The 120,306-nt window shown below is 41.6% G+C and overlaps 8 protein-coding genes, 2 long non-coding RNA genes and 1 other non-coding gene across 25 annotated transcripts in view; 5 read left to right on the top strand and 6 right to left on the bottom strand.

The window, feature by feature from the left end:
- Nucleotides 1-965, bottom strand: part of LOC116335909 (nephronectin-like) — a 12,064-nt gene extending 11,099 nt beyond the window's left edge. Inside the window, exon 1 of one of the 2 annotated variants that reach the window (XR_005609864.1) lies at nt 310-965. Coding sequence is in view for 1 of the 2 variants with exons in the window: in XM_031759690.2 (XP_031615550.2) it covers nt 310-377 (68 nt within the window). In the remaining variant the exon portion in view is untranslated. The remainder of the gene's footprint in view (nt 1-309) is intronic. The other variant, XM_031759690.2, reaches the window with a different exon arrangement.
- A 1,473-nt stretch (nt 966-2,438) lies between these two features.
- LOC120435750 lies at nt 2,439-3,407 on the bottom strand. The gene is made up of 3 exons (XR_005609886.1): nt 3,268-3,407; nt 3,020-3,143; nt 2,439-2,795 (listed from the first exon to the last, which is right to left on the bottom strand). It is a non-coding gene; the product is annotated as an uncharacterized LOC120435750 (long non-coding RNA).
- LOC116335898 (atrial natriuretic peptide receptor 1-like) lies at nt 2,905-12,397 on the top strand. Its single transcript, XM_031759681.2, has 22 exons — nt 2,905-3,151; nt 3,286-3,418; nt 3,509-3,641; nt 4,191-4,295; nt 5,590-5,692; nt 5,903-6,048; nt 6,134-6,206; nt 6,515-6,659; nt 7,169-7,255; nt 7,342-7,485; nt 7,666-7,787; nt 8,109-8,247; nt 8,423-8,471; nt 8,564-8,665; nt 9,664-9,783; nt 9,948-10,041; nt 10,260-10,347; nt 10,505-10,644; nt 11,163-11,315; nt 11,397-11,495; nt 11,619-11,710; nt 11,798-12,397. The coding sequence occupies exons 1-22, from the start codon at nt 3,022-3,024 to the stop codon at nt 11,987-11,989; spliced, it is 2,589 nt and encodes an 862-aa protein (XP_031615541.1). The 5' UTR covers nt 2,905-3,021; the 3' UTR covers nt 11,990-12,397.
- Nucleotides 12,398-17,212: 4,815 nt separating this feature from the next.
- Nucleotides 17,213-22,637, bottom strand: LOC116335895. Its single transcript, XR_004200677.2, has 4 exons — nt 22,521-22,637; nt 20,223-20,411; nt 19,505-19,637; nt 17,213-18,816 (listed from the first exon to the last, which is right to left on the bottom strand). It is a non-coding gene; the product is annotated as an uncharacterized LOC116335895 (long non-coding RNA).
- Nucleotides 22,638-22,986: 349 nt separating this feature from the next.
- LOC116335892 (E3 ubiquitin-protein ligase Topors-like) lies at nt 22,987-37,423 on the top strand. The gene is made up of 4 exons (XM_031759674.2): nt 22,987-23,253; nt 24,325-26,819; nt 32,113-32,244; nt 34,668-37,423. The coding sequence occupies exons 1-4, from the start codon at nt 23,164-23,166 to the stop codon at nt 36,673-36,675; spliced, it is 4,725 nt and encodes a 1,574-aa protein (XP_031615534.2). The 5' UTR covers nt 22,987-23,163; the 3' UTR covers nt 36,676-37,423.
- Nucleotides 37,424-44,431: 7,008 nt separating this feature from the next.
- On the bottom strand, nt 44,432-62,326 carry LOC120435720 (CXXC-type zinc finger protein 5-like). 6 transcript variants are annotated; one of them, XM_039605731.1, is made up of 7 exons: nt 62,256-62,326; nt 61,446-61,556; nt 56,225-56,452; nt 53,795-54,850; nt 50,296-50,640; nt 47,777-49,726; nt 44,432-47,672 (listed from the first exon to the last, which is right to left on the bottom strand). In XM_039605731.1, the coding sequence occupies exons 3-5, from the start codon at nt 56,339-56,341 to the stop codon at nt 50,593-50,595; spliced, it is 1,221 nt and encodes a 406-aa protein (XP_039461665.1). In that variant the 5' UTR covers nt 56,342-56,452; nt 61,446-61,556; nt 62,256-62,326; the 3' UTR covers nt 44,432-47,672; nt 47,777-49,726; nt 50,296-50,592. The 6 variants fall into 6 exon arrangements, with proteins under 6 accessions (XP_039461665.1, XP_039461664.1, XP_039461666.1 ...); XM_039605730.1 differs by having other exon boundaries at nt 44,432-48,111; nt 49,525-49,726; XM_039605732.1 differs by having other exon boundaries at nt 49,525-49,726.
- Nucleotides 62,327-62,665: 339 nt separating this feature from the next.
- On the top strand, nt 62,666-73,000 carry prelid1b (PRELI domain containing 1b). Of its 7 annotated transcripts, XR_005609876.1 has the most exons (7): nt 67,224-67,348; nt 68,232-68,355; nt 68,653-68,878; nt 69,472-69,585; nt 70,208-70,286; nt 70,933-71,080; nt 72,678-73,000. XR_005609876.1 is itself a non-coding variant. In XM_039605790.1 (6 exons), exons 2-6 carry the CDS (start codon nt 68,264-68,266, stop codon nt 71,022-71,024), a joined length of 603 nt encoding a protein of 200 aa, XP_039461724.1. In that variant the 5' UTR covers nt 62,666-62,744; nt 68,232-68,263; the 3' UTR covers nt 71,025-72,006. The 7 variants fall into 7 exon arrangements, 6 of the variants coding, with proteins under 6 accessions (XP_039461724.1, XP_039461719.1, XP_039461710.1 ...); XM_039605790.1 differs by lacking the exons at nt 67,224-67,348; nt 72,678-73,000 and adding an exon at nt 62,666-62,744 and having other exon boundaries at nt 70,933-72,006; XM_039605785.1 differs by lacking the exons at nt 67,224-67,348; nt 72,678-73,000 and adding an exon at nt 63,785-63,831 and having other exon boundaries at nt 70,933-72,006.
- On the top strand, nt 67,732-67,803 carry trnag-ucc. Its single transcript has one exon. It is a non-coding gene; the product is annotated as a tRNA-Gly (tRNA).
- Nucleotides 73,001-73,756: 756 nt separating the features above from the next.
- LOC116335910 (alpha-tectorin-like) lies at nt 73,757-83,237 on the bottom strand. Its single transcript, XM_039605646.1, has 19 exons — nt 83,110-83,237; nt 82,490-82,565; nt 81,363-81,454; nt 80,849-81,073; nt 79,560-79,631; nt 79,300-79,411; nt 79,040-79,169; nt 78,678-78,912; nt 78,300-78,456; nt 78,082-78,169; nt 77,914-77,976; nt 77,561-77,760; nt 77,287-77,418; nt 77,006-77,193; nt 76,694-76,845; nt 76,361-76,606; nt 76,081-76,243; nt 75,197-75,289; nt 73,757-73,921 (listed from the first exon to the last, which is right to left on the bottom strand). The coding sequence occupies exons 2-18, from the start codon at nt 82,533-82,535 to the stop codon at nt 75,197-75,199; spliced, it is 2,394 nt and encodes a 797-aa protein (XP_039461580.1). The 5' UTR covers nt 82,536-82,565; nt 83,110-83,237; the 3' UTR covers nt 73,757-73,921.
- A 5,192-nt stretch (nt 83,238-88,429) lies between these two features.
- LOC116335911 (alpha-tectorin-like) lies at nt 88,430-96,627 on the bottom strand. Of its 2 annotated transcripts, none has more exons than XM_039605653.1 (19): nt 96,484-96,627; nt 94,847-94,923; nt 94,438-94,526; nt 93,691-93,912; nt 93,494-93,565; nt 92,625-92,709; nt 92,377-92,506; nt 91,963-92,206; nt 91,487-91,643; nt 91,287-91,374; nt 91,116-91,178; nt 90,763-90,962; nt 90,489-90,620; nt 90,208-90,395; nt 89,900-90,051; nt 89,573-89,818; nt 89,321-89,483; nt 88,824-88,920; nt 88,430-88,681 (listed from the first exon to the last, which is right to left on the bottom strand). In XM_039605653.1, exons 2-18 carry the CDS (start codon nt 94,890-94,892, stop codon nt 88,834-88,836), a joined length of 2,364 nt encoding a protein of 787 aa, XP_039461587.1. In that variant the 5' UTR covers nt 94,893-94,923; nt 96,484-96,627; the 3' UTR covers nt 88,430-88,681; nt 88,824-88,833. The 2 variants fall into 2 exon arrangements, with proteins under 2 accessions (XP_039461587.1, XP_039461589.1); XM_039605655.1 differs by having other exon boundaries at nt 88,869-88,920.
- Nucleotides 96,628-101,596: 4,969 nt separating this feature from the next.
- Nucleotides 101,597-119,280, top strand: LOC120435706 (endochitinase A-like). Of its 2 annotated transcripts, none has more exons than XM_039605636.1 (5): nt 101,597-101,821; nt 106,315-106,990; nt 108,432-108,593; nt 110,551-110,755; nt 111,178-119,280. In XM_039605636.1, exons 2-5 carry the CDS (start codon nt 106,846-106,848, stop codon nt 113,213-113,215), a joined length of 2,550 nt encoding a protein of 849 aa, XP_039461570.1. In that variant the 5' UTR covers nt 101,597-101,821; nt 106,315-106,845; the 3' UTR covers nt 113,216-119,280. The 2 variants fall into 2 exon arrangements, with proteins under 2 accessions (XP_039461570.1, XP_039461574.1); XM_039605640.1 differs by lacking the exon at nt 101,597-101,821 and adding an exon at nt 105,362-105,437.
- The last annotated feature ends 1,026 nt before the right edge of the window (nt 119,281-120,306 follow it).

The following is a 120,306-nucleotide window of genomic DNA, read 5'->3' as shown; positions in this document are numbered from 1 at the left end:
TAGTTAAAATGTTCTTTAATTACACAGACTTTAAAGTGTTTGACTTATTTGCCTTTTCTTCAGCACTGCTTCTGAGCCACAACATTTAATTAGAAACAAGACCATGCAGAGCTGTTAGGAAGGAGACGCTCGTGTTTTGCACAGGTGTGCGTTACTGTTGCTGCCACTGAAAAGCACCAGGCAACTGAAATGTATCATTGTGAGCAAGATTATTTAGAATCGTCTGTTTACATTTGTTTTTAAAACATGTTTTCAAAGAAATTACCTTAAAAAAGCTTAACCAGATAAAAAGAAAAACAAATTCCTGACCTGTCGTGGTCCAAGCGCTCGCCCCATGTCCACAAACAGAAGCAAGACAGGAGAACTATGGTCAACATCCTGCGGTTTTAACCCGGGACACTAACACTAGCACGGCCCGGGTTAGTTAAGCAGCTCGCTCCAAATATCTCGGACTTCGGCAGGGAACCGGTACCTGTGCAAACTTACACAGTGCGTAAAATACAAAAAACGAGACATTCAAAACTGCAAACATGCAGTTGGTTAAGAAAACGGCTCATCAAAAGTGCAAAAAGCCGCTGAATCCTCGTCAGTGAGTAAAACATAAAAACAGATCAAAAACGACACGTAGCATCACACCGCTGCGATGCTAAATGTGAGAAAAATGAAATAAAAGCTGCTAAATCATTGCGCTTCTCACTGCCCTGCGCGCGAGCCACGCGCAAGAGAAAGAGAGCTGGGAGCGTGTCCTCGCGCGCTTGAATTGGACTGTGTGGAGTCGCGTGCCGCGGAACAACCCGACAGACATTCAGACAGCGCGCGAGCAGGAAGTTTAGAGTGGTTAACACGAAGACGGATTTGTTTCTTTAACCCCCCACGCGCGCGAGCTCTGTTGGTGCATAAACACAGATGGACCGTAGGCGCGTGGGGTTAATCATTCACGTCCGTTTTCATGAACATCTTGCACCAATCAGAGCCTTTCACTTGATGAAGCTGTTCCCTGTGACGTCATGTTCTTAGGTAGTCAGGCGCGACCAAAGTTACAATGTTAATAAATAATTACTGATACTTTTTTTCTCACTGCTTTCGCTACTACTATTATTATTGACGGTAGTACTAGTAATAACAACAAGAACAATAATAATAACAGTGTTATTTTGTCATCAACATTTTAACTGCTGTAAAAATAATTTAGCAAATATGGAATAAATAAAATATTTTCAGTTGAATTGTGTCACATATAATAATATTCAAATTCGGATTTTTAACAGTTAATATTGAGGCTACAACATACAGTTACAGAAATACGGTTGACACTGTGTGATAAGAATATATAGTTTGCAGTTTATGACCCTCATATATGTATTCATTGATAAATAAAAACAAAGGGATAGCTCAATGAAAATACGGCAATTTTATAATAGTTATGTTTGAAGTTAAATGACCTCATTAGTGATAATTAAGGATGTGGTTCATGTTTACATTTAGCTGGCACAGCCGTCAGGAGCTGGCTGGTTTGTTGTTTTCTTTTGGAGATTACAGTCTTTGTAAAAATCTGTGAGTTACATAAGAACCTAAAATACCAGAGCTACAGCAAGTTTTATGTGTGTGTTCGTGTGTGTGTGTGTGTTAACATCAGTAATTACATTAGCTACAAATATGCCGTTATGTGTGTTACAAAGTTTCCTCAGTTGTCTGTACGATGAGCAGATAGAAAGAAAAAAAAGCTATTTAGTGCTACAATCAGCAGATTTCAGCTTGTGTACAAGTAGGACACAGAGGTCTGTAACCTCTTTGAAGTGGACATACGGACACTTTAATTTGTATTGCTCAAAACTACAAGAGTGGGAAAACTATTGAGTAATTAAATAAGGAAAGGAATGTAGCATGATTTTTTGAGAGTAACATAACCTTTATGCAAACATCTTGGTTGGTTTGTGAAAAGCATCTCTAAATATTTCCTACAATCTAAAAATAAATGCAAAGTCAACAATATGTCTGACTTTTTCCACATTCATTATCGGAAACAACCCAAAGAGAGCCATCAGCACAGCTCCCTGCAGTGTGTCCGTCACAATATCTCAACAGTTCAAAAGCACAGATATGACATTCCGAACCTGTATATTTGGCTTGTGATTTTTAGGTTACTTCCTGTGGGCTGAATGTTTGACACCGCTGGCTTACAGGGTTAAACTGTAACTGACAAGTTTTTTGTTTTGTTTTGTTTTTTTGCTTTAATCCATCATTACAAAGTAAATAAAGCAAGTGAAGTCAGTGCATATTGACTCTTTAAGAAAAGCCTGCAAGAAGTTTGGAGCAGATTTTGTCTTTTAAAAATCTAAATTAAAAAAAAAAAAAAAAAAAAAAAAAAAAAAACCATCTAAAAGACTCCAAAAGACCACACATAGAAAACTGGGTTTGCATAGTGAGTAACAATCCAATATTTTCTTAATTTATTAAAGCCTTGATCGGTAGAGAATTAAAAATGTAGAGAGGGAAAAACTCAACTGAGTTAATAGAAAATGTTTAAAGATCAGTGCAGTAACAGCAGCCACCACCAGAGGGCAGTGAAGTATAGCCATCTCTATGTAAAACACTGCGTTCAGCTTTGACAGCGCACGGGAGAAATACTGAATCCAATCTCTCTTTCTCTCTCTCTCTGGTGTCTCCTGCCTCGCTCTGCCTCCCACCGCTCCATCAGCTCTGACTCCACAGCGAGCGAGCAGCTCAGAAGCTGCAGATGTCCGAGACCCTCAGTCAGTCTTTCTACCTGTCTCCATCCTGTCCACCTATCCGTCCTTCAACAGCAACAGTATGAAGAAACAACAAAGACTTTGGTTTCTGTTCTGGGTAAGACATCATATATGAAACACCTTTTTTACAGGCTTAAAGTTTTATATTCTTATTTAAATTCAAGGCAACAAGCTCAGGTCCATATTTTTTAACCAGGTGAGCAGCTCGGAGGATTCTCTGGATGCTTTTTCCTTTATTTTGGGTGTATTTTTGGTCATTGATCACTCACGCATGTCATGTTGTTTCCAGATGTCTGCTTGTGGTGTTGGTCTGGTGTTTTGCTGGCATGATTTGGACAACAGCGAGTACGACTGCTGGCCTCTGGACAGGCCCAACGAGTACAACATGATCGACTGTGGAGGTGAGAAAACAGACAGCAGTTGACGTGTGACTGTAAAGTCTAAAAACAGAATACAATCATTAACCACAGATCTTGAAGTTGAATTGCAGTCTAAAATCTCTGTGTCTGTCTATTACCCCGTGGCTCTTGTCCAGGTCTGGAGATGGCTTGGGTTCTTCGTCCTCCAGAGTTGATAAAGAGTGGTGAGGTATTCAGTGTCATATACTCGGTGACCGCCCAGGACTCTTTCTACCACTGGGCCATCCAAAACCGTGTCTTCACTCAAAGGTAAACTGCTTAAACTGGGTATAAAGCAGAATAATTTTAGACTGGACAAAATAAACTAGATAAACTAGTCTGCCTTGTCTGTGTGTTCAGTGACATAGTAGATGCTGAATCAGCTCGGAGGTTCTGTGAACATCACGAATGTCCGGCCAACTGGAAAGATGCAAATGGAGAGAACTGCTGCATTCATCACGCTAACATCCACTCCTGCCCGCTGGGATACATGGTGCGCTGTTTCTTCTTGTCTTCATCACTCCTCTCTGTAACAAAATCCACAGAGAACTCCAAAATCCAATTGGAAAACGTAGTTTAGCAAATTTTGTCCCCAATCCTCACACAATAGAATATTATGGAGATACAGGTTAATCCCAAGGTTGGTCAGCTCCAAAACGTAAACTGTTTACACAGTTTAACTCAAAATTGGGACCATAGTTTACTAAATTATGCTGATTTCAGTTAAACTTTAAACTCGCAACAGAGCCCATAAATAAACCAGACTAGTGTTTAATGAGGTCACAGATTACATAAGTAGCAGGATCATTTTCTCATAGACTTCTTTACAAATTCACTTATTTTCACCCAAAGTAGTCACCCCATGGTGGTCATTAGAAAAACTGCAGGTCTAAGACACCTTAGGATCAGTTTACTTTTCCCAGATCTATTTTTTATATGTGGTCCGTCTACGTAACTGCTCTTATATGTTATAGTCTGACAGATAAATAAACAGATAAAAAGCTTAAAGATGAAAAGTTTTTTGTTTTTTCCTGACTAACAGACAACGGAGAGCATTTGTGGCCCCTGGATTCCTGATGATGGAAAAATCTTCACACATACCGTCTCGACCTCTGGGAAGATGACCCAGACCAACTGGACCGCGAAGGTAACACATACACCAGTTTATCTCAATAAGTCCATATCTCACATAGTTTCTCTTCAAAAGTGCAGCAGTTTCTCAATGAAACAAAAAGGTAAAATAGAAAAACTAACATTTTGGGAATATACTAATACACACTTTCTCGCCATACATGAGAGAAATACAAAGACTGGAAAACAGCTAATCTGACTGAGTCCAAGGCAAACTAAATAAATATAACTCCGCCTCTTAAGCTCACTGATTAAATGATCGTAGATCATTTAATTCAAAGAGTAAGAGTAGATCCACATTGGATGAGCCAGTTCACCCAGGCACCAGGGCAGATCCAGGAGTTGCTCAAGAGATTATATTTTGCAAATGGCTTGGGAACAACTCGGTGTCCCCTGTGGATAAACTAGAGGAGACGGTGAAGGAAACCTGGGCTTTTCTGCTCAGACTGCTGCCCCCACAACCCTAACCTGGATAATCGGTAGAAAATGGCTGGATGGAAGTGTAATAGTGAACATTAAGCCTAAATAATTGTCTAATAACAGTTTACATTAATCCATACACAACACACGATTGGGCATATCCAGCAATGAGGTCACTGAGATCTTCAAAAGTGCAGCAGTTTCTCAATAAAACAAAAGCAAAAAGTTAAAATAGGGAAACTAACATTTTAGGAATATACCAATACACTTACTGGGCCTGCAGTTCATCTCATTGGTTGTATTTAGCAATTAGGTTGATGCATAACTCAGCAGGAATGATAACTTTCTGGTTTAAGTACAAAGAGTGAATCACAGGCTCAGTGGAGCAAGAGCCATTTTCCCTAATGCTGTCATTTCAAGTGAATGAATAATTCTGTATTTTGCTATTCTTTTTTATTCCATTGTTTTATACAGAGTGTTCTTCTTCCTTAATTCTAGTATTTACACCATGCATTGTGTCTGCGAAAGAGGGAAGCTGTCCAAAAAGCATCTTTTACAGTTTTCAAAATTTCTGGTTCGACTGTTATTGCAAGTCTAGGACCTAGTCTCTTCAGAAATTAAGCCTTTTGTACTGGTTACTGGAGCCCAAGTGGAGCCCAGGTTTCTTTAAATACAGAACATTAAGCAGAAAAAAGATGTAACATATGCTTCTGTACAGACAAACCTATTTCATTCAAAGTAGGGCAATACTACAATATTATAATCTGTCGCAATGACAAAATAATATACTTGTATGCAGATGCTACATTCAGTTACTATTAAATTCTCACATTCTGAGTCTTTGCTAAAGTTTTGTCTACAGCCAGTTAATCTAACATGTTGACTTGTAGGTGGTTCTGTTTCATCCCGGCTTAAACTCACTCATCGCTCACATTCGGGTCGGTACCATGCAGGTTGCCCTGGAGACCAAAACCACTGTGTTGCCTGCTGTGGGTATGTTTTCCCCTCTCAAAATCCTGACTTGACTATAAGAAGTGCAACAAGGAGTGTACAAAAGCTTCTGTAATAGATCATATTGTCATTGTTATGTGAACATTTTTTGGCCACTGATGACAGAGATCAGAGGTCAGTCAACCCCAAACATAGTGTTGCCATAAAAAAGTAAATAAGTCACAATTTCGTCTTTAAATTTCACCCTTGAAGTCTGTGGTGATGGTGTCTGTGAGGAGGCGGAGTTTTGTTCCACCTGTCCAGCTGACTGTGGTGAATGCCCTATGTCCCCTTCTACGAAGATTGCCATCGGTCTGCCACTCAGCCTGCTCTGCCTCTCCTTCATAATGACTGCTGTGGTAAGGACTCACACAACAACACACATATGCTAAAAGAAAGTCTGCCAGTTAAAAATAAATAAATAATTAAATCTGTCTCTTGTAGTGGCTAAGGTACCAGAAACGGAAAATGTTGTGGGACGAAAGCTGGATCATTGACTTCTCTACAATTAAACAAGGTCCTTTTAACAGTCTACATAAAACTCTGATAGTAGCTTAGTAAGCACTGAAAGGCTGTGTATGCTGGAATTGCCTAAAAGTAATAGCGAAAAAAGTCTCAAGTTGCACAAGAGAGATATTACTGCAAAAAGAGTACAAACCAGATCTGAAACATTACAGTGCAGAGCAGGACACAAAGCACCACACAAAAAACTTAATTAACAGCATTGATTTAGAATGATTTGAAACAGACCCAAATCTGTAAATTTGTATACATTTTATGTACATGAAGCAAATCTAAAACTTAACTCTCTGTTTTTCTCTGCAGATCAAGAGGGTCATATGACCATGGGCAGCATAATGAGTGTACCAGTGGGGAATAATGACAGTCATACCAGCTGTGTATCAGCGCTAAGCACCTGTACAGGACAACTGGGAACCCGAAAAACGATGTTCACCTGCACCGGCATATAGTATGCCTATCTATGTAACCACCTGTCTGTCTATCTTTATATAAAAATGTACTGTGCTTTTCAGATACTTTGATAGGCCACCAGGGCCAGTTTTAAGTATCTTTTCCCTATTCCCAGAGGTCAAGATTTTTGTTTGTCAAAGCCAGAAGCCACAAGTTGTCCTTTGCCACTTTTGTGTTAAACACTGGTTATGGCATTGGAAACACCAGACTTATACTTATATACTTGGTCTAAATGATCTAAATCAACCATTGGATGGGTCTGTCAGGTTTGTGTTGGGAAGGTGGCATATTTCACACATCCGGCAAATATGCAGCAACTGACAAAATTGTGATACTTGATGCCAGGGATTGAGAATGTATTGTAATGTAATGCTAGTGTGTGATTGCAGTTTGTAGGAGGGTGGGATAAGATGTACAGCGCCATCCATGCCTATCTCCAATAGAAATGTCTTCAGCTTGCTGGTACATTATTTGGAAACGTATGTTAAAAGCCACTTTGTTCTCCAGTGATGGGCAGACCGTGGCTATCAAAAGGATTCACACAAAGACGTTCTCTCTGTCCAAAACCATCAGACAGGAAGTCAAGCAAGTCAGGTAAGATGCAAATACAAACTTATTCCCTTCATACTGCAAATACACAGCATGTTAGTCTGACTTTTTGTCTTTGTGTTTGTCTCCAGGGAGCTTGATCACCCCAACCTGTGTAAGTTTATCGGTGGCTGTGTTGAAGTGCCAAATGTTGCCATAGTGACAGAGTACTGCCCAAAAGGAAGCCTTAACGATGTCCTTCTTAACGAGGAGATCCCACTTAACTGGGGCTTCAGGTACTCAGATAATCACACAGACTCTTACTTATGGTACAATGACATCTTGAGGTAATTAAGGCAGAAAGGCAACTAAACATAAAGTGTTTGTCTTTGTAAGTTAATTGGTCACAAACATTTCCAATTTATTTTGGGTTCTCATAAGGTCTGTTTAAATGCATGACTGTTTGTACCTGCCAGGTTTTCCTTCGCCACAGACATCGCCAGAGGGATGTCGTATCTGCACCAACACAAGATCTGTCACGGCCGACTTAATTCTCTAAACTGTGTCTTAGACGACCGCTGGGTCTGCAAAATAACAGGTGATCTGAGCGTGCAGAAAGAATGTACCCAAAAGTATTAAAACTATGCATGTAAATAAAAAACCCAGTAAATACTTGTTAAACATACCAGATATAAACTAGCTCTGAAAGTGAAAGTTTGCTTTATTCCTAATTTAGTGAAGATCATTTTCTATAACTGAAATCTCTTTATGAATTGTCCTAATCTCCGTTTTTTATTGTCAATTTTTTTAAACCTAATTTTTGTCATCCTAAAACTGATCTGAAAAATAATCTAGAATGCAGCAACAATTTTGATTATAGATCTACATTTTTTTTTATTTACATATAATCTCCAATTAGATTACGGTCTGAGGACCTACCGCATGGGCGATGGGACGGAGCCTCTTTCCACCTATCAGCAGAGGCTCTTGGAAGTATACTTGCCGCCTGAGTTTCAGGACTCTAACACGGAGCCAACGCTGGCAGGAGACGTGTTCAGGTCACAGAGTTAACTTTAAATTTCCTTCACTTACTCACCTCAGTTCCCCGAAGACTTCCATCTGCCTCCCTCACCTTTACCCTTAACCAAAGCAAAACTGTAGTTTTAGCTGAGTCTCCACAATGTGATAAATAAATATAGATCAGCTGATACTCTCTGTATGTAAATTTCCCAGTTATTCCATCATCCTGCTGGAGATTGCAACTCGCAGTGATCCGGTCCCTGTAAGTCAGCCTGAGTGTCCTTTCACTCCACTGTAACTGTGCTGCTTTCATGGTCTCCCTCAATAAAATTCATAAAATGCTTTGGTTTGCAGGCAGAGGAGTCAAACCTCGAGTGTTCCTGGTGTCCTCCTCTTCCTGAATTGATCTCCAGTAAAGCTGACAACACCTGCCCCTGTCCCGCTGACTATGTAGAGGTATGTCATTCCCTTTAAACTGCCTGTTATGAAATGGTTGAAAGCAGGCTGTATGAAATGTGCTATTATTAATAAAATAAATAAAAAATTGTAGCGTTCGTATGCTAAGTTGTTATAAACATGCTTTTGTAGGAAAAAAAAATGTGTTAATTTATATACTCAGTACTTAGTTGTAGCTCTTTTAACACAAATTACTGCATCAGTATTTGTACCATGAAGGTGATCAGCTTGTGGCACCTCAGCATCAACAACTTCATCTTCCTTCTGTCAGTGACCTGGAGAATCTCTGTCAGGTTGAGGTTAGGTGAGTTAGCTCCCCAAATAAGCATAGTCATTAAAATGGTTACCAAACTGTTTGGTAGTAGTTCTGGCAATACCAAACAATTTATTAACTATTTGGTAGTGGGAAAGTGCTAATGGCAAGTGATAAGTCCTCCCGGAAGAGGGAATCTGCATGTACATAAATATTGTCATATTGGTAGAGGGCTGTGCTGACTTTGGTAAAACACATGGATGAACCACCACCAAGACCAGGAGATGATAGTACCCCAAATTATCACAGAACACAGAAACGTCACATCAGACTTAAAACACCTTGGATTCTGTGTCTCTACACTACTCCTTTAAACTCTTGAACCTTACTTTCCAAGTTAAACACTAAATTTACTTTCACCTGAAACGAGTGCTTTGGACTGCTGAAGAACAGTCGAGTTAATGTTTTAACTCGACTGGGTGAAGGATGTCTGTAGCTGACAGCTGTCAGGTGTTCCTTGCAATTGTGGTCGTGTATACTTCAACTAGTTGATGTTTTATTTAAATTATGTTTTCTTCTTTGAATGATGCTAACTTTGAAATATGACTTTGAAAGATATTATATAATTTGCAAAAAACGTTTTTAAGCAAATGTAAACATTCATTAAAAATATAAATATTACTCGATGACTGAATATTCCATCTCGGCTGTTCTGTTGTGTTTTGACCCACCTGTGTTTCCGTAGCTGATTCGACGATGTCGCTCTCATAACCCTACCCACAGACCTACCTTTGAACAGATCAAGAAGTTTGTGCATCGAATTAACCCCATCAAAACCAGCCCAGTGGACATGATGATGAACCTGGTAAAAACAAACTCTGTCAATACAGTGGACAGAACAATAATCATTATATGTTATTACTATAGTAACAAACTGTGCATTGCACCATATTCTCATGTAATATCATATGTTATATCAATGCTATATAATGTATATATAAATCATTTTTCGTTTGTCTCTGTTTTTAGATGGAGAAATACAGCAAACATCTGGAGGTGTTGGTAGCTGAGCGGACTCAGGATCTGATGCATGAGAAACAGAAAACTGATAGGCTGCTCTACAGTATGACCCACAAGCACACAGACACACACACATACTAATGTGTTACTAGGTTAGTAGGATGATTCTGTTTAATCCAAGTATGCCATATATTCTGTTTCACATTTATTACACATATTTTCATCCAGAAAACATTTATTTGTATGCAGATGATACAATTCTCTATATCTCTCACCAGTTAAAACTCGCCTTTTACTGACCTTTGTATGTTTGTGGTTCAGGTATGCTTCCCAAACAAGTTGCTGATGACCTCCGTCAGGGAAAACCCTCCCAAGCTCAGAGCTATGTCAGTGCCACCGTCTTCTTCAGGTAAAGATAGACCTGTGGTGTCTTTAGTCAGATGAGGCTAATAATGCTGGTTTGTAGCAACCACATGAGCTAAATAAATTTCTACTGGGTTCTATTCTACTTTTCTATATTTTTTACAGCCACCATAATAAAGGATGGTATGTGTGTGTTTGTGTAGTGATATAGTGGGCTTCACCCAGCTGTCCAGCAGCAGCACTCCTTACCAGGTCGTGGACTTCCTTAACAAGCTCTACACAACTTTCGATGACATCATTGACAATTACGATGTCTACAAGGTAGAAACCATCGGAGACGCATGTGAGTGACACACATGGTAATATGTAGCTACTCTAAAGATATAGCTATATAAAGATATAGCTCATCTCCGGGCAGCCTCTCCAAACAAGCCACACTTGTTTGATCTTTTTTCTAATTGTACTGTCATGAACTTGAAGATTTAACATGCTAAGTGAAGCCTGTAGAGTCAAAGACGTAGCTCTTTCGGTTTTGTTTATTTCTCTCAACACTGACCTCGGTCCAATTCAATTCAATTCTCAATTCAATTTTATTTATATAGCGCCAAATCACAACAAAAGTCGCCTCAAGGCGCTTCATAAACTTTCATGAGGTGGTTAATTCTCGTGGTTAATTTTCTGGGATGTTGCTAGGATGATCTTTCTTTCTCTTATGTTAGCAGCATCTGGCTGCTTCTTACCCACTTACTCATGGGTGGAAGCAATAAAGGTGTACTTGGTTTTTCATAGGACTCCATAGTGCCCTGTGAAAACTTTTTGCATGATTGTTATTTTTTTGTTTGTTTGTTTGTTTTTGTGTAGATATGGTGGTCTCTGGTGTTCCACAGGAGAACGGGATACTCCACGCCTCAGAGATCGCCAGCATGGCTCTGGATCTGGTGGGCGTCTGTCGCACCTTCAGGATCCCCCATAAACCCAACACTCAGCTGCAGATACGAGCTGGGATACACTCCGGTATACAAGCTACTGAGCCACTGTAATTTAAATTTTTTGTTAAATCATTTTTCCACCCGTGACTCTTCTGAGTCCTTTTAGGTCCAGTGGTGGCAGGAGTGGTTGGGACAAAGATGCCTCGTTACTGCCTGTTTGGAGATACAGTGAATACAGCGTCGAGGATGGAGTCAACAAGCGTTGGTAAGACTGTCAGACCTAATAAGAGTATGACTACTTATTACTGGAACAAATGCTTGATACTGGACACAGACTTAACTGCCTTCTTCTTGGGGTGAAATAAGCTGGTATGTTCCATCTTTGCAGCCCTGAAGATCCAGTGCAGCTCCAGTGTATTTTACCTACTGGAAGAGATTGGTGGCTACGTGTTGGAGTGCAGAGGAACACTTCAGGTCAAGGTGAGCTGTACACTCCCACTGGAGTCCAGTTCAGGTAAAACTGGGAGCTGCCCAGTTAACACTCTGGACCTGATTCATCTCTTTCAGGGTAAAGGTGACATGGTTACTTACTGGTTGGAGGGGAAGAAGACTTCTCTGGTCTCCAAGGACATCATTGCAGACCCAAAGACAGCCAAACTCATCACCACAGAGACAGAGGAGGAAGCAGAGAAGGAGCGAGAGCTGTATTCATCAATACCGGGGTATCTGAATGACGATCTTCTCCTGGACCCAGCCTGAACCCTTAACTGTGGATCTATCTTTTGTTGTGATGTCCTCACTGTTAGCCTAAGAAGAATGCATTACTGTGTTGCGTGTTACATTTGACATGTGTGGTCACCCGGTGGATCTCATTAATCCACCGAGGAATGTTCAACGAAACTGAAAAACAGAATAATCTGAGTCTAAATTTTGCCATCTGCTATGATTTTCACTCCAGACAAATCTTCGCCTGATAGTTTATGTTTTACTATATTCTATGTTGTTATTATGTTTTTGTGAAGAAGCACTTTCCCATTAGTCGACTGTGATGATGAAAAGTTTCTGTACAGAATTTTAATGTGACACCATAGATGCTTTTAGAAGGAGACAGCACCTGGTCTGAACCAATGAGTTACTTTATTTCTTCTTCGATGTTTTGTAAAAGTTTTGTCTTAAATTTGTTAACAAGTGAAAGACAGAATACTGCATGTATATTTTACTGCTATTAGTTTGTGTTGTTTGTTGGACTGTACACAAAAACCCAAACTGACATTAATGCTGAATAAATACATCCTGTGTTCATGGGAAGTTTCTCTGAAGTATTCTTTTAATATATTCAGTCCCTCTTGTGAGACTAGAGCAACGCTGTCATAATTTAAAGAACTGCTGGAGGAAGTTCTTAAACTTTTTTGTGTCTAGACTGCAGTTATTCATTTTATGGACCTTTCCAGGTCACTGTTTAGCTTCAAATCACAGTCACACAGACTCAAACACAATCAAAGACAATCTGTACTCAACTTCGCAATCATGGCATGAGGTTTACAAAACCAGCCCTATTTGTAAAGTTTCATTCGTGATCTCAAACACTGCATATGCTTCATGAAAAACAGGGACTCTGTGATTTCAAACCTGAAAAGCACTTCAGACATTTTGACTTCTAAGACTTTTGGTGGTACTTTCCAGTGTTTTCTTTAGCGCCTTTGGTTCATGAACATTTAACATGTGGCCATGTTGGTATTATGTTTTGTCCTGTTTGCCTGTTTCAGTTTTATTTTTATGTTTTTAATCAAATCTTAGATTTTTTCTCCTTTTGTTTTTTTCTGTAAAACAGAAATATTACTATAAATGAGATACAAAAGTCAGCCTACAAACATAATTATAGTTTTCTTGTGTAATATTTCAAAATAAAATAGGTCAACAGTTAAAATGGTGATATCCATGAAATACTCAACAATAAACCAACACAGAAGTTTTTCTCTAAAGGCATTAACAAAATCAAACCAACTATATTATTCCATCCATTTCTTTCTCCTCCCAGTTAGTTTCATACTCAGACGTTTCACACCGGCTGGTTAATAAGCACCTTTTGTCACGAATGTTCTGTGTGAATATTCATGTCACGTTGTTGAGCAGATGGAAGACTTAAAGAGATGGAGGCGATGAGGTCTGTTTACTTTTTTGTGTCAAAGATGGCTGACATGACAACTGGCGGACAGGAAGAAGAAGAGGCCCTGAGGGAGAATAGATGAGTCGAGAGAGGAGGACTTCCCAGTTCCAGATTCTCCTGTCTACAAACATAAAGTGACAAACTGCATTTTATCTCACAGCTGTTGGGTTTTGTGGCTTTGTTCAGAAATAATTTTTATTTTGGCCAAAAATATAGGTGTAGAGTTAAGAAAAGTCGATTTTTAATATTTAGTAAGTGCATTTGACCCTCCCAAGATTACCAAATTAATTACTTCATTATACCTGGTCAATGATTGTACTTAATTACATTGTTTCATTATATAGCACCAAATCACAACAAGAGTCATTTCAAACCATCCTGTATTCTAAGGTAAGGACCCTACAATAACAGAGAGAAAACTCCGGCAATAAACAACCTCCTATGATCAAGCACTTGGGAAGGAAAAACTCTCTTTTTGACAGGAAGAAACCTCCAGCAGAACCAAGCTCAGGGAGGCCATCTGCCTTGACTTGTTAGGGTTGAGGGGAGGAAGACAGGACAATAAACACACTGTGTAAGAGAGCCAGATTAATAATAACTGATGATTTAATGCAGAGAGGTGCATAAACAGAGTGAGAGCAGCATAGGCCTATGCAGCGTAAAAAAGGGAGGATTCAGGGTCACCTGATCCAACCTTAACTATACTGTTCCAAAAAAATATATGAACACTTTGAAAACATGTCGCATCTCAATGGGAAAAAAATCATTCTGCATCTCCATACTGATAAGGGTAACATGTTAGGAACACAAGGATGCCACATTGTTTGCGTTCCTCCATGGATACGCCTCCCCAGACCATCACTGACCCACCACTAAAAAAAACACTCATGGTGATCAATTTCACGCACACATAACATTCTCCACGGCTTCTCCAGACACTTTCACATCTGTCACATGTGGTCAGGGTGAACCTGCTCTGTGAGAATCACAGTGCACCAGTGGTGGACGTGCCAATTCTGGTATTCTGTGGAAAATGCCAATCGGGCTCCCAGGTGTCAGGCAGGGAGTCCAGGACCCACTAGAGGATGTCGTGCTCTCAGGCAACACTCATGAAGTCTGTTTCTGATTGTTTGATCAGAGACATTCACACGATCAGCCTGCTGGCAGTGTTCATCCTGTTCCTACTTATAGAAAGGAGAAGATGCCCTTCCTGTTAAAGGGTTTAGGGCGCTCTATGGCTCTGTCCAGCTCTCCTAGTGTAGAAAGAGCCTGTCTCCTGGAATCTCCTCCATGCTCTTGAGACTGTGCTGGGAGACAGCAAACCTTCTGTCAGTTGGACAAATTGATGTTCTGCCCTGGAGGAGATGGACTACCAGTGCAAACTCTGCAGGGTTCAGGTATCAACTCATGCTATCAATAGTGACACTGAGCCTACCCAAATAGAAAACTAGTGAAAAAACAGTCAGAAAAAATGAGGATGGAGAAATTGCCAGTGGCCTCCACCTGTAAAAGCATTCCAGTTTTGAGGGATGTTTCATTGTTGCCCCTCTAGTGCACCAAAGCAGCTGAAACTTGCCAGACCAGATCAATATCCTAGATGTTTCACTGACTTGATGATATATCTGATTAAAAAGTGTTACTTACAGTTTTTTAGCTTCTATCTCCTGAGATGAATTTTAATTTGATTTTGGATTTAACAGGAAGCCTATAAAGAGAAGCCAATATTGGAGAAATATGCTCTCTTTCTGTAACCTTCACTAACGCTGTTTCTTGACTGTGATTAGTCCTGAAACCTGACTGAAATGCTTCAAATAATATTGACCTACAACTTGTGAAGACATCCTACTTCCGTGTGTCTTATTATCAAAAAGGAATATATATTTCATGATTTACTTCTACATGCTGTGTGTGTATACAAAGTGGATGATAGTGAGTGAATAAACAGAGTCCTGCAGCCTCACACGAGTGTTTGTGTGTTTCATGGGCTCATCTGCATGAGAGGTTTGAATACAAGCACAGCTGCAGAAGGCAGCTCGCTTTTTCTTTCCAGCATGCAGAGCAGTCACGTCTCAGTTCAGAGGACGTTGCGTTAATTTAACAGGTATTCATCATCCAGTGGACACAGTGCAACCATTTATTTATTTATTTTTAAATTATATAGAAACGGTGCATGTTGATGGCCATCAGTATTAAATTTAAAATGTAAAAATGCTGTATTTCAAAAAAAATTACACATTTATTTCCCAGGTCCCAACATGAATACACACCAGTGACTAAAGTAAGTGCTTCAGTGTGGTGTTGTGTGGAGGGGATCAGCTTGTGGCACTGCTTAGGTGTTACTGAAGCCTAGACTGCTTTAAGAGCTTCCTTCAGCTGGTCTGCATTTTTGGGTGATGTGTTTCTCGTCTTCCTCTTATTTCAGTTCACACTGATTCAACTTTCATGTTCTTTTTTGGAGATGCACATGAACTGACTACAAAAACCAGGAAAAGACCAAAACAGTAACCAAAACATAACATGTCCTTACAAGGTGTAGTTTCTTTTCTGATTAATTCATAACAGGTTAAAGAGATAAACTGGATTTAAATCCATGTGTTCAATTTCAAAATTCAGCACTTTGATTTAAATCCATAATCGAATGGGTAAACAGATAAGAAAAGAGATGGATGGCTAGTTTTGCATTCACAGTAATGCTGTATGGAGTTCAAAGAGGTGTCAATACAGGTGAAAGATGAAATCAACAGGCTGCAAGAGCACCAAGAAGAAGAGAATACAAAAGTGGTGGATGATCACAGAATATTTTCCATTGTAATAAAATAAAAGCCTTTTATAACATCCAGCTAAAAGAAGACTTGACATATCAGTAATGTATCATGAAGACTTCATAAGAGACAGTAAAGATGCAAATCATACAGGCTGGGTTAGATGGACAAAAATCACTTGAATCAGCAGTCTGAAAGTGAAGAATATTGCAAAGCAGCTGAGTACACCAACTGATCTCAACAGACTGCATTTCACTGCTGAACATGAAAACTAAAAAGCACGAAGGGCTGCAAACACATGTGAACACACCAACACTTCAGTACTCCTTTTCTTGATTTCAAATAGATTTTGGTGATGTAGAAGGAAAAAGAAGCAAAGAAGCAAAACCTTCGCCTGTGTCCAAATACTTTTGAAACTATACAACCGTGGTTAATAAAAATAAATACTTTAAACCAGTAAGTAGGCCAACAAGTGTTTTACCTAACTGAGAACGACTCTGTTTAGACTCTAGATGCCACTTATAGTTCCTAGGAGACCCTTATGCACCCCCCTCACATTTATCACATATTTCCAGTGGTTTCCAGGGGGCTCTGGATCTTTCTGGCAGGTGGGATCGTGCCCACATTCCCATCAATGTTTTTAATTTTCCATGAAAAGGTCTCAGGGCCCCAAACATGAGAGCAGATGGAGACACGATGAGCAGGATTTTAATTACAGATGACAGAAGGTGTGTGTGTGCTTGAAGTGGTTTTTGATAACAGAATGAGTATTTACATAAAGAGAACCCCCTCTCTCTCTCGCTCTGCTTCTCATTCTCTCCTTACCTCACTTGCCCTCACTCACCCATTCTGTTAAGAGCATTTACATATCTGAGGGCACACATCAAAGAGCGAACCTCTTCCTTCCAAATCAACCTCCCGTGTGTGTGTGTGTCTGAGGTTTATTTACTGAATACATCAGAGGATACACGTCTCCGTTATTATCCCCGCTTCTGTTTAAAATAAATCTGTTCAACCCTGGTGGCATGAAAATGAAGCATCTCAACACACATGAGCTGAAGAAACTAATCTTTAATGTTGAAATGTACAGAAAAATGACCAGATACTTGTTTTTTATTGCTTTTACATTAATTTAGAGGTAGATCAGGTAATATTAAACTACAAACAAAAAAAAATGAGACCATCAGGTTTCCCAATGTTAAAGACACACTTAGACCTTAGGGAAGTTCACACTTGGGAGTTTAAATTGAATTTTAAAAAACAAACAAACATTTAAAAAAAACTGCAGAAAACTTTTTGGTGATTCAGCCGCAGTGTCTAGTTATAGAATTATATGTACTGAATAAATAACTTTGTGAATGTGAAGCCTGCAGTTCCTCTAATGTCCACTAGAGTGACTGTGTTAAAACATCTGACTTTACAAGACAAACAAACATATTTACACCCTGCTACAATAAAGGTTTTGAACCCTATAGCTAATTCCCCTCTTCTTAATAACTCTAAGGGAGTGTGAATTTTTTATAAGTCATCTGTTTAAATTATATTAAGGTTTAAAGTTTGCATTATTGGGGCGTGGCCTCTTTGACTGACAGGTGGATGGTGACACAGGCGGCTAAGCTTCACCTGAGCTAATTGGACCCCGTTTATGTTGTTGGAGCATTTTTATTGTGATTATAAGACAAAAAATACAGATTCCTGATTGGCTGACCAGATCCCAACAAACTATATGTGTAAGTGCGGGACAAAGTGTTAAAAATGCTGGGAGGTAGTCCAATATATGTGAATGCAATTTTCCCAACTCTTTTTAAGTAAATATAATAAGATTTAAAGAAAACTCATGTGATAGTCTTTACATACTCCTGCTGTTCCAACTGTAACTGTCTGTGGGTGTCAGTAGTGATGTATCCATAGATTGGTATACTTTTTATTGACATATAGTTTAGCTATTTTTAGTCAGATGTGACACAGCATACCGTGTAACTTCACACCAGACTTGCTCCCGCGCAAAATCAAAACAACTACAACAAAAACATTATTTATCAGTGTATACTGACACTCCATTTCATTTGTGGTGCTTCCAATCATAATCACTAAAATGTGAAACTCTTATGACTTTCTGGTAATTTGTAACATTCACAACATTAAACAGGCTAATCTTTATTTGACACATATAAAAAAGCCTTCCCTTGATATGCACTGGGTAAAAGCCACACTTTAGAAAAGTGCAGAAGAAGTCAAAATGTGAGACAGATGTGGGACAACGTATAAAAATGCAGTCTCAATTAAAGAGAGAAATGTGGTTTGACTGCCCAAGAAGTCATTAATCCAGCTTTCGATAGTTCAATTACTCTAAATTACTCAGCAGTAATTACAACATAAAGTATCAGAGTGGGTGTTGTGGTGTTTTACTGTGTTGTGGGCTAAATGCAGTCCCCATAGGACCCACTCACGTTCGGATCTCGTCTTCATTATGTCTCTCATTACGCCGTCTTTTCCAGTTTTTAAACCAGTTTTTGGTTGTTTCTGTCGTCTCCTTTCAGATCTGACCTCCTGGAAACCTCTGGTGCTTTCAGCCGCTTCAATCCTCTCCTACCTGAGCAGTCGCCATATGTTCAGGTCTGAACCTTTGGAACGAGGGCTTAAAGGGGTCCATCAGCCTGAGACCAGAGCAGGAGGAACAAGTTTAACCTTCTGAAACCCAAAGATCTTCACTTCAAAGAAAGTCCTTCCAGACACACTAATACATCCACAACTAAATAAACGACTGTATACTTTCAGAGAAATCCTACAACATCCTCTCCTGTGGGGATAAATGACCAGCCTGATCTTCAAGCTTCAAGTGAAGCGTCTCAATCACCTAAATGTGCCTCGGCACCTCAAGTCCACTAAAGGAGGCAATAAACAAGCACTAAAGGGTCTTCTGTTATGTACTTAGAGAATGTAACCCGCAACCAGGCTCATATTTAGGGTCGTGTCATTCAGTTAGGAACTTTAATTGGCAAATTTAAAAAGTAAAGCAAAAATCTGACTGAAGCCTGAGGTCTGCAGCAGATCACAGCTCATACACTGACCCCTGGTGGTACTGCAGTGACTTCAACCAGACAGTTGGGTTTAAAGGGATGTGAAAAGAGCAGTGAGGTGCTCATATGAGCAGGGAAACAGGGTCTGTTTCTCCCATTTGTACCAGCAGCCAAAAGAGCTCTTCCTACCATGCTTTGTCTTTCATGTATGATGCTCACTTTGTGCTTTAAATAATACCACAGTTTACACCCTCTACACTGTGCAGGTGTCCGTGGAGATGACTTTATTTATGATACCGCATGTCATCATGACCAGAACACCGACCTGTACGCCTGCACTCCGACGCACGGTCAGTCTTGCCTCAACGACGGGTCCTCTGTTCCAGCAGCCAAACGGAGGCGATCCTGCTGGCGTAGATCACGTAAGACCAGGACAAAACCACGACTGCCAGCAATACCTGAAGGCCGGAGAGAGACTTGATTCAGAAGGACTTCAAAACTTGGAAAGATGGTGAAACGTGCTCTAAGCAGCATTTTTAAACACATTTTGGACATTTGAATCTGTGCCATGAAGAGTTAAAGCAGCTCTGAAGAAGAAAATAATGTCCAACCACCAAGTTGTACCTAATATATTGGCTGATGAGTGTATAAGACCACACACACAACTTTTCAGTGAGAAATTCACATGATGCTGACATTCAGACTATGACTGTTTTCCTGTCGTACGTGATAAAAAAAACTGAAACACAATAAACGCACACGATAAAGCAAACTGTTACATGTCGGTAATTTTGTGTTTTCACAATCAAACAGGCATTCCAATGTTCTACGTGTTCTATTTTTGTGAAAGATGTGAGTGAAAAAATTTTATGCATTTATTTTTGGTCTTTATGATGTTAAATATCAGCTCGTTAGTGTCTTCCTCGCTAGCTTATCTGTTTCCAGGCTGTAACTCGTTGCTAACGGTTACCGCTTCTAGTCCCGGTGTCTGAGAAGCGCGCTCAAAACTAATAAAGTCAATAGAATAAATAAAGCGAATTTACCGCGGAGTAAATCCGGTCCAGAGCCCGTCTGCTGAGTGCCTCCATCTTCTGTTAAAACCTAAAAACTATACACAAACGCCGCCTCAGTTTAGTTTGTTTACGGTTCTTCTTCTTCTTCGACTGCTGCTGCGTCTTCTTCTTGGATTTCCGGCAGACTCAACAAAAGGCGTATTGCTGCCCCCTCAGGTCCTTAAATCAATCAACAGGAGATGTCAAATAAAAAATAAAATAAATTAGATAAATAGAATAACGGATGGTTGAAATAAAAAAAAAACTATTAAAATAATAGGAATATAACATTTGCAAAAAATGTATGCTATTTGTATATAACTATATACCAATAAAATAAAATAATATGTAAAATAAATTTAGAATGCTACCTCAGCTGTAACTGCAGTAGACAGCAGTGAGTGTGTGCAATTGAGTGTGCAAACAGAGGAATGTGGATGGAGGTAAAACAAGTTTACAAACTCCTGTCAGGTGTTTAGGAGTCTGATGGCAGGAGGAAAGAGTTCTTCAGTCACGCACTTCTACACCTCCAGCATGAGGCTGGGAGTGTGAATACAGTTTGTTGGTAGTGAGTAGGGTCTTTAAGGAAGGAGCCAGGTATCCTGTGGACTCTGCGATGGTAGATAGAGATGTAAAGGACCTTCTTTTTCTTTTTTTCGCAGCCTAATATTGGCCTCTGTCCCCATTAACAGAGATCAGATTCAGGCAAATGCTTGTTAGTGTGCAAACTACTTTACTGAGACTGGGGAAATTCAGGGGCTGTGTAAGAAATGACTGTAGCTCATGAATAGCTGTTGCTAAACATCTTATATTTTTTTTCTTTTTTTTTGCCCGTCCCGTTTGGTTCTTTTGCCATCAGAATTATTGTCTAAAGGCAAAGACAGATGCCCAACGGATTTACTTTACCAATTGGACCATCCCAGCCTTGCCGTATTGGTCTATTTGAGTCACCTTTCCTTTTATTGTTTATTTTATTTTATTTTCACTTGCTAAATATGGGACAGACTTGACTGGGGAAAAGAAAAGGGAGAAAGAAAGAGGGAAAGAAAAACAGCGGGGAAGAGGGATGGTGATAAAGGGCAAAAAACAAAAACCGACAAAACAAACAGACAAAAAATACATATATCAATCACCTGGATCACCTGTTGAAAAAGAAAAGAGAGAAAACAAGCAAAAAAGAAAAAAGAAAAAAAAGAGAGCAATATAATAAACAACATCATCGCGATGATCTATGTGACTATAACAGTAAATACTAAATTTTAAATATTATTGTGCAGCACGTAAGATCGACAGCGCACAGTGTGCTTTGAGGTAGGAGCCAAAAAGGGTGTCGTTTGTGTGTGTGAGCACCCGTGTGTACACCTATGAGCATGAGTGCGCTTGTATTCAAAAGGTTCCTTCATGTAATGATCTTCTAGAGGGTGTGGGGAGCCATAGCCCCGTCCTCCAGGGCATGAAGCAGGTATGGAGGAGATCCAGGCTCCAGACATCCAGAGACCCTCAGAGCACAAGAGACCAAGGAAGACCAACGGAGGGGCAGCCGTGCCACTATCCCGAAAAGAGCTGAGGAGAGCCACAGCAGCCGCGGAGCAGAAGCCAGGGGGGGTTGCAGTGACATGCCCGTGAGCTCCACCGGCAGCCAGCTGTGCCAGAGTGACCGAGCCCCAGGCCGAGAGGCCGAGGGCACCCCATCCCCGAAGGGGCCCAAGCGAGCCCCAGGCTCCAGGCCCCGACAAGCAGCCACCAGGAGTGAGAGGTGTGTACCTAGACGCCCAACCCTGGACACAAAGAACCACCAACGCACCGATGTCTGAGGGCGTTTGCCAATGGCAGGGGGAGTGGTGGGGGGAGATAGGCCTCCATACCTTGGAGGGCCTGAGATGTCCCCAGAGAGGTGGGGTCTGATACCCAACCTGACATATAGACACAAACAAACAGGCACACACAGATACAAACATCCATTCCCACCCTCATGCTCTCATATGCAATTACTCAGCACTCACCCAACAGACAGACATAAATAGACACTGTACACACAATCACACTCCCCAAGCGTACTCTATACCCCAGGTCTAGGTGCCCTTGCCCCTGGAGGGGGAAACTGCACCCAGACCCAGGTAGTGTTACCCTTTTCCCTGGGGTGGAGAGAAGCAGACCGCCCCGACTCCGCAGCAGCAGGGAGCTGTTGCTACACATCTTAAATTTAGGCTAAAGATCAGCACTACAGTACTCCTGCAGTTGATTTCAAATATACACTGGGGGTATACAAGTCCTCTAGATTGCACTTACCAACATTCTTTTTCCAGTATATCCACTATCCCTCCTCCACACATGCATAATCTCAGCCTTGATCCTCTATAACCGAAGTGGGATAATATGGGATAATCACTCTGCTCATACGTTCACAAATGAACTTCCGGTTGAGTGAACGCTGTCGCGACTTGATGCCGCTATTTACCGATATTCTCTTGTAATGTTTGTTGTCGTTATTGCTTCTGTACAGTCTCCTTGAGTGTTTTGAAAGGCGCATTCTTAAAAAAAATTTATTATTATTATTCCTACTCCCCGGAGAGTCTTCTTCTCTTCCTCTGAAGCAATTTTTCCAATCATGGGAAACTATCCTGCGATCCCCCCGTGCTCTCCCTCACACCCTGTGCTGCAGATCGCATTCAGAATCCTCGTACCATCACCCCACTCAACTAGGTGGCAGTGATAAACTCATTGTGGGAGCTGACCACAGAAGAAGATGAAGAAAACTCGACCGTCATTGTATTTCCCATCATCCATCGCGGCGTTTTTCTCGTTCCAGCTGTGAGGAGCGTCGCTTCTGAGGACAGTGACAGGCAGATGTGTGTGTTTCTCACAGCAGTCGGTTTCTAAAGGGATCGATACAGTGTGTGCCCGGGGCCATCGGTGAGCTCGCTGACGGCGGATGCCGCTGAAAGCGCGAAGCTCGACCCGGAGGAGGAGAAAGAATCCGGATGAGGAGCAACCCGCGGAGCCTGCTGCTTCCTCAGCTCGGGTACGAAGCTAACAGTGTTAGCATGCTAACAGGCTGGGGGAAGCCCTCTGTGTTAACCCGGCTAGCTTTGGTTAGCATGTTGGTCGGGTAGCAACCTGGGGGGCATCGGTCCTGCTAGAATATGTTATAAGTAATAAAATAAACAGGTTAATGTTTGGTAACATCATTGTTGTTATGGAGAAAGAATTGAAGAGTAAAGCCAGGTAATTAATCGCAGATTTTTATAACGACCGTAGAAAATAACAAATGTGGGCTAAATGCTAACAGGCAGGTAGCTTCTGTTAGCCAGAGATACTATGTAGGGTTTTAAGCAACGATGAACATCCCTAGCTTGAAAATCTTTAAACAAAAATAACATCTTTAATTTAAACAATTCGATTTTTCGTGAATAATCTTTGCAGAATTAAAGGTCTTTACAGAATTTAGAGAATTAAAGCAGGGAACCAAATGAAAGGCTTAGGTAACAGCTAGCTGGTGTGTTAGCAGGCTAACAAACTCAGGGGAGTCCTTCCGTGTCGGTAATTGGGTGAATAATTAGAATAATAATCAGTGGTAATATTAACACAACTGTGTGAAGGGTTTCCACAGATGGAGGGTTAAACAGTCGGATGATTTAAACAAACAGAGGCTCTGACAGGAGCAAAGTGTTTACAGTTATCCGCAGTGTTCACTCCTGACTGTGAGCTTCAGTTAGTCAGTGTTAGCACGCTAACATAGTGGCTACAAGGAGCATCAGTGAAGTGTAAATCTTTAAGGTACAGCACCACAAGAGGGGCTTTGATTTACAGTTAAGTTATTTTTCAATAAAGAGTCAAATATAAAAGCAGGAAGTCAAATGGGTAGCGTAATTTAAAGAGTGACAAAGAAGCAGTAGCTGCTAGCTGTGTTGGTGCCACAGCTTTCCTGTGTTTTTAGATCAAAGTGAAGCACTGGGGAGCCATGTGACCTGATTAATTTGTAATCCAGGACTTTGTTGTTGTTCTCAGCAGGTGTCATTTCACCTGTACTCAATATTTCTGAATCCTGAAAGCTGAATAAGGACACATTTCTTCCTGCGTTGTTTGTTTTTAGGTGATGGCGCCGACGCGAATGAAGCTGCGCGTTCGCCGCCGTGACAATGCAGCCACAGGTGCTGCTGGACGCGGCGCTGCACTGGCAGTACCTGCGGAAGATGAAGAGCAGAGGAGTCGAGAGAGTGGCAGCAGGAGGAAAAACGCTAGCAGATCTTCTACTGCGGCCACATCCTCCTCGTCCTTGTCTCCACCCGCGTCCTCTGCCTCAACGTCAGCACGCCCGCATCTGATGGCAGCAGAGGAGGCGTCGCCCGACTCAAAGTGCCCCATCTGCCTGGACCGTTTCAACAACTTGGCGTTCCTGGACCGTTGCAAGCACCGCTTCTGCTTCCCGTGCATCCAGGAATGGTCTCACAAAAAGCCAGAGTGTCCACTTTGCAAGCAGCCCTTTGCCTCAATCTTTTACCGGAACCAAGCTGAGGATGACTTCAAGGAATATACGCTGCGCTCAGCACCCCCCAGCAGCAGCGTGGCCGCTACTGTGGCAATGGTAGCAGCGATGGCGTCGGCTGCGAGAAGCAGCCATCAAATGAGGCTAATGCTGAGGCGGCACCGGGTGTCAGAGGCTGGCGAGACAACAACAAGGAGGCGGCGGAGGGAGAGGGGGGCCAGAAGGGCGGAGGAGAGGGCAGGGGGTTGGGAGTGGTACCTCGATTCCCCTCCTCTTCCACTCCCTCCTCTTCCTCACCCTCCAGTCGTCGCTGAGGACAGTGAGGATGGGGAGGAACAGAGGATAAGAGGAGGCGCTGATTTGGCGGAGCGCGGTGTGATATTTGAAGGACTAACAGGCCTTGGAGGGGCAGTGGCACCCGTTGCTCCCAATGACCGGGCATCACGGCGACTGATGACTCGCCTAGCGGCGAGGCAGCGTTTGCAGCGTGAAGGTGGAACCGTGCGGCGACTTAGGGAGAGAGAGACGGTGGCTTTTCGCCGGGGACTCTATCGCTGTGGTATTCGGGTCCGTGGGGTTGCCGGAGTACACGGCAACGAGGGACAGCGTGACATCACGGCAGATAGCTTCCGTCGGAACCCTGCCCACTTGAACAGGCTCCGCCCCTGGCTGCGAAGGGAGCTCACGGTGCTGTATGGCTCGCACACCTCGTTGGTTGACATCGTTCAGCGCATCATCATGGCAAGGCTTGCTCGCCACGGCCTGGAGAATACACCCAACATAGAAGAAGAGCTGCGGCCATTCTTGCTGGCGCGCACTGAGCACTTCCTGCATGAGCTCATCAGCTTCGCCCGCTCGTCGCTCAGCCTGGAGAACTACGACCTGCAGGCAGTGTACGAGCCACCGGATGCCGCAGTGGAACTGGATGGGATGAGCAGCTCGTCCGATGGCAGCTCCGTCATCGCCATCTCCGAGGGGGAGGATGAAGAGAGGGCAGCAGGGGGAGGGTCCGAGGAGAGGCTGGGGAGGGAGGTGGGAGCTCAAGATGACCCCATCCAAACAGCGAGTGTCCTTAGCCTTTCAGGTTGGGACGATGAAACCCCAGGCCCCTCCTACTCCACTGCTGAGCCTTCATCTTCGTTCAGTCCTGCCCTGCCAGAGGCAGCCAATCAGGATGGAGGAGAAAGGCAGGAGGAAGAGGACGAGTGTCTCATCGTTGGGTACAAGAAGCCGATTGCAGAACGGACGCCGGAGTTGGTGCAGCTCTCCTCTGACACAGAAGAAGAGGAGGTAGAGAAGAAGAAAGAGGAGGAGGCTCCTCCTCCCCCCTCTGCAACACCTCCCCTCTCTTACCTACCCACCATTCCTCCCTCCACATCAGGTACTTACAGAGAGGAGCAGGACAAGGGGCAGAAAATTGGCGAGGCGGCAGGACAGCGCTCACGTGCACGCTCATGGTCAGGGAGCTCTGGTCGGAGCAGGAGCTCTGTGTGCACGCTCAGCCCAGCGACACCTGGAGAGACTGAGCGGCGGCAGGAGATGGGGAGCTGGAGAGACAGGAAGTCCACCAGTGAGGCAGCAAGAGAGAAGAGGAGGAAGAGAAGGCGAGAGCGCAGCAGCAACCGGCACAGGAAGAGTGGCACTCTGTTCAACCCCAATCGGTCCATTTATCCTGCCATGATGCAGCACCGCTCCTCGCCTCCGTTTGACTCCAGCGCTGACTCCAGCTCTCCTCCGTCGCCCAGCCCGCCGGACTCCAGCTGGGAGTACCCCTGCGCCCAGGTGTCCCCTCTCACCTCCTCTGCCTCTTCACCATCCCTCTCCTCGTCCTCACCACGTCCTCCCCCGCCACCACCGCGAACGCCACCGACGCCCACGCTGTCCCCCAGCGGCAGCGCTCATCACGGAGAGAAACCCGGTGGGAAAAGGAAATGCAAGAGCCGCCACCTGGACAACAATGTCAAGGATCCCACGTGGAGGCCAAGCGGCAGTGGCGGCAGTCGCAAGGAGAAGAGGAAAGAGAGGAGGAAGAGGAGGGAGCGAGATAGAGGAAGGAGAAGGGAGAGGCACAGGCGGGCGAGCAGTGGCTACGGTGGCGAGAGGTAAGAGGCCACTGGATTCATTATTATTATTAGACTTTCCAAAAGAGTGTAAATTATTAGTGGTCTATTATTGACTGTTTTTGACAACTTTTGATTTGTTCCACTCTTAAAACCTTCTTTTCAGCACAGCTTCACATGTAGACATTAGTTATTTTTCAAATTGACATAGATCCATTGTGTTAATGCACTAAAATCCTACAAAAAACAAAAACTCCAGGAGGTCAAAAGAATTTTTTCTACTTTGAAAATCACAGAAGTGTCTAAAGAATCATTTTCATTACTTGAAATGCAAATATATACTCTAAACATCAAAAACAGTGTATATTGCCGCTCTCTCATCTGCTGTCACACAATATTTTCACCTCCTTCATAAGCAACCAAGTGCTACATGTTGCTATATACATTTGTGATGGTTGATGTAGTGTACTTTTCCACCACTGTGAAGGGGGTGTCATGTTTTGTTTTTTGTTTTTAATTTGTTTTGAGGGTTTTCTTCATGTTCTAAATGAAAACCTACTTTTTACAGTTTGTGTGTTAAACGTAATTACAGTTAATGAATGAAAGTATGGCATAAATGATGTTTAAGTCTTCTTTGGCCTATCAACACAATTTAAAAACTAGTATGTAGTTTGAAGTCTGCTGTTGTTGAAATGGAGGCTCTGCGAGGCTGCGTGTTACTGTAGCATTATTTTAAAATGGTCATGTGATTGTGGGTCAGGTGGTAGCCATAAGTAGTGTTAAATCTGCTTAAAACAGTTGGCATTAATGTTACAGAGGCCTAAAAACCTAGGTGGCTTAGCCCTTCCAAATTTCGGCCATTACTACTGGGTCTCAAATGTTCAAAAAAATCATTTATTGGCTTCACACCCCAGATGAAGATTGGTGCCAAATTGAAGCGGCATCTTGCATTTCCACCTCCCTTAGCGCCTTGGTCACCTCCAGTCTTCCAATTTCCTCACAGCAGCATACCACCAGTCTTATAGTTATTAACACCCTCAAAATATGGGCTCAATTTCAAAAGAACTTTGGGTTTAAAAACTTTCTCCCTTTGAGCCCTATTCATAATAATCATCTTTTCCCTCCTGCCAGATTAGCCTCTGAATTTGCTCTTTGGCAGAGACGAGGCATCCACAATTTTTCTGACATGTACATAGACGGTGTCTTGGCAGGTTTTCAGGATTTGTCTCAAAAATTTGACCTCCCTCGGTCCAGCTTATTTAGATGCTTTCAAGTTTGCCACTTCCTTCAGCATTACAACACCAACTTTACAAATATGACACCATTTACTGGTGTTGATGATCTGTTGAAACTCCCATATAAGCCTAAAGGTCTTATCTCAAGAATTAGCAATTGTATAGCCTCCTTTAAGAATATAACAATGGCAAAGATCAGAGCGGACTGGGAGGATGAGCTGGGGGTGGACTTAGAGGAGGAGACCTGGGAGAGCGCTCTTTTAAGAGTAAACAACAGCACTTCTTGTGCCAAATTAAACACATACAGTTCAAGATTCTTCACCGCATTCATTACTCCAAGGCAAGACTGGCCAAAATATTTCCAAACATAGATGCAAGCTGTGAGAGATGTAGAAATCCTTCTGCAGACTTAACACATATGTTTTGGTCATGTCCAACTTTAAAAGCCTACTGGTCAACAATTTTCAAAACACTGTCTGAAGTATTGAATGTTGAGCTTCAACCCAGTGTAGTTATGGGTATATTTGGTGCTACAGATAGAGGACATAGAACATTAAGGAAAAGCTACAAAAACATAATCGCTTTCACTACACTGCTTGCGCGCAGAAGGGTATTATTGCATTGGAAGTCACAAAAGCCACCCAAAGCGGCTCTGTGGTTCAGTGACCTGACACAATTTATACAGCTGGAAAAAATAAAATATACTCTCAAGGGGTCGAAGGAGAGATTCTTTGCTGTTTGGGATACATTGCTAAAACATTTAGAGAAAATTAAAACCATTCCCATCTGATACTCGCTTGGCAGCTACCGTATACCCTTATTGTTGTGAAGGCAATTAATTTTGTACAAACTATTGACTTTTAAGTGCACATCTTTATATATGGTGAATTTTGATGTACCTCATTTAAATTTTATTTTATTCTTTTTTTTTTTTTTTTTCTCTCTTTCTCTGTGGGTTGGTGTCCAGTATGTTCTTGGGGTGGGGTACATATATAAAAAGGAGCATTGTTACTTCGTTACATGTATGTCTTTGTATTACATTCTTGACGCTCAATAAAAAATATATATATTGAAAAAAAACAAAACAGTTGGCATTGGTCTAAACCCTAGTGCCTCAAGAAAAAACCCCAACAATCGCTCTCTATGAGCAAGCACTTTGGCAACAGTGGGAAGGAAAAACTCCCTTTTAACTACACTTTATCTCTAACACTGTAGAGATAAAGCTCACTGTGAGGTGATAAAATGCATTATGCAGGTATGTAGTCAAGGTTGTCGTTGCCTCACTGGGTGACTTGACTGACACATGTATAGGACTGAATCATCTCCATAAAGCTGGAAGCTGTCTGCTGGACCTCTGGCAGACAGTTATTGGTAAACTGGAAAGCAGCGGGCCAGGGATTGATTCTCAGGGAATACTGATTCCGAGGTTTATTTCCGCAACCGGCGGGCCGATTTGAGCCTTTATCAGCTTCGTTACAAACTCTATCAGATCAGGGCCCTCTGATCCCTCCGGTACCCCATGTATGCGGAGATTATTCCGGCATGAGCGTGCTTCCAGTTCGGTTAGCTTTGCTCGCAGGGTCTCCTGGCTGTCCATCATGAGAGCGAGTGCCTCCTTAACCTCCGTGTCCCATTCTTCAATCTTGGTTATCCGCTGTTCCGCCTCCTCTACCCTTGCCGTGGTAGCCTCTAGGTCCTTTGTAGTTTCTTGAAGTTTCTTGTTAATTTCTCCTCTGAACTCGTTCAGTTCCTTTTTCATATCATTGTGGAAAGAAAGTTGAAACTCACTCATTTCACTTTTAAGGTCCGACCTCAGAGCCCGGATCTCATCGTAGATAGCTAGCATGAAGGGACTAGCTTCGCCATTATTCTCCTCTCCGCTGCGAGTTTCCTCGACTAACTCTCCCCTTTCCCGTCCCGAGCTTGGTTTGCCTTTGGTCTTTTTTTGCTTATCCCCATCCATGTCAAGTTAAGGTACTGTTCTTTGTGTCTAAATATTCTTCCAAGAGGATTATTTCCAACTGGCAAGGAGCCGAAACTTTCAAGCAGGCATTTGCTATAGCGCCCAACCGGAAGCCCCCCACATTAACTTTTATCGAGTGGAAAAAAGTTAGCATTCACCCTTCAGCTTCACTGTGTTTATGTTACGCTAACATAGCTGTGTCGCTAGCCACCACGTAGCACATCATTATATACCAGCTAGTCCAACTTCAGTAACCCTACAAATGTCACTGCTGTTTAGTTTTCTGTCTTCATTTATGTTGGAAGTGTTAGCAGAGCTGTACGTTTGAATTTTTTCAGAAATCTCTCAGTCAGAACATGCTATATCGTGTTTAGATGGAAACTAGCGAACTAACTTCCTGCTAACTTCTAACTCTGTTAAATTTAATAAATTCTGTTTTCATGGATGCCTGGATGTTAAACTTAATTGTTACAACTGGTAAAGCAGCAACACTGATCATTTTATTAAAGATGAAAGAATGTAGACAGTTTTTAACTCTCAGTGATGCTGCATTGTTTGTTTGACTTTGGGACCTGAAGTGGACGGAGTTTTGGACCTGGATTACTCCGCGAGGCTCCTGACTACGGCAGCCGTAATGCTCTGACAATCCGTCAAGCAGTGCGTCTTCGTAGATTACCAAAGTCACACTAAAACATTTTTTGTCAGATTTTTGAGCGCTGTGTACCACATAAAATCCGTTTGAGGTCAGTAAGCACAACCAGAATTCATACATAAGGCGCCCCGAATTAAAAGGCTATTTTTGAGAAAATTAAAGGATTTTAAGTGCGCATTATAGTACGGAAAATACGGTATTTATGTTCAGTTAGTACAGGATGCTTGTGAAAATCTGTATAAAATGGTCAACATTACAGTATTGACCAAAATAATGGTGATTATCGTGGCATTATGCCTATAAAGAGAGAACAAAGGTGGCCTCTGGCCTTAAGTAAACGGCCTTTTTAACCTGTTTTTCTTTTCTTTTTTTTTCACCCAGTCAATGTTAGTAATGACGTCCAGTTCCAACAAAGTGCCAGCAGCAGAAGTATTGTAGTACAACAGTTGTGACACAGGCATTATATCCAGCAATGCAGCCTTTTAAGCTTAAGGACCCGCAAATGGTGACATCACCGCAGCTCTATATCATTTACACCAAGCTTTGCAAACATAAAGCTCGGGGTCCAGAATCGGCCTGGCAAAAAAGAAAATGTCAAGGAGATAACTTTTGGATTTCTGTCTGTGTTTTTAAAAGTTTTACAGCTTTTCCTAAAGATAAAGACCTCTCCTGATAGCTACCCCCAAATAATTTGGCAATAATAACACAAGAAATGAAAAGTGACTTCTTTGTTTGTTTGTTTTTTCTTTAAATGGATCCACAGTGGGTGGGGGGATTTTCTTCAAATTAACAAAAAGGTTGTTTTACACTCACAGGACAGTGTGGACTGTGAGCTACCAAGTTTTTCGGTAATTTGACACATTTATTTTGCCGACTGAAGCCACCCCAAAGCGCCGCTTGCACAAGCAGACATGACATCACTGGTTGTACGGTGAAACTAAAAAATATTTCCTACCTGGGATGTTGCCTGTTGGTTCTCATCGTTTTGACCTCTTGTGATTTTCAAAATCATGTAAATGATTTCCCCAGCATCTCATGTTTCCTGGGTTGATCCAAAAGGAAAAAATTCTGACCGCTTTACCCTAGAACCACAGAGGATGTGATTTTGAGCCCATCAATATTAATGTAAAAGCATTCCCGCAGGCCAGCGGTGCCTAGCGACATTATTGTTTACACATTTTGATGTGATGGCTGCTTAAACGTTGTTAAGTTTAAATGAACCTCAATCTAATATTAATGTTTGGGATTTTCTTTTCAGCAATGAGAACGATGGCACGCAATGTTCGCCTGTTGTTTCTCTTACTGTTTTTTTTAGAGTTGCTTTCCTGACTCTAAAACTATCAGCTGAAACATCTCACCAGCTGTTTGGTTTTGAAGTGCTCAGCTCAGCTCAACAGATGAGGAAGACCTCTCAATAGCTTCCTGTAGTTCAGGTGTTTCAATGACGTTTCCAGAAGTTGCTCACTCCATGCTCTCTCTCTGCAGCAGCCGGAGGTCCAGACAAGACCGCAGCCCCAGCGTGGAGATCATCTACGAGGGCACCATCACCGCCGACGGGGCGCAGCCTCCTGCCCACAAACGGCGCCGGAAACGTCATCGCAAGGCTCAGCAGAGCAGGTACGAGGTGTCACACTGCTGGGAGGGAAAAAAGCTTTGTTTTAGCACGTTACATAAATTCATACAGCTGATAGTAATTAACGCGTAAAGAAGAATCTGAGACACGAAGCGGTCGTCACCTTATTAACTGTGAAATCAGTTATTTTAAATTAAAACACAGTGATGAAACACTTCTGTTGATCATCATAAGGTGTACCGTTTGAACAGGTGATATCAGTTATCAATGGAGAGATGTTACACATCTACTCTTTGTCAATCCCTGCATCACACTTTGCTCACAGACGGGGAACAGAAACGCAAATTACAAATTACAGGCTGCTACATTTCCAGCCTGAAGATGGATTTTCCTGCCCGTATTTATCTGGTTTGTTTAGGATATATTACTTTCTTTGTTAGTCCAAAAGTGATCTGCTGGGTCTTCTCTTAATCACGTTTCCTTTGTCCTCAATGAAAGCTGGAGGAAAGATGTGGTCAGTGTTGGGGAGTAACGGAATACATGTACCAGCGTTACGTATTTAAAATACAAAATATCAGTAACTGCATTCCGTTACAGTCTAAAAAGGTGGTATTCAGAATACAGTTATTTTGTTGAAATAAATGGATTACACTGAGGTCTTTTCCGGTTTCATATGTTAGGCTATCCCCTCTCTATTTTTGGTAATTCCACGCTGGTGGAAACCCAAACAAAACACGCATTAATAGGCTCTAATGCCTGTGTCTCAATCTCGTGGCCCATGTTACCTCTACTTGTGGCCCACATAATGACGTGAATAAATATTGTTTAAAATTATTATTAAAAAAATGATTTAATATGAAGGCAATAGGCAGAGTGTTACAGGCATAGCCCTAAAGAATGTAGCCTGATGGGCAGTGTAGTCCGTGCTGCAGGGAGAATGGACTACCATACACGTTATGTGTCTGTGAGCGAGGGAGGGAGAGAAAGGAGAGTTGAAAAGTACGAGTTGTCACTGACCAGAAACGGGAGATGGAAGCATGTAAATATAATAATAACCACTGCAGCCAAAAAGAGTGCCTGACGGCTATTAAGACTCGACTGTACACTGTGTTCGTGTTTTCCTCCGAAACAATAAGTTCGTTGGAGCAGCCTTTCAACGCCTCTCTCTGTCTCTTGCTAGCAAAGTTGACAACACCCTGACAACAAAGTTAAGCTAGTTTTCGGCTATGAGCCCAACACGGAACCCGACGTATTAGCCAGAGGTCCCTTTGCTACGGTTCGGAGCCATGGACCTGTTTTATATACGCGCGGAATAGTTTTCTACAAGATCGCTGCAAAAAGTACAGCCTTACCTAATGTTCACCCTACTGTTACTCATTTTATATTAAGATTTAAAAATATAGTTGGTATTGGTATGGTGAGTAACCTTATGTAATAGTATTAAGTCACACAGCAATAGTACATTCATGTATTTGGGTCATTAATATACTACAACAACATGGGAATAGAGCAGCTGCGAGAGAATTCAACATCAGTGAATCAATGGTGCTGAAGTGGAGGAAGCAAACTTCTGTTGCCTTCCTGAGGAAATCTGCCTGTTTGACTGCAGTCTGAATTAAAATTTCATTGGCAGAGCTTCCACCTTTTGTTTCGTTATTAACCTTCAGACACTGTGTCTGCAGAAAAGCTTGATTATAGCCATCTGCGGGGAACATTCACGTAGTTGCAGAGACTGCAATTTTCTTGTCCAATTTCATTTTTGTTTCTGGTGATGCAAACATAATGAGTCGAATCTACTTTTTTGTTCAAAACGTTACTTTAATAACAAAAGAAATGGCTGAACTTTACAATTTCCCCAAATAAAACGTCCAAATTTGAGGTTTTTCACCCTGTAAAGCCTGAACATTTAAATAAATGCCAAAAAAAAACTGTTTGTTGAACCTTTTAGTGGGGAAAAAAAAGGAAAATGAATATCAGTTTGCAAATACAAATTTTAATTTAAATGAATAATTTTTGCTATTTGTGCAGATGGTTTCTTAAAAATTTTATTTGGGTTTTTCACAAAACTCATGTGTCAGATATGATACACATTACAGGATTAAATATGTATTATTTGTAAGCTTTGTAAGTACAGTAGAAATTTCCAGGAAAGAAAAGCAGTTTTAACCTCTGCTAAAAATTGACACCAACTCAGTTTCGTGTTTACTGCAGAGCTAAAATGTTTTCACCAGTCCAAAAAATGTCATGTGGGTATCTTCTGCACTAATGAAGCTATAAATGCTCACAAATTTTGAATAAAATCTTTAATAACATAATTTTTACCACAATATGTACTTCAGGTGGGACTGATCTATGTATTGATCCCTTGGTAGAAGAACACCATTATTGATCACAGACGACTCAAGTGATGAGGTTTGTTGCTGTTATACTCGTGCAAATTTTATTCCTTTGTCTTTCTCTCTGTCAGCTCTCCGGTCATCATCACCCTGGACAGTGACAGCACCCACGACGACGCCAACAACAAAAATAGCGGCAGCATCAGCAGCAGCCCGCTCAGCAGCCAGCAGACCGTCGACTTCTCAGACCTTCCTCCGCTTCCATTGGTGCATTCGGCCAGCGTGAGTGGCGTTTTGGACGCTGAAATCGGAGAGCTTCCTGTTGACATTCTAGACCGAGCATATGATGGGTCGGACACAGAGCCAGTGGGCCGTTCCAAGGCAGCTAGACTGATCGCCATTGACAACAGCGATCATGAGGTGGACGTGGAGAACCTGGACGTTGACGTAGAAGGACCAATCAAAGCGACTGATCTAAAGACACCAGACGCCGACAGTCACAGAAACATGGGCACTGTGAGCGTGGGCTCGCGACCAATGGGAGAGCAGGATGCTGCCCGCGTAATGACGGATCTTCTTCATAAAAGACGTACTGAAGCTTCAACCTCTGACAGCCACCTCTTGGCCTCCATCCTAAGTGACCTGGACAGGATTGCTGCACCTAAACGTGAAGCTGCTTTGGACATTGACGCAAGCTGCTCCTCAGACTCCAAAAAAAGGCGCGACCGAGATCTGTGTGGCGTTAGTCAGGCTCATCAACAGCAGGACAGTTGGAAATCCACTTTCCCTGAGGAGCCGCCGGTCCAGAATCAGGACGCTACCTCCATAAACTCGCCATCTCCACTCAAGCAATGGAAGGAGGGGAGGGATGCCCCTCCGCTCCTCAGACAGGCCAGCCCGGTTCAGTCATACAACAGGAACACGCCGCCACCACTAAAACACAAAGATGCTGGGAGTCCACGCCGCTCTCCTATCTTTAACAAAGACCTCCACTCAGATCACACCTCTGCTGAACCAATTCTGCATAGTTTGAATCCCATCGACTCCCATTTGCCCGTGAAGCTGCCCGATGACAGTGAGTCCATCCCGCCCATTTCTACACTGAAGAGACATCTGACCAGCACGTTGGCACTGAGCAGCGAGCCGGCCAACACGAGCAGCGTTTCAGCTGCTCTCTCTAAAGTCCGAGCACTGACAACTGACTTTGATCACTCCGGTCACAAACCTCCTGTTGCTCCCTCTTCCTCTTCTTTTGTGTCTGAATCGACTCCCGTGGCTTCTCGTTATTACTCCTTAAACTCCTCAGCTTTACATTCCACCAGGGAGAGCACGATGGGAATATCTTCCAACCTCTCACCCGTCGACTTAAATCCTGTGAATTCTTTATCGGACATTGATTTCCACTCAGCTGCTGGCTGGTCCAAAGAGAAGCCAGCTCCTGCTCACTCTACCTCCGCTGGCTGCAGGAATAAGACTCACAACTTCTGGGCATCACCCGTTGATTTCCATCGATTCAGCAGTGCTGCTGGAGGGCCCCTGGCAGGTAGCGGCATGTACTCAGGAGTCAGCTCTCACGACACATCACTTCCTGTTTCTGTTAGTGATTCCAGGACTCAGAATGACATCTCACCCCCTAACTCCCCCTTTTCCAGTAATCTGACTCTAATTGGCTCGACAACGGCTGCCCCTCCGTCCACCGTGAATCTGCATCCTGTTGACTTCCACTCCTCCAGTCCGGCCTCAGGAGGACGGACAGGCGAGGAGACGTTGTCGGTGGTCAACTGCGAGGGAAAGCCACTCTCTGTGGGTCTTGTTCCACCTGCTAACTTGCATTCGTCTTGTTTGATTAACAGAAACTTGAACCACACAGCCTTCTCCTCCTCCTCTACTCCCTCTAAACACAGCATTACCTTCAACGCCTCGCACAGAAAGTCCGAACTCGGCATGGACCCAAATCTCTTCCGGCCCCCCAACCATGTTGATCCTGATTCAAAACATAACCTCCCCCCTGACTCTAAGCCTCCACCACCAAAATACGCTCAGAGGAACTTTGAGCCCCACACGGACAATCACATCATCTCGGAGTATAACTCCACTTCCACCACTGACACCCACCCATACGAACGCTCCGCCACGTAGTACACGATGAAATGAGAGATTTAAACGTTCGGAATAAATGTCAGGGACAAACTGTTGCATTATACTTTTGGCATCTTTTTTCATGAACCATTTATAAAATTGTGTTTATTTAGAATTTAACTCGAGTACAAACACATTCCTAGTGACTGATTTTCAAAATAAACTTGTTTTTTGAGGCAGCACCAATAAATTGATTGTTTGGACATGAGCACTGTCATGTACTTTTAATTTTGTGTTGCTTTTATTATTTTAATTGTTGAGGCAAGCGGGTGAAACCCCTCCAAACCTCGCTATCCATTGGTTGGGTTTTTTTTTCCATGTTCCAACTGCTTAAGAAAATTTAAAAAAAAAAAACAACAAAAAAAAACGTGTAAGGATGAGTCCAGAGTGAAGAGCTCTCAATCACATGTAGTCCACAAAACAGGTAGCTCTAGACTAAAAGTAAAAGACAAGGTGTGAAACTGAACAAAACTGGCCTTTTCAGGGGAATGATGACTGAATTTGGTAATGACACCCGGACACATGCTTGTGTAAGTGAGTGGATGTTTGTGCGTTTACATGTTCTGTGTGCAAAAAAAAGAAAAAAATCTGAATAAAAGTTTGGTTTAAAAAAAATCTTTTACAGTTTTACAGTAATGTAAAAAAAAAGTGCTTTCTTTTTTTACTCTAATGTATGAACAATGTTGGCACTGGCTTGTAAAACTGATGGAGAAAGTAATGACTCATTAAAGCTTTCTGAATCATCATATATCTGAACGGAATTTGGATTTATCCTATAGCTGAGCGCTGCATCCCCCCTTTTTTGGGGGGGTACGTTGCTTAAAATACGTGACATTAGCTTATCGTGGTAATGGGTCTTTCTTTCTTTTTTGTTTTCAAAGCGGTTACACTTTTTCCAAGTGTAACCGCTTTGTTCCCGTGTTGTGTCTGACAATGAAAGGTAAAAGAAACAAAGACCTCCAAATCATTAACTCCTCTCCCACAGGGGAATTGTAGAAAAGGGCGGCTGCATTTATTTTCACATTAAACATGAAGTACAAACTTACATGGAACATATTTGACATAAGATTTAAAAAAAAACAAAACAAAAAAAAAAAAAAACACAAACCCACCACAACTCCCAAGCTAGCAAAAAAGTTTTTGGGGGGTGTTTGGGGTTTTATTTTTTCACATTCAGATTAGCCAAGCCTAATTGAGTCTGGCCCAGTTTAGAAGCAAAATGTGGGGGGATAAAGTCACAAATAGCCGCCTGTGTGTTCGTGTTCACGGACACGAATCATCGCGTTTTGGGTTGTTTTTTTTTTTTTTGTGCTTTTTATACCAGTCAACAGACTTTGTAGTTTCAACAGGAAACGCATCTCTGGTCTAAAGTTGCATCATCATCATGAAGGCAAAGAAGTGGTAATTGTGCTTCTTGAGGCCAAACCATGGGATTTTTTTTTTTTTTTTTTTTAACTTAAAAGTTATTTTTAATGTCTAAACCAGTGGTTCTTAATCTGGGTTCGATCGAAGCCTAGGGGTTCGGTGAGTCGGTCTCAGAGGTTCGGCAGAGCCTCCGCCGTGACATGCACGGCTCATCTTGTGCACCAGTAAAGAACATATCTATGTCTTGAATTTGAAAAAAAATCACATTTTATTTTTCACTAAAGAGGGGTTCAGTGAATGCGCATATGAAACTGGAGGGGTTCGGTACCTCCAACAAGGTTAAGAACCACTGGTCTAAACATAACCAGGTAATGTATTCTGAAATTACAAAGCATTAAGGCATCATATTTCTGTCCTTTGGTTTCTGTGAAAAGTGGCCCAATGAATTTGCTAAGCCTAGCTATAAATATATATATGAAAAAGAATATAAAATGACTGCTTACAGACATTATATACACAGAGTACGTTAAGTGCGTTATTAACTTATTTATCAATACTGGAAAAATGTATCTGTAGCTGTGTGATTGTTATGATTAACAGGTAGGTGGCCTCTCCAGATCTCTGTGATCTGAGTAAATTATTTTATACAAAGTTGACAAAATCAGTGAAAAAAGGGAATAGGTGGCAACAACATAAAATGAATAAAAATCAAAAAGGAAAATAAAATAAAACTTTAATGAAACTTTTCTTCTTTGGATCTCATTTATTCCTTAATTTTCAATTAATTATTTTTCAGAGTAGTAGCTCTTGGAAAATATGAAAACAAAAAATATAGGGCAAAAGCAAGAGTTTGTCAACGAGCTTGCAAGTCGATATTTGGTATGACCACCTTTATTCTTCAACACAGCCGGAACTCCCTTAACAAATCTTTCTTGTAATTCCTTTAAGTAGTCTGCGGGACTAGTTCTCCAGTCTTCTTGAAGGACATTCAAAGCTCTACATTAGATGTTTCTGTCTTTTGTTATGTTCTCTGCCAGGATGAGCCCACACTTCATCAGTAATATCTTAATTCCAGAAAATCCATGACTGATAGTGGTTCACTGTGTTTTTGTATCATGGTGGGCTTTTACTGCACTGGCAGTGTGTTTGGGATCATTGTCATGCTGAGAATCTCCCATCGTCTCCCCAGCTTCTCTTGTGATTGCCTCAGGGTGTTCTCCTTGTTGGACATATCCAAAACCCGTCAGCTAGGAGGCTCCCAGAAGGGCATCCTAGTCAGCTTGCTCCTTTTGATGTGGAGCAGCAGCAGTTCTCTGAGCTATTCTCTCTCTAAGGCTGAGCCCAGAAACTCATCATAGGAACATTTCCCCACTTAAATCCATGATTCCAAACTTTTCAGTTAAAAATAATAATTTATTTGACATGAAAATAACCACATGCAGATACAGGTAGTACCTCAGGCTGCAGTCTAAGGGGATAAGTGGACTCAACAGTGACAGAACCTCCAGATCCCTTCACTGTGACGGACTAGTGGATCAGTTTGCCCTGCAGTTCATTGCCCGTCTCATCAAATCATTTAATAAAGTTAGAAAAAATAACGTTTTTCTGTGATTTACATTTTTAAAAGAAAAAAAGTAACAGAAAAGTCAGTGCAGTTTATGTTTCTCACCACCAGATGGAGCCAGAAGAGTGCCTTTTTTCTCCCTTTTCCTCTTCCTCATCATCATGTCATCACTTTCTCACCACATCCTCATCTTTCACTTTCTCCTTCTTCCTCCCAATTTCCGTGTCCTCCTCTTCACTGGCCCTTAGAAGAGAGCAAGAACACTAAGAGGGATAATGAGCCCTGAGAGAGACTGAGCCAGCGACAGAGGTTCTCCCACACTAATTAAGGCCACTGGGGTCCCACTAAATGGCTGTTAAATACACACAGTTACACACTGTGATGGATCAATGCCAACTCCTTACTACAGTCGAAGAAAGTGAGGAGCGTAAAGGAGAAAAGAGGACACGATGAGCTGTACAAAAACACCTAAAGAAAAGAAAAGCTGAGTACATGAGTGGAAAACAGCGTCTTTTCCAGCATTCACATCCAGACGGGAAAACATGCTGTGAAAGATTCTAATTAAACCTCAGACAGTATAGACAGCAGCATAACGATGCATTAACATTTTTTAAATTTCAAAATAAAACTGCCTGTTGAAAACCCATAAAATTACTCTTCAAAAGTGGATTTCATGTCTTTGCACAGTATAAATATGAAGTTGTTTTTTAAGTACAGTTTCACAGTTTGTAAAGTCTTGTTTTGAAAGATACTGTGCAAAAGTCTTGAGCCACCCCTCATTTCTTTACATGTTTCTTTTTGTTTAAAGTCGTCTTGAGCAGTTTTTCTCCAGGCTTTCTGAAGGTCTTCCAAAGGTTTCTCCATTGGCTGCTTTTTCACTCATTCTCAGTCCAGTCCTTGTACACAGCCACTTTCAAAAGAATGTTTTTAGTTTGGTAAGCAACTAACCTGTGAATCATACAAGCGTAAAAAGGGATGAACCTGTGTTGTGTCTGCACATAGGTGGCACTATGATAAAGATAAAGACATGAAAATAGTCGCCCCCCCCCCCATTTTATTTTATGCCCAAAGACACTTTCTTTTGGTAAGGCCACTGTTAATGTCAATTTACTGTCATATAAGTTGCGCCAGCAGAGGGCGCTCCGTGTCGTACGCTTCGGTAGCACTGCACTAGAAAAAGTGTAGTTAGTAGTGAAGAGAGACAGCGTACGACCCGCGCGCCGAAAGAACTGATTAATCTGCCATTTCTCTGTTTTTCTACAGGTAAGCTGGGTGGCAGATTTTATAAAAGTGACAGACAGCAGTGGCGATTGATGTCTTGTAGTGCTGCAATGTTAAACTAAAGAGGTAATTTTCCAGTTGTTAGCCTGTGCTAATCCAGTTGTTAGACTGGACCAAAAGTCTGTGATTTTCATACAGGTATTTTTGGGTTAAAGTCACACTTAAAATGTTTTCCACAATAAGAGAAAATTGCTGTATGTTCAGTTCATCAAGGGTGAATGCTATAGAAATATGTTAAATACATATATGTTATGTATTTTTGTGATTTAGGCAGTTCATAAAAGTGGTGCGTGTAACTATGAAGCTATAAGTTTAGGAAAAGTAATGTCATCTGCACTAGAAGTAGTGTAACTCCGTAGTGTGAAGAGGCAGCGTACAGCCCGTACGTCGGAAGAACTGATTAATCTGCCATTTCTGTTTTTCTACAGTTTTCTGTGAAAAATAAATATGTTGCATGGGAGATGAGTTGGCCCATCATTTTAGCAGTTTAACACATAAAATAAAACTTAGCCAAAAAAATGCCACAAAAACACAATTTGTTCCCATTTCTTGAAGAATCCATGAAGAATGCCAACATGCATAAAAATAGTATTTTGCACCACCAAAGTGATTCCCAAAGAGCTGTTAGCTGCAAACCTGGCATATCTTGGCATTATGTCCAGTGTGTCCTTCAAAGAAATTTAGGAAAAAAGAAAAGTGGAGGATAAAAGAAGAGGTTGTAGGCCTAAAAACAAAAAAAAAAAAGGCTGCAGTTTTTTCCTGAGTACAGGGAAAAACAACCCTCCCCCACACAAAAAAATAAACCTGAATCAGGACCTGAGAGATGCAACTGGCCAGGGTAGGTGCCAGAATATATGAACTGGCCAGGCAACCAACTTTTGACAGGGCACAGTTTGGTTTAAGTCACTTTTCCATAAAAAAACGAAGTCCGCAGTACGCACATTTACAAACATACATAATACACTCAGAGAAATATATCCACAGTTAAAGAAGTGCAAAGAGATTTCTCTTCAGTTGCAGAGGCAAAGCAGGAGAAAAACAGGAGAACTTGGTGCAGAACTGGATCAGTGAATGCACCACACACTAGGACACCACATTTCCATTTGTCTTGCAGTTTTTTAGTAGGGTCATCCTTTAAAACTAGTCCCACAAGCTGATGAATGACCTCTCTTTAGTTTCAAAGAGACATGAGGGTTTTTGTTTTCAGAGTCTGTCCTGCACAGGCCCACCTGCTCAGGGTCCTCCTCAGTCATGCTGGTTATCATGACTGCTGCAGAAGCACTAAACTGATGTGAACCAAATAATTAAATTGTGTTTCAATGCAAATGGGTGTTTTCATTACCAAATGGTATTAATTAATGTTGTTAGTTGAAACTTATTTGTAGAATTCACCTAAGGAGGCAAGGTGACTTCACTGGGCCCGTAGATGGCACTGCAGGTGACCTGTTCACCGAACCTTCACCAGAAATGGTCTCAGTGGAAGGAATAGCTATAACGCGGTTCACCTTTCGTGAGATCTCGCTGATTTTTGTACAATTTTGCATGCCTTTTTTTCCCCCACAGTGCATTGTGTTCTGCATCCTGATTAGCTGTAGACCATTGTCAATCAATCTCGTACCGTGTCTCCTGTACAGTACAGAATGCGTTCAGCTTGTCAAATTTACCGTGATAAACAAGGGACCACTGTATATCGTTGCTATATTTTATGGAATACATGGTTTGAGTCGGCATATCAGTCAGTAGTGTTGGTGATTGTTTCACATTGATGAAATAATGAATGCAAAAACATAAAGTGAGATTTTGATCCGCCATGCAATAATGTGCGGAAATCATCTGATCGGTTTAATTTTGCAGCATAATGATCAACACAAACACTACCAATGCAGCAAAAGGATACCTGGATGAAAAAAAGGGAAAACAAAACAGACAGTGGCACACTATCAGTCATTGAATAGAAGTTACGTGAAAGCTGGCCTAAGAGAGTTCAGGCTGTATTGAAGAATAAAATTGGTCAAACCAAATATCAACTTTTAACATTGTTAGAATTGAACAAACTCTGTTTTTGTCTTATATACTGTATTTCTATGTATGTTAGGACATTTTCGTAAATTGTTGCATCTACAGCTGGTAAAATACAAAGAAACAATGAATAAACAAAATGAATAGATTTCCATAAATTCAGTTGTGCGTAATAATGAGAAATGACACAGGGAAAAATATTCAACAAGCTTTTTGAAATTTATTTAATGTTTCGTATAAAAGCCTTTGATGGTGACAGATTTGAGACACCTAGTGTATGAAGAAACTAGTCGCATGCATTGCTCAGGTGTGATTTTGGACCATTTTTCCAAACAAACAGTCTTCAAATCCTAAAGGGCTCCAATGACCTCTGAGCCTTAGTTCTTTCCATAGATTTTTAATTGGATTCAGGTCAGGTTGCTCAGTAGCTTTATTTCCTTTCTCTGAAACCAGTTGAGAGTTTCCTTTCTGTGTTTGGGATCATCATCTTGCTGAAATGTCCACCCTCATTTCTTCATGGCCCTGGTTGTTCGTCGTCCTGTATTCTCCCAGTATTTCACAGCCTTGTCTAAAAGTTCTTCAGTAAAGTTTAAATGTGCTTTTTCAGCTGACTTTGGTGAGAATTTCATGTCAATAGCAACTTTAGAAATATATTTTCTTCAATACCTTTTTAACCTGCTGTAATTCCTAATTTCCTATCTCCAAATAAAGAAACAAAGAGTGGATCAAGACTTTTTGTACAATAGTGCAGTTATTATTATGATTTTTGTTTGGATTTGGTCATTTTCAACATACCATGTCTTTTGCGCCTCAACCATGTGCAGAATTTTATTCACGTCAGAGTTTTAAAGACTTTTATTTTTGTTTTTTGCATACGCACGAAGTGGTTCTTAAAGCTCTGGATGTGCCTTTATATTTGTCATCTCTTTTTGTGTAATGGCGTTCGTTTTGCATGCTGTTTGTTTGTTTAAATTTCTGGCAGATTTAAGGAAAGCTGCTTTATTCGCAGATTTGCGACAGACTGTAATAAACATCAATCATTTATGTCACAGCTGTTTATCACAGGATTAATGGGCTGAAAACTCTGCTGAGAGAAAAGTGCCCTCCTCTATCACTCAACCCCTCTCTATCTGTCAGGCCACGCCCACATTCTAGAACACTGGTGGTGGGCCATTGTTAGCGCTGTTGCTAGGCAACACGGAACACCGTCGTCAGGGACAACCAGCCTTTCAGTCTTTCTCTCTTTTTCTGATAGCAACACCATTACTGAGATGACAAGCCCACGCGCACACATACACACTCTTAGACACACACTCAGCTTCCATCTTGTGGCAGCAGCACACTGGCAGAGAATTTCACACAAACACAAGAAAACATATTGTTCATTTTCATGCCTGCTCTCACTCTCCCCCCTCCCCTCCAGCTCTCTCACTCTCCCTCTCACACACATCATTACAAACAATACTGTATGATGCAATCACCTGACATCCACTGCGTGTCTGTCACACACTCGCAGCTAATCTTTGAAATGCTTTATTATAATTCAGCGCATGAGGAGGTCACAGAGACAGAATACATGAGGAGGAGGACAGACACACAAAACAAATGCCCCCTTCCTTCCTCAAACCCCCCCTCAACACCTTCGACACCTCAGCCAACCTGAGAAAAAGGGGATGTTTGATTCCCACAATGAGGCAACGGAACATTTTCCTCCAAAAATAAATTAGACAGGTTTACGTCAAAATAAAAGTAATCGGTATTTCCAACACATCGGCAGGTGCAGAAACTTAGACACACTGATGGTAGTAACTGAAACCGGGCTCAAACAAACTAACAGGAATCATTAAGCGGGTAACCTGAATCTTTGTACAAATTTAACACCAAATCATCCAGTAATTATCGAGACATTTTCTTTGAAGTTGAAATTCTGACCTACTAGTGGTGCAGTCTGTTATGGACGTGAATGTCCGAATAAAACATTTGAAATATTTTACTGCCAGTTTCTATTACAAGAAGCTGTCGCCAGATTTCTCAGGTACTGTTGCTCTGACTAGCAAGCAAACATGATGGCATCACACTCATATATTTATGGAATAACAGAAGGATGCAGTGAGCGTAAAGCTACATGGCTATATGCTGATGATGTCAGATTGTTTGCAACAAATTAACACAAATATGTGCTCTTTGAAATAATGAAAAATTAATAAAGATTCTCTTTATTAAATCGGAATTTTTGGACTTGCGGTCTGTGGAACAAAAGGATCAGTTTTCTTCTTTCTGGTAAAATTCAACAAATATAGTGTTAGAAAATATAGTTCAGTATTTGTGTTTCACCTAAAGACCACTTCGTCAAAGCACTGATCAGCTAGACAGGACCATAGTATAAAACACGGATGTATTTTCAGGTTGGAAAAATGAAGCCAATGCCCAGGTACCTAAACACTGCAATTTATCTGAAAGCCACTAGATGGTGATAGCTGGGGTTGCAGAAAGACTTACGGTCCCGTTGAAATTTCTTATGTGACGTCATGCACACTTTGCTCGAGAGTTGTCTGCAGTGTTGGATGTGATACAACCAATTTTGCTGTATTGGTAGCTAAGGAAATGTATTTTTCCCAACTAGTTGGTAGTGGTTCCTCAATGTTTGTGCCGCACACTGGGTGTAATCTGTTGCAAAAAAAAAGGTCCACCACCAAAAACCTCCTGATGTTAAATTTGGTTGCTACCAAATTCCACAGTTGACTGAAGTTTTTCATGTTTGTTTGCAAATACTTGCTAACTGCTAGGCTGCTAGGGTAGTAAAACTTGAAAAAGTTTGAAGCAAACCAGAAAGGGAGAATGTTTGCCTCTAAAGTAAAAGTTCTGTTCCATGAAGGCAAATAGTATCCAGTTCCGGTTCGCATCACTTTTTTCAGTTTAACTGTAGCTCGGACGGTAACTGACCACTGTTTGTAGACAAGTCTGTCACATTCATCCAAATTCTGACCACTGCAATCTGCCAGTGACCAAAGCGATCACAAGGACGTTTTTGCTAACCAGTTGGGGAATACATACTTTTTCCCTAGCAGCAGGTGGTTGCAATCAGGTCGCTGAACCATTTGTAGACAAGCGTGACTCAGGATTTAGAAATAATTTTCCCAGGATTTCAAAAACCAGTGGATGGCATTACAGTATCTACATCCACCTTTTTATAGTGTCTGGCTGGAATCACATTTATGTATTTCAGGGGTTAATGTTCTCCTTTCTTATTTACAAATCACTTATCTACTGAGTAGATAAATGATAAGTGATAATGTAATAAGAGTGTGTTATAATGAAAATCTTCTAAACGTTATGTGATCCAACCCAGAAAACATGTGAAATGGCTAACATTCTTGGCTGTTTCCAGATACACCATATGGACAAAAGTACTGGGCCACACTTCCTAATCAGTAAATTCAGGTGTTTTCAGTTCCATTGCCACAGGTGTATAAAATCAACCACCTAGCCATGCAGCGTGTCTCTACAAAAATTTAAACATTACAGAGAGTAAGCCTCTAGCATCAGCAAAAAAAGGCACCAGAAGCTTCATGGCATAGGTTTCCATGGTCGAGCAGCTCCTAATATGTGGTTGGCCCAGTACTTTCATCCATATAGCATATCAAAGGTCTGCTGATGGCAGATTGCTCAACATTCATGAAGATAATATTTCAAAATAAGACTTTAAGAAGGCTGGGGATTCTGCCATCCAATCATTTTATAAGACAAATTATTGTTAACAGTAATAAAGGTTTTTATGCACAAAGTCTCATAGGGCATGTTATCAATGGCCTACAGACGTGTTGGAAATAACGTTATTTTTTTTGTGTGGAATGTTCTGATTTGATCTTTTTGTTCAGTTCGGTTCCTTTTAGTCCCAGTTATACTCAGAACCTCAGAGCTCTCCAGATGATCCAAAGGTGAGTCCCTGTGCCACCAATAAACTGCAGGTGAGTTCTCCTGTTCTGGATCCTACTGGTCACCATGTGTGGTACAATATGCCCAGATACAAGTACAGAGAAACTGGTTCTGAACTCTCTTGGAGGTCCTGGCAGGGGTCTCATAGATATGAACTTTAGAGATCTGAATATTCAGGACTGGAGGTGTAACTTGAGAGCAGATTTTCTGATCCATACTTCTCTAAAAATGCATCTTGCCATTTTAAGCTTTTAGTGAAGACAGGAATTTCAAACCTTCAACTGCCACCTTTTAATCATATGTAAAAAAAAATGCAACAAAGTGAGTTTTGTGTTCAGTCTACTGTAGTTCATATAAACCAGAAGTGTGACTGCACCCTGAGAACTTTCCATTAAATCTAGACAAATAAAATAAATTCAGACATTTCACGACTCATTTAGACAGCAGAGTACACTTGCAAATACAAAATCTAAACACCAGATTCCACAAGAGACAGATCAGCTCCGGACCATCTAGAGAGTTAAGAAGCAGATCATGTCGTACCAACATGAACAGAGCCCAATAAGAATCAGTCAAGGTGCCTTTAATGTTCTTGAGGAGGAGGTAGACAGAAGAGACAGATAACAGTGATGTGGTAGTCCTACTGTGGTGAAGTTGTAGTCCTTAATAACAGTCCTGAATCACGTCCTGCTGAGGTCAGTTTGTATCCTCTCTGTGGTGATTTTTTTTTCCTTTGAGGTTAACGTGTCATCCGGTTTTGGTCAGACTGTAATTGTTTCTGTGGTTAAGTCCTGAATCTTCCTGGTTTGGCTACAATGGGGTTTGTGGTTTGCTAGGAGGAGGAAGAAGAAGAGGAAGCAGGTGACAGTTTTATCACAGATTGTGAATGCTGTACACAAAGATACATAATCTGTGCCATGATCACAAACTATATACCATATATACGGCTTCTGTTGACATTATCGGGCATCTCAAGACGGCAAGACTACAGCTGACCAAAATTATTCTTTATGTACTAAAATCAAAAAGTGCAACTGTGAGAAAGAAGAATGTGGAAGAATTGAAGCTCAAAGGTCAGATCAGGAGTTCTACTACCATACTAGTTGATATTATGACAAACTGTGTGTTGTGCACCCTGAGTTCACTCTCAGGGGTCAGGCTGTCAATGCAGAGTTATGCTCTAACATCCTGAGGCAGGGTCCTGAGGGGTTAGAGGAGGACTTCCACTATGCAACCTAAGCCATGTTGGGCTGCACATGAATTTGAACACCCTGAAAGGAAGAGTAGCCAATTTAATCAGGTATAGTTATTTTTTCTATTTACTTTGAACTTTCAGACAGTCAGCTTTTCACTGGTAATGTCCTGGATGTTTATGTGAACACTGCTTATATACCTTAAAGTTATGTTATTCATAAAAGAAATCCAGATTAAGGAGCTTGGACCTTGACCCAGAACAAGAACAGTCTTCTATAAAAGCACGTCAGCACGATGCTTCAGTGGTAAGCACTGTTGCATGTTCTCCCCATGTTTGAACAGCTTTTGTCTGAGAACTATGGTTTTATCATAATTGCCATAACTGAAAACCAGGCTAGACTTATGCTCCCTGTTTAGGATAAGGACACTCTCACAAAAAGCCAGGAAGCCAGAAAGAGATGTTTGATCTCAAGAGTTTTACTTCCTGGTAATATAAGTGTTATGGAAAAAGAAAAAAAAAGTTGCTACATTGCACAGTACACAAAGTGTTCTTGCAATAATGTTACTATTAACATAATACTTTTCTCTTAGCAAAATATGTTTGTCAGCAAGATTGCTGAATTTCATGAAATCTGTTTACTGGTTTACATTTGGTACTAAAGTTTGTATAATTTCTTATATTTACCGAAGATTATTATTCCCAGCTCTTTCCTGTGGGTGGTCAGTCAGAGGTGAGGTAATGTTAGCTACATGATTTTCCTACTATCAGGGGGATTACAGTGAGAGTAATCCATTGTCATTAGTTTAACAGGACCAAACTGGCATATATTGGTATTTCAGAATGATGTCTATAAGTAACAAGAGGAAATCCTAGGCTACAAACTGGGCTTTTCTTCTTCTGGGAGAGACTACCTTCCTTTGGTGTGGATTTGGGACTTTGTGACTTGATCAACCTTTACAGAAAAGCTACATAACACATTAGAGGAAATAGATAAAACGGTCACAGTGTTGGCACTTAAAAGGATTTCTATGTAATTAATACATGTTTATGCGAATGAGATTGTCAAGACTGTTCTGGAACTTACAAAAACACTGCTTTGATTGCCTTGTCCCCTCCTTTTTTTCTTTTATTTTCAGACATTTTTAAATCAAAGCTACATGAGCTACTCGAGGCTAAGGTCAACTTCATGTTGAGGTCCATACTGGGATCTGAAACGGATAATCTACCTTATTGATAACACCACCCGCCTTTGCCAGAGCAATCACATGACCAGAACATCTGGCCAAAACATCTGGTCAAGCTTACAAAGAAGCCCAACTTCCCAAATCTAACATTTACTGTTGAAAGCAGGTACAGAACACTCTCTCTGCTGTTGGCTTATTGATCTTTGATGCCATGCATCTATTTTCTGTTTTTCGGGGTCAGGTTGCATTGATAGCAAACTATGCAGGGTATTATTCTCCCAGTGTCTGCAACATTTTTCAGTTACCCATGGGAGTTCCCAATTTTCTCTTGGCTGAAATGGGATCTACAATCTGCATGGCTCCTTCAAGCTTGGATTGTACTGGAAACTTCCAAAGGACGGTACTCAGAGGGAATCTCTGATTAGATGCTCAAACCACCACAGCTGGCTGCTTTTGATGCAAAAGAGCAGCATCCAAGATCCTTACCCTACCTATAAGGCTGAGACCCTATGAAAGAAAGTCGAAAAATCAGTCCAAAAAAAGTGGATTAGATCTGACACAAAAGAACGGCTAACAGTAGAGGTACAGGGCAATACTCTTGCATTTTCACCAGTAGATGTTAGACTTCTTATACCCTCAAAGATGTAGTTTTGATACAATTTCATGTAATTTTAAGAACACCCTAGCTACAGTCATAGTGGCAGCTTGACTGACCAGCACTAGTCTTTGAATTGATTGCAACTCTATGAGTAAACCGTAAGAGAATGTTTCGATGTTCATCCAGTCAAGTTTGCAATGGATCAACCTGAGCTTTTCGAAATCTTTATGTAATAGATTAGAGCTACAGAATTTATAGATTATTTTTATGTGGCTACTTAGCAGCCTATCCTTTCAATAGTCAAGGCCTGAACTGTTTGTTAAGAAAAGCAAACAGGAGAAGTGATAGACAATTTAGAGGTCTGGAACAAGTTTGTTTAGCCAGTACAAATACAGACTAGTATCTCTTCTAGCCAGTTAGCTTGCTACGGTCTGGACATTCTGTGTGCGCCTTTTTAAGAATTGATTTATAAATTTACCTTTACACAATCTTGCGAAAAACATGCAATTATGGCATCACCACATCAATTGGCCAAGTCCGGTTGCCTGTGACCAAACTGCCCCCTCTTCCTCTCCTTCTGTCTAGCTGCTCCCTGTTCCAGCTGAGGTGGGATTTGTAGTCTCAAACTGTCATCCATACAGTATGAAATTGTAATCCTGTCGCAGAGAATCGATTTCAGTTCTAGAGGTTGTAGTCCTTTTGCTGATTTTGCAGTCCATATGATGGTGACTTCCTGCTAGGCCTCCAGATTTTGGCTCTGTTGGCGGAGGGAAGGCTAGAAGAACCAACGAAATGCCTCACTGGCTGGGACAGAGGGAGGCCGCTAAGAATAAGAGACAAAATGTGGCGTGAGACAGAGGAAAACTGACAGTAAAATCCAAATGACAAATTAAATACACACCTAAATGTCTGTTTTCTACTCTTTCTTTCCTGAATCTTAGTCTTTTACCTTTGACTTTTTTAGTTAAATTGTAAATATTGGATCACATCAGTGTCAGCGCTGGCTCGCAGTCTCTGCTGTGTTTCTTGAACCGTTTGTGTGGGTAAACACATCCGCAGTGATGCAGGCTGTAGATCAAAGTCGGTCTGCTGCGACTATACTCTGCCTTCCTCTGAAAAGCTGCCAGGAGAACTTCATGGAGTCAATATAGATTTCCTGTCTTTTCACCTTGTGATAAAGGGTAATTTCATTATAATTCAGGGTTTGGGATATAAATTAACTTTGAAAAATTAACAGCAGACCTCTTTGACTGTGTGGATACACTGACAACTATCACTGGTTTAGTTTAATACTGAGATAATCTTTAAAAAGAGGGTTTGTCGAAAGTAGAGCCACCAGTCACAAAGTAAAGTATTCATCTGTAAAGGGAAAGCATGTAAAAACAAGTCCTTTAATATAAATTAAAAGGTGACCCCAATAATGAAACAGTTCCCAGCATTTTTGGGGGTGTGGCCTCTTTGAGAGATGGTTGGGGACACAGGTTCAGCTCCGCTACATTTGGACTGTTTGATCTCTTTGAGCCTTTTTTATTGCGTTTTTATTGCAATTATCTGATGATTAATATAGCTTCCTAAAAGGCGAATATATTTCAATGCAACTTTTCCAACTCTGTTGCTTTCGATCTTTTAATAAGATTAAAAAGAAGCATAAGTTTCTTGTATGGTCCCATGAAATAGTCTTTATACACCCCTGTATAGCTGCAGTTCAGTATGGTCAGTGGTCTGTGGTTTTCAGTAGGGATACATTGTAGATTGACAGAGCCATATGTGACAATTTTAGCTATTTTTAACCAACTATGACACATGTACTCTTCTTCTGTGCAAAACTGAAAAATAATTTTAAGAAAAAAACCTGAATGACAAAAATGTTACTTCTCAGAATATACTACCACTTCATTTCCTTTATGGTGGTTTCCATCATATTCAACAAAATCTGAGCTCAGTATTGAACTGGCTAAGTTTCATGTGACTATAATAAAAAGCTTTTCCTTCATATGCTCTGGGTAAAAGAAGGTGTAGAAAAGCAGTCAACCAGTCAAAATGTGGGAGGTTTTTGTAAGATGTTTAAGATGTTGTGCAGTCTCACTTAAAGCATAATTTTTCAATCTGCATAATCGTTGCATTGCTGTGTTCTTTTTTTTTGTTTGTGTTTTTTTTGTTTTAAATCTTTGATGGGGTTTTTTTTCACAGTTCTCCCATTCCTGGTGAACTCCTGTTGCTCCTTTCCTATTCTGACCCACTTGTCAACCAATTAGCATTTGGCAGATGCAAATGTCATCTGCCGCAGCAATCTGTAGTTAGGATTTTGGAGGCCAGGATGGGAGCACGTCTGTGGTGCTCGCTCCGTGAATAGAAAAATGTTTGAAGTGAAACCGAGTGTGAAAAACAATGAAAAGTTTCCACCGCTGCCATGATCTCTCTTTGTATTTCATAACTTCACTCTTCTCTTTGGCTGGCTAACGGACCAACAACAAAACAAGCACGAATGGCCCACAGACCAGTTGTACCACTTATTTGTACACTGGCACCACTGCAGGTAGAAGGGCCATCCTTAGACTCGAACCATAAATTCTGCGTAATGAGGGACATGTGGTCACCCTACCTGCTGAGAGTTGACCATCGAAGAAGTCTGTGCTTCAGTTTTGGTCAGTGAAACTCTGGACTTTATTTGGCTGACACTCACTAATTAGCACGGTTAACTGATAACTCAATTACATCATCTCATCCAAATATGGTCACTTCTAGCTCCACAACCGCTAACATGACAATGGACATGAAGTTGAAATTAAGGCTTCAAAACTGGACTTCTTAAAAGTGACGTCGCCTACATATGCGGGGTATGATATCCTTGCATATGTTGCATCGGGTGCTGAAATCAGCTTTGACTGGTTTTGAAATCACTTTGAAGTTAGTGGCCAGTTTGCTCTGGGCTCTGACAGGTTATCCTGCTGCAGAGAAAGGTGGAAAAAACTACCCAGGGTGCTTTGCTGTTCATCTCACTGAGTAAACTTTGTGCCAGGCTGAGAGTTTGTCAGGTCGACATCAAAGAGAGCAGAAAGAATGAGGCAAGAGTGTGAAACCACCTGCTGACACACACACACACACACACACATACACAGAAAGAGTTGCCCTCACAAACATTCACATACTTTGTAACACACACACGCCGCTGTCACTTGCCGTTAGCCTCCACAGGTCCAATTAGCGTGTAATTGAGGAAGATTATGGCTGCTAATTCACTCTCTTCCCATCACACACACACGCACTCAGTGTTTCAGCGCGTGTCCTCACAGCACATGTGTGCAGATGAGGGAATAATTAGTGATAGTTTGTAGCGATTCCCACAGGAAGTGCACGCGTGTGTGTGTGTGTGGGAGAGAAAGGGAGAGAGATATATAGAGTCATCAGTGAGGTCGAATGCTGGTGTCAAAGAATTATTGATCGCCACTAATTCTTATTGCGCTCACACACTCTTATACACACGCACGCACACAGCAGTGGTAGATCACATAAATATTCGCCGTTCCCTCCCTCTCGCCCAGCCGCTTTATCACCGTGAATCAGTGTTGGTGTGTGTGTGTGTGTGTGTGTGTGCCAGCCTGTGTGTGTGTGTGTGTGTGTGTGTGTGTCTGCTGGCGGCTTGCCAGACCTCAGCAGGGACCGAGCTCTCGCTTTTCACCACCCACCATCTGCACAGCACTCACACACACACACTCAGCAGGGTGAGCGATGCCTTCCAGCTCGAGCATCACTGCCAGTGATCTGGGTTAAGTGAGCCAGGACACACACACACACACCGAGACACACACGCACACCGAGATGCACACATACACACAGACAGAGATGCGCGCACACACAGAGAAATACATGCACCACACACACAGAAGAAAGAGAAGATGAGACACACATTTGCTAACGTCCAGCCAATGCTGTGCGTGTGCACGTGTGTGTGCATGCGTGTGCGTCCATGCACTCACCTCCAGCACCCCCCCTCCTCCCCCCGGCTTCTTCTTCAGCTCCTCGCACTTCCTGAACTTGCAGATCTGGTGACCCGTCTTCCTGTTGCGGCACGATGAGCAGACGCCACAGTTGATGAGCCGCCTGCACGGCCCGCACACGCCACACCGCTTCCTCTTTCTTTTAGCCACCGTCCCGGATGATGAAGATGATGATGACGACAGGGAAACGCCCGCCGCTGTCACGCCCGATGATGAGGGCGAGGAGGAGGAGGGGCAGGGGGAGGAGTTGGCATGCTGCTGGCAGTCTGTTAGTGCCCGCTGGCCGCCTGTCATCTGAAAGGCGCTGCTAGCGTCTGAGATCCCGCCCCCTGCTGACCCCATTGCCATAACAATGACCCCGGGAGGTAGTCCCAGCCCCCCCAGGAAGCTGCCACCCATAACCCCTCCCCCGTTGCAGCTGCCACCCTCTGATAGGCCCATCATGTCCGCGTGGGTGTGTCCCTGCTTGTTCATGACGCCGCAGTCTGTTCCGCCACTGTATCCAGGAAGGAAGTTCCCGTTGCTTGATGCCATGGCGTGATGGTGTGCCGTTCCCTGTGAAACAGGAAGTGAGGCAGTGTGTCCGTGTTTTTCAGCCCCTCCACCGTCACTGCTCCCACCACCTCCTCCCCCTCCCGACCCACTGCTGCTGCTCTGATGCATGCTGGTACTGTGGGGGTGCGAGGAGGTCATGTGACCCGGCGTCGCAGAGGGGTGATGATGGTGGTGGGGGTGGTGCGTCGGCGTGGCCGCCACGGGTTTAGGTCGCCCCCAGAACATTGCCGCTGGGTGGTTCATGTTCATGTTCATGTTGTCGTGGCAACCCCAGGGCGTCGTCGCCATAGCCCCAAGCCTGGCAGCGGTGGGAGGGAAGATGGGGGCGGCCGCAGCCAAGCGGGCGGCCAGTTTGGCTGACTGAGGGAAGTTTGTAACGTTCATGTTCATGTTGACGTTGGTCTTGTAGAAGCTGGCGATGGAGGAGCGGTAACGATCCATCTCTGTGGTGTAGTCCAGCATGGGAGCCAGGCCTGACACCTGCAGGAGATAGCACCAATCACTGTCATCAACACCAGCTATAATCAATTAAAAAAATACAAAGGACAGAGCGGTTCACCTGTTAATGGAGCCTCAGATATAAGAAACCACCGAGGCGACAGACATCGCCTAATCACGACTGCTAAAGGCTGGCTACACACCAACAAATCCACCTCCGAATTGCTCAAGAAAACTGAAATGAAGGTGTTGGAGTGGCCTAGCCAAAATCCAGATTGAGTTGCTGTGGCATGACCTTAAACAGGCTGCTAATCCTTGAAAACTTTCCAGTGTGGCTGAATTAAAACAATTCTGCAGAGTAAAGGTGGGCCAAAATTCCTCCACCGTGACACGAAAGACTCATTGGCATTGCAGTCCTTGCTGCCAAGGATGGAACAACCAGGTACTGTTTAGAGAACAATTACTTTTTCACAAAGGGCCTAGTGGGTTTGGATAGCTTTTTTCCTTAATAAATGACACCATCATTTAAAAACTGTATTTTGTATTTACTCAGGCTATCTTTGTCTAATATTGACATTTGTTTCATGATTTTAAAAAATTCGAGACAAATATGCAAATCACTACGAAATCTGGAAGGAAGCAAATACTTTTGCACAGATCTGTTCCACGTTTTTCTGCCTGTATTTATTCTGTTTTAGTTTTCGGCCTTCAAAGCTCTCAAAGAAATATCCACTGTATTTACCAGTGCAGTTTTATTCATCTATATTATTTGTCTACAAACATTTGTTCATAAGAGCCATTCTAAGAGCTACTTTATTCCAAAGTACAACTTATAGTTTGAATGAACAGTACCATGTTCTGTCTTTGTAGTAAATCCATTTTAATATGCAAATTTGCATCAGTTTGCCTAGACTTTGTCTGTCGTCTCACTGCAGGAAACATTTATTTTGCAGTTGGTCTGACCACACCGTCGCTGTATTCTCTGGAGCAGAGTGACATGAAGGAAACTGACAAGTAAAAGTTGTGTAAATGTGAGCGTTAATTAAGCTGGCAGTCACCCCAGCTGTGAAAATGTGGGGGTCATTTTCACAGCTAATGGATCAATCCTTAAAAGGCTTGTTTCACTCTTTGAAAGTAATGCAGTGGATTGGACTAATGAGAAAGCGTATTGACCGAACAATCGACTAGCTGACCCTGAGATCGGCGCCCTCGCAGCAGAGCAGCGATGGGTTCTGTAATTGATGCCTACCTGGATGATCTAATTGAGCTTTTGGCATGCCGACACTTAATGACCCGAGGGCGGTTTCAACAGTAACCTTCTAAATTTAATTTGATTTAACCTTCGCTTCACCTGCTCCTTCTCCAGCCCTGCACTGTGAGACCAACATGGATGCAAAAGTTTACACGTCAACTCACCTGTCCCTGTCCGCCGTAGCCATGGTGATTCGGGTGATGGTGCGAGGGGGCTGAGCTTCTCTGGAGCATCGAGGAGAGGTCACTCTCCACACACACGCCACTAGTCATGCCCGACATGACCTCACGCACACATATACATATAAGTGCACGCACACACGCTCACTCACACACACTCAGGTGGGCTTTGTTGCACAGCTAGTTAGTTCTGCGTGGTCACCACGTTTTGCTCTGAAAGTAAAAAGAAAAGGCCGGTGAAGGTGCTGCATTCAATAAAGAAAACCCTCACTCTCGTGGATCATCTTTTTCAGGCTCAGCAACAAGATTTTTTGTGGTTTTAGTCCCACAAATAATCTACAGAGAGTATTTTAAAGCAGCTGATTGATTGGTCTATTAAGTCTGCAGGCCATTACCCTCAGTTATTCACTTCTAATGTGACCCATAAACCTGGAAAGTAAAGCCGTCAGAGGACATGAAAGACCGACTATCCTGTGAGGGCAAGCGAGGGGTCAGCTAACATCTCAGGAGAGAAAACCTGAAAAAAACAAAAAACAAAATGCAAGTCTTGGGAGTAAATCCAGTGAAGAAATCCCTTAAGCCTGCATTCCCTCTGAGGTTCAGCAGGGGGCGACTGCTCATACCTGCAAAAAGAAGTCTAACTGTGTAGAAGTCTGATTCTAAGTCGATGTCTGACCTCGGCTAATGCCTTCCTAATGAATTTAGGAAGGAAGGAAAGTTAGTCGAGAATAAGATCAACTCAAATCATCGCATCAACAGCTCACTTGGTTTCAAAAACCATGATGGCAGCACACAAAACGCTCCAACAAACTACCTGGTGACATCACGGTGGCTGCGTCTTATCTTTTATATGGAGATGGTGATGACACAAGGCTGCAAACAAAAGAGGAAACAAAGAACAAGCTGCCATCTTCCTCTTCTTCAGCTTCCTTTGTGGAATTCCCTTTTCCTCAGGTGATGACGTGCCCCTGAGCAAGCAAGCGCCGAATCCCCACCAGGGACACCACAACATCCGACATCAAGTGAACCGAGGTCGCTATTTGTAGCTCGTCAGCGTCTGTTTCAAGGCCAGGTCGTGACCCCATGCTTCCATGGAGGGCACTCAATAGGCAAAAAAGTTCATGTAAGGCAGATCTCAGGTCCAAGCAGAGGCCTTGAAATATCAGAAAGGGTGGAATAATCTGATTATAAGTGACCTCTGACCTCTCGGTGTGCACACACACAAACTCACACACACACAAATGGGTCCAACTGTAAAGGAGTCATTGCCATTTGTGAGCGTGTGCAGAATAAATGGGCTGCAAACGTGTGAGCTTGGAAATGTGTGTGCGTGGAGAAAGAAAGGGACTGAAATTGTGTGCCTGTGTGTGTGTGTGTGTGTGTGCGTGTGTGTGTGTGTGCGTGTCTATGTGAAAAGAATTGAATGTGCGCAGCCTCAAATGTGTGTGTGTGTCCGTGCGCTCTGCTCTGCGTGCGTGTGCGCAGCCAGTGTGTGTGCGTCAAGCCTGTGTGTGTGTGTCTCTCGCAACATCCCCCCCCTCCTCACCACCACCACTCTCCCACTCCCCCGAGGCGTAACTAATTACCCTGTCTGGTCAACCGGGCTGGCGCGAGCTCCGACAGAAGGTCATGGTGGCCACCGGCCGCGAGGGGGGAAAACGGCTCTCCCACGCGACACATTAACACCTCCCCTCCTTCCTCCTCCCTCCCTCACCCCCCCTCCGGCACAGCACGAGAAAGGAAAAGGAAGGAGGGAAGGGAGGGGAAGAAGGAGGGGAGGGTGAGTGTGGGGGGGAGGAGGGGAGGGGGGTCAATCAAAAAAAAAAAAAAAAAAAAATAGCCAGACTCGATAACGAGCGGTAAATACCGTGAACACAGCATGCAGTCCGACAGAGAGAGGAGGAGTAAACGAGAAGATGGACGGCGCTTGCTGCTGCTGCTACTTACCGGGCCCGCGAGGAGGAGGAGGTGGTGGAGGAAGAGGGTGATGAGAAGAAGAGGAAGAAGGAGGAGAAGAGGAAGAAGACCGTCTGGGAATTAGCCCGCCACGGATCATGGCTGGCGGGAAGGAGACAGAGAGAGAGAGGAGAGGAGAGGAGAGGAGGGGTAGGGGGGAGAAAGGAGCACCGGGAGGGATTTGTCGGTCTGTTGGTACCGAGGAGAGGAGGAGGAGGAGGAATGGAGGAGGGGGGGCGAGGAGGAGGAGGGGGTAACGGATAACGGGGGGCGGATGGATAATCACCTGGGCTTGGCACAAGCGAGTGCGAGGCAGGGAGAGAGAGACACACACAGAGAGAGAGAGAGGCGTTAAATTAGCCCGGGTGAGGCGAGGAGGAAGCAGCTCTGTGGAGACCCTGCAGGGGTGGGAAAAAGAGACGAGCTCGAGGAAAGGAAAAAAACGGCACCATGGGAAGAAAGGAGAAGGACGGGGTGAGGGAGGGGGTGGGGGTGGGGGTAGGGGGTGATGAATAATGGCGGAGGTTATGAACGGATACGTGCGTCGTTCTCGCGACAGAGTGAAGGGAGCGAGGGAGGGTGGTGGCAGGGGGTACACACAACGCTGATGTTCAGTAACAGGGAGGGGAGGTGTGTGTATGTGTGTGTGTGTGTATGTGTGTCTGTGTGTGTGGTGGCTTGTGCCCTCCGCCGTGTCTCCTGTTGTCAGCGGCGCCCGTGGCGACGTGCCGTGGCGTGTGCGCAGTGTGAACGGTCTGATTGGCACTGAGGCGAGGTGAGGCGAAAACAGGAGGCGCGAGACCCTGCAGATGATTGGCTGCCTGCCGGTAACAGAGAGAGAGATGGAGAGACCTTAGAAACCACATGGAGAGAGAGAGCTGAGGGAGGAAACACTGAATGAATTTACTCGCTATTTTTGTGACAGTCTGGATGATTTTAACTGAGTCCAGTGACTTTGTTGGGTTGCTGTTGTATTATTACTTTGATTGTTTACTACATTTTTGTTAATGTGGGCTTGTTGGACCCAGACGTGCCCACATTTAAAGAGGTCAGAGGGTAAAGTTATCAGAATGTTGTGGTCGTTACTCAAAAAGTTTAAAGCGTTAAACATTACTTGTTACTTTCCTTAAAAGCAATGCAGTGTGTTGCTTATTTACTCTCCAGAGAAACTAATTTGGTGCCTTACCTGTTACTTTTGCTTAACTCTGTAACATGAACTTAAACACACTGTCACATAACATGATAACAATATAAACTTGAGGCTACAGTTCCACGCACTGCCACAAACCCCTATCCTAATCATATATGCTAATGAGAATATACATATGATTTTTTGTATAGTACGAACACAAAACCAACAACAACAAGCAAACTTTGAAGTGACTGCTGGTGCGTATAAAGCACCATTCTGCTCAGTCTGAGGAGTTATTTCAAGCACACCTTGTCTAACAATTGCACACACACACACACAGGCTCATCAGGTACGGTATCTTGCCCAAAAATATTTTTTACATAAAGAGTAGAGCAGCCAAGGACAATGACCAACCTGCTCTTCCTCTCCGCTACAGCAGCAAAGCAGCTTTGCATTGACTCAGAATCGAACCCGGATCAACTGCTCTAACTACGGCTGCAACGATTCATCGAGTAATTCCAGTAATTTGATTATAAAACTCTTGACACAGAGAGTGCTTCATTTAACACATGACTCTGCAGTATGCCGATGTGTTAAATCAGCGGCCCCAACCGTTTTTGTGCCACGAAGCGGTTTATGTCCGACAATACTTTCACGGACCGGCCTTTAAGGTGTCGCGGACAAATATAACAAAATAAAACCAGTACCGGTACCCAAAAAAAGAAGATTTATTCATAACACACAGGAAAAAACCCAGGGAAACCGAGTTAACGATAAAAATGATTTAAAAAATAACAATAAAAAACAATAAAAACCCTGAAAACAGTACATTTCACACCCAAGCCTCAACTGTCACGGCCCGGTACCAAACGACTCATGGACCGGTGGATTGGGGGCCGCTGTGTTAAATGATGAAAAGACAAGCATTTCACTCACATTTGTAACTAAAAACAGCTCTGCAGTAGGAATGTATTTAGGAGCAGTGCATGAATAAAACTTCTGAAAACATTAAGCCCACACAGCCCCCAGTTTTAAACAAAAACACAGATAACATAGCAGCAGTGATGATGGAGATGGTAAGCTCAAACTGAGTAAAAGAAAGTGTTTCTAGTGTTTAAAACAGAGGCCCTGTTCCTGTAATCACCATTAAAACCTTAACTGGGAAAAAGCTAGCGGGAGTCCTTCATCAAACCACCTGATCAATAAACTTCAAAATGAAGAAAAGGAAACTTTGTAGCTGTTCCCTCCACCACTGTTTGTTTTACACAGCAAAAAGTCTGCAGTAAGCCTCCAGGAGGTGTATTCAAATTTTACATGGAAGCAATACCTCCAGCAAATAGTGGTGACTCTAAAGGGGGGCATGGGGTGTACTAGACCAGATTTATTTCAAGGCTTTCGTACCATTTTTCAGATTGAAAGTGGAGTAATATAAAATATTTTATGAATTAAACTGGATTCATGTTTAAAAATATAAAAATAAAAGCTTTTTACACAGGCCAATAAAAATGTACATGGGCAACTCTGAGCCACTGACGTGAGGGTTGTTGTTAGGTTGGACACTGAATTATTACTAATATTAGTTAATGTCTATATCATCATAGCGTCTGTTTTCCGCAGGACAAAAAGTTGCCTCCTCAGACAGCCTTGCAAGAAAACAGAGTAAAGGTATGCTTTAGTTTCGATTGCGTATATATCTTATTTTATTTGACTTTGCCCTTTGACCATATTTGAGATTATTTATATATTTCTTGAATTTAAGAAAATGTTTTCAGTATGACATGTACATCCAATCAAAGGGTTTAGTTTTTTTTTAATAAAAAAAGATATTGTATGCAGTTAAACTTTAAAACGTTGCAATTTCTAAAATGTAAACTAATATGCAGTTCATTCTGAAAGACCTGTGGGGGTTTTTCCCTTTGAATGGGTTTTATTGCTCATTAATAAGACAAAAGCATTTTTATCCAATTAAAAGACGGACTAACTGATAACTAACTCGATTATCAAAATAATCGATAGCTGTGGCCCTAGCTTTAACCAGTATACCACCAATGCTTAAAAATACAGGTCAAATGGAGGCTCCAGTGTCCAAGCCTAATTCCTCATTACTGCCTTTGTTACCTGTTGAAGTTCAGGCTCTGGCTGCTGGGCTCAGGTCTGCATGCACTCAGCTTTGATGTCACTCTAGGATCTTCGCTAGCTTTGTGTTATTATTGTTTGTGCAGATACCTGCTGAGGACAAAGGTCGTGTTAGTAGCACAATGCATTTTTTGACATAATTTGCATGCTCTTGTTTTTTTGTACATTGACAATAAAAGCTTAGAACTTAATTCCTCTAAAAAATCACTTTAGCAGAACTAGTCCTCTCAAAAATTATTATGTATTACACATTGCTTGGTACATTCTCTCTAGAGAAAATCCATATCCTAAAGAAGAGACACATATGATCTTTCTTATAGTACGAATACAAAACCAACAACAAAAGCAGACTTCAAAGCAAGTGTCACTGTAATTCTACTGTAGCGACAGAAATAGCCAGTGTGCTACTCATATTGTGCTTTTCACTCAATTGGAGCTCTAAATTAGCTTTTTACACCAAGTAACAGACATTCAACATTTACATTCAACATGTTACACAACATTGTTTAACATTTGCACTCACTCATATGAAAGCATTAAGGTTCAATATATTACCCAAGCTCACTTAGATATGCAGAGTAAACAGAGTAACCACTCACTCACTGATAGGTAAACGACCCACTCTTCCTCCTGAGTTACAATCTCAAAACAGTTTTGCTTTGGCCAGGAATCACACCTATGTCAACTGCTTGGAAGGCAACTAAGCTAACTTTACATCCAGTGCTGAAACATACAGATAGAAACGGGACATACAACAGTGCAAGGCGAACTGCTAATTACTGTCTTTGTTACCTTTTTAAGTTCAGGCTCTGGCTGCTGTGCTCAGCTTGCCGTACACTCTTGGCTACATTTGTTTTAGCATGCTGTCTGTGCAGGTGCTAGCACAGACATGCTAACACATGCTAAAAGTTGTGTTGGCAATAAAATGTAGCTGTTTTGTGACCCAGTTTGCGCTTTACCATTACAGTCCTGTCTTTTTGTGCAATTTATGCTTTTTCTTTGCTTTATGTGTTTTTGTGTACATGTAAATGAAGCATATGAAAGACTCGTTTTTTACATTTACACATGAAAAAGGAAAACAGAGATGTTGTCTTGCGATGTTTTCGCCTTTATCTACTTTTTTAAAGTCAGATTAGGGTTATATGTTTGTTTGGGTCTTGACAATGCTTGAGATGGGGTTTTTTTTGTAGTTTCATGTGGATGGGGGTGTTTGATTTAAATGGGGGGTCATAATTAACCGTGTACGTGTGGATGAAGACAAAGGCAACTGCGACCCAAGAGGTGGGCTCTTCACCGTGTTTTTTTTCAGCATCTAGTCATTGATCTAAAGGATACTTTAGGACACATCACTTATCCTATTTAGCCTATTAACTTTACAACACAGCTGAATCTATAATGCTGACAGAAAGAGGGGATAATTGTAAAATGCCAACATGTTCAGTTGTTATGTTATGTTTGCGAGATAACATATGTTATAATAATAATAATAATAATTAGGGATGCACCGATACCGATACTGGTATCGGGTATCGGGGCCGATACTGTAAAATGTGTGCGTACTCGTACTCGTAAAAGTTAACCGATACCATGAACCGATACTAATGTAGCCCGGATGGGAATTTGGGAGTGGATACTTATAATTCCCATGGACTTAAACGCCACGGTAACATAAGGTGTTCACAGTTGATGTTATGTGATGTAACTCTACCCTGAATGTAATTTGCCCTGTAATATGTCACAAGGTAAATACAGATAATTAGAGCAATCAAACTGTTATGTTAATCATAAAAGTATTATTTTATGGTATGTAACTCTGAAGGGAGTTAAAATATTTTTCAGAGTTCTCATTTTCTGGAGGCCCGTGAAGGTAGCATAAAACGGGACCTGTGTATCTGTTGCAATGGAGGAGGAGAACAGAACGGCATGGAGAGATACAGGAGGTTAGCTGAACCAAAGTGAGAGACTCGGATAGTTTTACTGAGGTTAACCAGCACAAAAGAGTGTTTGACTAGAAAGCTGACCGTGTGAGAGCTTCACAACAGAGTGTGGGTGAAGTGACTTTTTGTTTCAATGGTCGCACCACCGTGCTGTGTTTCCAGCTACGACCGCCGAGGCTAAAGGCTAGCCCGGACTGCTTGGCTTCGCCAAAGAGGCAGCCGCTATGGACTGTCGGAGAGCTGGACAGTGACTCGCTATCGTGCTGTAGCAGAGACAGCATCGGGTCCGCAGGGAGTGGATTTAGTGTGGGACTGGTGAACGGCGACCTACCGGGCAACGGAACTGTAAGTCAGACTTTTGTGCTCTTACTGGGGAGAAGAGGATTTTTCTCCATCGTCCGGCGTGAGCAGCAAACAGGCCTGCAACAAGTGTGAGTGTGTGGAGCCCATGTGTGAATATTGTGTGTTTAGTGGATTTATATAACGTGTTTTGGAGTGTATATTAGTGAGTCACTTACCAAAAGGTGATAACATAAGTTGGGTTGTTTAATATAATTTGAAAGGGAATTATGTCATTTATACGGTGTATTTCATTTGGTTAAGGAATTGGAATATCATTTGAGTTTAAAAAAGGGATGTGTTGTACAGTATTTGTCTCTGCCCTTACGTTCAGTAAACATTTCGTTTGGGTTAAAGAGTTGTCTGGGGTCGTTTCTTTGCTACTGGTTAAGTTTAACTTGTGTGTGGTAGAAGTATCGGTTTTTGTACTCGGTATCGGCAAGTACTCAGATCCAAGAATCGGTATCGGATCGGTTTGAAAAAATTGGTATCGTTGCATCCCTAATAATAATGCATTGGATTTATATAGCGCTTTCCAATGACATTATTCATTCACTCTCACACACTGGTGGAGGCAAGCTACGGTTGTAGCCACAGCAGACTGACAGAAGCGAGGCTGCCATATCGCGCCATCGGCCCCTCTGGCCAACCCCAGTAGGCAGTAGGGTAAAGTGTCTTGCCCAAGGACACAACGACCATGACAGAGAGGCCGGGGATCGAACCGGCGACCTTCCGGTTACAGGTGCCCTTCCCAACCCCCTGAGCCACGGTCGCCCCATGTTATGTTATGTTGTTTGCGAGATCTCGCAAAACTTCGAACTGGTGGGTAACAGACATCTCCAAAAACGTTGGAGCACTTTTGCAAATATGTGATGTCTTGATAAACCGAGCAGATATTTGAGGTTTACACAGCTACATTCTCGCCTGAAAATATCTTAAAAGTTTATTTTGTGACCCAGAAAGAGTAATATTAAAACTAATTAGCTACCGCCATTGTTAGAAACTGGAATTGGCTGGGTCACGCTATGAATTCTGGGATAGGGTTGGGCCACGAAGGACGCATTTGGAGCAGCCTTCGAATTGGGCCAGCCTTCGTTGCCTGGATCGTCAGCTTCAAGCTGGCAGCCTCTGAAGGATGCGGCCTATTTTGCGAGATCTCGCAAACGTTTTGCAAGATCCTGAGTTACTTTTGCGAAAGTTCATCTTCATTTTTTTTCCTCCCATGTCCCTTGCTGGGCTCTGTAGTTTTTTCTTTTTTGTGTTTTTTTTTTTTTTTTTTTGCAGCACATTGTGTTCTGCGTCCTGATTGGCTGTAGACCTTTGTCAATCAATCTCGTGCCGTGTCTTCTGAACGGTACAGACTAAGTCCAGCTTGTCAAATTTACCTAAATCTTCGATCGCTAGCAGTGTGACTCTGAAGTGCTGTACTGTATGTTTGTAAGTTTTCGGCCCAACAAACAACAATGTCGATGAAACGTTTTGCACCCTCAAAGACACCTGCGGGTGCCTTTGGTTTCATTCTATAATACTGGACTTATTTTTCTGTGAAGGTTTGAACTTTGAGAGTGTTTAAAAAAGAGAGAGAAGTGTGAAAATGTTCATGCCTGTCTGAGAAAAGCGTATCAAGTGTGTAGTGAGGGGTTTTACAGCCTTCAAACATCTATAATAATTGTAAAAAATAAAGTTGGCTACTTCACAGATTTCACGTATTGCAGGTTATTTTTAGAACGCAACTACCGCGATAAACAAGGGACCACTGTACTGCATAATTTATTGAGAATTTTTCAGAAAAATGATATTTCCCCATTGGATAAGCAGAAGGGAATGGATGAATGGATAATATTTCACTATTTTACTAGGATGAACAACAGTCCTCTTTTTTGCACTTGTTGACTTGTAAAAGCCTATCGTTTAAATATGTCAACGTTTTCTTTAAGCAAACAGTATTATTAAAGTATAATGACTGAGCCAAGTGTCCTCTTTTTGGAAATCAAAATATGGTCACCCTAATTTTACAAGAAAAGTTTGCTTCACTTTATGGGGCGCAGCCCATATTATTGAGTCATTTAACCTGGACTGAATTCAAGGTATTTTACCAGACAGGAGACACTCCTTTCCTTTACAGCTCTTTTGGAAGTTATGTTTGAACAGTGGTTGTGAAAGAAAAAAATTCTTTCTTAGAATTTATTAAACATTTCTTGTATTTTTAATCAACAATATGAAGTGTAGGTATTCAGGGCCAGCTTATGTGATAGGAATTCCCTGGTAAGTGTAGGGTATCAAGCAAGTACAGGGGATCAATCACAGCTTTTGGGTTGTCTAGACTAAAATAATAAATTTTGCTCTACAAGGGCCTGATATCCACTTACAAGGACATTATACTGCAAGTGTTCTATCGAAATTTAAAGTGAATGTCCTCATGTGTGGATCTACTTTTTCTCAGAAACAAAAATCAGGTAAAAAAAAAAGATATCTGGTATTTCTGTATTTTTACATTCATCAGGTCCCAATCAGCCCAAATAGCAAAGAGAAATTTAAAATGCATGCCATGAAAGGGTTCGGGTCTTAGGAGGTTAAGTTGCTTGAAGACGTTTCACCTCTCATCCGAGAAGCTTCTTCAGTTCTAAGGTCAAATGTTGGAGAGTCCCAGAATAAAGCCCTATGGACCGCTTAATGATCCTCTACCTAATCACACAAGCCAAGATGTGAAAACAGGTGTAGGTCCCAGTCAGCCAAGGTTTTGGGTGAACCCACTGTGAAACCTAGCCCCACCCTATCATGTGATTTCCTGAGGCTAGAAGGCGCAGGATGTGAGTGGGTGCTAAGGTGTCTGGGAAGGGATCTCAAAACTGGAGTATATATAGCAGACAGTTGGTGTGGTAAGCCACCACCTCTGTTCAAAGATGGTTGTTCTGTATTGTGATGCTCTCTATCTAAAACCACTTTGTGTTCATGTATGCAAAGATTTCTGTATGATGCATTGTTTTGCCAAACGTAATTACTCGCCCTTCCAAACAATTGAACTTAGGTGTTCCTATCACTTCATATAAAATCAAGCACTGAGGCATGCAGACTGATTCTACAAACGTGTGAAAGAATGTGTCACTCTCAGTTGCTCCGTGAATTCCAGCGTTGTGCTGTGATAAGATGCCACCTGTGCAACAAGTCCATTCATGAAATTTCCTCACTACTGAATATTCCAGTCAGCTGTTAGTGGTATTATAACAAAGTGGAAGAGATTAGTAATGATAGCAACTCAGCCACGAAGTGGTAGGTCATGTAAATTGACAGAGTGAATGCACAGAGGGCACCAAATTTTTGCAGTCGCCACAGACCTCCAAACTTCATGCGGTCTGCAGTTTATGTGGATTTAGCCGTGAACCGTTTACCAAGCAGCGCGACCTGATTTCTGCTTGTCTAGTCTGCCATCTGGTGGAAAAGGGCGGTAGGTGCAGGTATGACCGCTTGGCTCCACTTTTTTTTTTTTTCTTTGTTTCTGTCTCAAATAAGCAGCTGCTACAAAGAAACCCCTGAACTACCCCGCTGCGGTGTTTTATCCATGCCGGCCTCCCTTACAGTCCGCCGGGCTTTGAGAAACACGCGCTTTAGGTACGTCCGTTACTTGGCTAGCCGCAGCTGTTAGCTTCCTCTGCAGCTACAACAGCCTGCGACGTTAACGGTAGACGGTGTTTGTTCTAGCAGCCGCGGACGCTGACTTCAGCATCCAGATTAAAAAAAAAGACGATGACGAAGCAGCGACCTTATATCCGCGTTATATAGCTAACTAAGTAGCTTGAGCCTGCTGGTGAAGTGCGGTTATAAAACAAAAGGATTGGCAATGCTGGCCTCGAGCTGTAGCAGCAAACCTAACAACGGTCGCAGCTTACAGCTTTTACAGTAAACAAATGCTATGATGAAAAACACTGCATAGAAGTGTTGGTGTTGTGTTAATGTCAGGATAAGTGAGTGTACTTTCCACGTCAGTGATGTGAGCGTTGGTGGTATAGTGGTTAGCATAGCTGCCTTCCAAGCAGTTGACCCGGGTTCGATTCCCGGCCAACGCAAAGTTATTTTTCATTTATGTGTCAACTTTAGATTCTACTGTTAACAATTGCATATTTAAAATATTTAAAAACGTGCGCACCCCCACGGTTTTCATTTGGTGTCTGAAAAAACTAGTGTCTGAAACTTTATTTTGGGGAAAAGCTTTTTGTGGTATGAAAATTAAAGTCAGTTAAACACGCTGTTAGAATTTGAAGCTACCCAGACTTTCAGCCACTAACGCAGGCACAATCAGCTGTCTATGTCCTGTTAATGGGGACTTTGGCATGACTGTCCTATCCTCTCCTGCTTTCCGTGATCATCTTCAGTGAGTGCTCATAGCAACGGGAACAGAAATCTTATTCTAAAAACTTAAACATGAAGAGGAACTCATGACACTAAATACAAAATATATTAAAAAATATACTTGTCTCTTGTGTTGTTCCTGCAGCTGCTGAATGAGCTCTGTTAGTATATACCGACATGGGGAGGTATTTCTACAGTGAGGTGGACATTAAGAGCCCATGGCATCAGGTGCTGGCTGCCTTCTGGCAGCGCTACCCAAACCCATACAGGTAATTAATGATTGTTTCATTAATAGCGAATATGCAAAGTCATTTCTCATCAATGAATCCGATATTTTTTGCTTATAAAACAGTGAAAAATGTCACCTTATTATCTAGTACAATAAAAGAAAAAACACAGTCCATTTTCTGTGGACAAGTGGACTAAATCTTAGTGTATTTTATCTTGACTGCATCGACCCTGGGTATTGTTTGGAGAGCTTCAGTTTTTTAAACAATAAAAGACATTAAAAAAAAAACTGAATGTGTGAGTGTCCTCAAAAAAATAAATCTGTTTTGGTGTACCAGCACCCATGTACTCACGGAAGATGTCCTGTACCGCGAGGTCACCTCCAGCAACCACCTGCTGTCCAGGCGACTGCTGACGAAGACCAACCGCCTGCCGGGCTGGGCAGAGCGGGTCTTCCCCATGCACATGGCTCGGGCGGTCTACGTCCTGGAAGACTCTATCGTGGACCCACAGGCCCACACGCTTATCACCAAGACCTGGAACCTGAACCACAACACGCTGATGGTGAGATGCGCTCTGATTAGATCACTGTGGTTAATTTACCGTTCATATCGATGGTCTTATTGTCATCAAGAGTTTCTCAAACTTTGAATGGGGCAGTTTGCAGTCTGAGATGACCAACGAGAAAATGGCCACGAGCTGTGAGTAGCATGTAAGCATGAGATCACGGTCATAAGAGGTGGACGTAATAGAGGAACCAGCTGACATGGTTCGAGCACCTGAATCGGAGATCTCCTGCACATCTAGTACTTGATGGACTAGGTCAGGGGTTTTGGGCATGTCCAGCTGTGAGGACCTGGCACAGACCCAGGACTGGCCTGGGAATGCCTTGCTGGAAAAGCTGGAGGTAGTTGCCTAAATGAGGCCTTTCTCTGCAGTTTTGCTCATCTCAGAAAGGACAAGAAAATGGTTGAATTTGTGGATTTAAAGAACTGCACTGAACAGAGGTATAAATGCTTTTTGATTGGAAAACTACAAGGCCTCTTATAGTCTGGTTGGTTTTGACGTCTTCAGTATTTAACTGGAGTTGAATAGAACTTTGTGTTTGGAGAAAAACATTGCTTTTTTGTACATTTTTAACCGTCTCTGCCTCTCAGACTGTTGTGGAGCGGTGTCTGTTTGAAGAGGACCATGGTCGGCCATCTTGGACCAAACTGAGGAGGGAGGCCTGGATCTCCTCAGCTGTATATGGACTGGGTCGGCCCATACAGGTATACACAAACATACAAATGTTTCAGTCATTTGGAGAATTGGCCACCAAAGCTCACACTTAACCTACTATCACTTAAAGTATAAAGAACACACCAGTTTCTTTTAGTGTATTTCTAATAAAAGATCCCCAGTAATGGCTGGAGGTGTGGTCACCACTAACTTGATAAAGGCTGCTTAGTTCTCCTTAACGGTCTGCATGTTCTCGATTATCATTTTATTCCATTAATTTTGCAGTTGGGTTGCTTATGTTATGCTTTACATACCTTCATGTTGGATTAGCTGGGATCTTGGTTATTCCTTGGCAACCACAGGTCATTTAGAAAAACCCTGACTAGTTAGCGAGTTGTCACTGGGGAAATTCGTTGCAAAGAGGGTGCTGCACCAAAATCCTGTCTGCGATTGGTTTGGTCTCTATCAGATTGTCCACTGTCGCCCATAGTTTGCAGGGAAGATGCTGACTTGTCTGCAAACACTCGGAAAATTGTGAAGTAATACCTCCCTGGCTCTCAAGCCAAGCCAAGATACCAAAACCAACCATGTGACACTTCGTCAGTATCTATATACAGCTAACGTGTAGTGCGGGTGTTTATCTTTGAGTAATTCTTTGTCTTTCTGCGCCAGGAATTCGGTCTTGCCAGGTTTAAAAGTAACCAAGCTAAAGCCATGAGAGGGCTGGAATACTCTCTCTCCAAGCTACAGAGTAAGTCACAAAGACATGCACACACACATTTGTATTACACCTCTGAGGGCTTCACCGAAACCTAAGCTTAAATACCATTGGAGTTCTTTGTTTTTGTACAAAAGTCCTGAAAGTGGAAAAAGAAACCCACTTAAAACCAAGAAAACAAATATTAGCCATTTACTATTACAAAACTGCTGTTTTTCTCCCTTTATAAGGGAAATCATCATTTAATAACTATGGTTTTTATTTTCTCTGATCATCTTTGTCTAACTAAACTTTTATAGCATTTCATTAAATTTTGTTGTTGTTTGGTGCTGCCTTAGATCGGTGTCAAATTTTTCAGCGATTTTTAGATTTGGTCACAGGATTCCCAATTTTTTTTATTTAAAAAAATATGAATAGCAAATGTCATATGAGTCTTATCTTTTGACTTTTTTATGTAGATGTAGTTTAGATCAGCCTGATTTCCGGTCATTAGTACTGAAACCTTAGATCGTATATAAAAGACGGCGGTACACTCCGGGTCTGAGAAGTGTGCATTTTCTTTTCGTTTTAAACCTTATACTTATTTTCAGCTTCATTACGCTCATATTCAGTTTATTTTTCACTTCAGGGCCCAAATCAATGTGACTGTTCCTCATTTTCTACTTTTATTTATCCACAGCTAATGACCAGGGAGAGTCATCGGAGAAGCAGAAGCCCCTCCCACCACAAGCCACGCCCACCCCCAACCCGAAACCCAAACAGTTTGTCTGAACCTCAGTAGGAACATAAAGCCCACGATGGCTCGTCTGAACAGCAGCACTAAAACGGTGGGGCATTCACTCATCCTCAGCTCTGATTGGTGACTCATTAGCTGATGCTGATTACTTTTCATAGTCACCAATCAGAGCAATGAACTACAATAATTCCCAGGATTCTTTGGGACTGATTTAATCATCGTAGTAAAGTTTTAGTAAATTAAATTTTTATTTTTTGAAGTTAGCGGTTTGTAAATTGTCAGTTATGTAATGTAAACAGGATATTAAGAAGTTAATAATTTAAGTTTATGTTGACTTTTCTTATCTTTATTTTTATATTTTTATATGGAAATAGTTTTTTATCTTATTTTGTAGAATTCTGTGAATGATTATTTTCATCTTGGATTTCTTTGGGACCTCCTACAGTAAATGTTTTAAGAGATTTTCTATCAATAGGAACGGGTTTACATCAGATTCAGGTAGTTTAGAATCAGACTGTTGTAGAAATGCATGTTTTATACTATTCATATGTCAGTTTAGGTAGATGTTTGTTTTCTGGTGGTAAGCTTCTGATCTTAAAATTCCAATAGATTTATGTTCTGGATAATTGGCCAACCTATTGAGACCAAGGGGCAGGATCAGAGTTGAGTTTTGTTTTGTCTCATGCTAAAGAAGATGTTGTGTTTTAGATGTAGGCTTATCCATTTTGGCTTTCCCATTTTTCCATTTGGTAGCTCGAAAAAGAAATATTCTGTAAAAAGGGCTGGACCTTAAGCCTAGATGGTTTGTCAGTAACCTGGTGTATGTAATGAAGTTAATATTGCAGCATGCCAAGCTGCATTATGCAAAATCAACCTCTGGGGCTAAAAAAATAAGCTAATGGTAAAGCACTGAACACTGCAGTTTCTCTAATATACACTTTAGACTAGTTCCAAAAGTGAGTTGGTTCCCACAGATGCAAAATGTCAAACTTCACAATAGAAATAAAGATATTTACAGCCTGCTACAAAAAGCTTTTTTTTCTGTCTCTAATTTAATTCAGTCTCTTCTGACTTTCTTATGCCAAATGTAGCCCACATTTGCTTTGTTGTACTTGTTATATATCACTATACACCACACGGGCTACTTTAGGCTCACATCCAGGTCAGAGATTAGCAAGAGCACCAAATTTGATTTGGAATATTTTAGCCATATCAACTGTCCTGCATGTTGGCTAGAAGAGGGGCATCAGTGTTAAAACTACTGTGCACTCTTTGTGTGTTCTATATAATATCTATTCACACATCTTGATGCTGAAGGTTCTAAAATATCTGAACTTTGCCAAGGTATATTGTTCTTGTCAGTGATCAGGATTAACTAATTCACTTCAGTTTTATTTTTGTAGTGCTAAATCACAGCAACAGTCACCTCAAGGTGCTAACATGGTAAAGTAAGCACCTGAAAATAAAAACTCATTGGATTGAATTGAGAAATGCTTGTAATGGGAAAGCCTAAGTGAAGATATAAGGAGGAGAACTGTAGATTAACGTGAGTTGGGAAGGTCTCTTGGAGCCATTTCTAAACAACTGCAAATTCCAAGATCATCAGTTCAAGCAGTTTCATCTAAGTACAAGTTATTTGGATGTCTCATTGCTAAGGTCTGAAACAAGATCCAAACTGTCACCCTCAGATGAGAGGAAATTGGTCAGGATGTTCAGGAATCAGCCAGGCTCAAGCCTGCCATGAAGAAGAAACTTCTGGAACACCAGCATCAACATCCACAGAGAAGTCGGTTTTAAATCGCCATGGAATGAGAGGGTGATGACCAAGAAACAAACCACTGCTCGAAAAATGACACCTTCAAGCTCGACTGAAATTTGTAGCTGCCCATATAGACAAGCCAAATGCCTTCTGGAGAAAATCTTTGTGATTAGACTAGACAAACGTTGAACTATTTGGCCACAATGACAAGAGGTGTGTTTGGAGGAGTAGGACTGCAGCGGCCGTTAACCTTGCTCTGGGGCAGTTTTTATACTAGTGCTAGTGGTTACGCAAAGTGGATGCAATAATGAAGGACTATCTTCAAATGTTTCAACTTGACAATGATCCCAAACACAAACCAAAACAAAGCAAGATAACAGTAGCTAAGCCAGGTCTTTGCTAGGAAACTAACCAATTTAAATAAACTCTACCAATTCTGCCATAATGACTGGTCAAATATCCAGCCTGAATAATGCCAAAAGCTTGTTGATGGATACCAAAAGTGTCTGGTTGAGGTCAAACTTTCTGAGACATTTAACCAAATACTAGTGAGGTGTAAGTATATATTTGAGTCTATATGCATAGTTTTCGACCCTGTGTGAATTAGAGAAAATTCCAAATAAATTCAAACTTAAGCACCCAGTTCTTGTTTTTTTAAGTAATTAAAGATGTATGCTATACCATCATTTCACTATTGAAAAAGGTCAGTTTCAATAAATTATTTTTAAAAAAACAAATTACCATGACATTCATGATGAGTGTATATAAACCTCTGACCACAACTGTATGTTTAAATGTGGAATGAATGGGTGGTATCTGTAACACTAATATTAGTGAACAACTTTTCATTTTTCATTGTTCCTGTCAGCTTTTTAAAGCCTCTGAATGTGTAATGTATTGCAGGAAATATTCATTAAAGCTGAAATTACTGGTGTTCAAGCTGAACAGTTTCAGAGCAAAAAAAAAAAAAAAAAAATAGAAGTAATGAAATTCTGTAAAAAGACAGACTCTGGTTGGTTACCACACCCTTTATTTTTCCATTGTTTAGCAGGAATAGTACAAGTATAAAGGAGATAGATAAAAGCAGCATGTCTCTTGTCTCTGCTGAACACTGTCACATTTAGTCAGCACTCAGTTGGTCAGTCAGTCCATCCAAGTCACCATGGAAACCACCTGAGAAGACAATCAGAGCAAACTGTGACTACTGTTCTTTCTGTTACAGCCCTTGGCTTCTTTTCAGCCAATCATCTCCCACTTCTTCTGTTGGAATCGTCTGTGTTTGAGGATGCCCTCTGCCCTGACGCTGGACTGTCACACTACATACAGTGGTGTGAAAAAGTGTTTGCCCCCTTCCTAATTTCCTATTTTTTGTGTATTTCTCACACTTAAGTGTTTCAGGTCATCAAACACATTTAAATATTAGACAAGATAACATGGCCCTGTATGAAAAAGTGTTTGTGATTAAACAGAAATTGTCTAACAAACTGAAGCAAGCTAAGAGATCTCAAAAGCAATACAACACACCACGATCCAAAGAAACAGCTGAGAAACAAAGTAGGTGACATCTCTCAGTCTGGAAAGGGTTAGAAAGGTGAGAGCCATTATCCACACATGGACAAAACCTGGAACAGTGATGAACTTTCCCAGGATTGGCCAGCCTACCAAAATTACTGCAAGAGCGCATCAGGAACTCATGCAGGAGGTCACAAAAGAATGATTCTTGACCTCAAGCTGAGGTCATGAACAAATGGCCTGACATTTTCACTTGGGTTCTGCAGGAGGACAATCGTCCAAAGCACATCAGCACGTCCACCTCTGAATGGCTTAAGAAAAACAAAATGAAGACTTTGGAGTGGCCAAAGCCAAGCCCTGAACTGAATCCGATTGAGATGCTGTAGCATGACCTCAAAAATGTGGTTTATGTTTGAAAACCCTCCAATGTGGCTACTGGAAAGATAAGTGGGCCAAAATTCATTCACAGCGCTGTAAAAGGCATTTGCCATTTATGGCAAACACGTGGCTGCAGTTGTTGTTGCTAAGTTTGGCACAACCAGTTATTAGGTTTAAGGGAGTGATCACTTTTTTCCACAATGGGACATTTAGATGATTTTTAGATTAGATTTTTTTTCCTCTTAAAAATAAACACCTTCATTTAGAAATTGCATTGTGTATTTACTTGTCTTATCTTTGTCTAACATTTAAATTCTTTTGATGATCTGAAACATTTAAGTGTGACAAACCTGAAAAGAAAATAGGAAATCAGGAGGGGTCAGGGGGGACACCTTTTCACACCACAATATAAACTAGGACATTCAGTTCATAGGCAGTAAACTTAACCCCACTAAAAATTTCCGAACAAATCACGCATGTTTCCTCTTTCTGAATTTCTTCAGCAATAACCGCATTATATATAATGATGGTAAACCACAACAGCAGGTTGTAGCTTACCTAATAAGTCCAGGACACGCTGATGAAGGCTGGAGCTTCAGGTTCATATGTGAAACTGGCAGATCTGTATCTGCGAGCAGCTTTGCTACACGTCTGGAAGTTAAAGACAAAGGAAAATGAATTCCAGACTTTACAACACCAACAGTGATCCATTTATTCAGAACTGAAGCCACTGGCAGAAAACATATGACCTTTTGTGTCAAAACCTTCTAATTATACAATTTTTATTGAATCTGATGATAGTATTCGATCAGCATCTGGGTCAATTCATCTTTTAAAAATAATGAACTCTGTTGATGAATAATGAACAGCATCATCATGTTAATGTCTGCTGAAAAGCTGAAGAACTTTATAATGCTAGATGCACTGCACCCATAAACTAACAGCTTGGGCAAATAAGGAAAAAAATCTATTGTGTCATTGACAAGAAAGTCTACCACAATATCTTAGTGCATCATGGAGTCTCTTCTGGACTGAAGCTGAATGGTTGTGGGTACATATACCAACAAGACAATGACCCCAATCATAAGTCAAGTTCTGTGCAGACACTATTTGACCAACAAAAAAGAATGTCAAGTACTGGACCTGATGAACTGGCCAAGCAAAAGTTCAGACTTCAGTGCGAGCTGTCTTTGAATCTATTAAATATTAAATCTGCTCAACAGAATTGAAGTTTTATCCAAGCCAGTTCTCTGTGTATGGCTAGAAACTATTTGGACATCAATAGCAAAAGACACTATGGATGAGGAACAGTAAATAATTCGCTTCAATGCTTGCACATTGGCACACTGAAGAGAAAGCCCTATGTGCAGAGAAATGTCTAATGAAATCAAAAAAGGTGGCCAGATTAGGTAAATTTTTCTATGAACATTTGGCAGTGATACCGGGATGCAGTTGTTCCCCTGTTTGGGACACAGGTGGAGTTGGCAGTGAAGGAAGATGTCAGCAGAGCCCACAGTGAACCGGAACATGTTGAAGGAGAAGTAAGTGGAGGTTCCCTGTCCGTTTTCCTGCACCTGCACCGTTCGGTCAGCACGGTTTGCACAGCTGTTCATAAGCAGGAAAATAAACTTTGTTCAGGAGTCCATAGAAACAATCATAAGGACTTTTATGAATTAATCTCTGAGCAGCAGCGAGCCGCCACCACCTCTGAGTCTCTCTCACCCATTTAACATTAGGTCGTGTCTTGGAGTGCTGGTGGGTGATGCCTTGTTGGTTGCCCAGCAGGAGTTGCTCACCAGAGCAACCATGTTTCCGTCCAGGCCATCAGTTTTCAACTCCATCCAGATTTTCTGGTTCAACTGCAATTCAGTGTTCCACTTCACAAGTTTTGTGCGCCTGGCGTCGGTGTAGGCCTTGATAGTTAGAGTGTAATTCCAAGCTCCAGATGTAATGTGCTGTGCAACAGACCTGCAGAATGCACACATTTACGCTGTTGTTAACATCAACCCCCACATCTTAAAATAATTTAGACAATAGCTAGCAGCCACTACAAACCAGTCTCTGATTCTGAAGGTCGCAGTATTGATGTTTGGCTGACTGTGGACACAGGAGAAGTTGATCTGGACTTGGTCGTTGCGAATGATGACATCGGAAGAGTAATTCTGGCTCCTGATGGTGTTCTGATAGATGATGTAGCTGTTGTTGGCCTGCAGGTTCAAACAATCAGATACTAAGCAAGTTCTTCATTGTTTCATCTTTAACATCTGATACTTTTTAAGAGATTGACTGCCTGGAATAAACTTCAGATGACCAACAATTTTAGAATTCACAGAGGTCAAAGCTTAAACAGCAGGAGATAAAACCCACCGTGACCACCGTCCCACACCTGTTGCTGCTGTTGAAGCTGAAGGTCACCATGTGGGTGAGCTCGTCCACCTGACCCCTGCAGGTCGGGTCCTTGAGGTGTAAGGTAGAGTAGTCGATGCCTTTGTCCTCCAGGAGACAACCGACCAGGGTGAGTGAAGCAGAGTTCTGCTTGCAGACCGTTGGATCACCTGAACGTCACAATATCAGTCAGAAAAATCACTGTTAGAAGTTTTCCTCCATTATTCAGCCCTGTTGTCATGATGATGTCACAGCTGTCGTACCCAAAGAGTTGTTTGCTTGGTACTTGGAGGCAAAAATGGCCCGACAGAAGCAGCGAGTGTCACCACCGACCGTCTTCTCACCACAGAACTCGTGATCGCTGCAGGTCCTGTCCTGACAGAAGGCCTCAGAGGCTACAGAGGAACACACTGATGTATTATCCTGAAAACATGTGAGCTCGAAAAATCCACAGTTCAGGTCTTTAACAAAGGAGAGCTTATTAATGTCTTATTAAGGTCTTATTAAGGTCTTATTAAGGTCGTATTAAGGTCTTACAGCAGCCGGTCTTTGATGTCCAGCCATCCAGAGTGTGGTTGTGTAGACTGCAGGCTCTGGCGTAGGCCTTCAGGAACTGACAGTTGAGTCCGTCCACTGCAGGATATTTACACAAAGTGTCGGTGCAGGCAGTTATGTAGGGCTCTGGGTCAATGTCACTGTTACAGGAGGAGAAGGGCGCCTTCTTCAGGAGATTACAGCTGTACCACAGATAGAAAAACAAAATTGAAGACAATAAAATAATAATCTGTAATCAGCTGTGTTTATCTTCCATCTATACTGCAGTCGCATGTGATGTACCATGTAATTCACCATAAAAATGAAGCTACAAAACAGAGGATCAGTCTGCTCACCGTTCAGTCACACTGGTGCAGTTGATCGTGCTGTCAGCAGGCTCACTGTACTGCATCTCACAGCTAGGGGGCGACAAACAAAGTTCAGCCTCATTCATACAAACACAGAATATCTGCAACATCAGCAGCAGCAGTCAGAGGGACTGTGAGCTTGTGATGAGGTCTTACCTGGTGGAGCTGTACTTAGAGAGTCTCAGGTCACTCAGAGACCTGCTGGAGTTTCCACACAGACCCTCCACAGATGAACCAGCAGGTCCTGCACAGGATCAGGACAGAATGAGTCAGATCAGCATCAATATTCAAACAGCCAATAAATAACAGCAGGTCAAAAAATAACAGCACAGTTTACAGTTTATGTTACATGAATTAAACTTTATTTTCTGTACCTTCTAAGCGGATCTGTGCGGTGTCGCCATCAAAGAAGACAGAGATGTTGAGGTTGGAGAGCGACAGCTTGGCAGTGACTCCAGTTTGGTCCTTAGAGAGCTGCACACCATGAACCAGCTGAGATGAGCTGTTGAGGGTCAGCGTGGAGTCGTTCAGCTGCATCACAGCAGAGACAAAGTGGAGGAAACACTGAGTGAAACATGTCAAACACACAAACAGGCTGATTTCACAGCAACAACCACTGAGTTCAGCAGCTCTGAAAGAACTGCTTCTAACAGCCCTGAGAAGAAAGATGAGAGGAGACACAGCAGAGGATGAGGGAGGACTTTGGATCAGACTCCACTCTGACACATGAACTGTGGCTGTAGGTCGCTTACCTGAACTCTCCCACCTTGTTCCAGGTGAATGTCATGCCTGTCCACACGCAGCGTCACACTGTCCAAAAAGCTCACATCTTTACGACGCCGGTCATCAAAGTGCCCCTGAACCTGGAAGTCTGGGAGTGACGGAGTCGAGAACAGAGAGTACGCACACCGATCCCGGATGGAGTTAATCTGGCCGTGGACGTCGATGATGGGGCCGGTCACAGTGCAGGTGGTGTCCAACATGCAGCTGATGAAGGCAGCCAACCACAAACATCACCATGAGTTGCTGCCAAAGAAGGTTACCCCATGGGACCCTCTATTTCTTAAGCTATTTAAAACCTTTTAGTAACAAAATATGAAGAGGAAATATTTACATGTCGTTGCCTTGACAATGCTCCAATGGACCACAACCAGAGGTCTGGAGGGTTGCAGTCTCAGAACAGGTGACACTGGAGCAGATTTGTGGGTTGGAGTTGACCACAGTACCAGGTTTATACACAGTACCTGGGAAGAGACAGAGGCTTCACTTTAGTTCAATAGTTTTCCAACTGCAAGTGAAAACAAAACAGTAACAATCAAATCTTTCAGATTTACATAATCCCAAAGTCACGGTAGGAGTTTAAGATTCACTAACCTGAGTGTCTGCATCCACTGATATCTAAGATATCATCAGTTTGATAGCTCTCTAGAATGTTATTAACCTGTACTTTGTCGATTACAACCTTACTGACCTGACCAGTATAGATCTAAACAGAAACAAACACAGGTAATGTTATAATCACATAGCAGAGACAACTGACATCAAGCTGGAAACAGACACAAATGTTTCCATTAGATACAAAGTATTTAACATATTACATCAAAATGTAATTGTTTATACACACACAGACTCACCACTGGACCAATGGTGTATGCTTCCAAAGTCAGAGCTGCTTCTGTCCCAAAGTTGAATAGGGCTAAGGTAATCTGTAAACAGGTTAACAGGAAAGATTCAGATACTGTGAAGAAGTTTCATCTGAAAGTGTTTAGAAAAGCTCAGGTTCACAATATTAGCATTAACATTGGGCCTGTTGAGCTGCATTGCTAAAAACATTTTGAATTTCATAATGGAGTGTTTCCATATGCTATAAAAACTGCAGTAACCAGGTGATTATATAACCAATCATCAGGCCAATCCTTCTGCTAGTATCAAAAATAGCAGAAAAACTGATTTTTAAACAGACGTGATCATAGGGTGGCTATAGCTCAGGAGGTCGATCCCGGCTCCAGTCTAGATATTAAATCCGAGTTGCTCTCAGATGCATCTATTAGTGTCTGAATGTTGGATAGACAGCAGTGGCTGTGAATGTGACATTACTTTGAGTCCTCAGGTAGAGTACAAAAACCAATCTGTTACCATTGACTTCCTTCTCATTGCATCCTATGCAATTTGGGTTTCAAAAAATCATTCTACAGAAACTGTTATTATATTTTAGAAAACGTTAGGAAGTCATGTCCGAGGAAGTCAGTCTTGATTTATAGAAAGCTTTTTGCACAATTTACCATGAGGTTGTTTAAATTAAAACTTTTACCTCATGCAAAAAGACATCTTACAGACAGAAAACCACATCTTATCATAATAATAATAGTTAATAATCATGTCTACAGTTGTCACGATGGCTGGTCATGCCTGTGATAACACACTTGGAATATTAAACCCACAGAACGAAAGAACACAGCATCTCTTTCTCCAAATCAGTAAAACGGTGGCTACTCGATAATCCGACATGTTGTCATGTTCTGAAGTGGTATCCATGCAAGTCTCTTTTTTCATGGCCTGTATTGTCTTAACATGCTTTTGTTTTCGATATTTTATAGTTGCTTTTGATGTTTAATTTGTTTGGTAATGATTATGCATTACTTTTATCATTCACATGCGTTGGTCCTGTCTCCTGTCTATGCTTCGGTGCCTTTGCATCTTTGGTTTTCCTTCACCCTTCAGGTGAAAACTAGCCTGTATGGCTGCATCTGACATACTCATGTTAATTAGTCTACAATGTCCCTTTAAAAAAATAAGAATAAAAAAACCCACACGTCTTTCCGGAATTGTTGGCATGAATGTATGCATCCAACTTTTGGTATAATAACTTCCTTTGATTATTTCAAATTCTGTACAAACCTTGTACAAACAGAGCAGGACTCACCATTGAACGTCTGACCTGCGTGGTTATTTGCACACTGCATCTCAAACTGTTCTGAATCGTTTGTATTTTCTTTCTAATCCATTGATCAAGAAAAGAATCTGCTTGAATTATATCAAAATCTGCTGTCCTTGTGTTAGGTGAGCTCCCCACGATGCAGTCGCCTTTATTCTCAGGGTTGTAAAAGTGGTCAAAACAGAACACAATCTTTTGTCCCGTGAAGTTCACCTGTGGAAAATCAGAGACACAACAAATCAAATAGCAAAATATTTTGTGGGTTTTTCTGTCATGTACAGCTGAACTGTTGGTGCTCCGTTTTTAGTCGGAGCTCTCGCCCTGCTTCAGGAAGCTGCATCAGGTGATGTTCACGTACTCAGCATCACTGCAGAGGACATTAATGAGACACTGAGCTCTGAACTCTTCACTCAGTCTGCAAACATCATCTCTGCCACAGGTGGAGATTAAACAGCAACAACACATAAAGATCTCCTAAAACATCAGGCTTCATCCTACTCACATAGAGCTGCTCGTACTTCTGTCCATAATACGTGATGGGACATGAGCTGATGTCCAACACTGAAGACTCAGTAATTGTCTGTTTCTGAGCACCTGAAGACACAGAGACACGTGAGAGGTGTGAGCTGCAGCCCGTTAGCTTTTAGAACAAACAAAGGAAGCTTCACGTTCACGCGTTGACTTTACGAAGGGAAAAAAATGTGCTATGACTATGACATCATCATTTAGCAGTTTGTAGAAACAAAGTATTCGTACAAGTTGCCAAAATCTTGGAAAAGGAGGGTAGATTACAAGTTAAACTTGGGGAACTTATATGGACGGGTATAGTAGACTTAACCTTTTTATTACTTACTCACTCTATACTCTCATTTGTAATAGCAGAGCACAATAGCTGCATACTGGATGCAGCGATGGACAGCCGGATAGGTCATGATCAGTCTCATAGCTGGTGTAAAACAACTATTCAAATTATTTTGCTAAAGAAATAGGGTTGATTGGATATATGGAGCCTTATGAAGTCTTATCCGTGTTACAGTAGTACATTAACATGTGCTCTCACGACAGGCCTAAACACTAAAGTACAGAAATGTTACTATGTTGTGACTTCAGATCCAGCATTGTATAGCTCAGTTATGCAGAGTTTGGAAAAGAGAATCAAAGCTGTTTTGGTGTGAATATGATGGGTTGATAACATTCAGAGTGCCAGTGAGGCTAAAACAAAGTGTATGAAATACATGACAAGGACTTCCACAAGAAAAACATAGAAACTTAAAGACAAGACAGGACGTTTGAAAGAGTTCAGGGAGTCGTGTTGAATGTAATTAATGAACCATCAGATTGATGGATGGGTGGATGACAGAGATCTACATCCCATGAACTCTTTTAAAACTGCTTATGTTTGTTTGTATGATTGTTTATTCTAAAATAAAGATAAGAAAGCAAAAATCCCAGGAAAATCTGTCCATGTTTGTCAGATTATCAGCACTTCAAATGTCCTTCACTGTCCCTCCTCACTTCAGGTCATTTGGTCTTTGTTCCTCAGTCTCTGATTATCAGTTCCTCAATTTTAATCACCAAATACTCAAGTCCAGTAAGGATACTTTTAAAGTAGCTGTGGTGCATGCTTACCTGCCAGTAAGATGAAGGCAGACAGGAAGAGCAGTGGGCAGAGCATGTTGGAGGGAACCAATCGCCTGACAAAGACCTGAAAGAAAAAAACACAGTTGGACATCTGTGATTGGACAGAAAGTAGCACAAACATCAAATGGTAACACTTGGGGTGATTACTGTACATCATCTGTAAAGTTAGGAAAGTCCCAGCAGTCAGGATGTTTGAAATTGTGACTCTGAGGACGTCACACAAACAGACTAACAGAGCAATCATGACAGTGCGATGTAAACATCTCCGTGCTCCTTCAACTGTCAGTAAAGTTTGTCTCCTTGCATCAATTTTCGGCACATTTCCTCTCCAAATTTAAGTTTATTTTCTCATTAAACACCAAACTTCAAAGAAGAGAAACATAAAAATATGAATAAAAAACTGGAGGAATGAGTACCATGAGAACCATGAGCAAAAAACAAAAAACACTGAATTTATCCTTTAAAAGGAGGATTTGGAATTTAAAAGTTCTAAAAGTCAGTGTGTGAGTTTTTCCCCACTCCTTCGTTCGTCTGTTATTTATCCCGTTAAAGCCACAGAGCTGCTCGTCAGTGACTCTTTACTGTTCTACTCGTGCAGCTCGTCTTACCTTCTGCAGCTCTGATGGAAGATGAGGAGGGTGGAGGCTGCTGCTCAGGATGCTCTCTGGTGATTGTGTCTCTGTGAGCAGTCCGTCTCTCTTTATTTGGATACTTCCTGCTGTCCACACCCAGGAAGAGAGGAGGGCTGGAGGAGCTACCCGATGGGACCTTCCCACTGATGAATCACCCTCTTACAGAGAGACACCTGAAATAAGCCCCCAAGAGCTTCAGGTGTTTTTGAAACCTTTCAGCATATAATATTTATGTCTTCTTAAAGCACTTTAGAATAAAATTAGAAAATAATTCCTTATGAACTTTGCTTGCTGAGATTTTTCTAGTGGCCAACATGTTGTCCCGGTCCCTTACATAATCTCAGCTTTCTAATCACCACGTGGCTGCAAACACAAGTGCACACAGGCAGGAAAGTCGTCAAGGCCGCCAAGATAAAGAGACGGCAGATACGGAGGAGAGTCCCAAGGCTTGAACATTTGAGGCCGGAGATATTGTATCAAACAAAAATGCCACTAGTTCACTCCTTGTGCTGACAGATAAAAGATTAATACACTAATCAATTTTTCTCAGAAGCAGGTCACATATGGCAGCAACACAACTCTGAGTAGCTTCAGTAAGACTGATTAAGCAATGAGTGTGTGTTACCCAGAATTAAACACAGATCGGTCACAACTGTTATAGGTAAAAATGGAATAATGTCATTGTTTCACTGGCTAATATGATCACTTCATTAGTCGCTCAATGAACATTTCATTAAACACAGTGGGAATCTTTAACACAGCGTGTTCAAACATCCTACTTTTATTTTGGATGCTCACATTACTTTTTACTTTGCAAAAACACAAAACTAGCACGGTCAGAATTATTAGCCACACTGATGCTAACAGTCAGCGGTGTGTAGTCTCTGTTGGATAACAGCCTGAAGTTGTTTGTTGTAGTTTTCAGCAAGTGTCACACACATTTACCCCAGCCTATTCATCTTTGGTGAATCTCTCAAGCACGTCCAGATTTGATGATCATCTTTCATGGAGCTCGGTCTTCAGTTCCCTTCACAGATGTTCAGCAGGATTAAGGTCAGGACTTTGTGCAGGCCAGTCAGTAATGCTCACTTTGGCCTTCTGAAGGTGTTTTTTCATCGCCCAGAGAAGGAGCCACGTATAATTTGTGTTGCTGTCATGTTGGAAGACAAAGCGACGACCCAAACACAGTTTTGCTGCTGACTGCTTGATGTTTTTCTCCAGGATCTTCACATTTCCTTCTTTCTTCATGTTTCCTTCCACTTTGGAAGTTTCACTGTGGGGACGATGTTCGTTAGGAGTTGGTTGTTCTTGGGTCTTTAGACACGTCTCTCACTACTTTCTTTCCAGTCTTTGAAATTTATTCCTTCCAGTCTCTGCCAGACTTGTTCTGTACTGTGTGGCTGTCAATGATACTTCTCACTCCAGTTCCCAACACGTGAAAAAGCTTTGTTAACTTTGTATTTTCAGCTCCGGCTTTGTGAGCATCAGTGAGTCTTTTTCTCAAGTCTAAACTGATTTCTTTTGTTTTTGGCACGGTGTGTCTCTGTAAGTTGGAAGATAATCCTCAGTTTTAACTTCATTTTGCAAGTTTTGAGGATTTCAAAGTTAAACCAGATCATTTGCACAGCTGTGGTTCAATAAAAAAGTATTTTTTTTCAGGACAGGTTTGCATACAATTTTTGTTGTTCTTGACATTAAAGATTCTCATTCTGATTCTGAAACAGAAATAATTTAGGCTTACTTAAGAAAACTAGTATGTTTACACATGCCATATTGAAGTTTGAAAAATTATAACCAAATTTTATTGGATGAATGGAGGGAACATAACTGGATATAAAATACTGGTGATTATATTTAAAGATGTTAGAAGGATCGTTGTGCTTAGACTTTGGACTCACTGCCACATTTATCCAATCCTTTGTGAGCAGGTTTTCTGATGTTTGACAAAAAGTATCATTTGCATTAGCTTCATGTCAGAGCTGTTGGGCGTAACAGAAAGAAAAGCTCCAACAGTCCCTTTATCAGCCCTCTGAAATATCAAAAGATGCATTTGAGTACACAGCATGATTACAGGTTATCGTGTCAGTATTACATAGTTGTTATCAGTCCTTGACGCACTCATCTGAAAAAACCCCATTATGTTGCTTTGACTCAGTGTACACAGATACATGTGGAACAGTTTGGATAATAAGGACTTTAGTGTACATTTTGTTCCCACTGGGATTTTGTTACAGCTAACAACAACAAGCATTCATTCTGAAAGCCTTCCTTTACTCTGACATTTGGGCTCTGAATCAAGAACCGTAAAGTCTGTAAGTTTCTCTGAAGGTGAACATCTGTCTGCATACGTTTATGTACTCTGGCTAACAAACAGCACCACAGAGTACAGTAGGAGTACTTTCAAAATGCATTTCTTACTCAAATTTAATTTTTGTCATACGTACATCATCTTCATCACATTCTCACTTTTTAATCACACGACATTTTACCTTGGTTTTCTGGTTGTGCTTTTGTGCAAGGAAACTTATTTTAAACCGGCCTGACTGCATGAGATGGGATTTTGGTGGAGCCAAGTGTAAAATGATGATCTTTCAGTGTAATGATGTCATTTTGCATGCACGAAAAGTTTTCGTGTCACCCTCACTGCACCTCATCTTTGGGCTGACTGTGTAGTCACACTGTTAGAGTCCTGTTAATGCCATCATATTACAACAAACAGTACTTTCATCTCCATCTGCTTCTGCTCAGATGGTACCTTCTGAGGGACCAGAGTGGTGAATCTAGAAAATTTGACATTACAATTTTTATAATTTTACTTCAGTGAAGTATGTGAAAACCCCCTTTATGTAAAACGAGTCAACAAAATATCCACAAAAACACAAAACCAGTTACTGTATCATCATCATCCAAGGACACAAAGACAAATTTTAGGTATTTTGGCATTCATAAAAACTTGGATGAGACATCTAGGCTTGGGAGATTCTCACAGAATCAAAAACATAACATTTGCAGGAAAGTCGTCCTGAAATTCATGCAAAGGTAAGCACATTAAAGTTAACATCATATCATGTTTCACTGGGGTGTTTGTGCTAAGCTACAAACTGAAAGACATCATCACTGTCGTGAAGGTAAAAACGCCTAGTGTGACAGACCGCATTCTAAAAGGTTGGACAGGATTGTCAAATTGAACATTACACAACTTTGTATTTATGTATGTTCCCAGAGGCCAGTGTTGAGATGTGGGCAGTACACCAGCGACAACTGGAGTGCATCTAGGATCCACCATGGAAATTTATAGGTGTAGGGTGAATTCCAGCGCTTTCTGACAGGATGTCAGGTAAATGGTGTATTGTGTATATTTGTCTGTAACAAGTTAAGCATGTGATCATGTTATCATTGTCATTAATTTGATGGTTCTGTTTAGGACCCCACCGTGCAGCACAGCTTTATCACTGCAGTGTGGAGCTCTGACAGGAGCTCGATGCTGTATCTGGTGGTCAGGGATTAAACACAGAATTTTCTCTGCAATTGCTTCAACTCTAACTGTTTGTTGAAGTTAAACTTTGATTGTGTCCTATGTTTTATGTTATTTGAATATTTTAGACATACAGCACTTTAGTCATCAGCTGTAGTTCTTAAATGTGCTTTAGAAATAAACTTTACATATAATTATTGCATTTTTGGTTTATTTTAAGTTGGTGTGCTTGTGCTTTCCTTGTGCCATTGTTGATAATTTATTTCAGCTGGGTCTTGTTCTCCACAGCTGTCTGCACTTCCCTGAATTTCCCTCTGTGTATACATTCAGTTGCCATATTCTGGGCTCTTGCGTCACACATGCCCCACATAATATATCTATGCAACATCAATTAAAAATATTGCACAATAAATATGAAGCCTTTTACACAGCTTTGTTAACATATTATGAGAATGTTCAGAAACACTTAGATGGACATGAATATTGACTAATATATAGCAAAGGTGTAAGGAGACATGTAACTTGATTCCTGTAACTCCTTATGCCCTGGTGACCACTGAAATAAATTTTTCTAATGTTTAAAGTGTCAGGAGGCTTTAAAGAAACTGTTCTGAGTGGAAAGACTTGCTTCTAGGAGGACTTTGAGTCACCAAATACATTTTTTACATCAGAAATGATGGGTTCAATTTATTTCTAGAAGCTCAAAATCATCTGCAAGTATTCAGGCCTTTATTTGACCTCAGACACACAACTAGAAGCTGCTCCAGTTCCCTGTCAGTCAGTTCCCTGAAATTATTTCTCTGCCTCCACAGATGTGTTCCCAACTCTGCTAACCAAAGCTCAAACTGCCTCACTGACATCCTGAAAAATGCACGATAAAACTGTAAAATCTCTCTGCTGTCTTCTTGTGAGAAAGTGATGAACCCAAAAACTCTACAAGTTTGCATCCAAATAAATTCATAAATTCTTGTAGTCTTTTTGCATAATGCTTAGTTTTTTTTGTTTTGTTTTTAATGCTCTGAAATTTAAAAGCCTGAGCTACTGAATATAAGGAGTAAAAACTCCATACAGATTTAACTTCAATTAACTGAAATCAAATTACAATTTTTCGTGTTTTGTTTTCTTTATAAGAAAATATCAGTAAAATAAACTTCATGAGTATTTTGGTGTTTGAAAATTATTGAATTATTTTTAAAGCTAATCTGGGGTGCTGATCTACAGTAGTATTGTATACATGTGTGGTCAACTTCTAAATTCTGACTAACCAGATTTAAAATAATTGAGTGTCTGCCTCATCTCCTACAACATTAGTTTCCTGGTTGCTATGGTTGCACCTCTCTGTTTTCATCAAAAACTGTGTGCTCAGTGGGGAAAGCTATAAACAACTGAAACATAAAGCTTGCATAAACACTGAGGTGAGATGAACAGACTCCAAAGTCCACCAATACAACTTTAATATATGTTCACGGAGAAGGGGAAGTGGAGACAGCCGGGGTTAACGAGACACAGGCAAACTAAATTGAAGGATGAGCCAATGAAAGGGCAGCTAAAATCAAGGCACAAGGAGGGGCGAAAATATATGAAGGGGAAAATACAGGAAGCAACATAAACAAGAAAACCAAGAGTCAAATAGAATACTTACATAACTAAAACATAAAAGTCCAAAAACTTAAAACCACTTGGTCAAATCACCCAGGACCGTGATACACTGTGTGCTTTTGAGTCCATTAGGAGGCGTAATAGAAGAAATCCTCAGCAGGATAATTACTGGATTTCTACCTGAATGGTGTTTGAGCCATAAAACAAGAATCAAACTCAGGCTGGTTTTTGCCACATTCTTTACTTTTTTGGCAGAAAGTACAACAATAAAGATAATTGTAGGGCCTCTACCTTACAATATAAAGTGCCTCAGGGCAACTGTTGCTGTGAAATGGCACTATATAAATAAAATTGAATAAAGAAGATGGAGCAATGTAGCATCTCTCTGTATGTCTGCTGAACACTGTCCTCAAAAACAATGTTCAGCATTTGGTTGGAACCTGGTCAGTCAGTCGTAGTCACCATGGAAACCACCTGGGAAGATAATCAAACCAAACTGTGACTGAAAAACACTCCCGCCCTCTCCTCTATTCTCAGCCAATCTTACTTCTTCCTCTTATCTACTCATCTGCATTTAAGGATCTTCTGATTCTACACGGCTCATTAGATATGTCACCTGAAGTTAGCTAATGAGTCCAGGACATGCTGATGGAGGCTTCACCTTCGTATTTGGATCCAACAGATCTGTGTCTGCGAGCTGCTGCATTACAATTCTGGAAGTTCAAACAAATGCAACTGAATTCACTTCATGTTTTCAGTGTTGTGCTGTGAGTGTGATTAAGTGAGGATAGAAATATACAGAACAATATACTCTAAACATGGTTTTCATGGTCTCTTAAAAACACTTCAAAGCGAGTTGTTCACGTGGCACACTCAAGAATTCACAAAGCTCAAACCAATATTTTGGTAAAGTAATAAATCAGGTGTTTAGTTAGAAAGTAACACCTGCTTTACTTAAAGCACCAACATGATTATATATGACCATATATGTTAATGGTGTGCTTTGGAACAATGAATAGATAGTCAGTGTTGTGCATAAAAAATCAAGCCCACCTGTAACAGGTGGGCCTGATTAGGTCACGCTTGCTACGAGTGTTTGACAGCGAGGCGTACCGGTGTGCAGCTGGTGTCCTCTTTGGGACATAGGTGGAGTTTGCAGTGCAGGTAGACTTCACCAGAACCCCCAATGAACCGGAACATGTTGAAGGAGAACAAGCTGGAGGTTCCCAGTCCGTTTTCCTCCACCGCCACTGTCGGGTCAGCGGGGTTCGCACAGCTTTTCACAGCCACGAAAATACACTTTATTGAGGAGTTGATAAAGGTGATCAAAATGGACTTATGAGTGACTCTGTGAGTCTCTCTCACCCGTTTATGATCAGATCATGTCTCGGACTGCTGGTAGGTGATGCCTGGTCGGTTGCCCAGCAGGAGTCGCTCACCACAGTGACCATGCTTCCATCCAGCCCATTAGTCTCCAGCTCTACCCAGATCCTCTGGTTCAGTCTCACTTCACTGTTCAGCTGCACAACTTGTGTCTGCCCAGCGTCAGTGTAGGCCTTGATAATCAGAGTGTAATTCCAAACTCCACATGAGATCTTCTGTGCAACGGAGCTAAAGAATGCACACATTTGCACTGTTAACAATACTCACATCTTAAAATTATTCAAACAATAGCTAGCAGCCACTACAAACCAGTCTCTGATTCTGAAGGTCGCAGTATTGATGTTTGGCTGACTGTGGACACAGGAGAAGTTGATCTGGACTTGGTCATGGCGAGAGATGACATCAGAAGAGTAATTCTGGCTCCTGATGGTGTTCTGATAGACGATGTAGCTGTTGTTGGCCTGCAGGTTCAAACAATCAGATACTAAGCAAGTTCTTCATTGTTTCATCTTTAACATTTGATACTTTTTAAGAGACTGCCTGGAATAAACTTCAGATGACCAACAATTTTAGAATTCACAGAGGTCAAAGCTTAAACAGCAGGAGATAAAACCCACCGTGACCACCGTCCCACACCTGTTGCTGCTGTTGAAGCTGAAGGTCACCATGTGGGTGAGCTCATCCATCTGACCCCTGCAGGTCGGGTCGTTGAGGTGTAAGGTAGAGTAGTCGATGCCTTTGTCCTCCAGGAGACAACCGACCAGAGTGAGTGAAGCAGAGTCCTGCATGCAGACAGTTGGATCACCTGAACGTCACAATATCAGTCAGAAAAATCACTGTTAGAAGTTTTCCTCCATTATTCAGCCCTGTTGTCATGATGATGTCACAGCTGTCGTACCCAAAGAGTTGTTTGCTTGGTACTTGGAGGCAAAAATGGCCCGACAGAAGCAGCGAGTGTCACCACTGACCGTCTTCTCACCACAGAACTCGTGATCGCTGCAGGTCCTGTCCTGACAGAAGGCCTCAGAGGCTACAGAGGAACACACTGATGTATTATCCTGAAAACATGTGAGCTCGAAAAATCCACAGTTCAATTCTTTAACAAAGGAGAGCTTATTAATGTCTTATTAATGTCTTATTAAGGTCTTATTAAGGTCGTATTAAGGTCTTACAGCAGCCAGTCTTTAAAGTCCAGCCATCCAGAGTGTGGTTGTGTAGACTGCAGGCTCTGGCGTAGGCCTTCAGGAACTGACAGTTGAGTCCGTCCACTGCAGGATATTTACACAAAGTGTCGGTGCAGGCGGTTATGTAGGGCTCTGGGTCAATGTCACTGTTACAGGAGGAGAAGGGCGCCTCCTTCAGGAGATTACAGCTGTACCGCAGATAGAAAAACAAAATTGAAGACAATAAAATAATAATCTGTAATCAGCTGTGTTTATCTTCCATCTATGCTGCAGTCGCATGTGATGTACCATGTAATTCACCATAGAAATGAAGCTACAAAACAGAGGATCAGTTTGCTCACCGTTCAGTCACACTGGTGCAGTTGATCGTGCTGTCAGCAGGCTCACTGTACTGCATCTCACAGCTAGGGGGCGACAAACAACAAAGTTCAGGCTCATTCATGCAATCACAGAATATCTGCAACATCAGCAGCAGCAGTCAGAGGGACTGTGAGCTTGTGATGAGGTCTTACCTGGTGGAGCTGTACTCAGAGAGTCTCAGGTCACTCAGAGACCTGCTGGAGTTTCCACACAGACCCTCCACAGATGAACCAGCAGGTCCTGCGCAGGATCAGGACAGAATGAGTCAGATCAGCATCAATATTCAAACAGCCAATAAATAACAGTCCAGTTTCCAGTTTATATTACACGAATCAAGCTTTATTTTCTGTACCTTCTAAGCGGATCTGTGCGGTGTCGCCATCAAAGAAGACAGAGATGGTGAGGTTGGAGAGCGACAGCTTGGCAGTGACTCCAGTTTGGTCCTTAGAGAGCTGCACACCATGAACCAGCTGAGGTGAGCTGCTGAGGGTCAGCGTGGAGTCGTCCAGCTGCATCACAGCAGAGACAAAGTGGAGGAAACACAGAGTGAAACATGCCAAACACACAAACAGGCTGATTTCACAGCAACAACCACTGAGTTCAGCAGCTCTGAAAGAACTGCTTCTAACAGCCCTGAGAAGAAAGATGAGAGGAGACACAGCAGTTTGTTTGCATAACCTAAACTAGCACCACTGACTAACAATGGACTGAATTGTCATGACCATTAATTAATTGCCATGCGGACCATTGAGAGTCGGGGAATGGCTGCAACAATGTACATTGCAATATGGTTAAAAATGTACCCTTAGTTTTCCTGAGGTAGCTTACCCAAACTGTCCCGCCTTGTTCCAGGTGACTATGAACACCTGGCCCATCTAGATGCAGTATCACACTGTCCAAAAAGCTCACATCTTCACGGCGGCGGTCTCTGAAATTTGCCATGAGGTAGAAGTTTGGGATTGACGGAATCGAAACCAGAGAGTAGGCACACCGATCCTTGATGGAGTTGACTTGGCCATGGACGTTGATGACAGTTGGGCCAGTCACAGTACAGGTGGTGTCCACTACACAGCTGATGGAAGCAAAGAAGAAAACAATCAACCACTAACCTCATAAGCCACTGATGAGGAAGAGACCAAATACACAAAATTAAAAAAATTTAATTAATTAAATGACATTTAAAAAAAATAATTCCTTAACGCATTAGCTCTTTCTTCTAAATATAAACGGGGCTATATTCACGTGTTGTTTCCTTGACAACGCTCCAGTGGACCACAACCAAGGGTTTCAAGGACTGCAGTCTCAGAGCAGGTGAGTATGGAGCAGGTGTCTGGATTAGAGCTCACCACAGTGTCAGGTTCATATGCAGTACCTGAGAAGTGAGGGACAGTTTACGTTAGTTTAAAAAGCAACAAACTGCAAGCACAAAGTCACAGTAGTCGCTGTGTCAGAGTCCCACAGTCAAAATAATGAGCCTGAGATTAACCAACCTGAGTGTCTGCATCCACTGATATCTTGTACTGTATTCTTGTACACTGTAGTAACTTTGATACCACCAATGTGAACTTCAAAGTCCTAAGCAGAACCGCACAAAACTCATGTTATGATCTCAGAGTTGAGGCAAATCATTTCAGACATATTAAAGGTGCAGTAAGTAATCTGTAGGTTATCTAATAGAAAAGAACAATGTTGTACTTACAGATGTACATTGATTAGTGGCAGCCCAGATACGTAGTACGCCTTATAAACTACTTTTTTATATAAGGATCATAAATCGATCTTTCAAATTATAGATGACCAATTATCATTTCTCCTCTCCACCACTGCTGCCTCCTAACGCATTTCCACCTCACCTCTTGAACTAAAGTCAGGGCAAACAAAAAACATGCATAAACATGTTCATTTTTCAGATAATGTCACCATTGCTTATCCCGTCTCTGAACATCTGACAACAAGCTCACTATAATAGCTGGTTATAAGCTAGCAATATTCAAGCTAATATTAGGCTTGAGTGTCCTAAACATCACACTTTCCCTCTGATAGTTTGACTACATTCTCACATTGCATGAGAGTTTATTTACCAAGTGTCCACAAATATTAGATCCAGTTCAAAGAAATGCTGACTATTACTGTCATTACTGTCATCAGACAGAAATGAGCTTCACTGACTCAGCAACTCGTATCGGACTCCTTTCACAAACTTTACAAAGTTTACTTACCGCTAGAAAGTAAGTAAATGTGGACGCATTGAGAGCTGAGGTAAACAGCAGACTGACACCCTACACTTACTGCTGTAGAGTGATTCAGGGGTAAAAACACTAAATACCACACAAGTGTTTACATACAAACTCATACTCACCACCTTAGTTGTCACATCTGTGAACACAAATAGAGCTGCTTGTTTCCCAAAACTTAACAAATACAAATCGGCCTGTAAAGGGTGAACAAAGATCCAGACACTATCAGGGTGCTTGATATCATTGTTTTAGCAGTTAATTGTAAGCTGTGGACTCTAAAAGTCAAGTCTGATTTGTCATGTCAATCAACAACACTTACACTTGTCGTGTTGGTGTACTCCATGAAGAATTCCAAGCTGCATTCCATGCTGGCCTTAATCGATGGCACTTCTTGGTGGACTTGTGATTCCAATTTTGAATTTCGTGAATCTATGTGTAAAGTAACATAGCTGGCTGTAGGCCCCACAAGACAGTCTCCTCCAGTTTGAGTTTTGAAGAAACCATCAAAGCAGAGCGCAAAGTTTTCAGTCGTGATGGTCACCTGTGGAGGTGGGAGACAAACATCAAGAACAAACTTTACTTTACACGGTAATGGTATCCTCATATATTAAAAACATCAACCAATATTAACTTGTTATTATGAGGTTACTACCACAAATCAGTATATAAAAACTTGAATGCAGAGATAGTATCGTTATATTACCACAAGGTTATTACGTTGTTACACAATTTTTCTCTACAATTAGTAACTGTTTTGCCTCATAGGTGTGTGTTTCTTTCCACATTACTGCCACATGATTTATTGCCTCTTATTACCCAATTACATAACTTTCAGTGTAACAACTCGTCTATAACCACTGCTGACACAGGATAATTACTTGGGCATGATCACTGATCATAATGGTAATTAAATGACTTGCTATTTACATATTTCTTTCCACCATACTACTCCACTATTACCAATTTATTAATGAGTTGTAATAGCAAATGTTACACATAAGTCAAGCATTGTTTTAATTCATTAATAAATAACAAAAGTCTCCTGGAACATCACGTTTCTACTCACATAGAGTTGTTCATACTTCTTTCCATAATACGTGATGGGGCATGAGCTGATGTTCAATACTGAGGACGGTGTAATTATCTGCTGAGCACCTGAAAACATGCAGACACGAGATGACGGGTGTGAGCTATACCTCAACAGGAAATACTGCACGTTCAAGTGTCGACTTCATGAAAGGATAAAACAGCATGTTGTCAATAAACTAGTCAACACTTCTCGCATTATCAGGGATTGTAACATCTAGTCCTTTTACTGAATCAGAATGATGTCATCATTTAGCAGTTCTTACAAAGATGGCAGGAATATCTGTCCATCAAAACTTCGAGCCATTCTGCTTTTTCATCCTTATATTGTTCAGATTTAATTATGTTCTTTCTATTCAGGTCTTCTAGGCTGCTGTGCCGATGCTTACATGCAAGTTCAATGAGAGCAGACAGAAAGAGCAGAGGGCGGACCATGTTGAAGGGGGGGCAATCAGCTCACAGAGACCTGAAAGATATAAGTTTTCTGATTGGACAGAAAGTCACAGCCATAATCTGCTGACTCTAGAACAGGGGTAGGGAACGCTAGTCCTCGAGAGCCGGTGTCCTGCAGGTTTTAGATCTCACCCTGGGTCACCACACCTTAATCAAATGATTAGTTCATTACCAGGCCTCTGGAGAACTTCAAGACATGTTGAGGAGGTAATTTAGCCATTTAAATCAGATGTGTTGGATCAAGGACACATGTAAAACTTGTAGGACACCGGGCCTCAAGGCCTGGAGTTCCCTACCCCTGCTCTAGAACAACACATCAAACTGTAACATAGCCACATCAAAGTCCTATACAGACTCAAATTTGCATCACCATGGAACCTGAAATAGCTGTAGGCTAAAAAAAAAAGCTGTCAGTGTAAATAACATTTTCACCTTGAATGAGTATATGACAGAGAATGTATGACTGGCCTCTTAACAGTAATATAATGGAATGACTGTATAATGACTGTTTTCCACAACTTTTGACATAATTTTTTCCCACATAGTCATAAAAATCCAGCTTATCTTGTGCGCATGCTCATGTGTGGGGTCACCTTGATGCAAGACGTGTCCTTCTTATCTTTGTTTTTATGTTCATTCATGCTCAAACATGGTTTCCAGACTGCTGTTCCATTTCTCAACACGTGGCAAAAACACACCCCCAATGTCTAAGTGTTTTACAGATCTGATATGACATGAGCGGTCATACAACATAAATTTCAAATGCAGGTCACGGTGGCTTGGAAGCTAAAGTGGGTCATTTACCAATTTAAAGGTCCATTTATCACTGTCGGCCCAGCCCTGGCTCCTCAAGTCTGCACGTTAAAAGTATCCTTGGACAAGGTACTGAACCCTGAGTTCATCAATAAGAACTGCTTATTGATGTATTACTGCTGAATCAGTTAGTTAATGTAAAAATCTTCTAGCCTTTATAGTATTTGACTCAAAAGTTTCTTTAAAGTGTTGGCTTACTCGCTTTATGGTGCCCAAGTCCATGTACAAAGGCTCTTGTTGGACTAGAATTTGAAATCAAACGTTAAAAGTGTATTTCTGACTCCAAAGTATTTAACTATGAACCACTGCTTTTAAAAAGGAGCTAAGAATTAGGCATGGAAACACGATTTCCACGATACGTTTTCCAAGTTGGATAGGTTTTTCCAAGACTCATCCTTTAGATGAATTCATTTTTGTTATTCTTCCTGTTAAAGCCTGCCCTGAACTCTGACTGTTTCTTTGTATTTATTGCTCTGCTCACACAGCTTGTTGGGAGTCTTAAACTTTAATAGCAACCAGCTAGAGGGTTTGGATTTTTCAAACCAAGACAGTAAAAATTAGCATCAGTGTGTGATACTGTACTCTAGGTGGCTTTTGCTTTGAAATGAAGCTACAGGAAATTATTGTTTTGGGGGTTAAATTGATGTATGAATGATAATGAGGAATGAAAACTGGTAAATCGTGGCTATTAGCTGATTTGTTGTTCAGCTCTAAAATGTGAACGAGTCTGCAGATGTCAGCGGCGTGCAGATCCTCTTACCTTCTGCAGCTCTGATGGAGGATGAGGAGGATGAGATGGCTGAAAGCTGCTGTTCAGTAGGCTCTCTGGTGATTCTGCAGCAGGTGGAGCGAGCCATCGGCTGTCGTCTCTGTTTTTACGTGGATCCTCGCTGCTGTCCCCACCCAAGAGGAGTGAAGGGGTGGAGGTGGAGTCCACAGCGGTGCTACATGATGGAAACCTCCCTCTAAAGATTCCACTTTTTCCAAAGCTAGATTACAACAAAGTTACAACAGCAATGTGTATTATTAAAGTATTTTAATTTGCTATTAACACAAATCAAAATCTGACCACAGAAGACGGCTGCCCCTCCCTGAGCCTGCTCCTGCTGGAGGTTTCTTCCTGTTAAAAGGGAGTTTTTCCCTTCCCACTGTCACCAAAGTGTCTCCTATAAGGGGTTCGTCTGATTGTTGGGGTTTTCTCTTTAATATTGGAGGGTCTTTGCCTCACACTATAAGACACCTGTAGGTGACAATTGCTGTGATTTGAGGTTGTATGTTTTGATCAACAGGTACTGACTGACATTTAATGGCTATCTGCAGATGTGTACCCTCCCGCTATGGTCCATCTTCATTCTTATGAGAAATATTGGGTTTAAATTGGGCACTTTCTAGCCTTTTTCCCCCTCTGTAGCTGTGTCTTCTGATATTTGTGCAGCTACAAACACACAGACAAAGTCTTCAAGGCAACCATGATAAAGACGACAGAGACAGAGCAGAGTCCCGAGGCTCGAGCCTTTGGAGCCAAAGATATTGTATCAAAGAAAATACCATCAGTTCTCTCCTTGTGCTGACAGATTAAAGCTGACTGCTGTATTAATCTTTTTTCATACATGAGACACACATGTAAGCAATGCAAAATGAATACGAGCAGTCTGAGAAAGATGCAATGACTGGTGATCAGTGGGATTAAACAATAAAAGTGTGGGGTGCACAGAATTAGAGACTTAGAGGTTTTGCTTTCACTGAGATGCTGTAGGATGGAGTAACTTTACTGTTTCAGTGAATAATACAACAGCTTCAGTTGTAATAACTGTAGGTTATGATATGGTAACGTGAATGAAGAGAACGTAGTTGTATGTAAAAATTGGTCAGATGTTGGATGATTACCTTCATGTCAGAACTGTTGGGTCTAAAGCAAAGAAGAGCTTGAAAAACTCCCAATGTCACTTTATCAAGATACATCTGAGTACACGGCGTATTTCAGATTATCATGTCAGTATTACGTAGTTCTGGCTGACACACGTACTATCACACTGACCTTTCAGCTGAAAACATCGTTATACATGTTTGTTTGGCTGAGGTTGCAGTTTTGTTTGGACGCAGACGGAGGATGTAGGATACTTATGAGATAATCAATGTTGTGGTGTACACTTTGTTCCTGCTGGCATTTCATTAAAACTTATAGCATTCATATTTTAAAGCTTTTCTTTTTTAAATTCAATTCTAAATCTAAAAATGTCCCTCCTCATTTTCACATGTAACTTGTGTTCATTTAAAAAGAGGTTGACAAATATGTTAGTATGTGCATGTCCAGTCCATGTTTGGGTATACTGTCCTTTTTCTCTCTTCAGTTAATCAAAGTTTTGCTCATATGATTAACTTTGGGAAGAGGAAACATGAACCACTAATAACTTAGATTTACATCAATTAACGTATACCATATAGTAAAGTATACAGTCCAGCCAGCAGAGGGTGCTGTTTCATTTCCAACAATGTTTCCAGGTGTTAAATCAAATCTTCAGCAGCCCCCACCTCCATCAGCGGCAAAACTCAACTCGAGGAGCTGCTGTGGAAAAATTAACAGTGTTTTAGGCTTCACTGGCAGTGAAGTTCATAAATAGATAATAAATAGGCTAAATAGTTTTTGTTTTCATAATTTGTGCATTTGTTGTGCTTATTTGTGTGTGTTTTTGTGTTTTAGTACAACTGCTATTGATTATGCTGCCTGTGTCTGACTTGGCTTACGAGACCCCCAACCAGTCGCAGCTGGAGGTTTCTTCCCATTGAAAGGAAGTTTTTCCTTCCCACTGTCACCAAAGTGCCTGCTCTTTGGGGTTCACATGATTGTTGGGGTTTTCTCTGTTTTCTTTGCATTATTGTAGGGTCTTTAACTTACAATGTAAAGCGCCTTGAGGCAGCTGTTACATATAAATAAGATTGAATTGACTCGTATTATCCTGGCGATGACTACAACAACAACAAACCACTAATTTTGACTGTGTAACCATGCATTAATCTGTAGCAGCTGCACATACCGCAGCTGCTATATGTGCATAACAATATTTGTGTTAATCGCAACTCCGCAATATAAAAGTTAAACCCATTAATGTGAATTTGGATGGTGGATGTTTAATTTTATAGTCATGTCTGCATTCAGCATTCAATTCACTGCAAACTGTACAGCAGAGAGACTCCTTTATTGCTGAGGAGAACCCGCACTTTAATGAATCTGATTTTTTTTTAACTCATACGTTTAATTAGGCAAATCTTAATCTGCAAAGGAATTTGTAATTATTGTTGTTGAATTAGTAAAATGCAGTAAAATACAGCATGTCTGTCTAGCAACATACATTCTAAACTAAATGAGTGAAACACAGCTGCCCTTTGGATATATTTATATTGTCTCTGACAGTTGGCTAAGGAAAAATGTCAGCATTTTAAATAAATCTAAAATCATTGTGTTCTTTAATGCACGCTATGCCTTCTGAATGAATATCATCACTGATGTCATTTCTGTGAAGCAATAAATCAGTCAGAATTTTAAAAAGTTTTAAAGATCAAACATTTTATGAAAGTTTGACCTTATTTGACCTTGAAGTCAGAGGTCCAAAGTAACGTGATATTTAAAATCCCCATATATCATTCCCTATTTGTCTACATGCTGTCAGTACAAACAATTGTTTTAAAAAGCTTCATTGTTTATAATAGAATTATAAAGTCCTTTTTCAGTTAAAGAAGAATTGTTAAAGCTCTAAGTTTTCTCGACCCTCTTAATGCATTTCTCACAATTTGGACTCATTTCTGACACAAAAAACGGTGAGAAACAGATTTTCAGGTGTGTGTCAGAGCACGAGATTCAGCGAAGAAGAAAGTTTGGCAGTAAAAGTTTCACATAAATTCACCACATTTCTTTTTTTACTCTTTTGAGAAAAGTGCGAAACCATTTAGTGTTTCTTCTTGTTGCTAGGAGCGGCAGAATCCCTCAAGGTGTTCTGATTGGCTCCCAGCCCGCCACCTTGAGCCAATCAGATACCAGTGCGTCCGTACTGAGAAACCAGGGTCCTTTTTTTCTACTATACTAAGATTTATTGTTAGGACCTGTTTATTTCCTGTGAAACCTGAACGTGCCTTTGGTCTGAGGTGTTCTGTACCTGCGCGCGAGGACATGTCGACACAATTGAGTATTTGATGGTGAAACACAGACACGTCCTCATCGGTGAGGTGTGTTTTTTCTCTCTCCTGGTTTCACCGACACACCGATGGGGATGTGCTGCAGCAGCTGTTGCTGGCTCGTGGCGGTAATGGCAGGGCTGTGCAGTCAGGAAAAAGCGCACACGCACAACTTCCGGTTTAGTTTAATGTTTTTTACAAAATAAAACTCACAATGGGCGACCCTACAAGTGTATTGACTTTGCTGCAATGAAACTGAATAAAGGTAAAACTGTAACCACTTTCGATGACGCCACGTGAAACATTATATTTACTCTACACTCGTATTTTATATTAAAAAATAAACACATGAAACAACATGACTCTACATAGATTTATTTTTTTTATATTATACTAATAACTTAAAATATACAAACATCTAAAAAAAAAACATATTTCATATTTTTTAATATTTATATTTATATAGTATATAGTTTCATGTGGTACTTTAGTGTAACCGTATATCTGCATGTTAATACTGTATTTGCAGTTAATATTGTGCATATCTTTCTAAACATTTTGCTGTTCCTACTCTCCACATTAGTTTCCTCTTGTTTCAGGCTCTTGTTTAGCCAAGCCAACTTTATTTATACAGTTGGCCTGGCAAATGCTGACTAAAATGCTTGGAGTCTACACGATGTAGCCACCATGGTTTCACCCACTGGTTTTGAATCTTGAAGCCACATCATCAGCTTTTTCACTGCCAATATGGTGGTTTTAAGCAACATCTGAATAAAATTCAGATGTTGACAATTTCATTCACCATTACTGGAGCACAGACATCTTAGATGGTCTCTTAGTACAATTAACTGCACAGCAGCCTTGTTATTTGTCAGATAATTTCATTAAAATCCTCTACAAGGCATCAACAGCACAAACACAGTTTAGGTGGCGCAGGTTAAGTGAAGTCAGCCTGTGCCGCCATCCACTGTCAAAGCACCTGCTTCAGATGTTATCAGTCCATTCAATGGACGTCCATTTAAATCATTTTACCTATAAATACTGCGTTATCAACTGGAAGCCAGCAACAACAGATTCTGGAGTCTTCCTATACCTCTGTTAGTGGTCTCTATGTGAATGGATCATTAAAAAAACTTCTAATAAACTAGTATGTGTCAAAGGCCCCTATTGCCTCCTGTCTGTGTCGTATCACCAATAATGTTGTCTGAATAAGATCAGAATTAGGTACCACGCCCCCATCGTGTACATTTTAAGCTTTAATATAATTTAAACAGGTAGTTATTAAAAAAGAATAGAAAGAAAAATAACCCATCGATCACTTGTTAGGAGGGTTGTTGTTGTTGTTTAACAAGACTATAATTTAAACATGAACAAGAAGTATAGGCTCTATATCAGAGCCCTGTGGAACTCCGTGGCTTGTACAAATACATCCCTCATTCCTGTTTTCGTTTTTCACAATGCTCTCAGTTTAATGGCGCATGCAAGAAAACGCATATTTGAGTGTAAAATCCATCAGGTCAGACTTTGAGAGACTTGTCATAGATGTGTATGTAAAGTGGTTAAAAACTAAGTTTTCTTGATTAGTTGACTGATTTGCATTTTGTGGCACCGTTAAGAAAATACACATTAGTTCTGTTGCACTTTTTTAAAGAGGTATTTACTTTGAAAGGAACAGTGGTGACAGGGCGGAGGTGTGTGGTCTCGCGCTGTGCGTGCTTGACGTACCGCTGGCGCTGATGGCGGCGGGGCTGGCGGAGGGTCGCACTGAGGAGGGAGCGCGAGGAGGCGGGGGACCGGAGAGACTGAGAGAGGAGGCCCCGGCGGTACCCAGCACCGACACCGCGGCAGACAAACAGGAATCACACCGACTGCAGAAGCAGCCAGTCCCGTAGACTGACCCAGTGGAGGACGGGCGGACGGACTGAGCGGTACGGCTGTTTTTGTTTATGAGCTACCGGGGGATTTTACCGTTAACGGCAGCTGAGGGGGGTCTGTCTGCAGGCTGCCTGGGTCTGAATAAAACCTGCGTTCAGTCAGCGGCTCCAGGTTTCTGCGGCCATAAATAACGTGTATGTGTTTGCTACTGACGTCTCTCTGTATGGACACATATGGCCTTTATGTGTGTGCGTGTGTTGCCTTCACTGACCATCAGCCATCATGTTTACCAGGCTGCAAAGAATGTGTGTGAGTGCGTGTACGCGCGCGCGCGCGTGTAGTACTGCAGAATGCAGTTAGAACTTGGCCCAGTAAAGAAAGTCCTGTACAGACCACCAGCTTTTCCTGTGAACTCTGCAGCATTGTGTTTGTCCACTTGTCCATCTGTCAGTGTGGGGACCACTGAGTTTTAGGTAGTGAGGACATCTACACGTACTGAGGACATTTTGGTTTTTACCTTTCTACAGGGCTCTTTTGAGGGTTTAAGTTTATTCCACACACCAAAAAAGAATCACTGTTATTGTTTGTTTTATATATTCCCCCTTTCTGTCCAGTAAACAAGAAAATCTTCATTATAAAAACACTAGAAATTCTTTCAGCTCTTTGTGTTTGTATAATTTAGTCAGCAAAAAATTAATGTGACTGAAAATAAGACATGATCTTATACATTGGTTTTGGATCATAGATAACATAAAAGATAGAAGTAGGGTTCAGTGAAGTCAGCCACTGTTTGTGAGGCCTCGAGGTTAGCGTTTCTGCCGTCGTCACATCGGTTCCAAAAAACTGGTTATGGCAAGGAGAGTCAGGTCAGACTTGTATATGACCAAAGTCGTTTTGTAACGCAAATAGCAATGCTATCGCCATCTGGTGGTCTTAAGACAGAATGCAGGTTGGATGCACTCCCACGCTGCCTTCACTTTTCTGACCTAGAAGCTTTGTCTATTGAAGCCTCAACATTGGTGTTAATTTTAAGGCTAGAATTCGCTTCACTTCAAGATAATTGTTATCAGCTAACAATAGCTAACCTTGTTAGCTAGTATAGGTGCATCACAAAGATAGATATTTGGTAATGAGTGCTAACATTCAAATAAAATTCTGCCCAAAATTCAAGCACAGCCTTCGAGTACAATTAGCAGCAGGCATATTATTTATGAGAAAATTATATTTGAAATGCTTAAAACTGCAATAAAAGTAACTGCAATTAGCTGAGGTGCTAGCAGCTATGGTATGCTGCTAGCAGACAGCTAGCAGCATACCATAGCAGTAGTTAGAACTAGTGCCCTTAGAACTGCATGCTTCCCAATACCGAAACAAAATTATCACCTTGCAAACTTAAAAATAAACTCTTTCATTTAAAAAGTTGTTTTTTAATACTAATGTGGTGGAAAATAATTTATTTAAAATATGAATGTTTTATTATTGTTGACAAGACATAGACTGAAACTGTAGAATGGTTGCAGAGTAATCTGCTAACACTCCGTTTAAGTTATTGTTCGGATTTAAAGTTAGCCATTGTAAACGTTTTAGCCTGTGGAACAAAGTTGATTTCTCCAGCAAAACTTCAGGATGTTGTAAATAAGGATAAAACTTCAGCTGTTTTTAATATGACTTGAAATTTACTCAACTTGAACAGATCTGGTTACTGGGCTTTTCGGAGCTTTGCTAAATTAGAAGTTTTTCCTCCTTTTGCCATCCAAACATGATAACTGTTGATATTTTTTTGCATCTTGCCTTTTGCAAGATGCAATGAGATGCAGATGCAGTCATCGTCCCTATGGTATATTTTCAGAGCAAGCTCTATGAGTGAGTTGCACCACAGCTATTGTGGTAGCTGCACTAGTCACAGTAAGTGTAGTTTTTGTTGTGCCATTTGTTGAGCTCTTGTAGTACATAGACACCGTTCAGTTCTGAAGTGGTTCATAAGCTGCCAACATTGCTGAAGAAAAACAAGTATGATCGCATTTTAGGAATGCTCAGTCAGATTTCACGTCCCTCTAAAATAAGAGAAGTCAATGAGTTATAGTAATGCAGTTATAAAAAGGGAAATTAGATGCATAAACCAATGCAGAGTTGGATGTTTGATAAACTTTTGAACTAAGCAGTTTTCAACACTTCTGTGCGTCGGCTTTGTTTATCTTTTCTGCCATCTTGTTTATAGATGGTAGTCAAAAATATGGTAATGATATTCGACTGGTGTATTTGTGTATTATAGAAACATGAAAATTAACTTCATTTTAAAGACATAACTGTTTGATACAGAGTATGATGTGATCAGGCTACAACCAGCTGCTGCTGAATAATCTGTTATTATTGCAGAGTCTTTATCGTACAATATAAAGCGCCTTCAGGCGACTGTTGTTTTGATTTGGTGCTATATAAATTAACTTGAATTGATTACGTATGTTATAATTTTCATTATAAAATGGTGATATGTTTTCTTTGTAATATAGTGTTACAATAAAACGCCAAAAACAAAACAAATTTCACAATCAAACCTCTTTAAAAAGGTTAATTTTTTCAGTTTACTTCTCCACCAGCTGGAGAAGAGCATTAGACACGTCTGAGAACCTGAAACTAAAGACTGTTTCAAATACACAGATTAATTTTCTTCTTATTGATTAATCAATAAACAGGTCTATACTGAAATGACTCAGAGTTAGAAGCAGCACAGTGTCTCTCACTCATTGGACGGTACAGAGGGGGATGTGAATCTTGCCAGAAATTTTCAGCTAAACATTTATTTTACATGCAAAAAAACAAAAAGCTTCCACAGAAACTGAGCCATGAGTAAGAGAGACGTCAGGATGTCGCCAATCAAAAACAGAGTTCCTGCAGACATGAAAAAATCTTTTTCAGTTTTAAGGATTTACAAGCTCAGATAAACAAACCATGTGATGTGATTGTGCTGTCATTCCTTATTACATTGTTTATTTAACAAAAATGAAGCTAAGATGAAGACGCAGCATGTGAGAATCTAAGATCACCCCATGATTTCATAGTTTGCTGCCAAAGGTGGTTCTGATTTCCTGTATGACTTTATCAGCTCCTCACGTCGCCTCTTCTTGACGGCATTGTTTCAGCGCTCTTTAGGACTAACGGCAGCTTTTCACTTAGCCGTTTAGACTTTGACTGGGCCACTGCAGCACACTAGTTATTGTGTTTTTCAGTTGTTGTGTTGTAGATTTGCTGGTGTTATTGGGATCATTGTCCTGTTGCGTGAATTAAGATAGCCTCACATTTGACTCTAGAATACTTCGTTATATAGGTCAGTGTTTCCCAACCTTTTGGAGCCACGGCACATATTTCACATTAGAAAAATCACATGACAGAACACCTAAACAAAAATGTCACAAAAACCATATTGATAATTTTCCCCATACACCAGGTATAGCTGAGTTGGCTCGGTTTGTCCCCAGTATACATTTTTTGCGTTCTTCTGACCACTACTCATGCTAGGGCCTTTATCTTGGTAGGAATTTTCACACACCTGTTCCGTCTTTTTCTGATTGTGCTGTCATGAAATTTAATGTTTAACATGCTAACTGAGGCCTGATGAGTCTGAGATGTTGCTCTGATTTTGTGGTGAATTTGCTGTGATGTCCGCTCCTGGTAAGATTGTCAGCTGCCTTCAGTGTTTTCCATTTCAGACAATGATGTGGAATGATGGACTTAAGATTGTTTGGAAATGTGCTCATAACCCATTTGATAGCAACAGTTGCTGCTCTAAGATTGTTGCTGATATCTTTACTCCTCGACATTGTGTTAACACACATCTGAATGCTGCAGACCAGCAAACCACCAGAACGCCTGCTTTCAGAGAGGTGCTTACGCTTCCTGATGATGACTTTAATCAAGTGCATTTGATTATCAGCAGCTGGCTGCTGCTTAGCCCCTGAATTCCTATGGGAGCAGTAAGTGTGTACTTTTTTCACACACTGCTTCTGCATTACGGCTAGAATTACATTAAACAAATAACGAAACAGCTAAGAACTGGAAGATTTTTATATGTTCAGATTCATAAAAAATTAGAATAGGAACAAAGATGTACTTTCTTTTTACCATGACTGCAAAACATCAGCAGTTTGTTTTAATTGCTACTCAGTAACGTTACTCTCACGTCTCAGTGCCACTTTTACTTTCCCTCCTGACGTTTTTTAAATGTCGATCCTCTGTCCCTGCGTGTGAGCCCGTCCTTCAGAGTCGAGTCTCTGGCAGTGAATTATGTCAGCGATGGTCCTCACAAGGATGCAAACACAAACACGTGTGTGTGTGTGTGTGTGTGTGTGTGTGTGTGTGTGTGTGTGTGTGTGACATGGACAGAGTGGCAGCTTTGTGTCACTTGTGCTTTGACTCGCTGCGGCAATGAATATCAAACAGGCCTGTAGTAGTGTATGTGTGTGTGTGTGTGTGAGAGAGAGAGAGACACCCTGTCTTGTTTTTTATCAATTAACTATTGTTTTCTTCTTGTTTTTTCCTCTCTCTCCAGTTCAGGGCCTCCTATTGGCTGTCATCCCGTCTCCCCGCCAGCGCTCTCCTGCAGCTGCAGTACTAACAGGATTTAGTAGCTGTCACACGAGGGTGGTGTAGGTGCTGCTGTTCTGTTGCCTTTAAATTGTGCATGAGTGGTGCTAACGGATGTGGAAGCCCCTCCCTGCCCCGTCTGTCTCTCTTTGGATGCAGAAGTTCCCGCCTGGTTTCTGGTCCTTCTCGGTGATGAGCTCAGTAGTTTGCTGTCAGAGAGTCGTCGCTGAAACTGCCTGAATCTATTATTTCACCTGTGCTGAAAATGTAGATTAGCTTAATTTTGAAGCTGTTTGGACTTACTGACTGACCAGAATTTAAGAATAACAGGCTATCTGCTCTTGAAGTAAAGTTTGGCTACAAAACAGATTGCATGAAAAAATGTAGCTGGATTTGCAACCAGGATCACGCGTTTTAGCAGCTAACGCCTAGTTAGCGGCTTGCGGCGAGCAGGCAGCGGTGGCTCGGGGCTAAGTGTGCGTGAAGCAGGGGTGCTATGGAGTACCACTCCGGTGGCAGCCAGCCCCTGCTGGGCAGACCGCGGTACTGCCCGGGTGCCAGCGTTAACGGAGGATACCTGTGCGAGACAGGACACTGCTGCGGAGAGACCGGCTGCTGCACCTACTACTACGAACTCTGGTGTAAGTTCATTTATTAAGGCTCAGTGTAATGTAGCGGTGACTTAAAGTGCTGTCTCAGCATCATTTTGCAGTCCTAATTGGGTCTGTCTGTCTTATACATGCATGTATGCAGCTGTAGGAGTGCTTGTACTGAATATTAAAAAGGAAGCCTGCTTTACTTGCTAATCAGTTAGCTGATTTTTATTTATTTATTTAACAGAAAAAGAATAACAAACCACTAACAACCGCTTTATGGGCTGACTTGAATTTTTTTATAGAAAAGTATGAGCGAATTATCTCTTTAAAAACAAAGCTGTTATAATTTTAGCATTTAGGAAAACAAGTTAATTCTTTTTGTGTTCTTTTTTTTTTATCATAACTTAATTCTTCTGGATGCAAACTAGATAGCTTTTGTGTAATTTCCAACCTTTGATAACATTTTTCTGCTGCTCATCCTGGTCCGGGTAACAGGACCTGACCAAATCCCCCAGCTCTTTTCCCAATTGGACATAATCACATGATCAGATGCCTGAACTCCTCAAATGGCTCCTTTAAATGTAAAGAAGTAGAAACTCTGAGTCCCTCCCAGATAGCTGATCTCCTAAAGCTTCAATTTTGCTTCCTGTCCTCGAGTCTGTTTACATACATGCAAGTCTGAGTGATGTGAATTTCATCACTGGATGGCAAGAGCGAGGGTCTACTTTTTTTTTTTTTTTTTTTTTTTGTGACCACACAGACTCGTCTGCACACGCTCCAGACAAGATTAACTACTCAGCCATGGGGTTTCCAGCTGTCTGTCTGCAGTGATGTATAGCTCTACCAGATGAAGTTCACCTCTGCTTCTTGCATTGACAGTCTCATTCTTTCTCTATTATTTCCTCACTAATGAACAAGATCTCTTAAAACTTAAACTCCTCCACTTGGGGCAGCACCTCCTCCTCGACTTGGAGGTGCCACCATCCAAGCCACGTTACACTCCACTGCAAACCACCCCAGAGTGTACTGGAGGTCACTGCATGATAAAGCCAGCACAGCAGCAGAGAGGTCCTCCAAATCTCTGCTGTTGGCTGCACCTAACAAAGAGAAGATTTGGTGACAAATGGCACCCTTGATGGAGTTCAACACCCACTGATAACGAGTCTGACTTATCGCTGTGGTGGTGGTCCGAGCTCTCGGTGTACAAGAACCCACAAAACAGTTTCCTCATGTTTCACTTTTCCCAGAATGTTTGAATCTCTCTGCCAAGCTCAGTGAAGCTGCTGTAGACTCTGAGCATTTACTGCACTTAGTAAATTACTTTAATACATCCTCAGATGAACAACAACTCTTTGCATTACGTCATGTCATCATTGGTTTATTTGGTTCTGTATATAAGGACTTTTTAACTGTTTAGTCACATACATGAAGAATCTCTGATTTTCATATGATCACACTGAAATCTGTGTGTGTGTGATGTGTTCAGGGTTCTGGCTGCTGTGGACCGTCCTCATCCTGTTCAGCTGCTGCTGTGCATACCGACACCGTCGAGCCAAACTCAGAGTGCAGCAGCAGCAGAGACAGAGAGAGATCAGCCTGCTGGCCTACCATGGAGCCAACTCCTACCCCTCCTCTATGCTGGACCTCAGTAAGAAACCTGAATCTGTGTTTCCTGGATGCTTTCAGTGGCTATTTGAAAAATGAGGTGTTTAGATTAGGTTTGTTTTTTTCCTATCCGTACCTCATCACAGCAGGGCTAGAGCAAGAATCAGCCACAACTCGTCACAACTGGACAGAAGGTTTAAAGTTAAGCTGATCCAAAATTCATCTATTGCGTCTGAGTGGAGAAAAAAAAATGAACATCTCACTGTTCTTACAAATGTTTTTAAATTGCATTAAGACTTTAGCTGAGAGCCATTTTTAGTTCAGGCTTCGTTCTGAAGCTCTGAGCGCTGTTACAGAACAACAGAGACTGGAAAACTATAAGTTTCTGGTTTTCTAGGACCTGTGGGATCTCTGTCTGTATGAGAGCCGCCTCTAAACTCCACTCACAGCATCAAGACAATGAAGCCCGTTCTTGTTTGTGACTGATGCTCGGCTGTCAAGTCAAGTGACGTGCCGCTTTTGTAATCTGTGGCTATGACAACTCAGTGGAAATTTACAGCGTGGGGGCCTTAAAGAATGGTTCCTGTGATTTTCAGAAGACATTTACCTTCTTTTCTTCTTTTTCTTCTCTTTTCTTCTAAACGTTGGAATAATTTTTTGCATGACTTAAAAGTATTCACTGGGCGCTACATATCAGCTCATTTTAATGCATATTAGGCTTCAGCTGTGTACACTCTATGTACTTTTGCTTCTTTATGTGTTTAAAAAGGTTTTCAGCACATTTCTTGAAGTGTTGTAGAGAAAAATTAAAGTTACAGTAGATCTTCATGTGATGCATCACTTCCACACATCCCATTCTTGGCCTGTGTCTGCAAAATAGCAACAAATGAATGGTTAATTTACTAAAGTCTTATTATGCAGTCAGTCATTTCCCAATATGCTGAAGTAAAAGCAGGAGTCACTCAAGCTAGGAGATGTTGGATGATGCTAACACTGTGCTAATCGAGTTAAAGTGGCATCAAAATAGAGCCAGTTCTTATTTCTTTGATTTTTATGAATTTGCCTTATGCAGCTGCTCCCTTTTGTCACAGCAGATCATCTTCCCCCATTTTATCCCATCCCTAGCGTCCTCCTCTGTTACACCCACCCCATGCAGTGGGTTTGCAATAAGATCCATTAGCATGGAGCTAATGCAGCTTATTGCAAATCAAAGAATTCTAAGTGTTTGCTACCTCCAGATGAATCACGCTGTCTTCATCACTTGCTCTTTCTACTGTTGGCAGAAAAAGCTCCATTAGCATATATCTTGCCTGCATAATGAGTTACATAGACCAGAGGTTTTCACAAACTTTGTGCTAAATTGCACTCCAAAGAGTAGTGCATCTGTAAATGCATCAGGTTTTGTTTCTAGAGCCTTGGCATTGAGTTGCCCACTTGTCATTATTGTAAAATTCAGATCAAGGCTACGTCATATAAATCCTTGCTGGACCACAACACCTCGATCATCTTTTAAACTCGGGTTTCGACTTTTTTTGGGTAGATCACCCAGGCGTAATTTATAATTACCCATGAGGGGATAAAAGGCGCTTTGGGAATCCAGCGTAAAATATCTATTTGTGGAGCTACTCGCTGTAGCGCCCTCCTTGGCATGGGGGGATTTATTTGTCAAACCATGATATATGGCATGTATAGGTATACAAATGCATTCACATTCTGTAGGAAAAACATTGCTAATATAGGACAAGGTTTTCGAATCTACCGCCATGTTGGTTTCCACCTTTTGACATGGCTGCAGGAGAGAGCACTTTTGTTGAGTTGGGCTTTTATTAACTTCATTTTAACAAAGTTACTACTATCAACCTGCTGAGGGACTGCTTAAAATAAAGCAATCCCACTGCCTTCTAGGTGCATTACATTAAAACAAATGTGGAAAAAAACAAAAGAAAAGGGCCACTGAACAGTGTCTTTGTGCTAACCTTCCTTCCCTCTTCTGCTTGTAGGTTTCTTGGCATCCCTGAAGTTGCCTTCCTATGAGGAGGTGGCAGCTCAGCCCTCGACTCCTCCTCCTCCTTATAGCTCCGTCTTCACCACCCCTCGATACCCGCAACCTCCACGCACCGCCGACCCTCATCTGCTCTCACAGCACGGTCCCTTGCTGCACCGGCCGCACAGCGATGGGCCGTCCTCCCTCAGCTCAGACAACAGGTAACAGTTTTTTTTAATCGTACAGGAAGTACTAGTGGTGATACTACTATAACTACGACCACAACAACAAAAGCAGCAGTAATTACTGATTTGGAACCAGGCGTTTTTCCTACCTCAGCTCAAGTGTAACATCAAGTGTCACTGGTATTAATGGTACTATCACAAATAATAGCTTCTCCCAGTATTTCTACTACTGCTATTGTTTAAACTACTGATAATACCGTCTCGATGGGTGCTCAATCCAGGTAAGAAAATCCCAGAAGGTTCATTCTGTTCATCAGCGTAGCATTTTCAGTACTGATAATACCATTCAAACAATTTTTTCTGTCACTGATTATTGTGTTTACCTTATGAGTTGGACTTTTGCAGCTGTAGTATATAATATTCAGGTGTTATTCAATATCTGTAAATCTTTCCTGTAGCTCCAGTTGTTCCTGTGATTCCTGCTGCCCCTCCTCTCCGTGTAGCTCCTCCCTGTCGGCACCCATTACATATGAGACTGACACTAGCCATGCCTCCACACCCAGCGAAGCCACGCCTCTCACCCTTGATGTCACCATGGAGACCATCTCTGCTGCTGCAACCTGCTTGAATTCAAACGAGGTGCGGGTTGCTTCTGAGAGGATGGTCCTTGACGTCGCTGACGTAAGCGGCGCTGGAGCTCATACAGCAGTTGCCACAAACTCATCGGTTCCCAACCAGACTGTTACTGTGGCGGTTGTTACCAGGGCAGCCTCCCCTCAGCCTCCACCCTCACCTGGTTTTCAGCTCACCCTTCCAGTCGGGACTACATCTCCCATAAAGCAGCAGCTTGACATAGCACCATCTACCCCAATAGTCAGCACCTGTAGCTCAAGCACACTCCCTAGTCCAAATGTTGTTGACATAGCACTTCCCTCCATCCAAATAATACATAGCCCAGCAATGGACACCAATACTGTCCCAAACGATACCCCAAAGATTCCCTTAATGTCAGGGCCTCCTAGCCCAACTGCTTCTGACTCTTCTATAACCATAAAATCACTGGAAACACTGAATTTAACAAGGACTTTTGATACAGTCAGTTCTCCCAATAGCCCAGCCTCAGTTCCATCCCCAGATGCTGGAAGAACTTTGTCTCCAATAGCAGGCTCTGTTACTGGTTGCCTAACTCCTGACCCAAATCTTGTCCCAATTCCATCACCTACAAAGCTTACCCAGTCTCCAGGCCAAGAACCTACAAAGTTTACACAAGGTCAGGAACCACAATCACTATTTCTAAAGCTTACACAACCTCCAGATTTGGTAACTTCAGATCATATCCTGCTTCCAAATTCACAGCCTAAAGCTGGGGTAGTTGCAGATTCACCAGTTAATAGCCTTCTGTCTCCAAGGCGTGCAAATCTTGCCCTAGTCACAGATACAGCACCAACTTTACCCATCCTAACTCAGTGCCAGAACCTAGAACTATCACCTGGATCAGGTTTAGTCGAGGGTCATCCCAGCCCTGGGTCACACCTATCCCAGCATTTAGGGTCTATTGCTGTTTCAACATCTTGTCTGGATTCAACTGCAGAAACAGATCATTCAGGTCATTCTCTGGTCCCGCCTCAGTTGTCAGAGTTTGACCATATTCCTCCATTGCCTTCAAATGCCCAGGCATGTTTTAGTTCTGGTTCTTGTTCTGGATCTGAATTGCGCCCTGGTGCTAGTTCTGGGTCTGAGCCTCTGTCCACCCCTACACCACTTCTCAATTTGTCAGAGCAAGTGTCCACTACGTCCTCCTGCCCAGCCATAACCATAGAGTCTGAATCTTCTTATGCTACTTGTCAGTCACCCCTTGCGACTCTCTCCCCATCCTCACCCCCATCCCTTTCTACTTCTCCTCCTCCTCCCCTAACTCTTCAAGCCCTTTCTTCCACCTCCCTTCCTGCTCCAGCCTTACTTCTGGACCCCCTTACTGCTTTGCACCAGTCTGACAAAGGTGGATCTTCCTTTGGCCATGCATCCTCCCTCTCACCATCACCTCGTGCTACTCAGTCTCCACCAAAACAGACTCTGTTTTCCCCCTGCGTGGATGTCTTTGAGCCAGGACCACCCAGTTGGGAGAATGAGGACGAGGAACAGGAGGAGAAGGACAATGACGAAGACGAAGATGAGGACATGGGAGCTGATGAGAGCCAGTATAGACACCGGCGGCTCACGGGTGACTCTGGGATCGAGGTGTGCAGGTGTCGTGTAGAGGAGGAGGAGGAGGATGATGAAGAGGAGGAGGAAGAGGAGGAGGAAGGTGGCAGGAGAGGAAATGGAGGGGAGAGAGATAAAAGAAGTAGTGACTCTGATCTCCATGACAGTGTGGACTGCCCTGCAAGGGGTCAGGTGACCACAGAGGAAGGACTTACACTGTGTACTCCGACTGCCACCACAACACCAACATCTGAGGACAGTGGCGAAGTCGTCATTGTCATGGAGACAGTGTGACTGACATAAGTAGGGTCATTCGCCATCCAGACAGGGGTTCCAGACAGCAAGAACTGATCAATAGTGTTTACCCTTAAATCTTTCTGTAACTGGAGAGGCTTTAGTTAAATGTGATTTTGACTGAGGGTAAAGTAGGTCCCATTAATAGGCATGCACCATTTTTAGATGGCTGACTTGAGAGTTTCTTAAAATGAGTTGGAATCATAAAGAGTCCTTGTGCCAAGTTTTGACATATCCAGGTACAAGAGCAGTTTTCACTCAGATACCATGCAATGTTGGAAAAGTTTTAGAACTACCACACTGCAGAGCTGTTGTCAACTAGGTGGAAATGTCACAAAAATCTGAGCCCCATCTCCCTAATTTTATCTCATTTAGATGGTGCTGCAAAAACGGCCTCTAAAATATCTACCCATCCATTATTACTTCATGTTGGAGAGTTGCCTATTTATGAAGAAAATCTAAATCTCTAACAAAGATTATGGAGCATTATCTGAAGCACCCAATCGTAAAGGGTCTGCACATCCATTAAATGGCATTCACAGTTACAGGAAAGTCTTTGTAAAGTGGGAACTAAACCCTAAAATCAAATCTGAGCATTGGCATCAAGGGCAAAAAAAACTGACATAAAACTTGAAACTAACAAAAATATAGTTTTCTTTATTCAAAACATTAGGGTTACAGTTAGATTTAACCTTAACTCTGACTGTAGGATCATCTTGAGGTTGACGTTTTCAGTTCCAACGTGATTTTAACTCATGTACATTAGAGGCTTTCACAACAGATGGAGTAATTTGTTAGCCAGCAACCACAATTGTAAACACAAAGTCATTGACGACATTATTAGTTTCCATTAAACAAATAACCATCTCAGTCATGCAGTGTTTGGTTGTGACAGCAGATGGAAATGCCATTAAATATCTACAAAACATGTGCTGCATGCAGTCATCATACACTTGATGATAATTGCTAATGATTTTGGTTTCCACTTCAAGTTCAGTTTCTTTTACTAACCATGTTTGCACAGTCAGTTGCATGAAGGCAAACAGTCAGGGATTGGATTTGGGTAATTTTACTTGCAAAACCACAAAATCATTAGCTTTTAGGCTAATTTTTTTTTGTCAGCCTAAGTTTTGGTGCATTTGTAGACCAATGACTCGTGGGCAGAAGAAGTCTTGATACAGACTTCTGTTGGCTACACCAGAAACCTTAAAAAGTGGTTGTTTCCCCCAAATTCAGCAGACTAGCAGATTGATGCTGTTTTAGTGATGCAGAGGATTTGAATGCTCAGAGAGAAACTCAGCCGATCCGATGACTGTCACAATTTGTCATTAATACTGAATTAAGACTGCACAGATTGTCGCTGTAGATTGCATCACACCCCTCGCAGAAATGATGTTATCCACGGTTAATTAAAAAAATACGGAACTTTAAATAGTTGGACATGTAGCCAGAGATGCCTCGCTCGTCTTGGGTGATGACGTAGGTTTGGCAATGTGCTGGGGACAAATTGGCTGCTTTGGAATTGAAGAGAGGCTGATGTAGGCGGATGATTCACGCTGACTGACAGCGGGAAGGCTGATTCATTCATTAAGGGGACGATTTTGATGAAGAAGTCTGTCAGAAGGGTAGAATTAGGTGGGTCGCTTTTTTTATTTTTCATTTACTTTTTTCTGTTGATGTTTTGTTTTCTCTTGCGATCCTGATTGTGTGTAGAAGATTTTCAGGGTGGACAGGATCGGCAGGCTTCCTGTGCGTCGGCCATTCAGCAGAGAAAAGCTCTTACATAAATAAACGCAAACAATGGGTACTTTTAGAGAGAAACAAAGCGCCAAACAGAGCAGAGACGAAACACGTCATGGTTCCCTGCTTGCCTTCTTTGCGTCTTTCACTGAGTTTGAGGTCAGATGAAACAATACATGTAAACAGTAGCATCTTGCTTTATGCTTCATGCACCTCTTGTTCATAGACAACTCTCCTTTGTCCTGATAAAATGGGATCAAGTAAATGTATTCCAATCAAAGTTTTGCCAGTAAGTCAAGATATTTTAAGGCCTTAGAAATGATGCCCCACAATCTGGCTAGAACTGTGATTTATTTTTTTGGCAGCGGTTGGTACCGATTAACGTTTCGTACACTCTTCAACGTGTCAATATTGATATTTTGTGACAAAAAGACTTGAAGGTAGAGTATATTTTGGCAGTGACACAGAATAATGTTTGTATAGTAACAGCTAATGTGTTTAAAGTCACCTTAGAGTGTGAAATTAGTGAAAAGCAATATTTTTCAGCAAGAGTCTGTGTGTAAATAGCCAGAGAGAGACCTGCAGAATAACCATCTCTGAAAGGCTTCATAGTAAGAATGCATCATCATTGATTGTAAAATCCGTAAGGCTTGGATTTCTACTGTGGTTCAAGCAAATTCTGCCTACCTTTGTCTGTGTTTTCTTTTCTTTTTAAAAGTGTGGAGGATTTTCACCTGACAGCAGTAGAATAATTGTGCAGTTTTAAGGACACAAGTAATTTCCAACGCGCTTGATGGAAGTGCGCCATCACACATTTGTGAGACTCTGTGTGTCGGTGTATAACATCAAGTCGAATGCATACAATTCAAAAATGTATACTGTCACTTTGTTATCTTGTGTTGTAGCATTGTAGCGCATGGATTCTTACAACTGAACTGGTTGGAGCACAAAGGGTGAGATGCCTTCATATCTGCTCCCACAAAGTGCACTTGTTTTTGCAGCCTGTTAATGTAAGCTGCGTTTGAAAGTTTTCACAGATGTGCGTTAAATTTGCAGTGTGTTGGAAAGTGTGTTGACTCCAATAAGAGAAATAGTGCACAGTGGTGTTATCGGATCATACTGGCAGGTGAATGCTTAAACCAGAACTCTTAAAGGTTGGAAAGTTTAACTGTTGCCTAAAAAAGCAAAGACATGGGAACGATCAGGTCCCCATGGTGCAGGGTTCACCTGGTGATATGTTAACTCAACCTTATCAAATGGACAGACACTGAGTCTCCTGGACTGATCCTTAAATCCTGTGTCCATGCTGCATTACAACATGTATTTCACGTACTTCATGTACAACTTTCTTGACAGAGGTGTCCATACGGATACCTCTCAGAATAGACAACGCTGTCATGGACAGAAGCCGTGTCCCACCATACAAAGGACATGACAAAGCAGACTGTTTTGGTAGCCAACGTACAAAAGACTGGATTAATACTTGGATCAGTGTGCATATATCTGGTTTTGAACCTGGACTTATGTGAGTCTGAACGGATTCATCTTATGGATTGAGATCAAAGAGTTTGCCATGGCTGACGGACCTCCATAAAGTTCAAGGATGACAACAAGCCGTTGATGTTGTGGTAAATGTTGTTACTGGTGGTGTTTGTTTTTTTTGTTTTGTTTAATAATTTTGTTTTGTTTTGAGGTTTTTTGTATACCTGAACTAATAAGGTTATATATCTCCATGGTTACTGAGTGCTATTTCTACTTGACAACTGTTACTACTTAGCATTAGCTAGAGCTGTTCCTGCTCTGTGTGTGTGTGTGTGTGTGTGTGTGTGTGTGTGTGTGTGTGTGTGTGTGTGTGTGTGTGTGTGTGTGTGTGTGTTTGACTGGAATGACTGGAGAAATGTTGTCTGAAATCTGTCTGCAAGACCGGGTTCCCAAAGCTGTGGAGCTCTTTGATCTGCCTTACAATTCCGTCAGTCTTAGTCACACAGGCCAAGAGACCACTTTGCGAACCTTGGTAGGGTCCAGTCAGTATGTAAAAATATGTATTCCCAACCAGATGTCGAATATTTGCTGGAGGTAACTCATTGAAATTGATTGCAAACAGAGTGCTGCAACAGAAATCTCCTTGTGATGTCTTTGATTGTTAGCAGATTGCAGCAGTTTCATGTAGTTTATACTGAAGATGCAGACTTGTTTGCAAACAGTTGCAAACTACTCACTGAATGGTTCTGAAGGTCTGAAGAGTGCAACACAGGGAAACACAGGGCTGAAATAGAAACCATTGAAACCATCATGTTTGAAAAGGCGTAACTTTTACTTTGGAGGGAAACAATCTTATTCTACTTTATGTTGCACTACTCAGTGATAAGTCTTTGCAGATAATTCTGCATCTTACATGTAGACTACAGGCAACCACTGCAATCTCCTAGCAAACAAAGCAAAGGCAAGAAGGTTTTAGACTGAACATCATCTCCATCTTGTGACTTATTTTACCAAGCAACATCAAGCAACCACCTGGCAACCGTTCGGGGAATGCACATTTTTCCCTGGTAATTAGTGGTTACCAGAAGTCACTTGCCGTTGTTAAGCCACTTGCAACCAGTTGGGGAATGCTAAATATTTCCTTGCAACCTGGAGTTGCCAGTCAGTGTCAACGAGTCTCTAGAGCTGTGTGATTGTGACTACAGAGCTGTGACATGTTGACCATCACGAGTTTTTACTGAAGCGCTTGGAAGCCAACATGGTAACTGTCCCCTTTGGCGTTTTGGGGATAAAATCTTCGACCATTGTACCCAGTCTCCCTGAACATGAGGCTAATTTTAGAGCTGAATAACTTTTGGAAACCCCAGTCTCTGTCTTTTTGTTAGAGTTAAACCAGGACATATAATTTTGATCAGATGTTAACAAGTGTTCTCTTGCACTGAAAAGTTTTACATTCACTAGCACATTGACAGGTTTTGCATCGACAGGTCACATATTTGTAGTGTCACAATATGTTATTTCAAAGTTTTAGCTCAAACACAGTCAAAAAGTATCCATGTAAAAGCATTTATGTTCCTGTTTTTCTCTTGACTCCACACATTTGAAGTAGTGTAACCATTAAAGGGAACTGATCACCTACCCAGCCCATTGGCTAACCACTGAAATGGTTTTCTTCTTAGACCATTTTATAAAAGACTACCATAGTTGTTGTAACATTACTCTGTGGTTCCTTATCTTAAAGGCCATGCCATCTTGTTATTTTAGCTCATCTGGCCAAAGGATCGTTGAACTTATACCATGTTGAGGCATCTGCCATCTATTAATAGTTCACAAGAATCTCTGCTCTTCCTGAAGTATTTGTGAAGTTTTAGTGGAACTTGCACAAAATGATCAACTAATGTGTCTCCACCTAAACTGTACTTAAGGTCAAGGTCAATTTGTTATTTTAAAGGTAATAAGCAGTGAATTGTGATGGACTGTAAGCCAGATGAGCTGTTGCGTCATTGACATTCTGGCTGAAGTCAGAAGATACCAGGTTTATTTAACTTCTGGAGAAAGACGCATGCTTTTTGGATGATTAAGTGAAGGTTGTGGGCGAATGTTGCAAGTTAAACTCTGTATTCTCATCATAACTTCTCATCAGAGTTGCTAATGGGTGGGGGCTATAAATGGAAGTCCATCCTGAGATGCATGAGCAGGAGCTATTTGGAGGCAATGAATCATGTTTTAATTTTTGGGGTGACCTGTTCTCTTTATGTAAAACTGCCTACTTTGATTCCTAACAAAAGACTAAATTCTGAACTAAAGTCTGATGACCAAATATTTGGTCATGGTCATGGTACAGTCAGTATCAGAGTCTGTACCATGTTATTATTATCTTACCCTGTGAAACAAACACTGATTTAACATGACTAGAGTCAGTTTAGATTTGGAATGACCAAATTTCTCTATTTTTGGCTCTTTGATCAATTTTCACTTTTTAGACGACACGACTGTAAGCAGCTTCACCTGTGGTGTATGACAAAAATATTTAATTTTCTGAAAATGTTGTTGTTCCTTCTATCGTAGGGATCCATCCCTCTGTCTAAAGGATGCTATGCTCTTCTCGTAATCTCTTCTGTCCTTCCTGTATGCATGAGGTTTGTCGGCGATGTCGAAAGAAGCACTGAAGAGATTAGTTGTTAAAACCCATTAATATTACAATGACAACGGAGCTAATTAGTAGTAATACTAAATTAATAGCTAGTGTGTATGTATGAGTGTATGTGTGTGATCCAACTAAACCAGCCTGTTCTAAAAGTGTGTGAAAATATACTGAATAAACTGTCAAATCTAAAAAAAAACTGTGCCTTTCTGTTCTTTCTATAGTAGAACCACATTTCATCCATATAGGACAGAAAATGAAGAAGCGCTACAACCACGCTGAAGATTAATCATCATTTATTCATTTGAAATTATAATAATGACAGATTGTATTTTGTAACTATTACAGATAATAATTGAATAAGTAAGGAAATAATCACGTAGTCATTAATACTAAAGTAAAAAAAGTGAAAATTTAAAGGTATTAGCAGCTTGAAGCTGTAGGGAAGGTTACACCATTACACTAACATTTCTAAGGATTTACAGTGTTCTTGTACATTTTTTACTTTTATTTAAAGAAGAAATCATTATGTGGCGTCATAGTGTAATAGTAAACTTTGATTCCAGCCAGGGACATAAGTTTGCTTTGGGGTCATGTCAGGAAGGGAATTCAGCATAAAACTAAGTCAGACATGAAGCTCCCTGCTATGGCAAGCAGCTGAAAGTAGCACAAAATGATAGCAAACAATTTCTTGTCAATCTTCTCAGGGCATTTTCATACATTTAGTTTACAAACTCATCATCCATCCATCCATCCATCTTCATCTGCTTTATCCGAGGCCGGGTCGCGGGGGCAGCAGCCTAAGCAGAGAAGCCCAGACCTCCCTCTCCCCAGCCACCTCCTCCAGCTTATCCGGGGGAACACCAAGGCGTTCCCAGGCCAGCCGAGAGATATAATCTCTCCAGCGTGTCCTGGGTCTGCCCCGGGGCCTCCTCCCGGTGGTCCCTATTGCCAGTCTTGGCAGCCGGGGATCAGTCCGCCAGGGCCTCCGCTCCTGGCCGCCGCCCTGCACACAATGCACCCGACCCCTATGGCGCCTCCTGCGGGTGGTGGGCCTGCGGGAGGATGGGCCCATGTCTCCTCTTCGGGCTGTGCCCGGCCGGGCCCCATGGACTAAGGCCCGGCCACCAGACGCTCGCCCTCGGGCACCCTCCCCGGGCCTGGCTCCAGGGCGGGGCCCCGGTAACCCTATCCCGGGCAGGGTAAACTGTTCCCTCGATATTCT

Source organism: Oreochromis aureus, linkage group 3 (assembly GCF_013358895.1).
Source record: "Oreochromis aureus strain Israel breed Guangdong linkage group 3, ZZ_aureus, whole genome shotgun sequence".
Lineage (NCBI taxonomy): Eukaryota > Metazoa > Chordata > Actinopteri > Cichliformes > Cichlidae > Oreochromis > Oreochromis aureus.
Note: the sequence above shows the minus strand (reverse complement) of the source record. Positions and strands in the feature narration are given on the sequence as shown.

Coding starts and splice junctions, on each gene's coding strand:
- prelid1b (XM_039605790.1), top strand. CDS start 68,264: ATGGGGAGGTATTTCTACAGTGAGGTGGACATTAAGAGCCCATGGCAT. Junction 68,879..69,471: donor TGAACCACAACACGCTGATG/GTGAGATGCGCT, acceptor TCTGCCTCTCAG/ACTGTTGTGGAGCGGTGTCT. Junction 69,586..70,207: donor GACTGGGTCGGCCCATACAG/GTATACACAAAC, acceptor TTTCTGCGCCAG/GAATTCGGTCTTGCCAGGTT.
- LOC116335898 (XM_031759681.2), top strand. CDS start 3,022: ATGTCATGTTGTTTCCAGATGTCTGCTTGTGGTGTTGGTCTGGTGTTT. Junction 3,152..3,285: donor CAACATGATCGACTGTGGAG/GTGAGAAAACAG, acceptor GCTCTTGTCCAG/GTCTGGAGATGGCTTGGGTT. Junction 4,296..5,589: donor AGACCAACTGGACCGCGAAG/GTAACACATACA, acceptor GTTGACTTGTAG/GTGGTTCTGTTTCATCCCGG.
- LOC116335910 (XM_039605646.1), bottom strand. CDS start 82,535: ATGCTCTGCCCACTGCTCTTCCTGTCTGCCTTCATCTTACTGGCAG. Junction 78,170..78,299: donor CGCACAGATCCGCTTAGAAG/GTACAGAAAATA, acceptor GATCCTGTGCAG/GACCTGCTGGTTCATCTGTG. Junction 76,846..77,005: donor GGTGTGGGACGGTGGTCACG/GTGGGTTTTATC, acceptor TTGAACCTGCAG/GCCAACAACAGCTACATCAT.
- LOC120435720 (XM_039605731.1), bottom strand. CDS start 56,341: ATGTCGGGCATGACTAGTGGCGTGTGTGTGGAGAGTGACCTCTCCTCG. Junction 54,851..56,224: donor GCTACGGCGGACAGGGACAG/GTGAGTTGACGT, acceptor TATCTCCTGCAG/GTGTCAGGCCTGGCTCCCAT. Junction 50,641..53,794: donor GAGGAGGGGGGGTGCTGGAG/GTGAGTGCATGG, acceptor TCTTATTCTTAG/CGGCCTCCCTCTGTCCCAGC.
- LOC116335911 (XM_039605653.1), bottom strand. CDS start 94,892: ATGGTCCGCCCTCTGCTCTTTCTGTCTGCTCTCATTGAACTTGCAT. Junction 92,207..92,376: donor CGTTGTCAAGGAAACAACAC/GTGAATATAGCC, acceptor TGCTTCCATCAG/CTGTGTAGTGGACACCACCT. Junction 90,396..90,488: donor CCAAGCAAACAACTCTTTGG/GTACGACAGCTG, acceptor TGTGACGTTCAG/GTGATCCAACTGTCTGCATG.
- LOC116335892 (XM_031759674.2), top strand. CDS start 23,164: ATGCCGCTGAAAGCGCGAAGCTCGACCCGGAGGAGGAGAAAGAATCCG. Junction 23,254..24,324: donor CTGCTGCTTCCTCAGCTCGG/GTACGAAGCTAA, acceptor GTTTGTTTTTAG/GTGATGGCGCCGACGCGAAT. Junction 32,245..34,667: donor CGCAAGGCTCAGCAGAGCAG/GTACGAGGTGTC, acceptor TCTCTCTGTCAG/CTCTCCGGTCATCATCACCC.
- LOC120435706 (XM_039605636.1), top strand. CDS start 106,846: ATGGAGTACCACTCCGGTGGCAGCCAGCCCCTGCTGGGCAGACCGCGG. Junction 106,991..108,431: donor CTACTACTACGAACTCTGGT/GTAAGTTCATTT, acceptor TGATGTGTTCAG/GGTTCTGGCTGCTGTGGACC. Junction 108,594..110,550: donor CTCCTCTATGCTGGACCTCA/GTAAGAAACCTG, acceptor TTCTGCTTGTAG/GTTTCTTGGCATCCCTGAAG.